General features: G+C 45.1%; 2 protein-coding genes across 3 annotated transcripts; one reads left to right on the forward strand and one right to left on the reverse strand.

Moving 5' to 3' along the window:
* The first annotated feature begins 20836 nt into the window (after window positions 1–20836).
* LOC146062642 (glutathione S-transferase 3-like) lies at window positions 20837–39733 on the forward strand. Of its 2 annotated transcripts, none has more exons than XM_083174719.1 (7): window positions 20837–20977; window positions 26977–27074; window positions 30415–30466; window positions 32612–32744; window positions 36341–36482; window positions 38321–38446; window positions 39275–39733. In XM_083174719.1, the coding sequence occupies exons 2-7, from the start codon at window positions 26988–26990 to the stop codon at window positions 39395–39397; spliced, it is 663 nt and encodes a 220-aa protein (XP_083030845.1). In that variant the 5' UTR covers window positions 20837–20977; window positions 26977–26987; the 3' UTR covers window positions 39398–39733. The 2 variants fall into 2 exon arrangements, with proteins under 2 accessions (XP_083030845.1, XP_083030846.1); XM_083174720.1 differs by lacking the exon at window positions 20837–20977 and adding an exon at window positions 21279–21297.
* Window positions 39734–42184: 2451 nt separating this feature from the next.
* TMEM14A (transmembrane protein 14A) lies at window positions 42185–70936 on the reverse strand. The gene is made up of 5 exons (XM_083177350.1): window positions 70789–70936; window positions 64003–64082; window positions 61693–61794; window positions 43145–43232; window positions 42185–42864 (listed from the first exon to the last, which is right to left on the reverse strand). Exons 2-5 carry the CDS (start codon window positions 64076–64078, stop codon window positions 42825–42827), a joined length of 306 nt encoding a protein of 101 aa, XP_083033476.1. The 5' UTR covers window positions 64079–64082; window positions 70789–70936; the 3' UTR covers window positions 42185–42824.
* Window positions 70937–144179: the final 73243 nt, after the last annotated feature.

Genomic DNA, 144179 nt, shown 5'->3' on the forward strand with positions numbered 1-144179 from the left:
TCATCAGGCTTATCAATCTCCACTGTATCTTTTTTGACTATACGCTTTTCTTTATTGGTTATACAGTGTTGATTGCCCTTTTTATAATCATCCTTATCCCTCCAAAATTTCCTCTTTTTTTTAGCCATTAGATCTTTCTCATTTCTTTCTACTTTTGTTGTTACCATCTCCTCTAAATCTTTGTATTCTTTAGACTTTGAGTAGGGTTCTACTAGAGATTTGTAGATGGCTATATCTCCCTCTAATTTACGAAGTTCCTCTTTTTTCTGATCAACAATTAGCTGCATCAATTTAATTGAGCAGTCATCGAGGATCTTGAACCAGCAATCCATGAATTCTTTTGATTCATTACCAAATGAGGGAACTTTTTCGAGTCTCAAACCTCGAGGTACTATTTTTTCTTTACAATAGGTTTCTAAAGTGGTAAGTTCCCACCAAATTTTACCCTCACGTATCAAGGCTTTTTCCAATTTAAGCATTGCTGTTTCAAGATCCTCATCGGTAGTACAGACAACTTCATCATTACTTTCCATCTGGAAAGTCTCTTTTGCATACACATTACGCCGGCCCCTGTGGGCAAACATTATATTCAATGTAGATAGAGGTCGCTAAACACCTCCCTGTCTATTAGTGATAGAACAATGTACACGAGAAACAAATTTCGACAGGCAGGTAGATGCGCCCTGGACTGCTGCTGTGTGTGTACTCTGTGGGTCACTACACCCCACTACAACAATATACCAAAACACAATTTGAGAACACACTTCAGCGCTATCCCTATAGAAAATAGCTCCTAAGCACAACAAAAGACTTGCTTGTAGAACTTTTTGGGTCTACTTGTGTCCTAAATGAGTGCTGTAGAGTAATTGGGGCCTTCTACTGACCTCCGTAGGGGTCCCTATATGCCCATAAAGGTATCTTTTATATTTTCTCTCCACGGTAGTCTCCTCTATATTTCTGTGACCGCCCGTCACTCACAAGCAGAATATAAAAATTACTGACCTGTGTTACAGGCCCTATGTGCATGTAACGGTATCTTTGCACTAGGATCACAATCTCCAACAATAGTTCGACACCCCGTATTCATTCAGTCATAAAACTTCATTCGTCTGGTGGAACAACACTCACCTCAATATGAGGCCCTATATGCATAGAGCAGTTTCTTTAATTCGGTCCTGATAAGGAAATTTTCCACATCCAGGATGCTCCGTATAAAAAGTATTTTATTCCACACGATATACAGGTAAAACAGACGATAAAAAGTAGATTAAAAAACAAATACACACATTGATGTGTGAGACCACACTACAATCTCTCCCTGCATCCGGAACAGGGTGAGATGAGTTGCCAGGTGGAATTAAGCAAAAAAGTCTCACCATCAAATGTGCCCCCTTCTCCTCACCAACGCGTTTCGGGCTCAAGCTGCAGCCCTTTTTCAAGGTGTGAGGGGTCTATGGTGTGGAGTGGTATTTATACCAAACTCCCAAATAATCCTAAAATGATCTAGATTAAAAACTGGGGTGGAGTGAGGGGATGGTACCATTACAACACAACACCTAAATACCTTTCTAATACAGTGTTTCATACGAGAGACCCACAACCTCGAGATACAGATAGCCGATAAAAAAGTCAGAAAGAGGGGCAAAAGGGGAAAAAGGTCCAGTCGCATTAAGTCCAAAAAAAGGAAACCAATAGTGACTAACATAGAGGGGGATATTGATACTAATCACCCCGATACCACAGAGGACCATAAGACAAAAATAGTTAACCTTAGTACCTATGAGTTGACACATGAGGAGAGCTCCCTGCTGGAAAAAGGCTTAAAGTTTGCTCCGTCTAATAAGATTGACAAGTTTGAAGTCTATGTGGATCTTCAAAAATTTGTAAGAAAATTATCACTCAAGCGTTTTTTTGAGGAGAAAAGACAATTGGGTGATAGTGGTGATGTGGAGGCTGAGATCCCCACTGAAACAGTGTCCATCTTTAGAAAAAAATCAACATTTTATCCCGCTCATAAGAAGGGCTGTCTGGTCGAAACTTTTGAAAAGCTGGTAAGGGATGATCTTGACAAAATGCAGATTAAACCCCCAAAAAATCTAAATTTAACTAAAGGGGAGCGGAATGCAATTAAGACCCTTAAGGAAAATACAAACATAATAGTGAAGCCAGCTGACAAAGGTGGCAGTATTGTCATACTCAATACGGAAGACTATAATAAAGAAATTTACAGACAGCTCCTGGATACTAAAACCTATAAGAAATTAAGGGGTAATCCTACAGCAGCAATCAGTAAGAAATTGGAGGTATTTCTGAATATGTATACTCTTAAGGGGGTACTAGAAGAGAAGGTTAAAGAATACATCAAAATTGAGACTCCATCTATACCAGTAGTGTACATTCTACCTAAGATACACAAGAGCATGGTAGACCCCCCGGGACGTCCTATTGTTGCGGGGACGAATTCTGTACTTTCCAATCTGTCCCATTATTTGGATACATTGCTGCAACCGTTAGTCCAAAAAAATGTGTCTTACCTCAAAGATACCCCAGCCACTTTGGAAGTGTTGAAGGGTGTACAGTGGGAAAATGGTTACACTTTAGTCACATCAGATGTGACCTCACTGTACACAATTATTGATCATGGTGTAGGGCTGAAAGCTGTGGAACACTTTTTGGATAAAGAAGGTAAATCCACAGACGAGAAAAACTTCATATTGGAAGGCATAGCCCTTATACTCAACAATAATTATTTTTGGTTTAATGGGGATTTTTATTTACAGTTAACAGGTACCGCGATGGGCACCAGGCTGGCACCGAGCTATGCCAATTTATTTATGGCCAAGTGGGAGGAGGAGTGCATTTTTAACAACTTGCGGCTCGGTGCAAGCCTGGTGTCCTGGAAGCGGTACATTGACGACATTTTGTTTATTTGGAATGGGGATGACCTTTCTTTGAATACTTTTTGTGATGAACTTAATAGAAATCAGATCAATATTAAGTTAACCTTTGATAAAAGCAATACTAATGTCAATTTCCTGGATCTGTACATTTATGTGGAGGGAAACATTGTAAAAACCCGGAATTACGAGAAAAAAACAGACTGTAATTCGTTTATAGGCTACAGCAGCAATCATCATGAAAATTGGCTGCGGAGCATACCCAACGGGCAGTTCCAGAGAATAGGCAGGAACTGCACGGATGTTGAAATATATGATGTCCATGCGGACAAAATGGAAAAGCAGTTCCAAAGTAAAGGTTACCAACAAAGTATTATTTCAAAAGCAAAAGAAAAAGGTAGAGAGTGTGTACAAACTTTTGTTAGACATACACCATTAGCCCCTAGACCGGAGAAAAATAGCGGCATTAGGGGTGTTAATTTTATCACAAAATATACTAATCAATCTAAGCAATTAGAGAAGATTATTAAGAAACATTGGGGGATCCTTAAAAGTGACCCTATTCTTAAACAATTTGTTGACGAAAAACCCCATGTCATTTACAGGAGGGCCAATAACTTGAAAAATTTATTGGTAACGAGTGCCATCAACACTCCGTCCCCTTTAAACCCCATAAAATCTAAGGGTTTTTATAGGTGCGGCACCTGCTCAATGTGTAGAGTATGCAAAAGTGACAGCAGGGTAATAAACCAGTATAGATCGGTGCAAACTAATGAATGGCACACCATTGATGATTTTATTACTTGCCACAGTAAATTCTGTATTTACATTATCGAGTGCACATGCCATAAACAATATATTGGTAAGACCATAAGAATGTTAAAAACCCGTATGGCCGAGCATGTGAGAAACATCAAGAAAGGCACGGAGACGCATAATGTCTCCATGCATTTCAAAAATGTACATAACTGTAATACAGAACACTTATTTTCGTTTTGTGGTATAAACATCATTAAGGAGAACTGGAGGGTTGATGACAGAGAAAAACGTCTTGCCTGCACTGAAATGAGGAAAATTTACTCCCATAAAACTATTGAACCTAATGGGTTAAACGTAGGATTCGAAATTAAGTGTTTCTTATGATGTGCTGTGTATTAACATCTCTGTTTTATGTTGTTTTGTCCTGGCTCACTGGCGACATATTCCGCATGAGGCTACAGTATGGTGGCACCAAATGAGAGGACAAAAAGCGCTAACATTGAGTCCTATGGAAATCCCTCACACAAAATGGCGGCCGCAATACACTAAATCAACAGAGCCATTTACTGCGTTCCAGGCACAGGAAGCCAGCGGTTCAAGCATCCGGAAGAAGGATGAGTGCACCCATTAAGTCATTATGGAACCATAGGATGTAGCAAGTTGTTGCACCCGAATACCGGAAGTAGCGATCGCGCTACCGGAAGTGACGCGACGCTAACACTAATGAATGTACAGGTGCATGACAAGTGCTCTGGAAAAGACGGAAGTGACCCCGGAAGGGGAGTTTATTCATTTGAGTCTGTTTTATGTATGTTCGCTATCGATATATGTCTCTCTTTCGGTACCATATCGGGATTATGTGCATGCTTTATTATGTTTAACATGATTAGAAGCGTAGTGAGTATGAAACACTGTATTAGAAAGGTATTTAGGTGTTGTGTTGTAATGGTACCATCCCCTCACTCCACCCCAGTTTTTAATCTAGATCATTTTAGGATTATTTGGGAGTTTGGTATAAATACCACTCCACACCATAGACCCCTCACACCTTGAAAAAGGGCTGCAGCTTGAGCCCGAAACGCGTTGGTGAGGAGACTTTTTTGCTTAATTCCACCTGGCAACTCATCTCACCCTGTTCCGGATGCAGGGAGAGATTGTAGTGTGGTCTCACACATCAATGTGTGTATTTGTTTTTTAATCTACTTTTTATCGTCTGTTTTACCTGTATATCGTGTGGAATAAAATACTTTTTATACGGAGCATCCTGGATGTGGAAAATTTCCTTATCAGGACCGAATTAAAGAAACTGCTCTATGCATATAGGGCCTCATATTGAGGTGAGTGTTGTTCCACCAGACGAATGAAGTTTTATGACTGAATGAATACGGGGTGTCGAACTATTGTTGGAGATTGTGATCCTAGTGCAAAGATACCGTTACATGCACATAGGGCCTGTAACACAGGTCAGTAATTTTTATATTCTGCTTGTGAGTGACGGGCGGTCACAGAAATATAGAGGAGACTACCGTGGAGAGAAAATATAAAAGATACCTTTATGGGCATATAGGGACCCCTACGGAGGTCAGTAGAAGGCCCCAATTACTCTACAGCACTCATTTAGGACACAAGTAGACCCAAAAAGTTCTACAAGCAAGTCTTTTGTTGTGCTTAGGAGCTATTTTCTATAGGGATAGCGCTGAAGTGTGTTCTCAAATTGTGTTTTGGTATATTGTTGTAGTGGGGTGTAGTGACCCACAGAGTACACACACAGCAGCAGTCCAGGGCGCATCTACCTGCCTGTCGAAATTTGTTTCTCGTGTACATTGTTCTATCACTAATAGACAGGGAGGTGTTTAGCGACCTCTATCTACATTGAATATAATGTTTGCCCACAGGGGCCGGCGTAATGTGTATGCAAAAGAGACTTTCCAGATGGAAAGTAATGATGAAGTTGTCTGTACTACCGATGAGGATCTTGAAACAGCAATGCTTAAATTGGAAAAAGCCTTGATACGTGAGGGTAAAATTTGGTGGGAACTTACCACTTTAGAAACCTATTGTAAAGAAAAAATAGTACCTCGAGGTTTGAGACTCGAAAAAGTTCCCTCATTTGGTAATGAATCAAAAGAATTCATGGATTGCTGGTTCAAGATCCTCGATGACTGCTCAATTAAATTGATGCAGCTAATTGTTGATCAGAAAAAAGAGGAACTTCGTAAATTAGAGGGAGATATAGCCATCTACAAATCTCTAGTAGAACCCTACTCAAAGTCTAAAGAATACAAAGATTTAGAGGAGATGGTAACAACAAAAGTAGAAAGAAATGAGAAAGATCTAATGGCTAAAAAAAAGAGGAAATTTTGGAGGGATAAGGATGATTATAAAAAGGGCAATCAACACTGTATAACCAATAAAGAAAAGCGTATAGTCAAAAAAGATACAGTGGAGATTGATAAGCCTGATGAGCCAACACAAAAAAGGTTCCCTAATAATACATACAAATTTAAACCAAGAAAAAATCCCCTCAATAATTACGCCCATACCCCCCGAGGGGACCCAATGAGAAACCCATCTTATGGTGATAATAGAGATAGGAGATATGTTGAAGAACAGGAGGAAAAAGGGTGGGAGAGACCCAGAGAAAGACGATGGAAAAAGAACAATTATAAACAAAAAGATAATTGGAGGGATAACAATCCATCCTGGGAAACTCCCAACCGATTCCATGAAATTAGAGACACTGAGCGTTTTTTAGACGAGAGACCCACAACCTCGAGATACAGATAGCCGATAAAAAAGTCAGAAAGAGGGGCAAAAGGGGAAAAAGGTCCAGTCGCATTAAGTCCAAAAAAAGGAAACCAATAGTGACTAACATAGAGGGGGATATTGATACTAATCACCCCGATACAACAGAGGACCATAAGACAAAAATAGTTAACCTTAGTACCTATGAGTTGACACATGAGGAGAGCTCCCTGCTGGAAAAAGGCTTAAAGTTTGCTCCGTCTAATAAGATTGACAAGTTTGAAGTCTATGTGGATCTTCAAAAATTTGTAAGAAAATTATCACTCAAGCGTTTTTTTGAGGAGAAAAGACAATTGGGTGATAGTGGTGATGTGGAGGCTGAGATCCCCACTGAAACAGTGTCCATCTTTAGAAAAAAATCAACATTTTATCCCGCTCATAAGAAGGGCTGTCTGGTCGAAACTTTTGAAAAGCTGGTAAGGGATGATCTTGACAAAATGCAGATTAAACCCCCAAAAAATCTAAATTTAACTAAAGGGGAGCGGAATGCAATTAAGACCCTTAAGGAAAATACAAACATAATAGTGAAGCCAGCTGACAAAGGTGGCAGTATTGTCATACTCAATACGGAAGACTATAATAAAGAAATTTACAGACAGCTCCTGGATACTAAAACCTATAAGAAATTAAGGGGTAATCCTACAGCAGCAATCAGTAAGAAATTGGAGGTATTTCTGAATATGTATACTCTTAAGGGGGTACTAGAAGAGAAGGTTAAAGAATACATCAAAATTGAGACTCCATCTATACCAGTAGTGTACATTCTACCTAAGATACACAAGAGCATGGTAGACCCCCCGGGACGTCCTATTGTTGCGGGGACGAATTCTGTACTTTCCAATCTGTCCCATTATTTGGATACATTGCTGCAACCGTTAGTCCAAAAAAATGTGTCTTACCTCAAAGATACCCCAGCCACTTTGGAAGTGTTGAAGGGTGTACAGTGGGAAAATGGTTACACTTTAGTCACATCAGATGTGACCTCACTGTACACAATTATTGATCATGGTGTAGGGCTGAAAGCTGTGGAACACTTTTTGGATAAAGAAGGTAAATCCACAGACGAGAAAAACTTCATATTGGAAGGCATAGCCCTTATACTCAACAATAATTATTTTTGGTTTAATGGGGATTTTTATTTACAGTTAACAGGTACCGCGATGGGCACCAGGCTGGCACCGAGCTATGCCAATTTATTTATGGCCAAGTGGGAGGAGGAGTGCATTTTTAACAACTTGCGGCTCGGTGCAAGCCTGGTGTCCTGGAAGCGGTACATTGACGACATTTTGTTTATTTGGAATGGGGATGACCTTTCTTTGAATACTTTTTGTGATGAACTTAATAGAAATCAGATCAATATTAAGTTAACCTTTGATAAAAGCAATACTAATGTCAATTTCCTGGATCTGTACATTTATGTGGAGGGAAACATTGTAAAAACCCGGAATTACGAGAAAAAAACAGACTGTAATTCGTTTATAGGCTACAGCAGCAATCATCATGAAAATTGGCTGCGTAGCATACCCAACGGGCAGTTCCAGAGAATAGGCAGGAACTGCACGGATGTTGAAATATATGATGTCCATGCGGACAAAATGGAAAAGCAGTTCCAAAGTAAAGGTTACCAACAAAGTATTATTTCAAAAGCAAAAGAAAAAGGTAGAGAGTGTGTACAAACTTTTGTTAGACATACACCATTAGCCCCTAGACCGGAGAAAAATAGCGGCATTAGGGGTGTTAATTTTATCACAAAATATACTAATCAATCTAAGCAATTAGAGAAGATTATTAAGAAACATTGGGGGATCCTTAAAAGTGACCCTATTCTTAAACAATTTGTTGACGAAAAACCCCATGTCATTTACAGGAGGGCCAATAACTTGAAAAATTTATTGGTAACGAGTGCCATCAACACTCCGTCCCCTTTAAACCCCATAAAATCTAAGGGTTTTTATAGGTGCGGCACCTGCTCAATGTGTAGAGTATGCAAAAGTGACAGCAGGGTAATAAACCAGTATAGATCGGTGCAAACTAATGAATGGCACACCATTGATGATTTTATTACTTGCCACAGTAAATTCTGTATTTACATTATCGAGTGCACATGCCATAAACAATATATTGGTAAGACCATAAGAATGTTAAAAACCCGTATGGCCGAGCATGTGAGAAACATCAAGAAAGGCACGGAGACGCATAATGTCTCCATGCATTTCAAAAATGTACATAACTGTAATACAGAACACTTATTTTCGTTTTGTGGTATAAACATCATTAAGGAGAACTGGAGGGTTGATGACAGAGAAAAACGTCTTGCCTGCACTGAAATGAGGAAAATTTACTCCCATAAAACTATTGAACCTAATGGGTTAAACGTAGGATTCGAAATTAAGTGTTTCTTATGATGTGCTGTGTATTAACATCTCTGTTTTATGTTGTTTTGTCCTGGCTCACTGGCGACATATTCCGCATGAGGCTACAGTATGGTGGCACCAAATGAGAGGACAAAAAGCGCTAACATTGAGTCCTATGGAAATCCCTCACACAAAATGGCGGCCGCAATACACTAAATCAACAGAGCCATTTACTGCGTTCCAGGCACAGGAAGCCAGCGGTTCAAGCATCCGGAAGAAGGATGAGTGCACCCATTAAGTCATTATGGAACCATAGGATGTAGCAAGTTGTTGCACCCGAATACCGGAAGTAGCGATCGCGCTACCGGAAGTGACGCGACGCTAACACTAATGAATGTACAGGTGCATGACAAGTGCTCTGGAAAAGACGGAAGTGACCCCGGAAGGGGAGTTTATTCATTTGAGTCTGTTTTATGTATGTTCGCTATCGATATATGTCTCTCTTTCGGTACCATATCGGGATTATGTGCATGCTTTATTATGTTTAACATGATTAGAAGCGTAGTGAGTATGAAACACTGTATTAGAAAGGTATTTAGGTGTTGTGTTGTAATGGTACCATCCCCTCACTCCACCCCAGTTTTGAATCTAGATCATTTTAGGATTATTTGGGAGTTTGGTATAAATACCACTCCACACCATAGACCCCTCACACCTTGAAAAAGGGCTGCAGCTTGAGCCCGAAACGCGTTGGTGAGGAGAAGGGGGCACATTTGATGGTGAGACTTTTTTGCTTAATTCCACCTGGCAACTCATCTCACCCTGTTCCGGATGCAGGGAGAGATTGTAGTGTGGTCTCACACATCAATGTGTGTATTTGTTTTTTAATCTACTTTTTATCGTCTGTTTTACCTGTATATCGTGTGGAATAAAATACTTTTTATACGGAGCATCCTGGATGTGGAAAATTTCCTTATCAGGACCGAATTAAAGAAACTGCTCTATGCATATAGGGCCTCATATTGAGGTGAGTGTTGTTCCACCAGACGAATGAAGTTTTATGACTGAATGAATACGGGGTGTCGAACTATTGTTGGAGATTGTGATCCTAGTGCAAAGATACCGTTACATGCACATAGGGCCTGTAACACAGGTCAGTAATTTTTATATTCTGCTTGTGAGTGACGGGCGGTCACAGAAATATAGAGGAGACTACCGTGGAGAGAAAATATAAAAGATACCTTTATGGGCATATAGGGACCCCTACGGAGGTCAGTAGAAGGCCCCAATTACTCTACAGCACTCATTTAGGACACAAGTAGACCCAAAAAGTTCTACAAGCAAGTCTTTTGTTGTGCTTAGGAGCTATTTTCTATAGGGATAGCGCTGAAGTGTGTTCTCAAATTGTGTTTTGGTGATGCTAAGTGTGCCATATTAGTCCAGGGGTGCTAGTAAGTGTGCCGTATAAGTCTAGTGTTTGTGCCGCCCCACTTGTGTCGCTTATCATAGTTATCCAACTACTTCTGTGCAAAAAAAAAAAGTCAGAACCCCAAACCCAAAACATTGAGGGGGTGTTTTGGCAAAACCCAGTAGAACCCAAAACCTGAAGGTAATCAGAACCCAAAACGCGAAAAGTGGCCGGTGCACATCCCTATGAGCCACTGCTGGTATGACTGTACTTTTTTGGGGGCTGTCCCACGGAGGGGGGGGGGGGGGGCAACGGGTAATAGATGCTGTGCACATGCGCACAGCGTCTATTCAGTGAGACGGAGGAGCTGGAGCATGGCCAGCAGTTTATACAGTGCTGGTCATATCCCTATAGTGACAGAAAATTTTGTATGGGACACACACCCTTCCGTGCCCATGAGCGGCTCCGCTGCGCAAGGGTCCCGATTCACAAAGCGCCAATGTTGGGAGGTATGGGTTATGGTTAGACTAAGGGGGGCATTGGGGAGGATTAGGGTTAAGATGTGGGGATGAGAGAAGATTAGGGTTAGGCATCAGGTAGGGAGGGTTAGGGAAGTAGGGGAAGAGGTACAGTATATTTACCCAGCCCCTGTTCGATTCTGATCATCGAGATGCTGCTGTTGGCCTCCTGACTGCTTGTGAGCATGAGACCAGAGGGTCTGTTGATGTCAACAGCTCTACATCTGGGCAGTTGCTATGGCAACACTAAGACACTCCCCCAGACTCCAGCTGCTATAAAGACATAATTAAAAACAAGGAGGATAGACATGGGTGTGGATTGTATTGTCGACCCGACTTAGGTCGACAGTCATTAGGTCGACACCGTTGTGTCGACAGGCAGATATTTGGAGCTTTTAAAAAGCTCCAAATAGAGCGAAACGCGTTAGAGAGATCTTGCCCGGCAACCTTGGACCAAGAAGGGACCCCTTGCCAGTGTACCAGACCACGCAAATCTGTACGCTGATCATCACAGAGCCACAGACCCAGTGAGACTGTGCTGCTGCTGTAGGAGGGCGGGTGAGAGACGCCACTCCACAGAACTACGGGCTGAACAGATGCTGGACGTAGGAGACCCCAGGCGCGAGTGAGAGACGCAGCTTCTGGACTGACTAGAACTGCCGGCATTGGGTCAGCGTCTCAGCGTCTGCTAAACTGCGGGTTGTAGAACGGAGGGCTACGGACACATGTAACATCATCACAAGCTCTCCTGCCTCACTGCTAATTCAATATTCGCCCACCAATAACACCAAACCTGGAGTCTGTGAGTAATACCTAATATGTGCAGTGGATACAAAATTTCATACATTTGTCACTGATAAACGGAGATTGGACACTCTTTAACTGGCACACATCGTTGTCCCTCTTGGAAAGAGTTTAAAACAACTAATACCCCTTTCCCACTGCAGGCTTTACACGTGTAAATGCCGTTTTTTTAGCCTTTTTAAACGGCTAGAGCTGCAGTGGGAAAGCTCCAGGTTGCTTTACACGGGTAACAAATACCGGTTTTTGTTACCCGTGTAAAAAGCAGTGTTTTTAACGTGTAATAGCCGTTTTTTCGGCAGTGGGAAAGGGGTAGCCCTTTACCCGTTAAAAAAAAAAACGGCATGGGGTCCCCCCCCACTGCCGAAACCAGCACCAGGCTGAAGGAGCCGGGGCTGGTAATAAAAAATCAGGAAACCCGACAAATAGGGGTTCCCTGATTTTTTACAACCAGCCCCAGGCTCCAGGTCCGGGGCTGGTTCCCAAAATACGGGGGACAAAATGACTAGGGGTCCCCCGTATTTTAAGAACCAGCCCCAGGCACAACCAGCCAGCAGGGTAATGCCACAGCCGGGGGACACTTATGATATAAGTTCCCGCGGCCAAAGCATTAACCCTACCGACCAGTCAGCCTGGCCAGGGGCCCTGGGGGAGTGGGGACCCCCCCAATAAAGGGGTCCCCCCCCTCCAGGACTTACCTGACCAGGCTGAAGCCTGGTGCTGTCCCCGGTGACCCTGGAGCGGTGGTCACCGGGCTGATGGTATTGTGTAAAAAATAGAATAAAAACCATTGTCTTTTACTGGTGAACTATGAGTCCCAGCAAGCCTCCCCCGCAAGCTGGGACTTGGAGAACCACAAGTCCCAGCCTGCGGGGCATTAAAGGGCCCGCTGGGTCTTGTAGTTCCACAGTAAAAGAAAGAGTTAAATAAACACACTGACACACGTGAAAAATAAAAGTTTAATACATACATAACACATACATACTGATACTTACCTATCTTGAGCCCGTAGGTAGCCCTGGTCCTGATGTCCTGGTCCGTGTCGGCGTCTGTATCCAGTCGGCATCCCTGTCGGCGACGGCGTCGGCGGTCCGGAGTCCGAAGAAATCCATTTGGGAAGCTGTGGAAGGAAACCATACTCACCTGTCCCAGCGCGACGTAGTCCAGGTAAGGTCTTTGCAAAAAAAACAAACCGACACCCGAACCAAGCGGACTGACGGAGACGCACGGTGTGTTTGTTTACATCGTGCGGCTCCGCCTCCCGAATGCCGCTATTGGCCGCCTTGCGGCCTAGCGGCTCCTGATTGGCCGCTAGGCCGCAAGGCGGCCAATAGCGGCATTCGGGGGCGGAGCCGCACGATGTAAACACCGTGCGGCTCTCAGCTGTGTCCGCTTGGTTCGGGTGTCGGTTTGTTTTTTTTGCAAAGACCTTACCTGGACTACGTCGCGCTGGGACATGTGAGTATGGTTTCCTTCCACAGCTTCCCAAATGGATTTCTTCGGACTCCGGACCGCCGACGCCGTCGCCGACAGGGATGCCGACTGGATACAGACGCCGACACGGACCAGGACATCAGGACCAGGGCTACCTACGGGCTCAAGATAGGTAAGTATCAGTATGTATGTGTTATGTATGTATTAAACTTTTATTTTTCACGTGTGTCAGTGTGTTTATTTAACTCTTTCTTTTACTGTGGAACTACAAGACCCAGCGGGCCCTTTAATGCCCCGCAGGCTGGGACTTGTGGTTCTCCAAGTCCCAGCTTGCGGGGGAGGCTTGCTGGGACTCATAGTTCACCAGTAAAAGACAATGGTTTTTATTCTATTTTTTACACAATACCATCAGCCCGGTGACCACCGCTCCAGGGTCACCGGGGACAGCACCAGGCTTCAGCCTGGTCAGGTAAGTCCTGGAGGGGGGGGACCCCTTTATTGGGGGGGTCCCCACTCCCCCAGGGCCCCTGGCCAGGCTGACTGGTCGGTAGGGTTAATGCTTTGGCCGCGGGAACTTATATCATAAGTGTCCCCCGGCTGTGGCATTACCCTGCTGGCTGGTTGTGCCTGGGGCTGGTTCTTAAAATACGGGGGACCCCTAGTCATTTTGTCCCCCGTATTTTGGGAACCAGCCCCGGACCTGGAGCCTGGGGCTGGTTGTAAAAAATCAGGGAACCCCTATTTGTCGGGTTTCCTGATTTTTTATTACCAGCCCCGGCTCTTTCAGCCTGGTGCTGGTTACGGCAGTGGGGGGGACCCCACGCCGTTTTTTTTTTTTAAATTCTCCCCCCCCCCCCCCTATCTTTACACTGCTTAAACGGGTTTTTAAACGGGTAAGTGTGAATGTGACAAAAACAGCTTTTAAACGGTAATTTACCGTTTAAAAGCTGCAGTGGGAAAGAGTCTTTATGGCTCTTACCCGTTTAAAGACCCGTTTAAAAAAAACGGGTCTTTACCCGTGTAGGCAGTGGGAAAGCAGCATAACATTAGAGCCATACAAGCTCAACAAGAGCTTCTTCAATTAGAAATAATTATGTTTTATTAATTACTTTTTACACAATATAGGTGGCCACCGATTATTGAATGTGTATGTGAAAATAAATATTTTACTGTGAAAATTAATTTATACGAATTTAATACTTTTTAATAAATATATTTGTCGGTAAACAAGTGTTCAGTGGTAATTCAGACCTACATGCACCAGTATGTATTGTCCACCCGACTTAGGTCGACAGTCATTAGGTCGACACCGTTGGGTCGACAGGCAACTATGTCGACAGGGTTCTAGGTCGACATGGATGAAGGTCGACATGGTTTTAGGTCAGCAAATGTGTTAGGTCGACATGGGTTAGGTCGAAAGGTCGCAAGGTTGACATGGGTTTTTTCACTGTTTTTTGTCCCGAATGTCGACACAGTACACATGGACACAGTTGGATGCTTCGGGCACATTATTTTATTCTCCCACCTCGCCCTAGTAGATGGTAGGGCATGAAATACCACCCGTCGGCACATGTCGGCTCGAAAAAACTGTGAAAAAAACCATGTTGACCTCGCGACCTGTCGACCTAACCCATGTCAACATAACACATTTAGTGACTGATCAAGAAGGGGAAAAGCCTTGGGTTGAGAGGGAGCTCTCCCGTCCCCCACTGGGACCTCCGGGAGCCAGTATCAGACAGCCAGCGCCGCTTCACCAGGTAAGGAGGGCAGCTTGCCCGTCAGCTCGCTCTCCACAACTAAGCGGTGCCCTGTCTGTAGGGGGGTCCCCGCAGCACCCTCTCATCGGGACGCTGCTTCGAGCTGCCCACTATCTGCGAGCCCGACACCCTGGTCATAGCACGCAGGCACAGCCCCCCCCCCCCCCCGTTCTTGCCCCCCCTCCTGCTCCTCCTCACTGCCGGCGGAGTGCACATACTGCTGGTCCCCCATCCCCGGCACCGTGACCCGCACACAGCAGCATTAACTGCCACCACTGACTCGCTGTGGGGCTACCGGTCCGTGCAGTGACCTGTGATGCCCCAGCTGTGGGTATTGGGGAGACAGGTGCAGGGGATGCTGCCTGGACCACACGCATCACCTTCCCTCTGCCTGTATCCTTCCTGGACTCTGGAGTGACATTTTTTTGCCCAAGATTATGTTAAGACGGCCCTGCTTAAGTTGACACATGAAATAGGTCAAAATGGTTAATGTTGACATGGTTGGAAGGTTGACACAAGCATTAGGTAGACAATGGCTAGGTCGACAGTCAAAATGTTTTTCTCCATTTTTTGCCCGAATGCTGACATGGTGGACATAGACACTGCCAAGTGTACCGCTGCGCTTGCCATGCTCCGGACGCAGCTACACTCGGCACACTATTATATTCTCCCTCCACGTCCTAGTGGATGGTGGGGCATGAAATACCGGCTGCCGGCACATGTCAGCATAAATAACAATGTAGAAAACTCATGTTGACCTTTTGACAGTCGACTTAGTGTTTGTGTCGACCTTACAAGCATGTCGACCTTAGCCATGTCAACCTATTTCATGTGTCGACCTAAGCCACGATGTCAATCTTCAGTGGTCGACTCAATGCACGCTGACCTTATATGTGTTGATCCAACGCACATATACCCTCGACTCAGTGTGCTCCGTGTTAGATGCGCAGTAGCCAGTTAGTAAATCTGGAGGTATGACATCCCCCACAGAAATCTAGAAATGGAGGGGTCCCTCTGATAGAATCAATTCGGGGGATACTCAGTGCTGCAAGTAAGGGGGTACGGCGTGGTACGGAGTACCTGTAAGAAATATGTTGCAGGTACGCAGTACCACTTACCCCTGACCCACTGTCAATTCTATTTTTATTTTAAGTCTAAATATGATGCATCCGCAGCCCTCCCACCCAGCGTTATGATTGGTGCTGTATGCAGCTATCAGCAACTGCTGATTTAGCCTGTCACACTGACAGGCATCAGCGGCGCCGACAGCATGAAGAGCAGGCTCCACAATTATAAGCACAATTTGCCCGGCTCTACCCCAAGCAAGAGCCAACCCACCCCCAGTCATTCTCTGTTTCTCATTCCCTGTCTCCTGATGCCACGCCACTATTGTCATTTAGTCACTCCTCTTGCTTTGTGTAACCACGCCCCCTCATGACACATGACCACGCCCATTTTTGGTGGAGGCTATCAGTACCACCAAGAAAAAAATTCTACTTGCACCACTGGGGATACTAAATATTTGCGGTTAACTCTGGAAAACGGGTGTTTCAGGGGTGAATTTATGAAGCTTGGAGAAGTGTTATCTATGCCCATAAAGAACGTTATGAGCAAGGTGATAATGGTTCAGCCAATCAGCTCTTACCTGTCAATTTACATATTGTAGCTGATTGGCTGAACCATTATCACCTTGCTCATAACGTTCTTTATGGGGATAGATAACACTTCTCCAAGCTTCATAAATTCACCCCTCAGTGATTAACCCTCAAAAGCTTCTGTACCTCACCCCCGCACAGTGGTTGTGTTACTGTAGAGGGCAGGGTACCGGAGCGTAGCTTGTCTCTACTCAGCTAAGATATTATTTTTAGGCTTAAAATCATATTTTCTTATTTGGATGCTAGGAAGGAAAAAAAAGGGCATGCTGCTACTTGCAGTGCCGCTGTGGATGTGATCTATACCTCTCTAGTACGTTTCTTCTATGCTGGGACCCCGACGGTCTCTACAACGGAGCGCTCGGCATCAGGAGAGATGATCAAGGGACTAAGCTCAGCCAGCTGGGGACACCCGCCTATCCAATCAGATCAGCCCATACCATAGTAAATCTAGCGATCAATGCGGTGACAGATGTTCCACCCTCACACCCGGACAACTAGCAAGACCTAGCAGTATAAGAAGGCTGGGATTTCTATTTACTTCAAGTTATGGCTACTGCTGCAGATGGCCAGTTATTAGTATTACACTGTATGCTATGATTGCTAGTTACAGTAGGAGTCTCCAGATCACTCTCCCAGGGACGAATTTCAGCGTTTCCAACTTTAAAATCGACAAAGGTGTACGTTCTCCTGCATGCAAATCTTACACCATTGTGATCCAACCGGATTGCTGGGTTACATCTTGTGGCCCCGCCCTGTATATAATTCAGTGATTTTTGGCACTAGTAGCAGCAGTGACTGAGCGATCCAGATTGTGCACATCACTTCGCTGTTGCTGGGCTCTGTAACCTGCACATAGGGTAAGCTGCATATAAGATAAGATGCAAATAGGGTAAGCTTTTGTATTACTCTATTTGCAGCTATTTAAACCGCTCTCTACAGAAGTTATTGCAGAAGTTTGCTGAATCTTTGATTCTCTCTAGAAGATAACATATACTAATAATATATGTCCCCATGAAAGGCTTGTGATAACACCATGTGTATTCTGTACTGGTACAGATTCCAATGCAATGACATTTTTATAGTGCAAAATTAGAGTTCTTACTGCGGCATTGAATCAGACCAGTTATCTGCCTTCAGGCATTGTTCCTGCTAAAGAAGCATCTATGTAAGTACAATAACCTCTCCTAGTGACAGAGACACATGTAACATCATCACAAGCTCTCCTGCCTCACTGCTAATTCAATATTCGCCCACCAATAACACCAAACCTGGAGTCTGTGAGTAATACCTAATATGTGCAGTGGATACACAATTTGGTACTTATGTAGTATCTGGGCTGCCGATTTTTTGATTGTATGCCTTAAGTTAAGGCATACAATCAGATGCGATGCGATGCGATATCGCATCGCATCGCATACGATGCGATGCGATGCGATGACCCGATTTTTCCATAGGATTCAATGTTAAAATGGACTGAGTCCATTTTAACATGGAATTCAATGGGAAAAAGGGGTCCTTTTCATACCCCTACTATCCAAGTGGGCATGGAGTTGGATATAAACCTGTGGCGAGCGTAGCGAGCCACCGAGCCCGAAGCGTGGCGAGCGAAGCGAGCCCCGCGAGGGGACGGTATTCTGTGTCCCCTCGCGGGGCTCGCTACGCTCGCCACGCTTCGGGCTCGGTGGCTCGCTACGCTCGCCACAGGTTTATATCCAACTCCATGCCCACTTGGATAGTAGGGGTATGAAAAGGACCCCTTTTTCCCATTGAATTCCATGTTAAAATGGACTCAGTCCATTTTAACATTGAATCCTATGGAAAAATCGGGTCCATCGCATCGCATCGCATCGCATGCGATTTGGTCGGGTGCGATGCGATGCGATGGACCCGATTTCAAAATCGGCAGCCCAGTTACTACATAAGTACCCACAATTTCATACATTTGCCACTTATAAACGGAGATTGGACACTTTAACTGGCACACATCGTTGTCCCACTTGGAAAGAGTTTAAAACAACTAACATTAGAGCCATACAAGCTCAACAAGAGCTTCTTCAATTAGAAATAATTATGTTTTATTAATTACTTTTTACACAATATAGGTGGCCACCGATTATTGAATGTGTATGTGAAAATAAATATTTTACTGTGAAAATTAATTTATACGAATTTAATACTTTTTAATAAATATATTTGTCGGTAAACAAGTGTTCAGTGGTAATTCAGACCTACATGCACCAGTATGTATTGCCGACCCGACTTAGGTCGACAGTCATTAGGTCGACACCGTTGGGTCGACATGCAACTAGGTCGACAGGGTTCTAGGTCGACATGGATGAAGGTCGACATGGTTTTAGGTCAGCAAATGTGTTAGGTCGACATGGGTTAGGTCGAAAGGTCGCAAGGTTGACATGGTTTTTTTCACTGTTTTTTGTCCCGAATGTCGACACAGTACACATGGACACAGTTGGATGCTTCGGGCACATTATTTTATTCTCCCATCTCGCCCTAGTAGATGGTAGGGCATGAAATACCGCCCGTCGCCACATGTCGGCTCGAAAAAACTGTGAAAAAAACCATGTTGACCTCGCGACCTGTCGACCTAACCCATGTCAACATAACACATTTAGTGACTGATCAAGAAGGGGAAAAGCCTTGGGTTGAGAGGGAGCTCTCCCGTCCCCCACTGGGACCTCCGGGAGCCAGTATCAGACAGCCAGCGCCGCTTCACCAGGTAAGGAGGGCAGCTTGCCCGTCAGCTCGCTCTCCACAACTAAGCGGTGCCCTGTCTGTAGGGGGGTCCCCGCAGCACCCTCTCATCGGGACGCTGCTCCGAGCTGCCCACTATCTGCGAGCCCGACTCCCTGGTCATAGCACGCAGGCACAGCCCCCCCCCCCCCCCCGTTCTTGCCCCCCCCCTCCTGCTCCTCCTCACTGCCGGCGGAGTGCACATACTGCTGGTCCCCCATCCCCGGCACCGTGACCCGCACACAGCAGCATTAACTGCCACCACCGACTCGCTGTGGTGCTACCGGTCCGTGCAGTGACCTGTGATGCCCCAGCTGTGGGTATTGGGGAGGCAGGTGCAGGGGATGCTGTCTGGACCACACGCATCACCTTCCCTCTGCCTGTATCCTTCCTGGACTTTGGAGTGACATTTTTTTGCCCGGGGGCCCAAGATTATGTTAAGACGACCCTGCTTAAGTTGACACATGAAATAGGTCAAAATGCTTAATGTTGACATGGTTGGAAGGTTGACACAAGCATTAGGTAGACAATGGCTAGGTCGACAGTCAAAATGTTTTTCTCCATTTTTTGCCCGAATGCTGACATGGTGGACATAGACACTGCCAAGTGTACCGCTGCGCTTGCCATGCTCCGGACGCAGCTACACTCGGCACACTATTATATTCTCCCTCCACGTCCTAGTGGATGGTGGGGCATGAAATACCGGCTGCCGGCACATGTCAGCATAAATAACAATGTAGAAAACTAATGTTGACCTTTTGACAGTCGACTTAGTGTTTGTGTCGACCTTACAAGCATGTCGACCTTAGCCATGTCAACCTATTTCATGTGTCGACCTAAGCCACGATGTCAATCTTCAGTGGTCGACTCAATGCACGTTGACCTTATATGTGTTGATCCAACGCCCATATACCCTCGACTCAGTGTGCTCCGTGTTAGATGCGCGGTAGCCAGTTAGTAAATCTGGAGGTATGACATCCCCCACAGAAATCTAGAAATGGAGGGGTCCCTCTGATAGAATCAATTCGGGGGATACTAAATATTTGCGGTTAACTCTGGAAAACGGGTGTTTCAGTGATTAACCCTCAAAAGCTTCTGTACCTCACCCCCGCACAGTGGTTGTGTTACTGTAGAGGGCAGGGTACCGGAGCGTAGCTTGTCTCTACTCAGCTAAGATATCATTTTTAGGCTTAATCATATTTTCTTATTTGAATGCTAGGGAGGAAAAAAAAGGGCATACTGCTACTTGCAGTGCCGCTGTGGATGTGCATTGTTGAAGATCTATACCTCTCTAGTACGTTTCTTCTATGCTGGGACCCCGACGGTCTCTACAACGGAGCGCTCGGCATCAGGAGAGATGATCAAGGGACTAAGCTCAGCCAGCTGGGGACACCCGCCTATCCAATCAGATCAGCCCATACCTTAGTAAATCTAGCGATCAATGCGGTGACAGATGTTCCACCCTCACACCCGGACAACTAGCGCCACCGAGCAGTATAAGAAGGCTGGGATTTTTATTTACTTCAAGTTATGGCTACTGCTGCAGATGGCCAGTTATTAGTATTACACTGTATGCTATGATTGCTAGTTACAGTAGGAGTCTCCAGATCACTCTCCCAGGGACGAATTTCCGAGTTTCCAACTGTAAAATCGACATAGGTGTACGTTCTCCTGCATGCAAATCTTACACCAGTGTGATCCAACCGGATTGCTGGGTTACACCTTGAGGCCCCGCCCTGTATATAATTCAGTGATTTTTGGCACTAGTAGCAGCAGTGACTGAGCGATCCAGATTGTGCACATCACTTCGCTGTTGCTGGGCTCTGTAACCTGCACATAGGGTAAGCTGCATATAAGATAAGATGCAAATAGGGTAAGATTTTGTATTACTCTATTTGCAGCTATTTAAACCGCTCTCTACAGAAGTTATTGCTGAAGTTTGCTGAATCTTTGATTCTCTCTAGAAGATAACATATACTAATAATATATGTCCCCATGAAAGGCTAGTGATAACACCATGTATTCTGTGCTGGTACAGATAGATTCCAATGCAATGACATTTTTATAGTGCAAAATTAGAGTTCATACTGCAGCATTGAATTAGATCCAGTTAAACCAGTTATCTGCCTTCAGGCATTGTTCCTGCTAAAGAAGCATCTATGTAAGTACAATAACCTCTCCTAGTGACAGAGAAGTGATTGCATAATAATGTGCCTCTCCTTGCCTTACATTACATGATATAGTTCTATTTTATTCAGTATGGGAGACTTATTCGCAGTTTTACCTATAATTTGTAAAGGGGGAAAAAAAAACATTGGTGTTGCCCACACTTGCCTACCTGACCCTCTCCTTTAGGGAGAAAATGCTCTGTTCCTGGACTTCCCTGGTAATGTATGATTGCCATCACCTGTGGTGAAACACCTTTCTTATCAATTACCTAGCTCCTCACAGGTGATGGCAATCATACATTACCAGGGAAGTCCAGGAACAGAACATTTTCTCCCAGAAGGAGAGGGTCAGGTAGGCAAGTATTGTTTTGACCAGGGTTGCCTACCTGACCCTCTCCTTCAGGGAGAAAATAGGCATACCCATCATTGCCTTTGCCATCGATGGCGAAAGTGCAACTGACCATCGATAGTTCATAACTATCCAATGGATATCGATGGTCATCCATTTTCTTTGATTGATTGGCCTCTGGGGGCGGGGATTTGCGGGTGCCAGCTATGCTCCGTGTCCCGGCTCCTTGGGTAAAAACCAAAAACGAAACTATTCATTTAAGCTTGACATCGATGGTGGGAAACCATCTGGTTCTCCCCCATCGATGTCAAAACTATTCGACATCGGCCATAAACCATCGATTATTTCAAATCATCGATGGTCGATGGCTATTCCTAGGAGAAAATGCTCTGTTCCTGGACTTCCCTGGTAATATATGATTGCCATCACCTGTGGTGAGCTAGGTAATTGATAAGAAAAGTCTTTCCCCACCATTCATCAGACCTCCTGCTAGAAAATGGCAATTAGCATCTCATTTCCTAAGGTGGCCATACACTGCTGCAAAATCTCCAGGCAGTGTTTGGCCATCCAATACCTCTTGAGCTTCCCAGAATACATTCCATGGACTCCTTTGACATGCGATGTATCGCATGCGACCCCATTGCCTGCCACTTAGAGGTGATCAGAGTTGTAGGTGGGACGTGCAGCAGGTCTGACCTCCGTTTCCTGTCTCTAATGCGTAATGGGACCACGCATCGACCCGATTGGATGTCAAACACATCCAATTTGGGCTCATTTCACATGATTTTCTCATTTCAATTCATTGAAATCGGGCCCAACTCGGACTAGTGTATGGGGGCCTTTGAGTCACAGAAGCTGGTGATTCCTTCCCCAGTCATACAGAGTAAGTACATTTATCCCTTTAAAATCAATTTGATCACTTCTTAAACATAAATACATTTAACTATGCATAGAGCACTACATATAAATGTTAAAACACGCCCATTGTCATTTAAAGATGGCGCTGCAACCCCTTCAGTGCTATGGCATCCATTTTGTCCATGTAGGCTGGAGTCTTCGGCCACATTGACCTTTGTGTGTTCCCCATCTTAGCTTGCGAATGTGTCTTGGTATGGAGCTGTAAAGGCTTCAGCTGCTTACTTACAATGCAGCCTGAGCAATCCTAGGACTGTTCAAAGAAATGATGGTGCGTCTTTGCACACAAGCGGCACATCAGACACTGCCAGTGGGCACATCTCTGTACAAATACCCACAGCTGTTGTATTAGCATATTTTTGCTGATCCTATGATGCGTCCGATTTCATACAGGCCCCAGATGCTTAATAAACTCTTTACTTCCATTACTGGTATTATTCAGAGATTACGGTTTTCTCATGGTTTATGTGGTGTTTTATATGTGGTAAATAGACCCCTTAGCTTTAGTAGTGGAAAGTAGTCTGGGAAGATCCATATAATCGGACTACAGTCATTTGCATTTATATAGTTTATACACTTGTACACTACTAGAATTACATTTTACAAACACAACTGAATAACATAGAGGTTGCACTGTATATTTGACCAGCTATAGTATGCCTCTTATCTGTTTGTACACATTGGGATATTTGCTAGAAGATTTTGGGCGGGATGTTCTAACATCCCTCTAACGCCCCCCTTCGCCGGGCATCGCAATATTAATAACCACATATGTTCTAACATATGCCGTTATTAACGCAAGGGACAGCTCTTGTGATAAGAGCTGTCCCTTGCGATGCGGCGCCGGTGCTGGACTTCCGGGTCTGTGACCCAGGAGTCCATCTGCGCATATGCAGAGCACGGCGCCAGCCGCAGGGTATGCTGGGAGGGATCCGTGACGATAGTGGGGGTATGAAAAGGTCGGAAGGACGCGTTCCGCCGCCCCTCGCGGGACTCGATGCACTCGCCACGCTTCGATGTGGCGTGAATAGTGGGGGGGGCCCTAAATCACATTAATAAATTACATTGTATGTCATTTAATTGTATAGTACATTAAATGGCATCGCAGCCTGTAACATAGGATCCGATATCGGATGCGATCGCACCCGATGTATGTAATGTATTCACTGCCAGAGAGCAGTGAAAAAATTACATAGGAAAATCGCATCGCATGCCAAGCAAAAATGGCATGCAATTTTCTTACGCAGAATAGCCCACTAAGCTATCTGGGAAACAAGTACCAAAAAAATTATATTCCATTTTTTCAAGGGTTTAAATGAAAAATAAGCTAATGATAAGAAAGTTCTCTCTCCAAGTTTAGAAACTTTTATCTGTCCTCATGGCCTCTTCTAGACCTATCCACACCCATAACCTATCAGTGTTTTCAAGTTTACAGCTGACCCTACATTACCCATGTTGACATTAAATGCACCAGTTGTATTTATGTAATGCATTTAATGTCAACCCGGGGAACTGTAAATGTGAAAATACTTTACTAATGCTTTTTAGGGGCCCTAGGGAAACTAATGGTGTGTACACACGTGAGTTGTGCCGTGCGATGCGATTCCCGATGCGATCATATCGCATCGCACGGCATGCATGCGATGGCATACAATTTTGGCTATATAGTGCAGATCTGCACTAATATAGTCAAGGCAGCCAAGACTATCTATCTTTCGATACGGGAGCGCGCATCGGGATTGCAAAGGTTAAAACCCTTGCGATCTGCGTGCGATACCGATGTGATTCTGACTATAAAGTCAGAATCGCAGGGTGATTGTACCTGTGTGTACACACCATAAGTTGTTTGGGCCCTATCCATTAAATGACCCCCTTATTTGCCCCCCCCCCCCCTCCCAAATATGGCCACAGTGTTTCCCTTCCCTGCAACACCGCTTGGCCTCCCTTCACCCCCCCATGAGTACTCACTTCCCATGGTGGTCTCATGCTTCTGACTCTGTTCTGAGCATCGCCCGAGTCATGATGATTTGTCACATGATGCTGGCTGATGAGGGTACTCAAGCTATTCTGTGCTAAATGTAGTCAGTTTGTGCATGTGGAACCTAGACCTACAGCCATGACCTAGGGTGGGATGTACTAACGCGAAAATGCGGTAAAACCCTGTTTTACCGCATTTTCCTATGTATTAAAACCCCGTCGCCACGTTACCGCAGGGAAGGGTATCGCCACCTTTGGGTGGTGATACCCTATAGAAGCCTATGGGCTTCTTTTCGTCGCCCGACGCCTCCGCCGCAAACCCGCCGACTCCCCCTCCCTCTTGCTTACCTGGTCCAGGTCCTCCTGGACCCGGAAGGTAAGCCCTGTCTCCCCCTAGTAACGCAGCCGGACGTCCTTCCGGCTGCAGGGGGGAGGAGGAGGCGCCGGGGACAGCCTGCTTAGCTGTCCCCGGCGTGAGAGGAGAGCCAGGCGGCAGGGAGATGACGGAGACCCCCCCGCACAACAGTGTACAGGTATCGCGGGGGGGCTCTGTCACCGCATCGCGATGCCAGCCGCATATGTTAGTACATATGCGCTGGCATCGCTGCGGACAGCCGGTGAAGGGCGGCGATGTATATTAATACATCCCGCCCCTAATCTGTTCTCAGCAATTGGAGGCAACTCTGCATGTGGCATCCCAAGATCACATTCCTGTTGCTTTCATTTACCAAAAATGTAAAACATTACTGTATGAACCTTTTTTGGGGCTGTTTATCAATGAAGATATATATTCGGAGCATGATTGAGGAAGTATTCACCATCTTCTGATGGCTTACCTGTGGGATGCAGCCCAATTTGTGGATCCCTTTCAGGCTCCTTCTGGGTGGGATGTACTAAAGGACATTTTTTCAAATGTAATAAGACCCAGCCGACGCATTTTCACTGCACAGGCAGTGTTCATTCTAGCACTCGCCATCTTTGAAAACCCATGCAGTTCCTCTTCCATTCCTGGGGTGTCGCTGCCTGCTGTAGTGCTTCTAGCATAGTGTGGTCTGTATATCAGCACTGATATGCAAACCAGAGCTGTGCTAGAAACACCACAGCAGACAGCGACACCCCAGGCAGGGAAGAGGAACTGCATGCGGGTGCTAGAATGAACACTACATAGTGTATAGCCATCCAGGTGGCTGACCGCACTCCCGGGCATGCCTCAGTCAAACTCCTCCTCCCCCTAGCAACACAGCAGGAGGTCCTTCCCGCTGTAGTGGGTAGGAGGAGGCGCCCAGGACATCTGCTTCCCGGTGAGGGAGAGCCCGGGGATGGGACTGAGACCCCCCCGCACACACATCACAGGTATCGCTGGGGCCGCCATCACTGCACTGCAATGTTGATCGTATATGTTGGTAAATATGTGATCAACATCGGTGCAAGGGGCGGCAATGTATTTTAATACATTCCGCCATCTGTAGGATATCGGGGCTTTGTACACCTGTGTAAACGGTAGTTCACCCAGATGCACTAGCACTGCCGGGTCAGACTCAACTTAGCTATCTTTTACTGCTATGAAAGTAACAGTGAAAAGATAAGTGGAGACAGCAGATTTTCGGACCATGATAAATTGCTCCGGCCCCGATAATTAACATGATGAATAACTTTGAGAATAATGGTGTTATATCACTAGGTAGAGAATAATGGCATCTAGAGATTTTTTTTTTTCATATTTCACAGTAAACAGGTATTACAGAGTTAAAAAAAATAGTGAAAATATTTGAGAGCAATTTTTCCTTTATAAATATGCTTAGAAAAAATAAATATATTTTGTAGTGTAAATCAATCCACATATTTTGCTCGTCTATATACCCGTGCGTAATTATTTGTATGCTAACTTTTTACTATACATGGATAACATTAAACTGTTACCAAATATTCTGATACCAAAATGAAATCATTTGAACTTAATTGGAGGTAAATTTAACTTTGGTGGATTTTCTGTGTTTTTATTTTTTTAGTCTTCATTAGTGGAGAGCTCAGGCCATTTTCTTGTAGCACAGCAGGCAGTTTAGCCTACCTTCCTGGGAGTCCTGGAGGTATCTCATTATGTAGATATGTCAGGATACACATATCCAAAATGCAAATAACATTATTTACCCTTTTATCCACCTCATTATTTCATATGACAGGTTCAAACTAACATCAGTACTAAAGAGGTGCAGTAACAAATTAATCAGCATTCTGGTTGTTTAACCATTTTTAGCATGGCCAAATAGCAAAATTGTATAAGGGCATGCTGGGATGTGTAGTTCCTCAACAGCTGAAGGGCGAAGGTTCCCCATCCCTGTTTTAAGGAAAGAAATTGCCATATATTTGGGACTATTATATGAAATTATACTATATAGATTGTAATTATTTCAATCAATTGCATGTTTTTTAGGTAAAGTAATCATGTCTACAACGCCAGTACTTCACTACTTCGATGGACGTGGAAGAATGGAGTGTGTTAGGTGGCTATTAGCTGCAGCTGGTGTTGAGGCAAGTATAATCACATAATGTAATGTCACAGGCCTATGAGACCTAAATGACTGGTGTTCTCCTCACCAAATAATGAACAGGACTTCAGGAAAAGTTTAGTGATCAGGGCCATCTTAACGTATAGCCACACTGGTTAGGTGCCCAATACCTTGCCTGGTCACTCCCTGAAAACAGGGGTGAGACACCCCAGTTTCAATAGACCACAGCCATCCCTACCCGCGAACACATTTCCCTGTCAATGAAGCAGAGGCTTTTGCAGTTTTACTATGCGATCGCTAGACCCATCTTGCATTTGCGCAGGAACACCGGGAAACTGTGCAGGAGGTTGCAAGTGCATCCCCTTCTGAATCTCCCCCTTTAGACCTACATTTCCTACATGGCCATCGATAATTTTTTTTTTTTTAATAGATTTTTGGTTTTGGCAATTATCCCAACTTTCCCACCAAATCAATCCTTATTCCTTGGTAATTGCAGAACTTTTCATGTAGCTGTTCAACTAACACCAAGCATAAAATATATAAAGACGGGTAATAGTAATTATGTTAATTTACTGAAAATATAAGAGGAATCACCATTTACATAAATGGAGAACCAGGTACAAATGACCGATGTTAGCTGTACTCTGACAGCAAGAGATGAATGTGAATTCACAATTGAAGATATCAGTCTATCCTAGTTTCTAGTGCATTCTGGCATTTCTAAAACTGCAGAAATTAGCAAAAAGAGATACTTTCACGGCGGCAGTTACGTAGTCAGTGTAGTGTCCCTGTCAGTATCAGCGTTGTGTTCCCGCAGCCAGCGTAGTTAGCTTGTGTCTGCGACTGTTTGTACGTTCACGCCTAACCGGAGCTTATACAGTTAGCGTAGTCAGTCAGCGCTTATAACATTGTGTGGGAGCCATTGACCATTTTTAACCAGACACCATCTAAACGACACTAGGTTTATGATTACTAAACCGGATACACATAAAGGTAGTTTGGCATAACTAAATTACGCCCCAATCTCTAGCATTCCTAACAGCCATATAGAGGTGACACATCCAGTCCGGCTCCAAAAACACTTTCCTTACCATTTTTAACCTGCCTGACATGACAGTTCCTGAAACACCTCCACTATCCATGCCAGCCTGAAGCGTGGCAAGCGCAGCGGTACGCGTCCTCCCGACCTGTTCATACCCACACTATCCACGTCGGTGCGGAGTTGATTTTATAAAGTGTGGCGAGCCATCGAGTGGATGCGGAATACACGTCCCCACACGGGGCTGGCCACGCTTCGGGCTCATTTTATGCGGCCACTAGCCATGCTTCAGGCTTGGTGGCTGCTGGGCTCACCACACTTTATAAAATCGGTACTCTTTACCTAGAACGGCGCCCATCGCGACCATCGCATGCACTAAAAAACGGGTGCGATGCGATGGCCGCGATTTCCCATAGGGATCAATGTTAAAAGTGTGATTCGACGCGATTTTAGTGTTCAATGGCTCAATGGCCGCGATTTTTCCATAGGAAACAATGTTAAATGGGCCACAGAGCCCAAATAGTCACCCTAAAGTCAGAAATGGCCCCCACAATTGTCAACGCCACCCCACGATCAACGTCAACCCGAAGCGTGGCGAGCGGCGGCGGTACGCGTCCTCCGACCTTTTCATACCCCCACTATCCACGTCGGCGTGGAGTTGAGAATAGAATAGTGTGGCGAGCGCAGCGAGCCACCGAGCCCGAAGCGTGGCGAGCGGACACGGATACCTTCACAGGTAAACGCGTCCCTTCGCGGGCTTCACAGGTATCCGCGTCCCCTCACGGGGCTCACTGCGCTCGCCACGCTTCGGGCACGGTGGCTCGCTGCGCTCGCCACACTATTCTATTCTCAACTCCACACCGACGTGGATAGTGGGGGTATGAAAAGGTCGGAGGACGCGCACCGCCGCCCCTCGCGGGCTCGCTGCGCTCGCCACGCTTCGGGTTCACGTTGATCGTGGGGTGGCGTTAAAAATTGTGGGGGCCATTTAAGACTTTAGGGGGACTATTAGGGCTCTGTGGCCCATTTAACATTGTTTCCTATGGAAAAATCGCGGGCATTGAGGCATTTAACACTAAAATCGCGTCCAATCACACTTTTAACATTGATCCCTATGGGAAAATCGCGGGCATCGCGTCGCACCCGTTTTTTTAGTGCATGCGATGCCCGCGATTTTTTACCCCCGATGACCGCGATGGACATCGTGGGCGCCGTTCTAGGTAAAGAGTACCATAAAATCAACTCCACGGCGACGTGAATAGTAGTGGTATGAACAGGTCGGGAGGACGCATACCAATTTCGCTCGCCATGTTTTGGGCTGGCATGGATAATGGCGGTTTGAAATGGGCGCATTTGCCAGTATGTAACATGGAGCACAGGCAAATGCATTCTTTATTGTGCATCAGACACACTTGCACACCGCACCCCCCCTTTGTGCACGACACTAGCCCTGTCCATCTCCCTGAAGTGGACACAGGCAGGGTTGCTGTACCCTGCCGCAAGATTTACTGAGACGCACAAGCATATGAGGTGCTTGTGCGTCTCAGGCAGATGGAGCACCTCTCCGCTGGTGCCCGCATGATCGCTTATCCACCTGAGTCCGCCAGCGCAGGTGATCTGGCGGTTACCGGCGCTGTGTGACAGGCGCTCACTAGGCTTGCCGGGGACAGAGCTGCAGCTCGCGGGGACAGTACGGCGACTACGCTGCCTGACAGGGACACTACGCTGACTACGCAGGGCTGCTGCGGGGACACTACGCTGACTGCGCTAGGCTGCCTTTGGGCTACGCTGAGAGCATAGCATAAGGTGCCACCGTAAAACTACACAGTTACCGAAAAAATATATTTTGGACAAAAAACATCTTGAAAATATATTTCTAAAAAACAAAAAACCTCACTTCTTTTACCTGTAGTCAACTGAATTAAGGGTGGATCCTGTTTAGTCTTGCTCTGAAAGGAGCTGCAACATGAATGACAATATTCTGATAGGTCAGACTCCGAGCAAGAGAAAACCAGACTGACGGGTCATTAGCCTACACTTTTTAGTACATTTATACAATGAAGTTTGCTAATGGTTATACTTACACTCTATGGGGGTTATTCTGAACACAGAAACAATAGAACCCCCAAATCTCACTCTCTCTGCACATGTTACATCAGCCCCACCTGCAGTGCATATGGTTTTGTCCATTCGAGTGTGATTGTGGCCTTTCCGAGTGAACCAGAATAACCCCCATATGCAAATTTGTCGAACTGTAAATATGCCATAATACAGTATGTGTCACATTTGATAGACTTTAATATTTCTACTTTTGCATTTACAGTTCAAAGAGGAATATGTTGAAACAAAGAGTGATTATGAAAAGTTGCTTAAAGGTACAGTATGTTTTATTATGATAGTCAGTTTTCGGTCCTATGACCACCATTGGGAACCTTGAAAGACAAATAAAAGAATCCTTTACTTATAAGGATCGCAATTCGGCATCCTGCTCGGTACAGAGGTGAAGCAGGAAGTGATGTGTGGGTATGATAAATGTATCCCATTGTTCCTACAGCTCAGGTGGTGGGATCATTTTGTTTCTTGCCACCTTTAAGTCTAAAGAAGAATGGTGACAATGACATGCAGACCATAGTTGCCTACCCTCCTGCATTATACAGGAGACTCCCTGAAATAGCAGCAATCTCCCTCATTTCACCTAGCCCACATTATGTTAGAGTTTTGGGGGACAAAAAGGAATGAGAGAGATACATTTACCTTGAATCATCATATCGCCATATCCCAGTATTGGTGACAAAACACAATGATCCCTATGGCTACATGCATCTTGTGGCCATTTATATGGAGCCACATATAAAACACATTAAATGAACAATCCCTGACTCGTATCAGTGACTTTTGTTTAGCATGTACAGTACAGTATAGTATCTGTTACTAACGGCTTTGGGGCTCATCTACATTTGGATGTAAGTCATTTTAGAAGATGCCTCTCAGATGTAGCAGTACACCCCCACACTTCTAGGTGCCACGTTCACAATCTCTTTTCACCATCTCTCCATATATGGAACTGGATCAATGTGAAAAATTCTACTGCCAACTATAATCTCCCTGAAAGTAGTTTTCAAAAGTAGGCAAGTATGATGCAGACATGTTTGTATAATTATCAAGCATATATTCTTCATAATAAAAGACTTGATTTTTGGGGGGCTGTAAATATGATTTAGCATGAAGTGCTTAGAAATTATATGAAACCTCTAAATAAGAGCAGTTAAGCAGGAACAGAGGAATGGGTGTGTCATGCGTAGCTACAGTAGTTAATCAGTTTGTCTTGCTTCAACAATTTATGTTCTCTTAGTAGCAGGGCTTATGATTGCTGCAGGCATTTTGGTGTATACTGTACAAGTTAATTTCAAAGTTCTTCCATGGCCACATTAATATGAAATAAGCACAAGCGACATTCAGAGTATTTAGGCCAATTATCCAAGTCCCACCCAGTCAGGGTTCCCACGGTGACGCCTCTTACTAATAACGTCTGGATTACAGAGAACAAAAAATCTAGGAAATATTCTCCTCATACTGCATTTGGCCAAAATATGTTGCACATGTCACCAGTATTTGGCCTCCAGTGATTCCAGTCCCACTTCAACCACAACACCCAGCAGAATAAGTTTAGGTCAAAAGTTGATAATTACTCTTTAGTGATACTGCCGGGCCTGCGCCAGCTTTATTAACAGGCTTCAGGCATTTTAGGGGGGAGACCAGCACCGCTCCGCAAAACAGAGGTATGTTGTCTCCTTTTTATGGAGGGAATGAAGGCAGTGTGACCTCCACATGTCAATAAGTATGGCCCTTGGGGGGGGGGGTTAAGATTTGCATACCTCCCAACATGACCCATTCCAAGATCTATATATTATTGGCGCCAGGATCCTCTGTACTACTTACACACTGGGATGGGAATTGGGAGATCTAGTTTGGTCACAGTGCATAGGCAGTGGGGCCTTTGATAGGTGGGGGGCATTGGGTAAAGTATCCCCTGCACCCCTTCCCTTAATCTGGCTATGCTCCGCACCCTAGACAAAACCTCATTCTTCAAAACACCACCCTCCCAAACCCCACTCTGCCCCCAGGACCTACTTTTCAGCCCCTCAACTGAAAGTGTAAAGATGGCATCTTAGAAGTACCTCAGCCGCCACCTGCATTTACAAGGATGTCTTCCTCATAGACATCCTTCATTTTGTGATGGGAAGACTCAGGGGTGCCCCCCAGATCCCAACACCCTAGGCAGCTGCCTAATGGTAGAGCTGGCCCTGCCTGCACCTCTGTATACTGTGGCTATGGAGTTATGTCTCTGGATAAGGGCTAAGATTAAGTGAACTTGTTTGCCTATGTGCAGGAGAAGCAGAAATTTTGTGAGGAACAATTAGCCATGAAAATATAGCCTATTAATTCACTTGGAAGTAAATGCATTTTCTAATTTGTTTGCGAGCTGAAACATAATGCATTCATTTTCTTTGCCTCTTTAGATGGAGATTTGATGTTTCAACAAATCCCAATGGTAGAAATAGATGGGCTGAAACTTGTACAAACAAGAGCCATCCTGAATTACATTGCCAGAAAGTACAACATGTATGGAAAGGACCTGAAAGAAAAAGCTTAGTAAGTGCCTTATGTTACACATTGACTTCAAGGGATTTATGTAGACTTGGAGGTGCTGGAAAAGATGCACACATGAAATGGCACATTTTACGTGCACATGCTCAGTCAGATGCATATCCAGCAATGTATTCTCACCAATAAATCTTTCAATTATTGCTGTTTGTAATAGAAATGTAAACATTTTTATAACTAATACTTGAAAACAATTGTATTTGTAGGTGTATGACAATAAAAATCCCCTTTTTGGGTTAAGTCCATACACTTTTATAGGCGCAATAATATCTATAGATGGCAGTGCATGGTGGGTGCAAACACTCTGGAAAGTTATGCAACATATTGGCATTGGGACAAACCTTTTCAAAAACAGCAGGTCATGATCTGCTATTTTTAATAACGGGATACATACGGATGACCGTTGGTGGGGATACCGGCGGTCAGCATACTGACGCCATCAATCCAGATGAAGGGAATCCCTATAGGTGTTGCGTAAGTATACTTATCCTCTCCCTGCCCCCCCCCCCCACCCTATCAGTCCCTCCAAGGCAGACTAACCATTATTTTCTCCGCTACAGCCTAATCTTACCCACCCCACAGCCTAAACCAAACTTTCTGCCCCCTCCCTTAGTGTCTAAACTAAGTTCCCCCCCTAGTGCCTACAGACACCCCTCGGCCCAACACTAACCAGTCCTGCATACTTAAGTTCGGCATCCTGGAAGTCTGGATTGCAGCACCGGAATTCTCATTGTTGTTGGGATTCCAGTATTGGTCTCCTGGCAGTAGCTGGGATTGTTGGGATTGTGGATGCCGGCATCCACATCGCCGGGATGCTGAACACATCACCTATAAATTATATGCTGTGGCAGAAAAGAGCTATGCCCATGTTCTGTTTTACCCATATTGTGCATGGTACCAGCTGTGTGGCAATAGTAATGCCATATATTTACACAAAATAGGAAGGCTTTTGTTATTGCGCTACCAATACAGTATACTACAAATCTGGGTGTAACCTTGTCAGAATATATAATTACTGCACTTGTATGGCTGCCAATAGGACTGTCATTATCCCAGGACAAAACATTGGTTCATTCTGGTTTCTTTCATCGTACAGACCAGTGGTTCCCAAACGTTCTTGAATTACGGCACCCTTGAGTATTAGAATTGTTAGAATTGTTTTTACAGTACTACTAGGATAAACGTTTTTGCTGATAAATATGGAAAAAAATTGTAAATTTCACTAAGGTGGTGTACAATTGTGCTTCTGAGTGCCCACATATTTTATGATAGGCAAAACCAGTGCTACAGTAGTTGCTGCCAATCACTTTGAATAATTGGATTTGGTCCTGGACCACCAACCCAAAAGCCTTCTGGCACCCCAGAGAGCCAAGGCACACAGTTTGGGAACCATTGGAAAAGACAATCAGATTATTTAAAATATAGGTATTTTAACTAGAGAACATTGTTCACTCACTAATGAGTGAATGTTTGATATTTAGTTTGGACTTACTGCCTTTATAAGATTTAGGGGCTCTTTTCTAATAAAATAAAATTTTATGTGAATGATCAAACTCATTGCGTACAATAAATTATGCTCCTAAATGCCACGTACCCAGCTCCAAACTGTCAGTTAGTAGCTGACTGGAGCACTATTTACCATATGCAAGGAATTGTATTACAAGTTTAATCACTTGTGTTGATGTATGCAGTGGCAAACGCAGGATTTTCAGAAGGGGGTTTCCAGAGGGGCGGAGCAATGCCACATCAGATAGACCAAATGTATATAAATAATAATAAATATATACAGTATAGTGGAGTGGGCTTATTATTCATTATTTTCTGGTGGGAGGACAGCTTGCTTAACTGCACATATCTCCAGTTCCCAAAAATATATTTCTTAGATTTTAATGGAATTAAAAACTAGAGAATCCCACCTACCAAATGCTATTGGGGACTAGGGGATCAGAGTTCAGGAGGCAGAGCAATCTGCCAGTGAGTAAATAAAACTACATACCAGTTGTGTGGAGCTGGAGCAGTAACCAGCTGCTGAAAGGCTGATATCTCTGGTTCTGGGAACAGTAGAGACAAGTTACTAGTGTCTCTCAAAGGGGGAAGAGTCCCAGCTTTTGGAATATACACCCTCAGAAAAACTCTAAGTCAGACAGAACCTGAAATATCTGCGTTGGAAAAGCAATTAACAGGCTTGGATGGGGACCACTACCTTGAAGTCAGATATCTCCGGTTCCCAAGGGCCGATTTTTTAATTTCTTGTACCAATGGAAAGAGGGGACCCTCAGCTTTCAGCCTAGGGTCCTTAGACTCCCGGAGGGGTTTCTGGGTACTCAGAAACCCCCCCTGCGTGCGCTACTGGAATGGGCCTCTATTATACAGAATAATGCCTGGGTTTTTATATCTTTTGTATCCTCCTGTATTGTGCAACATTTTGAATGTAACGCTCTTCACATCATTTATTTCATGTTATGTTTGCACTGTATCTGCATATACAATATGTAATGCACTATGAACCACCTATATAATAATAATATTATGATTAAGTGAATTCAAACCATACTTCTTAGTATAGCTATAGTATAAACAGGTTGTCTAAAGGGGCATACAAACGGAGCAATTTTGTGTGTAAGCACAGATCTCTCCGTGTGCATGCCCCGGAGCGATGGTGATGCGCTTGCTAGTTAAGTCAGTGCAGTCAAAATCTAGTCAAATTGCGTAGCAAGTGACTACAAATTGCTCTGTGTGCACTGAATAGTGATCGAGATCTCTCATTCTGAACCACTACCCTGCTTCTTTTTTTTCATGCGTATGTGTGTGTCCTCTGCATGGGTGACCTGGACACAGGGAAATCTCCTACCTTGTGTAGCTTAGCAAAATCGCTTAGCACACATTTCTCCGTGTGTATGCCCCTTAAGTGTAGGTTTTCTAAATGCTATTGAAATTCAGGTACTTGTGTAGTTTCACGGCACCACTTCCCTGCAGATCGCATCGTATGCAAATCGCATGAAAATCTTATGCAAATATCGCATGCGATTTGCATATGATGCGATTTAGCCGCCCCCCCCCCCCCCACACACACTTTTTATAAAGTGTGGCGAGCGCAGCGGGTCCCGCGTAAAACGAACCCGTAGCCTAAGTTTAGATCCGGGTTGCCTACCCTCCTGAAATAACCAGGAGGCTCCCGAAAATCTGGTTCCCCTTTCCTGCCCCCGGAAAGGTGGGCAGCTCTCCCGATACCAGTGGCACACCCTGAATCTCCCTGACTGCAGCGGTAAATTACTGCAATCCGTGTTTTTTTATTTTGGGGGGGGGGGGGGGGGCTAAAGTTGCAAAGCACATCATTTAGTCCCGCCCCCTCCTCGAAGACCCACAAAATTGTAGGATTTATAGTACTGGGGGCGGAGCTTGATGCCGTCCACATCAGGCCCCGCGCTCCGAAGTACTGCTGACAGTCTCCTCTCTGGGCTTCTCCCAGAGAGGAGACTTTAAAAGTAGGCAGCCCTGGTGTAGATGTATGTACAAAAGTAAACCTGGTACGCCAGGCCAGTGAATAATTTAACATACACTGACTGTTCTTCATTTCATTACAGTATTGACATGTACGTAGATGGAACCACTGACCTGCTTTCACTGATCCTGTCATCATTCTTCCTTCCTGAAGCTGATCAGGAGAAACAAAAATGTCTCATTAAAGACAGAGCATTGAACAGATACTTTCCAGTGTACAATAAAGTAAGAATAGGGGTTTTTATGTTTTGCAACTTCTACAAACTGTTCAATTTGATTACTTTTTAATATTCTAATTTGTAAAATCACTCTATATGTATTCTGCCACCTTCCGTTTCCCAGAGTTATTGTAGGCATGGTAATCTGGCACAAGTGCACAGAAAAAAATGAAGTTGCCCATAGCAACCAAATGGATTCTGTCTTTCATTTCTCTACTGCATTCTAGGAAATGATGACCTCTTTTCATTTTTAGCGGCTTTAGTAAATTTACCCCCAATAGTTCATTATGGCTTTTTTTTAATACTTTGGTGTAGGCAGTCGGCACTTATAGGAAACGAGACTTCATAGCACTTAATTTGGAAAAAAAATAAACATAATTGTACACAATGAAGGCTGTTATGCATTTATGGGATCAGTATCTCCCATTAAATATATTAAGCTCTATAAAATATATCATATTAATCAACATCTTCTGATGAAACCGGTAATTTGCTATTCCGGAGAAACGCGTCAAGAGCCTCCTATTTAAAACACTGACACTTTGGGGCACCTTTATACCTGCTTTTGAAGCCACCACCAGCTGCTCCCTGGTCTGATTGCACCCAATTTATTGCTACCACAACCCCCCCTCTGGACTGCTCATTGTTCCTGCGGGAGACACGGAGACTGTGAGTATGCTCATCTTACGCTGGATACCAGAGGTGTCGGTGGGCAGCACGACAGAGGTGCCGTGAGCACATGCTGCAAGCTGTTGTGCACACTGCAAAAGCCCGGTGTTATAGCACCTAAACACTTGGCTTAAGTCAGCTGCCCGTACAAGACTGCAAACCGTCTGATCCAGATTGCCGGGTGATACGAGCGGGTGCTGAGGCACATCAAGCTCTGCCCCACAACATTCTGAGCCGGATCTCCGGAGTTCAAGCTGAGGTAAGGTTACCTGCGGACAGCAGGTCTTAGTCTCCAGCTCCTGTACAGCCCCTCCCCTCACCAACTGTCCCCTTCTCCCCTCCCAGCCATTGCCGCCCCAGGACACTGGGGGAATGTAACTATAACAGCGGCATTGCACATCAATACTGTGGACCTACAAATTGGGAAATCTCCTGGTGTGTGTGCACATCAGACCTTGTAGGCAATTTTATCTCACATTGGATTAGTTGTGTTGCTTTGCACCAATTTGAACGGGACATTAACCTACAAGGGATATCCGAAACCGTGGTTATTGCTGGTGAGAATTGGCTTCATTATTGACACTAAGTTTCTAAAAGCAATATATGAAATATTATCTCCAATGCTTTTTTGATCAATGTGCCCAACAGATGTCAGTGTTGATTAATATGATATATTTTATAGATATTATATCTATGTGTTGTTATTAATAAATTTTATATCTTATTATAGTGTGACAACTCTCCCATTAGTGCCTAACACTAACCTTCTTACCTTGCACTCTAACCCTTTCTGCCCCGTAGCCTAACGCTACCCCTCCTTCTAAGTTCCTATCCCTCCCTCCTCGCAGCCTTTCCCTATGCCCCCCATGGTACCTAAACCCCACCACTGGGCCAAACGCTAACCTGCCCTGCATACATATGATCAGAAAGCCAGCGGCTGGGATTTTGGCGTCAGCATTTCCATCGACATTAGGATTCTGGCGACTGTCTTCCGGTATCGGTAGTCTGACCACCAGCATCTTGACAGCGAGGGTGTTCATCGCATCCCGTACAGTGGACCATCATAAAATACATTTCTGATCGGTTGGATTACATCACTAAACAACCTTCCATATAAGGAACCTAGTGTGGGGAATGCAGCTAATATATTGTTTTTAATTAGATTTTTTTTTTTAGGCCTTAGAACATCATGAATTTTTAGTTGGAAACCAGCTTAGCATGGCAGACGTACAGCTCATAGATGCCATATTATCAGTGGAAGAGTTCCATGCTGACATCCTACAGGACCTTCCTAACTTACAGGTAAGCTTCTATGTGATCACTTGTGTTGCTGATTCATTGTTGGTTTTACAGTATGACATCCTGCTTATGTGGTGGTAGCTCTGCCCAGTGACTAGGATGAATTCCTTATTTTAGTGTTTTATCCTATGTTGAGATGATAGAATCGTTTGGTTAGTAAGAACTGATTTATGGGTTACAGGGTTTTTGGTAATTATTTGCCTCAATGGTAAACTGAACAGTGCCCAGGGGTGGACCTTTATTTCTGCATGTATATGGTTTGACCTTTATCAGGGTTTCAACTGATGCCTGAAAGTGATTGATTTATCCATTGACCCTATGCACGCACAGGTTGCTGGAACAACCTATATGTGCAACACCACGCCCCCATTCCTGCCGCTGTGGGGGCATGGCCAGCGGCTCTGTGAGCTGCTGGCCATGCCCTCAGCCCCTCTGCTTGCGGGAATAAATGCGGTGTACATGTGCACAGTGTCTATTCACGGGGGACTGGATTTCCAACTGCCCCACACCCCTCGCGGTGGGTCACTGCCGGCCCTGGGTGGGATGCGGGAACGTCACAAAAACCGTGACGTTCCTATGAAAAGCAGGACAGTTGGGAGGTATGTGGAGGTTGTCTCCAATTAAGTATATTCAGTTGGATCTATGTAAGCCTTTTCCATTTTGCATGTTGTATGTACAGATAGTCTTTTTAGACATAACAGCGTTTAAGTACATTGTCATCTAAGGGTACCAGTGCTACATATACGTATATAACTGTATCCAATCTATTGTTTTATTTTTCCTGCTACATTATTAATTTTCTAAAACTTTTATTCTTATTTTAATCTTTAGGCTTTTAAGAAAAGAATCAGTGAAATCCCGACAATAAAGAAATTCCTGCAGCCGGGGAGCCCGCGGAAGCCAATGGCAAATGCAAAGTACTTAGACACTGTGAGGAAAATACTTTTCAGCTAAAGTGAAAAAGGAAAGAATATTGGGCAGATGTATTACACCTGGTAAAGTGATAAAGAGGAAGGTGAAAATGCACCAGCCAATCAACTACTAATGGCCATTTTTTTTAAACACAGTTGATTGGTTGGTGCGTTATCACTTTCCACTTTATCACATTATTAGACTTAATACATCAGCCCCATTGACTTGTTAGGATATTGGAGCATGCACTGTAAATTGCATGACTGAGATCTACATTAAAATATGTCTGTAAATATTATCTGATCTGTCTTTATATCCATCTCCAGACTGATTTTTCCTTAACAGTCATGTTGGCACAAATAAACATTTTAGAATTTCCTTGCACACGTGTCCTTGTATAACTTCTCAGTAAGGGCAGTATTCAATGACGGAGTTCTCCGTGCATGGAGAGCGTTTTATTTTGCTCTCCATGCACTCTCCGTGTTCCGGAGGGCTCGCTGCCACTCCTGCTCCCACTATTCAACGTTTTTAAAACTCGCCGCCACTCGCGGCGAGTCTTAACCCCTGCAGCGGACGAGCGTCCGCGGCAGGGAGCTGACAGGGAGCCGTGGGACGTGGCATCCAGGGAGATTAAAGTCTCCCTGGATGCCACAGAACATATGTGAGGGTAGGGGGCCCCCCTGGGACCCAGGCAGCACAGGCTGCCCCCCCCCTATAGCCAGCGGGGGACCCAGTATTCACTGCACCCGAACGTGCATACGGGTGCAGTGAATATATGAATATCTAATGAGCGGCTCGAGCGCTCCGGCCCCCTGCTGGCTGCACTGTGTAAAAAATAAATAAAAAAAAAATAAAAAAAAAATATATTTTTTTTAAATTAAATATATATTCATGTGCTATAAGCACATTAATAAAAATCACATGCCCCTTCACAGAAAAAAATTCCTGATTTTTTTGACACCAAAATTAAATACAAAACCCTTTTAGATTAAAAGTTCACATTCCAGCTCTCCATCAAAAGATGGAGAATTTCTACACGGAGAGAGACGGCGAAAATCACTTAGAAAGACGGAGAACATTTCACATTGAATAGGGTTGCTCGCTTTTGGAGAGCAAAATGCCCCGTCCAAGGCGAAAAAAGCACAAATTCTCCACAAAACACGGAGAACTTTTCTCATTGAATACTGCCCTAAGAGTCTCTGCACCACTCAAAATGCAGATGGCGTACTTGAGTAGCAAGAAATTCAAGCTGGAACCACTTTAATTGTATGCAGGTTATCCCTATACAGTGCTCAAAGTGGGTATGGTATACCAGCACTTCAAGCACTGAATACTTAAAAATATATATTATTTCCCTTATTCCTGATCACTGTGGCCAGCAGCGATCAGGAGGGCTTGTGAAAGAGACGCCGGGCAGCAGAGACGCACCGTCCGCTGTGGCCTATACTCCCTCCCACCCGATCCGACTGTGTCCTCCTCTGCTCTGTGATACCCGCTCCGCTCTCTGGCACTGCCGCCGATCTTCATCTCCTCTACTGCCCAGCATCTGTGAGTGTTAAAATTGTGGCTAGGCATGCTGGGATTTGTAGTTTCTCAACATCTGGAGGGCCGCAGTTTGAGAACCCATGCCCTAGTGGATGGTAGGGCATGAAATACCGCCTTTCTGCTCAAAAAAAAAAAAGAACAAAAACCCAAAGACCATGCTGGTGACCCAAAGGTGACCTTATCCCCTTTCCCAAATAGACAAAACCTTGCTGCACTGCAGATGGAGCAAATGTAACCTGTAAAGAGAGAGTTCAATTTGGGGTAGTTATTTTGTTTCCGTGCAGGGTAAATACTGGCTGCTTTATTTTTACACTGCAATTTAGATTTCTGTTTGAATACACCTACCCCAAGTCTAACTCTGATGCACATATTACATCTGCCCCACCTGCAGTGCACATGGTTTTGTCCATTTGATAAAGATTTTGTATTTGCGATCAGCTCTGAGTCCATCCCTATGCTTTGTATGGACTTCCTCCAGATGGGTTGGGATCATTTGGTCTATTGCATTATGGTCGAAAGTCATTAGGTCGAATCCATTAGGTCGACATGCTAAAAGGTCGACATGACTCTAGGTCGACATGATTCTAGGTCGAAAGGTCATTAGTTCGACAGGTCATTAGTTCGACAAGGTCATTAGTTCGACATTGTCTATGTCGACATTCACAAGATCGACATGGGGTTTTTCACTGTTTTTTTACCTGAATGTCAACACAGTCGACATGGACACAGTTTAAAGTGCACTGCATCCCCTCGCATCGCTCGCTGCGCTCGCTATGCGTCGGGCACGGTGCCTCGCTACGCTCGGCACACTATTTTATTCACCCACCACGCCCTAGTGGATGGTAGGGCATGAAATACCGCCTGTCGGCACATGTTGGCTCAAAAAACAGTGAAAAACTCCATGTCGACCTTGTGAATGTCGACATAGACAATGTCGAACTAATGACCTTGTCGAACTAATGACCTTGTCGAACTAATGACCTTGTCGAACTAATGACCTTGTCGAACTAATGACCTTGTCGAACTAGAATCATGTCGACCTTTTCCCATGTCGACCTAGAGTCATGTCGACCTAATGGATTCGACCTAATGACTGTCGACCATAATGCAGTAGACCAAATGACCGCATCCCCTCCAGATACTTGAATACATACTAGAGGCCTAACTGGCTTCTGACATAATTAACCATAGTGGAAGCAGGTGGTAGAGAATATGATCAAATATTTCAATCTGATCACTTTTATAATATGAGCAGTATGTAAATAACCACATAGCGCATACATGACTGTTAATAAGTATTTATTACACCTTAGAAAAAAGATCATTATTTCTAAAAGCAGGCAGCTGAACATGTTACTATGATTCTTTGTTTACAGGTTTAACAGGTTTTACAAAAGATCCCTGTATCAGGAACATTACTGATTTCCGTAATACTTTATCTGGGAAAGAAAGTTAAACACACTTGTTTCATTGAAACCATGTAAAACTGAATTAATGGGGAATGCTATAAGAGCTCTAGAATGTCCAGGTAGACACTCAATAGGTCGATAACATACAGTTGACAGGTTAAAAAGGTCAGCAGCGGTTGAGGTAGACGGGTACAAATTGTTGATAGAGTGAAAGATCAATATAGAAGACCACCTTAAGCACTGTGCACCTTTTGTTCCTATCGACCTAACTCATGTCAACCATCTGGTGTAGTAGACCTATTGACTGTGTACCTAGACATTGTAGATCAATCATCCAGATATCATCGATTTAATGGACAAGACAAAAAGGTAGGTCGTTAAGATAAAAAAAAAAAAAGAGTATAAACCAAACGATAATGTTACAGATTCAGTGCATTTTTGTCTTCGGGTAGATTGCATATAGTAAACTGAAGTGTTTGATCTGTACATGTGGACTCGGAATTCCCAGCAGACCTTTACAGTAGATTCAGCAGGAGCCTGACTACCAAGAAGATGCTGCAAACAATGGAAAACACTGTTACATTCATACTTTATAGTAAACAGGAACTGAATTGAGAAAATGCCGACATGCACAGGGTCTACATTAACAAAAGGTTGGCACAAACAAATTGTTGACATGGAAATGGTAGACACATTAAAAGACCAACATGAGTTTTCACGTGGACCTAGTCATGCTTCGGGCCAGGTGCTGCGAATCTACTGCGCTTAGCATACTTTACCCTCCCCAAACAGAGTCCAATATAAAAAATACAAAAAGTCAATCATGAAAACTCACCTAATTCCAGCTACCAGTCCAGCAGGCATTATTTTACGTGACCGGTTGTACCGGAGACCCATTATTACAGCCAAAGAACCTGCAGTAACTACAGAAATAACACATAAATACTTTGATAACAGATTTCATAAGTAGCCATAAAAAATGGTTACTATACAGATTTTTACAGCAACTTAAGTCAATGAATACAACCATTTTCATACTTATGACACTTTAGTATGTACATAGTACAGGTAAGTATGACACGAAGAACATAATGGGTGAGATTTAATAGGATGAGATATTCAGAAAGTGAGAGATTTGGGAAGAAATCTCCAGTTTTTTTTAAAGCGGCAATCACTTACACTGCAAAATCAAACTGGTTTTGGGGATGCTGTCCTACAATATGCTAAAGAACAAGAATAATACCGTAACGCGCTAGGTGTACACAAAGAAACCAATTTGATAAAATTTATAGAAATTTATTCAAAACGGCATCATAGTTAATAAATGCATGCATTAAAAAGCATCTAAACACACAAAAAGTTAGTAGTATGACACGAAGGTAAGATTTTTTTTTTTTTTATATAAGTAGGCACAGACACAATTATAGTAGCAAATAATTAATGAACCAGTAAAATATGATTTTAATTAGTGTGTTGTCAATGTCTCTTCTTTCATAGAATACTAAGGAATACATGGTATTATAGTCGCACAATCTTACATAAACAGTAGTTAGAATCAGACTTAAGGCCCGTACACACTGGACGATTTTGTGCTGAAAGCTGCTCAAAACACCAAGTTTGAGTGGCTTTCAGCTCAAAGCCACCTAGCGTGTACGGCCTGGCGGTGAGCGGTGATGCGTGCTCATCTGCTGTATTACCAGCAGATGAGCGGCTTTGAGAACGGCTTTGCATAGCGCTGCTCTATGCAAAGCTGTCCACCCCCCACTGACAGCGCCGGGCAGAGGGAAAGCCACTCAGTGTGTATGCACTGAGCAGCTTCCCCCCCCCCCAGCGATAACAACGGTCAATGCTGTCCATACAAGCTGGGCATAAACGCCCAGTGTGTATGGACCTAGCTACATATTTATTACTATTCACATTGACATGCGTAACATTACAGTTCAACCTTCTTGGCCTTGTATAAGAACTTAGTAATGTTTTACCTTGAGCTAAAATAACAATCGCAATTTCATCTAAATTAGCTCACTATCGGTACACATCTGTGATAGGTTCTGCAAGATGGCTTTCACCTATACATGTACTGTTAAAATTGACCTCATTCCTCCAAATAATTCTTATTTTCAGCTTGCAGCATTAGCAATTAACAAGTTCTAATTGAGTCAGTTCTAGCATTAGCACTGTGCGCAGATTCTCAGTAACTATGCTACTTATAGGCTCCTTCATGTTACGGACCACCCCTTCACCAAATAAGCATGGGACTAAGCAGTGGCGTCACTAGCGGGGTGCAGCCCCATCCAGGTGAATTGGGTGACACCGTGACCATGCCTGCACCCCCCCTTCCTGCAGTCATGCTTGCGTAGGTACTGTGCTCTCTTCTATAGTTACAGAGCAGGCTTCCACCCATCCCTCTGTCAGTCGGTGGCTAAGCAGCTCTTGCCAATCAGATCTTGCATACAGGCAGCCTTGGTGATGGGCTGCGACCTCCTTTTGGTTAAAAATCAGGCACCATATTGGCTGCCAGCAGCAGGCTGGGCTAAGCGGAGCCGGGGGAGGGTGGCAGGCTAGCTTCAACATGTGGAGCTGTAGAGCGGTGGCTATATCCACTCCAGACCCTGCATGGAGGAACAAGGCACATACTTGCCTGCCTTCATCCCTTGCCTGCCTTCCCTGCTGTCGGTGGGATGTGTCCGCATCGCAGCATACCTGCCCTGGCCCCAGGAGTCCTCTCACTCTCTTTAATGTGTGGATCAGTACCAATTTCGTTATGTCCTGTACCAGCCTACTCCTCCTGCCTCCAGCTCCTACCTATTCTGCTTTGCCTCACCTCTAATACACAGCACTCCTAATACAATACCAGCCTATTCCTCCTTTCCCTGGCTCTTACCGCAAGGTGTCGGATGGCTGACCGGCAGTCAGGATTCCGACAATCATTATACTGACATTAGAATCCGGAGTGCTACAAGCCCGACAGACGGGCAGGGCTATTCTGCCTCGTGGAGGTCCACGACCCCCATAGAGGGAGAATAAAATAGGTGGCGAGTGTAGCGAGCCACTGTGCCCACAGAGAGCCCGCAAGGGGCTTCGTTGCGCTCACCCCGCAGTCTGAGACCCCGCAGTCGGGATTCTGACGTCGGGCTAATAACTGTATGAATCCCAACTGTCGGTGTGTTATAACACACCCCTTACTACCGTCTACTCTTGGGGGTTTATTCTGCTCGGTACGGTGGGACCGTAAACAGGCGGATCGTTTTTTTTTAAATCTGCGCATGCGTAGCTTTCGCAATGCGCAGGTGCGGCGACCTCACACCGCTCACGAACGGGTCTCTCCGTGCGAAAAAAACTGTCCGCAAGAGTACGGTCATTGTGGGCTGCATGGGGGTGTTTTTAGGGGAGCGGCCGGAATAATGTGGAAAACTGGGCGTAAACATGGGCGTACACAGGGGTGTGCACCAAAAATGTACGGTGCTACAACCGCTCGATCGGTGAACGCACCGTGCATTTTGGCCCAAAAACAGGCGGACGCCAAAGATAGCTCCAGACCACCCCTAGAGATACCCTATGACAGCGGATGCCTGGGTCTGCAAATTAACGCTGATTACTACACCTGAATGTAATAAGCAATGCTGCAGCCTATTACGTGAAAACCATGATTTCACTACCTGCAAGCCACACACAGCCCTCAAACACATTGGAAGCTTATCTTTCTACACTTCTCTACATGTAAAGGTTGTTTTAATTTTAGGTAAGATTCATTCTAAGACCTGCTTATATATGTCAAGGTAGTTATTTTATAACCATCTACACCCATTCAGTAAGTGTTTTTGTATACTTTAAAAAGCAGGACACTCAATTCACAGAAGTCGACATGTGTCAACTTTTTCACTTAACACCAACATAACTTTATTTAAAAGTAAAACCAATGTGGGAACAGATAGATAGTGATTAAAATGCCACATTAGAACATAATAAATATACATGTAATGAGGGTTAAAATGTTGTTTTATTAGGGTGTTTATTAAGGTAGACAATTGAGTTAATAGAAAACAATTATTGAATAACAGTTAGAATAAATAATTAATTGTCTTAATTATAGTTGAAAGGCAAGATTTGCAGTGCCATATATGTGAAGTGTATGCCACCGTGCACGGACGTACGCTCACTCTCACGATCGGTGACAAACGCTGAGTTTTCCATTGAAAAAAGGCGAGACCCGTCCATGCACTGTGGCGTACGCTCAGATATACGGAAGATGTCGGTGTGAAAACGGAGGAGACCTGTCCATATACGGTGGCGTACGCTCTGTTGTACGCCAGTTAACGGTGTCTAAGAGTAGACCCCTCTGTATACGGTGGCGTACGCTCAAGTGTACGCCACTCCCCATTGTCGGTGTTTGTGACCGTCCGTATGTGGCTGTTCTGTGGGCGGACTTTCGCTCACCGTCCGCGTACGGGAAACGTACGGTGAAACGGACCATTCGTACGTTTCACCGACATAACCAGAATAAGGCCCTTGGTCTCAGCTCCCCACCAGCCCTGATACATTTTACCCAGCCTCCCCTTCTCATTTCCCATTCTACTTCTCCTTTGTCCCTATCTCTCCTTTGATACCTATTACCCAGCACCGCTCCTCCTATACCTGCCTGCTCCTCCTATACATGACTCTCCTGCTACTTATTACCTGGCACCCCTCTTCCTATCCCAGGCTTCTCCTGCATCCCCTAAGCACCTCTCCTCCTATCCGTCTTGAAAAAGTCTCCATACAACGTGGGAGACGAAACGCGTTGACGTCATTGCATTGAGACGTTAGAGGCTGACCGCTGACCCAGGAGTAACCACGCTGCATACGGCTTCCCAGCGCCTCCACCAGCAACAAGCGCTTTTCTTCAATACCACCGCAGTCTGCATATTGGGACGCTCCATGAGACGGGAGGAGAGGCTTTTACCCGCCGGCACCTATTCTAAGGTGACCCGCAGAGGACAACTACCGGCGGCCACCCGCACCCCGAGAACGGAGCAACCAACAGACCGCTCAAGCCGCTACTGACACAGGGTGAGACAACCAAACAAAACCCCTGCGTCCTAGTGCTGCTTGTTCTATTGCCGCTCTCATATATATTTATACCGGCATGGAGCCTAGTCGCATTTGACTTCTACTGCATTCATTCTATATGTACAAATGACTGCTAATCATTACTAACCTCATCCTCATAAATAATAACCTGCATTGGACTGAGCATCACTAACCACCATTTCAATAACATTATAACAGCATTTATCATTCGACTCCTAACTACTTATACGATCTATCTACAGCGGTGCACCCCTAAAGCTGGGTACACATATGTACAATTTCATTTTTCTTGCGACCGTTCGATCGACCGAATACACGTTCGGCCGTCCAAAACATACGACCGTTCTGCGCGTACACATATGTACAATTTTACTTGCGACGTCCGATGTACTCCCGTCCAAACAATCGCAAGAAGAAGTATATGAGAGACCCTGTAACCCTTTGCCTGCTGTTTTAACTAATGTGTTTTTAATGCCTCACTGCCCAACACTTTAGAGGCATCACTTTAAGACATTAATCAATGTTGAAGTATTAATAGAGTGTGCTGGAAGCTCTTTGCAGAGCACCATAACACACTATTAAAACTTCAACATTAATGTCTTAAAGTAATGCCTCTAAAGTGTTGGGCAGTGAGGCATTAAAAACACATTAGTTAAAACAGCAGGCAAAGGGTTACAGGGTCTCTCATAATGCAGCATACCACCGTGCTTTGTCAAACTGTCAAGCATATCGATCGAACGTGCGTACACACTTCACTTTTGTTCCGATATGGAGCCGTCCTGTCGGATGAAATATTAAGCAGCAAAGAACCTTCGACCGACCGTGGACGGCCAAGAGCGTTTTTGGCCGTTTATCGATCGCACAGCAGCAATTGGGACAGCGTACACACCTATACAATCGAACGACCGTTTGCCCCCAGATTGGAAGAACGGCCCGACGATTGTACATATGTGTACCCAGCTTAAGCCAATAACGTCTAACCTTTTATCCTATTAAGGATTGATATTTATTATCCTGTCCAACAGATCTATAGTGTACTTACTGTGCTTTTTATTTTCATAATTTGTATTTTTTATTTTTATTCTTATGTTTATTATCAATTGTTTGTCTTATATCCAATGTATTTAATTATATAAAATGTATACTTTTTTAAAGCAGTGTGTCCACCTCATCTTTGCACATTGGTCTATTTTGATTTTATTTATTTGTGGAGTATATTCCCCTAGATTTATTTGTGGCTAGCAGCGCAATACACACCACTTCCCCCTTTTTTCCTCCTATCCCAGCCTACTGCTCCTGTGTCCCCTCCGGCACCCCTCCTCCTATCCCAGTCTACTCCTCCTGTCCTCGATTCTTCTAATACCTATCAATCGGCACCCCTCCTCCTATCCCAGGCTACTCCTCCTGTGTCCCCTCCTCCTATCCCAGTCTATTCCTCCTGTCCCCGACTCTTCTGGGTGAGTTATTTTGTTTCTGTGCAGAGAAGAAGTTTTGCCACTGGGTGACACAACAACAAAGAATAGGGCTGCCGCACAGGTAATTATCAAGAAATATCACAAAAGCCCCCTTTATTCATGATCATTCGTATCTGTTATGAGTAATTTCCTGGGGTGTGCTACCGCCCATGCAGTGAATGAATACAAACAAAACGGACAGGAAAGACTGCTTGGGTGGCGGTGCACTCTTAAGAAGGTGAAAGGATAAGTGTTTTAAAACATAACTTTTATTTAAATTTTATTAAAATATATTTGCAGCGAATGTAATTAACACATACATTAAACAATAACACACAATTGTATGATAGGCCAAGGGTATTATTCTCCCTCGGTTTTACATCCGCGGGGGGAGAGGGTGAAGTTAATATCACGTGTTATAACGTATTAATGTTTAACTTATCATGTAGGTAATGTATCCACCGTCAAATAACTATGTACTCAGAAATAAACACAGTGGATACAAATTCAACCTTATAGTAACTGCTGCAGTCGTCAATGGACTGTGCCTGGGACAAGTGTCAGAGATAGTGTTTATTCTATTCAGGTGTAACTCAACATTGGTGGCCAATCGCGTGCTATATCAAGGGATTGTAGCATCCAACCAGGGGTTAAATCTCCCTCTGTGTTCCAATCCCCCAGCAATGATCAGTCAGCCACCCTGAGTATGTAATTACTCTATGGTGCTACACACATCATAAAATCACTGTAGTGTGGGACTAGAGTGATATTGATACAATGCTGTTATATCCGGGGATCAGCTGTAACAGTGAAGGTAGCTGTCTCAGCGTGCCCCCAACAACAGAGTAACAGTAACAGATCTCTCTGTCTCTAGCCCAATAAGTGTGGGACTAGAGTGATGTTGATACAATGCTGTTATATCCGGGGATCAGTTGTAACAGTACAGGTAGCTGTCTCAGCGTGCCCCCAACAACAAAGTGACAGTAGTAAGTCTCTCTGTCTCTAGTCCAATAAGTGTGGGACTAGAGTAGTACTGATATAATGTTGTTATATCAGGGGATCAGCTGTAATAACAAGGGTAGCTGCCTCAGCGTGCCCCCAACAGCAAAGTAACATTAGCAAATTTCTTTGTCTCTAGCCCACTTATAACAGTCTGACGCGCTCGCACTCGCCCTAAGGGAATGTTAACCGTCTGTCAGCAGTTACTGTATCAATAGTATAATCTCCCCTAAACACAAGCCCCCCCGTGGTGTAGCTGGACGCTGGGTGACACCAACCCTAGTGACACCTCTGGGACTTGTAGGTTTACAGCTGGGGAAATGGTAATACTGCTGTGCATATAGTTTACTACCTGAAGTGCATTGTTCAAAAAAGAGCTAAAGATCCGCACAGACTAACAATCTGTAAAACTGTTTAGAGACCCACTTTTTGAACTACAAACTGGATAGATTCTGGTAGTTAGATAGTTGCTGGTGCGCCCAGCTTTTAAAATCAATGGTTGTACACTGGTACCTGAAGTGCATATCTGTATATAATGAGGTCCTCTGCTAACATTAGGATTGTGTATATGTATATATATATATATATATATATATATACATACATATACACACACACAGACAGGGCCCCCATAGGGGAATGGTATGGCGCATAGGTGGGCGGAGCAGTGGATAACGTAGGTGGGGCTACAGCAGAAGCAGTGAAAGAGAAGGGAGGGGAGAAACAAAGAGGGCTGCATTTATCAAGTAATATTTGTGGCTAAGACCCCGAAAACACCCGTGTTCGGGGGTTAACCGCAAATATTAAGTATCCGACAAATGTATTAAACCCTTGAGTGGTAGGTTTGGCTGGGGCAGGACAAACCTACATGGGCAGGTTTGTCCTGCCCCAGCAAAACCCACCACAGTTGAAATCCCCCTCCCTCACCTCTGCTGAGCTTCCCTGCTGCCGCTGTCCCCGCTGCCTCGGTCACATTCAGCAGTGACGTCGGCGGCAGGCTGGGGGATGTTCGTGGCTGCTCGGGAGGACTCGGTGCCTGAGCGCTCCCGAGTCTCCCCAAACTGCTGCCCGAGCCTGCCGCCTATGTTATTGCTACTAAAAGTATGGTGGCAGGCGGAAGCGGCTGGGGGAGTGGGGTTAGAAGAGCTCCGGCGATCGCCGGAGCACAGGTGATGGGAGGGTTGGGGGAATGGCTGGGGGGGGGGGGGTTGGGCTCTAGAGGTGCTGCGCCAGTGGTGCACACCTGGACAGAACTGGCGCGCACCTATTTCATATTTGTGGTATGCCCGGAAATTTTCCGGGACAGCCCGCTGTGGCAGCGCAGCTGAGCCCGGAAAATTTCCGGGCATACCACTCAAGGGGTTAAAGGGGTGACCGCAACAGGAATCTCTGATCCCTGCTGCGATCCCCCCCTGCAGCGCCGCCGGCCGCATCCCCCATAGGGCAGCCCAGCTTCGCACCACTGGGCTATCGCCATTCTGATATGGCGATAGCCCATTGTAGCCTATGGATACACATCGCACTGCCCGTGCGGTCAGCGGGGTCGCGGGGGGGGGGGTAAGCGCATAGCCGCGCATGCGGCTTCCGGGTCAGGGCATCACAGGGACAGGCTCTTTTCGGGGCCCTGTCCCTGCGCCCTTACATTGATAAATCCCGGTGGTATTGCACGATACCGCAATGCGATGTCCGGCGATGCTCCAAGGTAGGTAGCTCTTAGTTTGGATATATCAAGTAAGGAGCCATTATCATGTGGCTCTTTGCTGGTTAATCGTAGACCCAATTTAGGGTAACAGTGGTGTGGGGTGCGGTGCTCCTGGACTGGATGGGCTGGGTGGCTTTAGTGCGGCATGCCCTTACATTCTATTAACACTTTTCCCTCACTAACAGTATCTCACTCTTATTTTAATTACGTTTCATTATCTCTCTCTTTATATATAGCTTCGGCTTCTTATCACTAATTATTAACACTTAGTATATCACTGGTGTGCCGCGCTGGGCCTCCTAGCTTATGATAGTTTTTTGGGGTGTCATACCCTGCACCTAGATATAGCGCTAATATACAGAGAAGCCTTGACGCGGCTTGGGGGCATAGCATACACCTGCGCAGGTATATGTAACCAATATCTCTGAATTCTATTATCATGTAGTGTTCTAGTTTGGTTACTAATACTACTCAGTGTGCTGAGGGAAAAAAATGTCTTGTTTACATAACCCCTCCCTCATGCACCTGGGTAATATTACTGAACTAATTGAGCATCTACCACTATCTGTATGGATGTCCGGCGATGTCACCGCACCGGCATTGCTCTGTAATAATAAATGTGCCCCAGAAAGAGGAGAACAAAGAGAGGGATGAAGGGGAGAGAGAATGTGGGGGGAAACTGACAGAAGGGGCAGAGGAATGAGGAAGAGAGAGAATGAAAGAAAAGGAGGGAGTGAGGGGAGTACAAAGGAGGAGATGGGAGCGGGGCATTGGTGCAAGATTACAGCCTCCAGATCCACATTCACTATTTTACTTCAAAGCAAGTGATTCCTTCTTTGTGTGCCTCAGATCACAATGGAAGATGCTGTTAGAGGCTAGGCGCTGCCCAATGTCAAAAGCATGTGCACTTGTTAAAGGGGCAGATGTGCCCCTAAATGTTGAGGGACATGCCGTTGGGACATGGCAGTGAGAGAGGCATGGGGGAAAGAAAGCATGAAAAGACAGGGGGCATAGCGAGTGACAGGCATGGAAGAAGAGCGGCATGGGGGGAGACTATAGAGAGGGCAGCATAATGAGACTGTGCAGAAGAGCTTGTACTCAGGACAGCAGTTACCTGCAAGTCTGTGGGAACAGGCTGTGTTTGCTTTCTAGCCGGGCGCCTGGGATGTGCAGTGGCTTTGGCTCCGCGCATCCCCATAGAGCCGTGAGCAAGCCAGTAGGCCGGATGTACATTAGTGTGCTCATGCGCACCCGCCTCCCTTCCCGTCAGCATCACCCAGCATGTGAGGAATTGAGCTCCCGCTACATTCAGGCTGAAGGTTGTGTGTGTGTGTGTGTGGAGGGGTGTATTTGCCGTGCCCAACATCCGGCTCATCACCGCCCCCGCTCCCGGCACAGCTCTGGTTCAGCTCCGTCTTCTGGCAGAGCTCCGGCTTCCTGCTCAACTGTGGCTCACAGCAGAGCTCTGACTACCTGCTCAGTGGCATTTATATTGTGGGAACAGCTCCGTTTCACTGCCCACCTTAATTAGTTGTTCAATTGTCGGGGCTGCATTGAGGACTCTGCCCACCACTGTCACTCACATCCAGGCCACCCCTGCCCCACTCCATATAGGGAGTATCCAGGTTCCACATCTGGACCGCCTTCCTTCACTGTACACTGTGTCAGGCCCCCATGCGGCGCCACTCTGGGTCTCCCTAAAATAGCCGACATCCATCTGCCAACTGTCTCAGAACACAGCTGTAACTGCCACAGCACAAGCCCTATCTCTCTCTTCTTGGGATCCATACACTTCTTAGCAGTGACGTAAGTTTGTCCCAGTTGCCCTGAGGCAAGATAAATACTGAAGCCCCCCCCCAATAGCTCAATCAGTAAGGTGGTCATGGGTTTTAAGACAGGTGGCACTTGCAAAACTTATGTTAGAAGGGGAGTCAGCTACAGAAGTAATATTGACTGCATTCAATTAACGGATTTAAACTTGCAGGGGAGGACAGGTGCCCCCTTTGGAGCAGGAGCCCGGCGGCAGATGACTTAATTGCCTCCCAGAGTTACGCCTCTGCTTCTTACTGATTGGACAGTATTCCCATTCACAGCACAGTTAACCTGATCCCGACTGCAGGTTTAACAGTGGCCAGCCACGGATGCATACAGCAGGGAAAGGAGCATAAATGTTACATTACAGTTTGTGGCCATTTTAATGGAGTGCCACACTTATATATACTGTACTCCGGTATGGTGAGTACTGATCACTGGAAAAACGACATGCCACTAGTACAGGTTTAGAGGGCTGTGCATCCATTCATTCCTACAGTCTCTCTCACATACCAATCTTATGGTGCAAAATCACAAGATGGGCAGAATTGCAAAAATACACCTCCTGTCCTGCACATGATTCCAGTGTTAGGTACCGTACTACTTGAGTGTGGGCTGGATGCAGGAATGACTGTGAGGTCTGTTTACTAAGCCTTGGAGAGAGATAAAATGGAGAGCAAGAAACTACCAACCAACCAGCCCCAAATGTAATTTTTCAAACATTCGGTGACATGGCAGTTAAGAGCTGATTAGCAGGTGTTTTATCTCTGTCAACTTTATCTTAGTAAAACAGACCCCTTTGCTGTTTTGAAGTAACTAAGTAAATGGGCATAGAAGAAGGCCTACAATATTTAAGAAGCACATTTTAGTTTGGATGGGGAGGGGGGTTGCTTAAAGATATCTTTCCTCTATAAACATTTTTCACATTCATTGATGCAGCAGAGACCAAGGCAGGTATTCAATGTAATTTCTCACGATGTGCAGCAAATCCTGTTTAGAATTCGGTGCACATTTGCAGGGTTCTGGAGGGCTGGCGCATTTACTGCCAGCCCTCCCTGTCATCCCAGTTCCATACCGAAGGGGCTCGCTGCCCATGACAGCGATGTTTAGCCGCGGGACGGTGGCAGGCAGGGAGATGTAAGAATGTGTGGGGGGAGGAGGGCTCCCGCAGACACAAGCAGCAGAAGCTGCCCCTTGGGAGAGCTGGCAGGGGACACAGGTAGGGAGCCGCTGCACTGGTCTCGCTCGTGCATATGTAATGAGCGGGATCAGAGTGAAGTGAATATCTAATGAGCGGCTCCCTGCCCCCTGCCCCCTGCTGGCGAATGTGTAAAAAATTTTTTTTTTTTATTAAATATATATGCATGTGCTAAAAATACCATGCTCCTTCACAGAATAAATTTACTGATTTTTTTTACACCAAAAATAAAAAAAAATCCCTTTATTTTAAGATCACATTCCAGTTCACCTTAAAAAGATGTCGAATGCCAAACGGTAAATCATGACGAAAATCATAGAAACATAGAATTTGATGGCAGATAAGAACCACTTGGCCCATCTAGTCTGCCCTTTTTAAAACGTTACCTCAAACCATATTTGATCCTTATTTTTTTTGTAAGGATATCAAGCATGTTTAAATTGTACTACTGTATTTGCCTCTACCACCTCTGATGGGAGGCTATTCCACTTATCTACTACTCTTTCTGTGAAGTAATTCTTCCTCAAATTTCTCCTGAATCTTCCTCCCTCTAGTTTCAGTGCATGTCCTCTTGTTCTGCTGCTCCTCTTCCTGTGAAGAATGTCTCCTACCTGTACCTTGTTAAAGCCCTTGATATATTTGAAAGTTTCAATCATGTCCCCCCTTTCCCTTCTCTGCTCCAAAGTATACATATTAATCTTTTAGTCTTTCCTGGTACGTTTGTGATGTAGGCTATGCACCATTTTAGTTGCCCTTCTTTGTACAGTCTCTAATGTATTTATATCCTTCTGGAGATATGGCCTTCAGAAATGAACACAGTACTCTAGATGAGGTCGTACCAATGACCTATACAGTGGCATTATTAGTTATTTCTTTCTACTGCTGAAACCTCTCCCTATGCAACCAAGCATCTGACTTGCCTTCTTCATTGCTTTGTTACATTGCCTACCTGCCTTTAAGTCCCCTGAAATAGTGACACCTAGATCCCTCTCTTCCTCAGTAGTTTCCATTATAGTGCCATTTATACTATACTGTATTTAGTCTTTGGATTTTTGAGACCCAAGTGCATGATTTTGCATTTGGCATTAAACTGTAGTTGCCATGCTCTTGACCATTCCTCTAATCTACCTAGATCATCAATCATTTGTTTTACCCCTCGTGGTGTGTCTACCCTGTTGCATACCTTTGTGTCATCTGCAAAAAGGCACATTTTACCCTCAATTCCATTTGCAATATCACCAATAAAGATATTAAAAAGCACTGGTCCAAGTACAGATCCCTGGGGTACCCTACTTGTAACTTTCCCTCCTTTGACTGTACTCCGTTTACTACAACTCTCTGTGTTCTGTCCTGGAACCATGTTCCTATCCATTCATCTATCTTAAAATCCAATCCCAAGCTTTCAAGTTTATTTAACAGTCTGCAATGTGGGACAGTGTCAAAAGCCTTACTAAAGGTAAGCTACATCTACAGCCCCATCTTGATCTATTACTTTAGTCACCCAGTCAAAAAAGTCAATAAGGTTTGTTTGACATGATCTTCCCCCCCAATAAACCCATGCTGTTTCGGATCCTGTAAATAGCTGGTTTTGAGATATTCTACAACTCTTTGTTTTAAGAGTGTTTCCATCAATTTCCCTACTTCTGATGTACGGCTCACTGGTCGATAGTTGCTTACCTCTTCCTTTCTTCCACTTTTGTGTAGTGGGACTACGTTCGCTGTTTTCCAGTCCTCTGGAATTACTCCAGTAGCTAGCGACTGGTTGAATAATTCTGTTATTGGTTTTACCAGTTCCCCTTTTAGCTCTTTTAGTATCCTTGGATGTATCCCATCTGGCCCCATTGATTTATCCACTTTCAGTTTTGAGAGTTGTGTGAGGACTTTCTCCTCTGTAAATTTACTTGTTTCTCCCTCAGTTTTCTGGCTATACTTGCAACTTAACTGTGACCCCTTCCCCTCTCTTTCAGCAGTGAATACTGGGCAGAAATAATTATTAATATGATCTGCTATTACATTGTCCCCCTCAAGAAGCAGTTCTCCATCCTAGCATTGAATACACTCTCAGCGAATCCCAGTAAAAACCCCATTGAAATACAACAGCGAATTGCAGTGAGCATGAAATGGAGAACTGGCCGACATTCACTGTTCGCTTTCCGCGAACAGTGAACATTGAATAGGGAATCAGATTTTCAGTGAAAAAGATTCACAGCAAGGAGTGAAAACAGCCCAATTCGCCGAAAAAAACCCAGTGAATTGGGAGCATTGAATACTGCCCCAAGCCTCAGTCTATATGTTCAGTCAATCATTTCAATGGTATATATTTTGTAACCTAATGAAAAAACGATTGTGGACAAAATGTATTAATTGTTGCATTTATATGTATATATTTTTTATTTCAATAATTTTTTATTAAATTTTGCAATTGTGGACAAACAAAGAGAGAAAAAAACAGATAAAGCTAAAAATAAACAAAAAATAAACAGGGTATTCTAGTAAAGGCATCTCAGTCATATATATGAATGAATAATATCAGAACAAAAGCAATACCATATCAAATGTATCAATTAATACAATAAAACATACAATATACATTATACTCATGTGTGGTCTCATTCCATTTTAGATGGAAAGGTTGCTATTTCTATATTTCATAGAGAAGCCTCATTTTATATTACACATTTTGAGAGGATGGAAGGGTAGTTACATTAGTCGCATTTATGATTTAATCATTTCATTTCTGCTACTACAGCTCAGCAATACCCAACTGAAGTTTCAGAAGTTTTACCACAAATTTGTTTTGCCTCATCCGTAATATGTAAAACCTTCTAACTTTAGCAAAATACACACATAATTAAAACTGTTCTATTGTTCCCTCACTTGAATTAGGCAAGAGAATGACAGTCTAGCTATTGGGACAGGTATGGATTCAGGGTGGCAGGTAATGGTTTCAGGGTGGCAGGTATAGATTCATGGTGGCAGGTATGGTTTCAGGTTGGCAGGTATGGATTCATGGTGGCAGGTAATGGATTCATGGTGGCAGGTAATGGATTCATGGTGGCAGGTAATGGATTCATGGTGGCAGGTAATGGATTCATGGTGGCAGGTAATGGTTTCATGGTGGCAGGTAATGGTTTCATGGTGGCAGGTAATGGATTCATGGTGGCAGGTAATGGATTCATGGTGGCAGGTAATGGTTTCATGGTGGCAGGTAATGGTTTCATGGTGGCAGGTAATGGTTTCATGGTGGCAGGTATGGATTCATGGTGGCAGGTATGGATTCATGGTGGCAGGTAATGGTTTCATGGTGGCAGGTAATGGTTTCATGGTGGCAGGTAATGGTTTCATGGTGGCAGGTATTTGGTTTCATGGTGGCAGGTAATGGATTCATGGTGGCAGGTAATGGTTTCATGGTGGCAGGTAATGGATTCATGGTGGCAGGTAATGGATTCATGGTGGCAGGTAATGGTTTCATGGTGGCAGGTAATGGTTTCATGGTGGCAGGTAATGGTTTCATGGTGGCAGGTAATGGTTTCATGGTGGCAGGTATGGATTCATGGTGGCAGGTATGGATTCATGGTGGCAGGTAATGGTTTCATGGTGGCAGGTAATGGTTTCATGGTGGCAGGTAATGGTTTCATGGTGGCAGGTAATGGTTTCATGGTGGCAGGTAATGGTTTCATGGTGGCAGGTAATGGTTTCATGGTGGCAGGTAATGGTTTCATGGTGGCAGGTATGGATTCATGGTGGCAGGTAATGGTTTCATGGTGGCAGGTAATGGTTTCATGGTGGCAGGTAATGGTTTCATGGTGGCAGGTAATGGTTTCATGGTGGCAGGTAATGGTTTCATGGTGGCAGGTAATGGTTTCATGGTGGCAGGTAATGGTTTCATGGTGGCAGGTAATGGTTTCATGGTGGCAGGTAATGGTTTTATGGTGGCAGGTAATGGTTTCATGGTGGCAGGTAATGGTTTCATGGTGGCAGGTATGGTTTCAGGGTGGCAGGTATGGATTCATGGTGGCAGGTAATGGATTCATGGTGGCAGGTAATGGATTCATGGTGGCAGGTAATGGTTTCATGGTGGCAGGTAATGGTTTCATGGTGGCAGGTATGGATTCAGGGTGGCAGGTAATGGTTTCATGGTGGCAGGTAATGGTTTCATGGTGGCAGGTAATGGATTCATGGTGGCAGGTAATGGATTCATGGTGGCAGGTAATGGATTCATGGTGGCAGGTAATGGATTCATGGTGGCAGGTAATGGTTTCATGGTGGCAGGTAATGGTTTCATGGTGGCAGGTAATGGTTTCATGGTGGCAGGTATGGATTCAGGGTGGCAGGTAATGGTTTCAGGTTGGCAGGTATGGATTCATGGTGGCAGGTAATGGATTCATGGTGGCAGGTAATGGTTTCATGGTGGCAGGTAATGGTTTCATGGTGGCAGGTAATGGTTTTATGGTGGCAGGTAATGGTTTCATGGTGGCAGGTATGGATTCATGGTGACAAGTAGTGGTTTCATGGTGACAAGTAATGGTTTCATGGTGACAAGTAATGGTTTCATGGTGGCAGGTAATGGTTTCATGGTGGCAGGTATGGATTCAGGTTGGCAGATATGGATTCAGGGTGGCAGGTAATGGTTTCATGGTGGCAGGTATGGTTTCATAGTGGCAGGTATAGATTAAGGGTGGCAGGTAATGGTTTCAGGGTGCCAGATATGGATTCAGGGTGGCAGGTAATGGTTTCATGGTGGCAGGTAATGGTTTCATGGTGGCAGGTAGTGGTTTCATGGTGGCAGGTAATGGTTTCATGGTGGCAGGTAATGGTTTCATGGTGGCAGGTATGGATTCATGGTGGCAGGTATGGATTCATGGTGGCAGGTAATGGTTTCATGGTGGCAGGTAATGGTTTCATGGTGGCAGGTAATGGTTTCATGGTGGCAGGTAATGGTTTCATGGTGGCAGGTAATGGTTTCATGGTGGCAGGTAATGGTTTCATGGTGGCAGGTAATGGTTTCATGGTGGCAGGTATGGATTCATGGTGGCAGGTAATGGTTTCATGGTGGCAGGTAATGGTTTCATGGTGGCAGGTAATGGTTTCATGGTGGCAGGTAATGGTTTCATGGTGGCAGGTAATGGTTTCATGGTGGCAGGTAATGGTTTCATGGTGGCAGGTAATGGTTTCATGGTGGCAGGTAATGGTTTCATGGTGGCAGGTAATGGTTTCATGGTGGCAGGTAATGGTTTCATGGTGGCAGGTAATGGTTTTATGGTGGCAGGTAATGGTTTCATGGTGGCAGGTAATGGTTTCATGGTGGCAGGTATGGTTTCAGGGTGGCAGGTATGGATTCATGGTGGCAGGTAATGGATTCATGGTGGCAGGTAATGGATTCATGGTGGCAGGTAATGGTTTCATGGTGGCAGGTAATGGTTTCATGGTGGCAGGTATGGATTCAGGGTGGCAGGTAATGGTTTCATGGTGGCAGGTAATGGTTTCATGGTGGCAGGTAATGGATTCATGGTGGCAGGTAATGGATTCATGGTGGCAGGTAATGGATTCATGGTGGCAGGTAATGGTTTCATGGTGGCAGGTAATGGTTTCATGGTGGCAGGTATGGATTCAGGGTGGCAGGTAATGGTTTCAGGTTGGCAGGTATGGATTCATGGTGGCAGGTAATGGATTCATGGTGGCAGGTAATGGTTTCATGGTGGCAGGTAATGGTTTCATGGTGGCAGGTAATGGTTTCATGGTGGCAGGTAATGGTTTTATGGTGGCAGGTAATGGTTTCATGGTGGCAGGTATGGATTCATGGTGACAAGTAGTGGTTTCATGGTGACAAGTAATGGTTTCATGGTGACAAGTAATGGTTTCATGGTGGCAGGTAATGGTTTCATGGTGGCAGGTATGGATTCAGGTTGGCAGATATGGATTCAGGGTGGCAGGTAATGGTTTCATGGTGGCAGGTATGGTTTCATAGTGGCAGGTATAGATTAAGGGTGGCAGGTAATGGTTTCAGGGTGCCAGATATGGATTCAGGGTGGCAGGTAATGGTTTCATGGTGGCAGGTAGTGGTTTCATGGTGGCAGGTAATGGTTTCATGGTGGCAGGTAATGGTTTCATGGTGGCACGTATGGATTCAGGTTGGCAGATATGGATTCAGGGTCGCAGGTAATGGTTTCATGGTGGCAGGTAATGGTTTCAGGGTGGCAGGTAATGGTTTCAGGGTGGCAGGTAATGGTTTCAGGGTGGCAGGTAATGGTTTCATGGTGGCAGGTAATGGTTTCATGGTGGCAGGTATAGATTAAGGGTGGCAGGTAATGGTTTCAGGGTGGCAGATATGGATTCAGGGTGGCAGGTAATGGTTTCATGGTGGCAGGTAGTGGTTTCATGGTGGCAGGTAATGGTTTCATGGTGGCAGGTAATGGTTTCATGGTGGCAGGTAGTGGTTTCAGGGTGGCAGGTAATGGTTTCATGGTGGCAGGTAATGGTTTCATGGTGGCAGGTAATGGTTTCATGGTGGCAGGTAATGGTTTCATGGTGGCAGGTAATGGTTTCATGGTGGCAGGTATGGATTTAGGTTGGCAGGTATGGTTTCAGGATGTCAGGTAATGGTTTCATGGTGGCAAGTAATGGTTTTGAGGTGGCAGGTAATGGTTTAATGGTTATTCAAGATATTAATGTGTTATACTATATACTTTAGGAGGAACCCAGATAAATGAAAGAATAAACTTTTCGTGTTGTGCATGTATATAATTTGTTATTAGTAAGGTGGGAAATTGGGCACATTTGCACAAACAGAAATATATTGCACCCTACACATTTTGTATATCAAAATTGATATTTTTAATGCAGGCTGTCTATATCATGCATGACACAGTCATGTTCCCAAATGAAGATATTCCGGGAGTGTCAGAATTCTGAGCGTATATCAGCTGTAAGATGGTAAGCGGTGACACACCTTACAGATGAGTTGTTACATGTTCCACATGCCTATATTTTTACAACGCAGAGGTGCAGGTAATGTAGCTCTGTTTTTTAGACTTTTTAAGAGCTTTACTTCTCAAGAAAAACCTATAATAGTTCTTCCAAATCTCAATTGTCTGTATAGCATAACTCTGAATAAAACCTTTTTCATTATTGTATGTTATTTTACTTACTCAATGATATCTTGATATCGCTTGGACTGTATGAAACACGTAATGCACCATAAGCTGCAAGCAACCCAAAAGTAAGACCTGCAGCGAGGGAAACAATACTGCCTGCCAAAAAGAGAAAACAGATGTTTAAGCATCAGTATGTAGTTTTAGAATGGCTTATGAGGTACTTGTCACACAAAATTGAGGCATACAATTCTAAGGCTGATCCAATTTTAATCCATGAATTCACTGACATTTATACCCCTTTTCCACTTGCAAAAATATCCCGGGTTTTTGCACATGAACGCACATCAACCCGGGATTTAGTGCAGAGTGCAGCCCCCCCGGAGCTGCCGCCGCCGCAGACGGACAGATCCCCCAGATATTCCCCTGGATGAGGAAGCTGCACATCAGTCACGGTACCGATGCTTTCAGCTGGCGTCTATTTTTAATGACATGTATGGATCAGTGTGAATGGGGCTATCCCGGGTCGATCCCAGGTCTGAATGCAATGTGAAAGGGTACATTCTCGGGTAGTGTCCCGGGAAGCATCCGTGAACACATTCCCGCGTATGACCCGGGACTGCAAGTGAAAAGGGGGTATTAGTGACATCACTGCAGCATGAAGTGACTTTTGCCTCGGTGATGGGATAAATACTGGTTCAGCCTCTTCTGTGTACATATAATGGGTCTATAATAAAACATGGGATTATTGGTCTACTTCTCGGTATAACTCTTGCCCATCAAACACCCAATGTAAAGTGCTGGAGGGTGTGGATTATTAGGAATACAGGGTCTAGATAGACTGTCAATAGGTTGACACCAAAAGGTTGCACGCAATATGTCAACAGGGTCAACATGGAAGAGGTTGGCATGAAAAAGGTAGACACAAGAAAAGGTTGACATGAGTTTTTCACATTTTTTTGGTGTCAGTGTTAACACCTATCACCATGGACTTTCAGTTAGTGTAATGCGTACTCTCGCATGCCATGCTTTTGGACTTTACCGTTCTCATTGATGATAAAATATGAAAAAGTTTAAAAAAAAATTGTGAAAAACTAATGTCGACCTATTGCATGTCAAACCCTTTTCATATTGACCTTTTGCCCCTGTCCACCTACTGACTATCTAGAGCAGGCATTCCCTACCTCTGTCCTCAAGGCACACTATTGTTTTAAGTACATCTGGCCCCCTATCAGCACCGTGGCCAGGTCTAGACTGTGCCTGGTCTAGACAGGTCTGTCAACCTGAACCAGCTCTGACATGCATTTTTTACTAAATTTCCAGCTGGCATGAGCCGACAGGCGGTATTTCATGCACTACCATCCACTAGGGCAGGCATTCACACCAACAGTTCAGGTTTTTAGGAGTTTGTATATTCTCCCCGTACTTGTGTGGGTTTCCTCCGGGTGCTCCGGTTTCCTTCCACAATCCCAAAAATATACTGGTAGGCTAATTGGCTCCCTACAAAAATTAACCCTAGAATGTCTGTCTGTGCGTGTGCATGTGGTAGGGAATATAGACTGTAAGCTCCACTGGGGCAGGGACTGATGTGAATGTTCAAATATTCTCTGTAAAGCGCTGCGGAATATGTATGCGCTATATAAGAAACTGTTAATAATAAATAAATAATAGTGATATCCAGACTTGAGCACAGGTGACTTAATTAGTACCTGAGGGATTCTGATTAAACCATCTGTGCTGAAGCCTGGATATCACAAAAACCTGCACTGTTGGTGTGCCCTGAGGACCGTGGTTGGGAATGCCTGCACTAGGGCATTGTTAGTGCAAAAAATAGTGTGCCGAGCGCAGCGAGCCCAAAGCATGGCGAGCACAGCAAGCCATAGGAGGGGTTGCCGGACACTTAGACAGTGTCCACGTCAACATATGTCGACATAGACACCCTAAAAACATAAAAAACTCATGTTGACCTTTTTCCATGTCGACCTTTGGACCATTTTGACCATTTAACCATGTCGACCTTTTACCTGTCGACCTTTAGACCCGGTCAACCTTTTGACTTTGTGACTGTCGACCATATGACTGTCTATCATGAGTCAGTCTATTGCCTGGTACACACCAGAACGATCCTGATTGTTAGTAGATCGTTAGCAGATTGTGAGATGGTCGCACGATCTGTTGGAGCACATGATCTGCTAACAATCTGCTAATGATCTGCATCCAATCCGATCCAATCTGGATCCAGATTGATGGGATTGAGCCCTAATCGTTCTGGTGTGTACCCTACATAAGTTTTATACCATAACCCAACAGCCTGTTAAGAACATGGCAAGTAATGAAAAGAACAAATAGGAAGCAGATGTAATTTACCTTTGCGAGTAAATCCCAGTAGGCCGCCCAGAGCCAAGATGGCAGCGTATCCAAAACCAATCCAGTCTATTGCCATGATTCTGGTAATAATAGAAGATAAATTGCAGATTACATATTGCAAATTTGTAGTCAATGAGCACGTTGGAGGCAGATCTACTGTATGAGTAAATGGGGGATGGTACTATGAGATAGGTTGTGAGCTGTGCAGATGAGTGGTACTTAGGGCATTATGTCAAAGGTCTATGTCAAAACACATTTTATTTGGAATATATTAAGAATTTATTTACATTTCTGAATATGATGAATTACATGAAATTCCCAAATAATAAGTTTGTGTTGCTAAAAATGTGCAAGCAGGAGTATTCTCTATGTCAGGGCTGGGCAACACCAGCCCTCCAGATGTTGATGAACTACACATCCCAGCATGCCTTGCATCAGTTTCAGCATGGCCACATAGCAAAACTAATGCAAAGTATCCTGGGATGTGTAGTTCATTAACATCTGGAGGGCCGGCGTTGCCCAGCCCTGCTCTATGTCATACCATCCACTGTGATGAAAGAAGTTGGTAAGTGTATGCTCGTATTTCTGTGTGTCTATATCAGCAGCAAATGCACAAAGTATAGTGGTGATTAAAAGAAAGTGAGTGAGCAGACATGGTAAAGATAAATGCCGATATATTTAGATCAACAAATAATTTCATCCTGCCTGATTCCACAAGTTCGTTAAGCCCATGTTGGGAAATATCTGCAAATATTGATTACCCCCACAGAGTGCATGCAAGTATTCTATGGAGGCATTGAGGACTTAATTCTGCGTGGGCTATCAAGCCCATTATGAATGACCAATCCACCCTATCCAACGCATTCTCTGTATCTTTCAACAGGAATACTACATGGGACAATACTTGACCTGGAGTTGATTGATCATTCTTGTACAACTGCCTTTCGCTTGTCTGATGAACCTCCTCGGGTCCTCATGAATCAGACAAATATTCAATCAGTTGGTCAACACCCTACTGGACCAAACATTTTGAGGCCTATATTTATAGGAAAATTGACCCGTAACTCAGGATGGGCCCTTACCCGTTTTTGAGACTGATTGTACTGTTGGTCTCCGGGGATTGGGGTGGGGTTTGTAGTACTTATGGAAAAAAATCAGCAAAAACAACGGAACCCTACAAGCCTCTACTGTTGTGCACAGAAGGCTAGGCTGATTCTACTTATTTTGCTGCCCCATGTAGTTACCCTACATGGGGCAGCAAAATAAGTAGAATCTATGTTTTCTAAGAGTTTATTATGCGCCATCCTTGCTGAGGAAAGTGTATCCAAATGTGGGATGTCTCTAGATTCCAAATTATCGGGACTATTCAGACCTGATCGCCCACCTGAGAATTTGCAGGCAGGGGGTGTGTGTGTGTGTGTGTGTGTGTGTTATAATTGATAGTCTACGCATGTGTATGGCTCATAGTACACATTGCTGGCCCTATGCAAGTTGATTGATAGAAAGCTGGTGTGTGGGGGTTAACCGGTTGTTTTCTGGGAGTGTCAGGGGAAATGCAGGCGTGCTAAAGCTTTTTAGGGAAGATGTGTGACATCAGCTCTGGCCCCGCACACAACTTGTTTTTAGTTTCTTGTTTCACAGCCACCGAGTACGTCCTGGGCAATGCACAGACTGCACACACTAGAAAAATCATTGCAATGGTGAGTGATCACGAATGGAGTTGCAGCTAATCGCAGGGCTGCAACATTTGTCGCAGGCTTGCACAGGGCAGGATTCACTCTGGATGATCATAGGGTGCTGCAAAGTAGCAGCTGTGCGATCAGGTCTGAATAACCCCCAATATCTTGAAGCTGGGATTAAAGAGCTTCTGTGTTTTTTTGGGAAGGGTGCCTGTTTTCCCATGATAGAACAACTATGTCCGTAGGCACACCAGGATATAGATCATGGTCCAAAAATGAGATTACTCAAATAAATAATTAAGACAACATGCAACATTAATTGATGGTTATTAGTTATTATTGTGGGACAAAACGTCCAAACAAGCCCTAGTAGCTGGTGCTTGTAGGTGGTCGAGGGGCTGCAGCGGCAGTAGGCATTCTGTACATGAATTCTTCCCCTGTCTCACTAGTCCTTCCAGCATGACATCTGGGAAAAAAATGCCTTCAGAAGATATGCCCCTATCCCGCTATACAAAGCCTGGCAAGAACAGCTAGATACACGTACTGTAGTCAAGAACTAACAAATTGTGGATAAACATTTTTAAATGGTGTCTGGTGGGGAAGGGGGTGGGGTAAGCAGAAGCACCAATTGCAAAGCCACAATCTCTTGATTCTTGGTCAGAACCTTGTCAAAGGTGGCTGCACACAGCAGGTCCCAGTGCTCTTTGGCTAGTGGGAGGACTACCATAATAAATTACCAGCCTATTACATGTCTTTTTTGCGCAACAAAGTTTTAGCATTATAAGGTCTATTTAGCAAAAAAGTTTTTACACTTTTTCTAATTTATCATCAAATAGTTAAAAGCCCATCAAAATGATGGCTTAGAGCCCCTTTGCTCCTTCCTCCAATGATGTGGGAGCACGCAGCAGCCCTCACTGCTCATCGCTGCCCTGTACACACTGGGTAACTTTCATGCTGAAAGCGGCTCAGATGAGAAAACGGAGTGGCTGTCACATGAAACATTTGTTGAAAACAATGTTTAGTACAACTTTTCCTTACTCACAGCACCCTAGAGTTTCAGCACTTTTTTCACCCCTAGGTGCCATGAAAAAAATAAATAAAAAAAAGTAATTTGTACCTACTTGTCATCCTTATGCTACACACTATGCAATATAACGTTAACGATATTGAAAAACGGTCAGTGTGTACCCACGATATTAATGATGCGGGCTCTCGCACATCGTTAATAACATCCTCTGTTGTCTGTACATGCAACTCAATCTGACAATATCATCAGAGACTGCATGTACGGAGAGGGGATTGGTGACGTTACTGACCAATATCGGTTAGTGTGTATGCAGTATATCGTTCTCCACAGCACCGCGGATATAGTTAACAATATCGTTGGTGCCAGGGGTCGCTAAATTTGTACCTAGCTTTCGGTGGGGTACGGTCATTGGGTCTACAGCAAGTTGGTCGACAAGCATTGGGTTGACACCGTTAATTCGACATGGTTCTAGGTCGACACGGGTTTAGGTCGACAGGCAGTATTTCATGTCCTACCATCCACTAGGACAGGCCTGGCCAACCTGTGGCTCTCCAGATGTTGTCAAACTACAAATCCCATCATGCCTTGCCACAGTTTTGCTATAAGGGAGTGTTAAAACTGTGGCAAGGCATGCTGGGATTTGTAGTTTCACAACATCTGGAGAGCCACAGGTTGACCTGTCCTGCACTAGGGCATGGTGGGATTATAAAATAGTGCCCGAAGCATCGCGATCGAACGAGCAATGCGAGGGGATGCGGTGCACTGGAAACGGTGCCCATGTCGACTGTTTCGACATTCAGGTAAAAAACAGTGAAAAACCACGTCGACCTTTGATACTATCAACCTATGATACTGTCAACCTATTGCTTGTGTCGACCTATTGGCCTGTCAACCTAAACCCATGTTGACCTTGTCCCATGTCGACCTAGAACCATGTCGACCTAACAGTGTCGATCTAATGTTTGCGACCAACTTGCTGTAGACCAAATGATCCCAACCCCTTTCGGGTTAGTTATGTGGTGACGTACAGCTGTGCTACTGATTGTCCACATGTTCTATAAATGGTAGCCACCAGCACTGGATTTTCCTGTCACTCATTGGTTTATCTATGGTGGTATTGGCCAGTTCACCAACACCACATTTCCTACCAGCCTGGATATTCAGGTATCTGCAGCCCAACAGACGAGTGTCAGTGTATTCGGTGTGATCTGCTCCATCTCCTCCCACAATGGTAGCTGCAGTGGCATTTTTACAATGGGTACAGTAAGTGTGGTGCAACAGGGCCACTGAGCCCACACTGCACCCATTTTTATAATACCCCTCCAGAGTCACGCATCAATGGCAGCAGCACAATAAACTAAACACAGTGAGAGAGAGGGCAATACAAAACCTCAGGGGACATAGTGGACAAAACCTAGAGGTGATATATCAGTGAGAGATGGCAATGCCAGGATGTCAGGGAATGTAGTGGATAGGAACTGGCAGTGACAATGATTCAGGTTTTGCGGCACACACAAGACAGCGCAATGCAGGATAAACAGATGAGGAGGTGGCGGGCAGTACAATGCAAAATATACAGATGGGGGTTGTGCACACAATGCAGGACATACTAATGTGAAGTGGGTAAATAGCACCATGCAGGACAAATGGGGGTGGGGGAAAGAGACTAAAGTGACCCCATGTAAGCATGGTCCAATAACATAGTTTATGTCTATATATATATAATACACATGCCTTCAACATCACTAGTCGCACCCCTGTGGCATTGTCACGCTTCCTGCTGCAGCACACAGTATGTATGTATAGGGGCATACACATGGGTCGATTACAGCCCCTTTTCTAAGCGATCTGACTAGATTATTTAAAAAAGAACACTCCGTGTGTATGCCCTGCAGCTCTGCCGATGCGCAGTCCTGTGCATCGGTATCGCCTGCTTGGTAAGCCAGTGCTTGCTCTGGCTTTCCCTAGATCATGGGGCTTTGCCTATGGGATACGGTCGTATTGTCGACAGCACTTAGGTCAACAGTCATTAGGTCGACACCGCTGGGTCAACAGGTGGTAAGGTCGACATTGGTGAAGGTGGACAGGTGTCAAGGTCGACACATCGTTAGGTCGACATGGGTTAGGTCAACAGGTCAGAAGGTCGACATGGTTTTTATTTACTGTTTTTGAGCCGACATGTGCTGACAGGTGGTATTTCATGCCCTACCATCCACTAGGGCATGGTGAAAGAATAAAATAGTGTGCCCGAAGCATCGCGAGTGATGCGAGGGACTGCGGTTGACTTCCAACTGTGTCCATGTCGACTGTATTGACATCCGGGTAAAAAAACTGTAAAAAAAAACCATGCTGACCTTCCGACCTAACCCATGTTGACATAACACTGTGTCGACCTAAACCCATGTCGACCTTGACACCTGTCGACCTTCACCCATGTCGACCTGAGTGCTGTCAACAATACGATCCACTCCCTAGCCCAGGGGTTCCCAATCTTTTTTCTAATCACGGCACCCTAGAGTATGCAGAATTTTTCCAAGGCACCCCTAGGCCCCCAAAAATATATATAAAATTAAGTAGGTTGTGTTTATATGTGCTTCTTAGGTTCAGTTACGTGGTAAAGGGCAGGATTTGATTCTGATTGTACACATTTTATGATTAGCAGCCACCATCACTGGTCTTGTCCAGAAATAGTCGATCATAAATAATTTGAATTGGTCCTGGACGACCAACCCGAGGCACCCCTGCAAGTGTCCAGAGGCACCCCAGGGAGCCTAGGCGCACAGTTTGGGAACCACTGCCCTAGCCTATTATAAAAATAGGCAAAGCCCCGCTCAGCAGGAATGTTCAGCACAAAGCATCACAGTGTGCTGAGCAGGTGTCCCGCTATGTGCTGAGCGTTCGTGCTGCAGCACGTCGCTCAGCTAGAAAAGCCGGGTCGCCCTGTGTATACGGGGTTTATGTCGGCCTTTCTATCTATCTAGAACACCAGCCAATCAACTACCAACTGTCATATTTCAAACACAGCTGATTGGCTGGTGCGTTATCTCCTTCCACTTTATCTCCAGTTTATCTCTTCAACAGGCTTAATACATCTGCCCCATTGTCAATTACTGCTCGATTTACAATAGCAGCCAACTAGCCAGCCCTCTGTCCTGCTGCTGGGGGGCTGACCAATGTGTCTGTCACTCTATTAGACAGTCGCAGCAGCAGCGCACATGCACCAAAAAATACAATTGGAAAACACAGAGGAACCATAGGAGAAATAACCTAGCAATGCTGAGGAAGCAATGGATCCTCACAATTGCATGGTTAAGCTTGGACCATTGGAACCATTTGCAGAAATCCGATGAAACATCAAATAACTCCGCTCACTACTATAAACAGTTCTGCAAAGACCTCATTGTAACCTATAGGTGCTTCAGGAATGTGAGAGGAGGAGGGGGGAGTCATGTATCCACTACTATTTCCTTATTCAGTCCTCAGGCACCCCTACAGACATGTATATCCAATCTCCTAGCTGGAGCACAGGTGTGTTCATTACTGGCTACTGCTTTTTTTAGGAGGTCCACAGTATCACTATCACACTATCTTAGGCTTTCTCCCCCTAAAACATTTGAGAGAAGCCTTATTCCATTTACTAACTTGCCCACTACATGTATGCTTCTGGTGCTGCAGCAACACGCCCTGTAGAAGAGGCCTTGGCTACAGAAGCTTGTCAGGATATGCCCTATGATCCCCACCAGCAGCATTATTATGATCATTTATTATGAACATATCTTTATAATTTGCATATAAACCATACAGTTGGTGCCACCCCGTGTGCAGCCCCCACACCCCCCTACAGTCAGAGGCACAGGGCACAGGGCACAGTGAGGAAGTAGATACGGACTGCCCGGGGCTGCTCCCAGCTATTGCAGTCACACCTAGAACAGTGACCCCAGATTAGGGCGGACAGCTGCGTACAGCACCGCAGCCAGGAGCCTGCACTCCCCCACCTCCGTTATACATCAAAGCAGATTATTAAATAATTAACCCTTAACTACAAAACAAGAGCTGGCCGGACACAGAGCCCAAACCTACCTGTCTCTGGTCCCCGCCTCCAGTTTCTAACCTTTCAACTATGACAACTCTGAGGTTTCTTTTTTTTCCCAATGCATGTCTTTTTTTCTAAATTTCCTTATATATGTTGAAATGAATTGTGAATATGTTAAAATATGGACGAAACGTGCAGATTCTTACATTGTTATTTTATATATTTTCCATGTACAGTATGATTCTAAGTTAAACTTCCCCAAAACAAGTTAAACAGTAACTTTCGTTTTACAATCGGCAAGCTCATTTATTGGCCGTTGCTGCCATCTTGTGGTGTTACGTAGTACTGCAGCATGGAGTGTAGGACACGTGACGTAAGCAATATTGTAACCAGAAATTAAGGGAATATTGAAACTAAAGTGCTAGATAAAAAATAATTTACAGAGAGTGGGGATATTGCGCCAATTCTTTTAAAGCACCATGGGTGTACTCACATGCACAAATGCACCAATACAATTGAAATAGCAATTATTTATTATAAAACTTTAGGTGGCCACATAGAAAAATATAATTCACACAAGTGTACAATGTAAGATTAATATAATAACATTAATTAAGACTGTATGTCATAAGACCAAGTTAATATCTACAAATAAAAAATTTCAAACTAATTTAAATTTAATTGCCAAAAAACTTTCTACCCCCCCCCCCCCCATAATGCACCTTACACTGTACGCCACTCACCGTAGGACCCCTTTCACAATATAACGACACATCTCACACGTGTATATATATATATATATATATATATATATATATACACACACACACACACACTCTCTTTAAACTCCTCAGCACCACCTACAAGGCTCTCTTCTCCTCCACCGCTCCTTACCTCTCTTCGCTGATCTCTATCCACACTACCTCCCGTCCTCTTCGCTCCATCGCTGACCTCCGACTGACCTCTCACCTAATCACCTCCTCCCACTCCCGTGTCCAAGACTTCTCTCGCGATGCCCCCCTGCACTGGAACAACCTCCCGCCACCCATCAGGCTTTCTGATTCCCTTACCTCCTTCAAGCGCTCCCTCAAAACCCACTTTTTTCAACTAGCCTATCCTTCCTCCTAACCTCTTTTGATCCTCCTATCCTGCCTCCGTTCCCATCCGTTCCTACTTATCCTATTGTTTTTCGTTCGTCCACCCACCTCCTTTTAGTATGTTAACTCTTATGAGTAGGGCCCTCCTTCCTCACGTACTCACCCTACCTCTTTACCTCACCAGTGCTCCTGTCCTGTTCTTCCCTTCCTCTACTTCATCTTCAGTCTCCTCGACAATTTTGACACCTACTTCTGAACTGATGCTGATTTTAGTTCTACCAGTTCTACCCCTATTTATGCTGTATTTTATTAACACACCCTGTACGTTACCTTGTAATTTGTTTTTTTTGTTTGCTATGTACGGCACTGCGGACACTTTGTGGCACCTTATAAATAAACGTACTACTACTACTACACCACACACATATATATTATTATAGGGATTTGACTGTCTAGGGCAGGCATTCCAAACCACGGTCCTCAAGGCACACCAACAGTGCAGGTTTCAGTGATATCCAGGCTTTAGCACAGATGGTTTAATCAGAATCCCTCAGATGCTAATTAAGTCACCTGTGATCAAGCCTGGATATCTACAAAACCTGCACTGTTGGTGTGTCTTAAGGACCGTGGGTGGGAATGCCTGGTCTAGGGGATTACACACTGGGGGCTATTCCCCTAGTTTTACATACTGTACATATACACTGCTCAGGAGTGAGCGATAGAGAAAGAGGGGAGCAAGAGAGCAAGAGAGAGTGAGTGTCAGGGACAGAAAGTTGTAGAGACGGAGAAAAAGAGGGTGTCTCAGAGACATTGCCAGGTAGCCAGGTAGAGAAAGGAGAGAGGGGATGGAGGGGTGGGAGGAGACATCACGGGAAAGAGAAAAAGACAGAGAGGGGGCTGCGGAGGCAAGGAGGGTTAAAGACAGGGGGTTGTGGAGATAGGGGACTGTGATGGGGAGATACAGTGGGCTGGGGATATAGAGAGGGGACTGGAGAGACAGGGAAGGGGGAGACGGGCGTTGTGGTGGGGGGAGAGATAGGGGGCTGTGGAGACAGAGTGGGGAGAGAGGAGGCAGAGGAGACGGAGTGGAAGAGGGGGCTGTGGAGACAGGCATAGGTGCCGATTCTGTGGGTGCTCAAGGGCCCGAGCACCCACGGAAATTGATGAGCACCCACGGGCCAGAGTCCCGATGCTGGGCCGCCATATTAACTTGCTAATTTGCGGCTGCAGCATCCACATTGCCGGACCTGCCACCTGGGAAACAGTATGTCGGGAACAGTATGTATTCTGTCCACGGAGTACCTGCACTGTGGGGAGTGTATGTATGTAGAACTCTGTTGCCGTAATTTGAATATTGGAGACAACTGTGCTCCATAATATAAATTGGTATTATTTTGTGGCCACACCCCTTCCCCATGAAGCCACTCCTCTATATTTTTGGCTTGAGCACCCACCAACAAAAACATAAATCGGCACCTATGGAGACAGGGAGTGGGGGAGGGGAGCTGGGGAGGGGTCTAGGGAGACAGGGGCGGGAAGGTAAGAGTGCCCTAAGCAGACAGGGAAAGGGGGCTGAGGAGATAGAGAGTAGGGTTGCGACAGAAATAACTTGTAAAGTACCTCCTTATCCCCCCCTTCCTGGGTAAGTACCCAGTCTCCCATCAGCAATAGCGGCACTTCATTCTGTCGGGTCTCATCAGTCCTGCAGATCCGGATCTCCCGCAGCTCTGTCATCTCCAGGTGCATCAATCACTAGCGCTGTGTCCCTCTCTGACTGGCGCTGACAGCTACACTTCTTCTGTTCCCCGGCGCTGGAAACTCCAGGTCAATTGATCTCCAGCACTGGCCGGACTACTCCCGCTGTCACGCACCATCAGGTCTCATGATCTGCTGTCACACATCGCTCTCTCCCACCTCTCTCTCCGCTGCAGACCTCCTGCTACTGCTGCTTCCAAATGCTTTCAGCGCTGAGGAGCCGCCGGGCATTCAGAAGCAGCAGCGGCAGGAGGTCAGCAGCCGTCCTGCTAAAAAAAAAAACCCTGAGTGCGCCACTGCCGAGTCCCTGCACTGCAGTTTTTTTTGCCTGGTGGCGCACTCCCTGCGGAACTCGCAGGGTTAGCAGATGCCAGGGCCGACCGCCCCCGCCCGCTCCACCAAGGGGCTGCCTTACGATAGCTACGCCACTAGGCTCTAAATATAGTCCGTATTCCAGCTCACTCATAGAATCCAGTATTTAGATAAAAAAGCTGCAATAATATACAGTTAGTGATATATTTGGAAATACTCAAACTGCGGCAGTACCGTATGAGGCACCCATGGCAGGGAGTCCCGTAGGGACAAGTGCAAGTCGGAGTGGAAGACTAGTGGGGATAGATTAAGTAAATCACAGCCGATGCGTCTCTAACCCGCAAATTAGAGTTGAGCTGGTTCGGATCCTAGAGATCCGACCCCCCCCCACCAAAAAAAATGAGGCCAAGACGTCATCATCCTGCGTCAGATTCGGATCTCTACTATAAAAAAGCCGCCATCTTCCTTCGGCATGTAGAAGTCAGTCAGCACGGATGTGTCCGTGCTGTCTGCAGAAAGGAAAAAGCTATGGGGGACAAAATAACACTATGGGGGACAAACTAAGGGGGAGGCAAACTAATGGGGGAACAAATAGGGGCTGCATCAATTAAAGGGGGCTGCTGAAGGGGGACAAATATATATTGGGAATCTAAAGGTACTAAGGGGAATCTAAGGGGGAACTAATGGTGCAGGAACTTTTGTACATCTACTAAGGGGGAACCCTTGAGGGGGAAACTATACAAAGTGGAAAACTATTCAGGTTACAACTACTAAGGGGGCATTACCAAGGCTACTACTAAGGAGGGCTGTTACTGTATATGGGACTACTGTGGGGGACATCTAAAGGGGCTCTCTGAAAAAAAGTTTTTTTTAATTAAAATAAAAAAGGTGTGTGTTTTTTTAACCTGCAAGGGGTGTTAAGTGTGCCATATCAGTCCAGCTGCCCTGCCCAGTGTCCCGTTTCAGTCCAGGGGTGCCCGCATGTGTGCCGTATAATTCCATGGGTGCCCCCATGTATCCCGCATCAGTCCAGGGATGCCCCCATGTGTGCCGTATAATTCCAGGGATGCCCCCATGTGTCCCGTATCAGACCAGGGGTGCCCGCATGTGAGCCGTATAATTCCAGGGATGCCCCTATGTGTCCCAAATCAGACCAGGGGTGCCCGCATGTGTCCCAAATCAGACCAGGGGTGCCTACATGTGTCCCATATCAGTCCAGGGGTGCCTGCATGTGTCCCGTATCAGTCCATGGGGTGCCCCCATGTGTGCCGTATTATTATATGGGTGCCCCATGTGTCCCGTATCAGTCCAGGGGTGCCCCCATGTGTCCTGTATCAGACCGGGGGAGCTGCCCTTTTTTTTTTTATGAAAAGAAAAAAAAGGTGTTTTTTAAATATTTTTACTGCAAGGGCTGATAAATGTGCTGTATCAGTCAAGGGGTGAGCCAAGAGTGCCGTATAATTCATGGGGTGTTGCTGAGTCTGCCGTATAATTCCAGGTATGCTGCTCTTTTTTTAATTAAAAGAATAGTTTTTCTTTTTTTTACTGCAGGAATGTTGCCGTATAATTCCATGTCTGCCGCCATGTATGCCGTATCAGCCAAGGGGCGCCGTCATCTGTGTCGTATAATTCTATGTGTGCTGTATCAGGTCAGGGGTGCCCGCATGTGTGACGCATAATTCCTGGGGTGAGCCAAGTGTGTCATATAATTCATGAGTTGCTGGAAAGTCTTCTGTATAATTCATGGGGTGCTGCTAAGTGTGCTGTATGAGTCCAGGGGTGATGCTAAGTGTGCTGTATGAGTCCAGGGGTGATGCTAAGTGTGTCGTATAATTCCAGGGGTGAGCCAAGTCTGCCGTATAATTCATGGGGTGCTGCCAAGTGTTCTGTATCAGTCCAGGGGTGAGCCAAGTGTGCTGTATAATTCATGGGGTGCTGCTTAGTCTGCCGTATCAATCCAGAGGTGCTTCCATTTTTTTATTAAAATAATAGTTTTTATTATTTTTACTGCAGGAGTGTCATCATGTGTGCCATATAATTCCATGTGTGCTGCATGGCAAGGGGGTGGCTGACATCACATGACATCAGAGCCCATTTTCCATGCATTTTCACACTGACTAATTACTGAAGGTAGGAGAAATCATTCAAAGGTGAGCAACTATCGAATGATTTCTCCCTAGCATCATACTTTTACTCTCCATCTTTCTCCACTTCTACGTCTTCTTTTATGTTTTCCTATTTCCTTTCTTATATTATACACTTATTTGTTTTCCTGTCTCTATTTCTAAACTTGAAGATTTAGCTGCCCTTCTACCTGTGCCTACTGGCCAGTGAGTGCCAAGTGGCTCCTTGATTTGCAGTAACACTGGTGGGAGATATCAGATGTCATGATGTCTCTCCTTACTCACTTTGCAGGAACCAAAAAGTCACATGTCTAGAGTCTAAAGCTGTTTTATTAACACCATATATCCCTGAGATATTTCATTTATTGCTCAATTTTTTTATTATATTTTATGTACCCCCCCCTTTTTCATATGTAATGTGATAGATGTACATCAATTGTGTTATTAATTAAATATTAACCCTTGAGAACCGTCTTGTCTTAAACATTGGAACAGCTAGCGCTGGCACATCGTTTGCTTGTTATCCCTCATCACCAAACTGACCTGGTGGACATAAAGGTTTCTTTCCAATCAAGCTATTTGCTCAGTATATGTGCATCAGGGTTTCCTTCTCGTGCCGAAGAAGATGAATAATAAAAATCAAAGCTTCTTTATTCCTCCTTGACCATTCATTTGGTCAGGCTTTTGAACAGATACTGACCTTGACAAAAAGCCCTTTTTTCACATCAAGGTTTCTTTAGATATACTGTATAACACTGATTTTCCCCTGGATTAGAATACACCTCCACACCACATCCCCTTTATCAGTAGACTCACCTCAAAATGAGGCCCTACATGCCTCAAAAGGTACCTTTAAACCTCCTCCTCTGTCAGAATATTTCAAGGAATTTCCAGATCAGGATGAAACTTGTAAAAAACATATTTATTCCAAATAAAACAGGTACATCCATGGGTGAATATACATAAAAATAATAAAAAAAACTTGATTAAAAAAAAAAACACTAAAAAACACCTCATTGCAGAGACACTCCAACACTTCTCCAATATCCGGAATTAGAAGAAGGTGGTGCAAGATGGTAAACAAAAATAGGTCTCAAACAATGACAAGTGCCCCCTCAACTCACCAGCATGTTTCTGGCACCAAAGTGCACTTTTTCAAGGTGTCACTTTGAAGGGTACTTTGATTGGAAAGAAACCTTTATGTGCACATAGGGCACCTCCACCAGGTCAGTTTGGTGGCGAGGGATGCCAGATGAGTAATGAAACAACTACAATAGAATATAAGTGTCGGTGATATCACAATTATTTTCAAAGAGTTGTAGCTAGGACAGCGCTGGTTATATATACTTCACATGTCTAGAGTGCCCAAAGTATGCTCTTGGTGGCATGCTGCAGCGATACAGTCTGCAGAGTGCTATTGTAAAGAGAACAGGAGATATCAAGATATCGTGAAAAAGCGCTTTGGTATGAGTGTGCTTAGACCAGCAGCAGTAAATAAAACGGGGTAGTCAGCCCCAATACAATTTAAAAAAGTACAGGAAGAGGTATAACTGTGATAAAATATCCAGTAGTCAGGTAAGTGGCATATAAAACTCAATATTTAATAACACTGTAAAATAATATTAAAAACAAATAATTGTAATATATCTAGAAATAATGATAATAATTAGGACAAATACTCACCCTTATTGACCGCCAGTCCGCAAACAGCCATAACTATTATCCACCCTTTTCTGGGATAGTGATATGATGTTAGATGGAAATTTATTCACCCACTTGTGTTGACTGGGCCTTTAAGCAGGTGGCGTTCCTCCAAGAAATGTTGTGTGCCCCAGTAACGTGGGAGAACAGATGTTGGTAGAGGATGTAACTTCCCAGAGCTGGAGTTGGTGGCTGTAGAAACTCCTGGCTGAAGAGAATAGTCACAATGGGTCCAAAAGTGTGATGAAGTGACTCCTTGTTGTAAGTCCTCAAATAGGCAGAGGGTTGACTATCGAAACTGGAGCTTTCTAGTACAGCTGTAACACCTTACACATTTTACCACTATCCGCAGCTTTTTCAAAGGTGACTTACTTTTTGTAATGTAAGGGTTTAAATACCCTGTAGACTGACATTATGCAATACACCTGTGATTGAGATTCAATTACCGGTAACTTTCATAATTATAAAAAAAATGTCTAAGAATTATATTTCAAACAGTGGCGGAGATACTGTAAGGCAGCCCCCGCTGCTGCTTGGGGGAGCGGGGGCTGCGTGGGCGCCGTGTGCCACTGCCGGACAAGTGAGTGTGACAGACAGTGAGTCTGTCACACTACACTATAGAGATGCGGGCGACTGCTGCTTATTGTGCACGGCCGCCTCCCGCGCTTGTCGGCGTGGGCGCGGCCATGACAGGGTATCTGTCATAAAAAAAAATGATTGCCTTGCACTCCCCTGTCTCCCGATCAATGGTGGTAAAGTGGTACTCCGGTACACGGGGAGGCATCCACCTGCGTCTCCCCTTCAGTGCGCACTGTACTACCGTGTACCAGGGGTGGATTTGTGCCACCAGGGGATGGAGCCTGCTGCTACCAGAAGAAGGTGGGCGGAGCTGCTGCTACTCTGCTGACGGAGGATGAATCTGCGGGGTGCTGCCTGCTGGGGACATAATTGCTTCTGGATGCCAGAGCTGCGGAGAGAGGAAGAAGCTGCTGGATGGAGGAGTGGAAGCCTTTGCCGGGTGCTGGAGGTATGAGTACAGGCTAAGCCAGCTCTGCTGCCAGGAGCATTTTTTTCTGGATCCGCCCCTGCCCAGTACTGCACTGCTGCAACAGCCGCCGCTTTTCCCCCCTCCCCATGTCACCACTGCCACCATGTCCCCCTTTCCATCGACACAGTAACTGCTGCAGCCCCCAACACATTACCCTTGCTCTCATAAATAAATAATATATACAGCTGTGTCTGCCCCTGGCTCTCTCACCCTCCCTTTGCTTTGTCCCCCTTATTCAGGGCCGGCGCCACCACTAGGCAAATCTAGGCATTTGCCTAGGGCGCCGGCCACTGGAGGGCGGCATTTTGTGCCGCCCGGGTACCTGTCCTGCGGCGCTGTGTATTTCAATCTGGCGGCGGAGGCAGCGGGGGTCCCTGCAGTCCATTAGAAATCACGAGCGCTATCCGCCGGGCTATGCGGAAGCGCTTCTAGTGTGAAAACTCTGGCAGCACGGCGCACGCTGATCTCAGCCAATCAGCGTGCTGCCAGTGTTTTCACACTAGAAGCGCTTCCGCATAGCCCGGCGGATAGCGCTCGTGATTTCTAATGGACTGCAGGGACCCCCGCTGCCTCCGCCGCCAGATTGAAATACACAGCGCCGCAGGACAGGTACCCCCCCCCCCCCCGGCACCGGGGCGCCCCCACCCCGACTCGCCTGGGGCGCTCCGGTGCCTTGCACCGGCCCTGCCCTTATTGCCTTGCTGTGCTTACAGTACTGATCCCCCAAACACTGTCCCTACTACCCCCAGCCTACTTTTGTTGTGTGGAGTTTGTATGTTATCCCTTTTGACAGAGTTAATAAAGGGGTGTTTGGGCTTTGAAATGTAAGTCGATTGCTGCACATGTTTTAATTCAGGCATTTGTATAGATCTGCTGAGTGCTTTACTACTTCTTGCTGTGTTTGTGTGTGTGTGTATATATATAGCTGTTTGATAAAAGCCTTATCGGCTGAAACGTCACTAACCACACAGCGTGTGAATTTGTTGTTTTTTGGAGCTAAGTCCCGAGTGCCGCACCCCCCTCCACCCGTATATATATATATATATATATATGCTATGTGGGGGGGGGGGGGGCACAAACTTTTAGCAGGGGGGAGCAAAATGTATAGTTACGCCACTGATTTCAAAGGTAGGAGACAGACTTACATGTAATTCTACTAAGAAGTTTAGAAATGATAAGTGTAAGTGTCCGGTCAGCCCATCACTTCCGGTAGATGTAAATCAAGATGCTAGCATGAACTTCCTTTTGCGTGAGCCGTGTAAGCATGCCATCCATCCGGATCAGTGGTTTCCGGGTATGACGGGACTTCTGGTCATTGGGGCGCACACATGCCACCACACTTTCTAGAGTGTGACCCGAATAAGTACCTATCATGTTCAATTGATTATTCAGTCCGGAGTCTAATATATGGACAATTTATATTTAATCATATCAGATACAAATCCATACATTATCAATTAGATAGAAAAACATATGGCCTTATTCTGGTTGCGGCGGCCAAACGTACGTACGTTCCGTATCAGCGTACGTTTACCTATACGGACAGCCACAAATACCGACAAAGGGGAGAGGCGTACACTTGAGCATACGCCACCGTACACGGACAGATCACCACTTATACACCGACAACTGGTGTACAACAGAGCGTACGCCACCGTTTACGGACAGGACTCTTCCGTTTTCACACCGACATCTTACGGCTATCTGAGCGTTCGCCACCTTGTACGGATTGGTCTCGCCTGTTTTCAATGGAAAACTCAGCGTATGTCACCGATCGTGAGAGTTAGCGTACGTCCGTGCACGCTGGCATACCCTTCACTTATATGGCCCTCATAATCTAGCCTTTCAACTATGATTAAGACAATTAAATGATTTATTCTAATTGTTATTTAATTATTGTTTTATGTATTTTTATCAAAATGAAAAAAAAAATTGGGTACTCTTTACCTAGAACGGCGCCCGCGATTAGCATCGCGGGCGTCGGGGGTAAAAAATCGCGGGCATCGTGGGCATGCGATTTTCCCATAGGGATCAATGTTAAAAGTCAGATTGGACGCGATTTTAGTGTTAAATGCCTCAATGCCCGCGATTTTTACATAGGAAACAATGTTAAATGGGCCACAGAGCCCTAATAGTCCCCCGAAGTCTTAAATGGCCCCCACAATTTTTAACGCCACCCCACGATCAACGTGAACCCGAAGCGTGGCGAGCGCAGCGAGCCCGCGAGGGGCGGCGGTACGCGTCCTCCGACCTTTTCATACCCCCACTATTCACGTCGGCGTGGAGTTGAGAATAGAATAGTGTGGCGAGCGCAGCGAGCCACCGAGCCCGAAGCGTGGCGAGCGCACGCGGATACCTTCACAGTTATACGCGTCCCCTCGCGGGCTTCACAGGTGTCCGTGGCGACGCGGACACCTGTGAAGCCCGCGAGGGGACGCGTTTACCTGTGAAGGTATCCGCGTCCCCTCGCGGGGCTCGCTGCGCTCGCCACGCTTCGGGCTCGGTGGCTCGCTGCGCTCGCCACACTATTCTATTCTCAACTCCACGCCGACGTGGATAGTGGGGGTATGAAAAGGTCGGAGGACGCGTACCGCCGCCCCTCGCGGGCTCGCTGCGCTCGCCACGCTTCGGGTTGACGTTGATCATGGGGTGCCGTTAAAAATTGTGGGGGCCATTTCAGACTTCAGGGGGACTATTAGGGCTCTGTGGCCCATTTAACATTGTTTCCTATGGAAAAATCGCGGGCATTGAGGCATTGAACACTAAAATCGCGTCCAATCTAACTTTTAACATTGGTCCCTAAGGGAAATCGCGGCCATCGCGGGCATCGCATCGCACCCGTTTTTTAGTGCATTCGATGGTCGCGATGGTCGCGATGGGCGCCGTTCTAGGTAAAGAGTACCAAAAATTGTTTGTATTCGAGTGAAAACTTTGACACATGTCGACTTGTGTAGACTGACTCAGGCCCTTATTCTGGTTGGAGCGGCCGGGCCGTACGCGTACGTCCCGGTGTTTTTCATGATCTGCGCATGTGCAGATACGCTAATGCGCCGGCGCGAACACTCCACAACGCTTACGGCTGGGGTCTCAACGTGCGAAAAAACCTGTACGCGAGTGTACGGGTAATGGGGCGGCATAAGGGCGTGTTGATGGGAGCGGCCGAAATAATGAGGGAAAATGGGCGTAAATATGGGCGTACACAGGGGTGTGCACCAAAAATGAGCGGTGCTACTACCGCACGATCGACTAAGGCACCGTTCATTTCGGACACCAAACAGGCGGCCGCCAACCGCCATCTCAAACCACCCCTACAGATACCGCATGCCAGCGTGCGCCTGAGTTGGCTAATTAACGCTGATTACTACTCAAACACATACACCTGAATGTAATAAGCAATGCTGCAGTCTATTAAGTCCAAAGCATGATTTCACTACCTGCAAGCCACACACACAGCACGCAAACACATTGGAAGCTTCTCTTTCTATACTTCTCCACATTTAAAGGTTTGTTTAATTTAAGGTAAGAATCTTTTTATACGCTAAGGTAGGTATTTGCTAAACAGTTAGACACATTCACTACGTGCTTTCATAGACTTTACGCAGTAGCACACTCAATCTACACAAGTCGACATGTGTCAACGTGTTCACTCTAATACTAACATAGGTTTTGTATTTAGGATACAATAACATAAACCACATCTAACACCTACAAAGGATGTTTCAGCAATAAGATACAAATGGAGGTTACAGGATTCTATATGGCGCAATGCAGCCCTGGTGTTACAGTTCCTAAAGTGTCACCAACACTTTACAACAATACGAAAAACACAAAAATTGGAACTTTAGACAGTGAGGCGCAGAATATACTTAAAGACTTCCTTGGGTCTTCTTCTTTGTTGGTTGTTCTGTGATGGCAAGGATTTTTAGTCTTATTCTCCGTTTTTTCGTCAAGGTAAGTGTCCGTGATCAAAAAATAAAGAAAGAATAATAATGAGTTTCAACTTGTGCGTGGTTATTTGATTTGAGTCTATAAAGTAAGACAATTAGGTGCTCTTGGAATGAAGTGAAAGTGTACTGTGCGTACCAAACTCACGTTAAACAGGTTGGTACGAAGCTTATAAAGGTATCTTTCGACGTGATGGTAGCTTCTATTATATTTTTCTTCTTTTAGTGAGGGAGGGAAGTGATTCTCCGATGTGCTCAAAGAAAGGAGAAAGTACAATATATGTGTAGATTCATACAGAAGGATTTTTTTGATCTGTGAGGAGCCCCAAATAAATGATGGCGTACCTCACTCACCAAAATTATATGTGGATTAAACGTATCAAGGTGTCTTTAAATTGTGGGCGTACCCTTACTCACGGAGTATTTTAGAAGTTTCCACTTATAAAGGTTTCTTTACAGTGTCTCTGATATTTTTCCCTTCTTTGGTAGAGGAGGGGGGTGATTCTCCGGTGTGCTCAAAGGAAGAAAAAAGTACAATATATGTGTAGATTCATATGGTATACGGAAGAATTATTTTGATTTGTGAGGAGCCAGAAGAAGTGATGGCGTACCTCACTCACCAAGATAATATGTGAATAAAACGTATCAAGGTATCTTTAAATTATGGGCGTACCCTTACTCACGGAGTGTTTTAAGAGGTTCCACTCATAACGGTTTCTTTAAAGTATCCCTGATTTTCCCAAGGTTTGTTGTAGGTCACCATTCAGAAGTTTCTCAAAAAGAAATCAATATGCCATGTGTCAGGGATATGGTCAATTTGATATGAGGGGGTGAAGTATTACACCAAATTTAAGTACACCTCACCCTTAATTATTTAGAATAGACAATTGATGGGCGTACCCCGACTCACACTTGTGTGTTTGATGGTCCGCTCATCAAGGTTTCTTTTATGGGGATAGGTCTCCAAAGCTTTTTTTCCCCTTTTTTTTTTAAATAGGATTTTCTCGTTCAATATTCCATATAGAAAAAAGATATATTGAAATGTAGTGACACTCTTTTCAGACAATACTTCCAATACTGGATATACCTCAGGCAGCGTACCTTACTCACCGTTGAATACGGTGATGCAAGGCCTATAGCGGTTTCTTTTATAGGAGACTTCTTTTTGAAAAAACTTTCAGCCCAATCCGTTTTTATCCAAAAAATATCAAAAATTCAGCTTTTAATCCAATTATTCCACTAAGTAAAACATCTCCCATATGGGGCATCAATATAAAACAGCAGTTTCCATAGAAAGTCCAACAGTTGTTTTTAAAAAAACAATATGTATAAAAAAATAAATAAAAAATAAAGAAATGCAGCAAAAAAGTTCCTTTAAAAATCCAATACATACATTAGAGGAAAGATGGCTGTTCACTCCTCTCCAGTGGCATCGACGCGTTTCGGTCTAGGACCTTTTTCAGGATGTACTGGAGCTGAGTGAGCAGCTTCTATTTAAGAGATGAACAGCCAATCGGTGAACAACAGGAAATGAGGTGGGTGTGTGGAGAACATTGGTATTTTCACCCATCAAAATTGCCTGTATTTAACATAATACAATAAACATATATATACATCATTTTATATGTGTTGAAATTCATACAAATACTGATTTAGGAGGTTTAAAAAGGGTTTAAAAGAATTCTCGGACTCGTTGTCATGGAAACCCCCGTCACTTCCGGTGGCATGTTCTTATGTGAGATCGTACGTAGACGGAGAAACTGTATTTTATACAGGGTGCGGGTTCCCGTGGGATGTCCATTATATGCTGGAGGTTTGAGCAGCATATTATTCTTTTAAAATCCGTCCTTTTGGAGGATGCGGCAGTGCGTTCTCCGGCTGTGGAACGCACGCCGCCGGAAGCGTCCGCCGGAAGTGTTCCCTGATTGGTTGGGCATGGAACGCATCACGTGGTTCCATGTCTCCGTCCCGGCAGCGTCATCGATGGAGATGCTGTGGAACGCATAGCGTCGGAGGGGACTTTTCTATTGGTCCAGCGTGAACTGGGTGGTATTTTTTTAAAACGCTCCTTTAGTTTCTATGGAGTTGTTTGGACGCGATGGGGTTGCCATGACAGCGGGGCACGAATGTACTAGAAAACAGAAAAGCACAATTACATATAGTTCATTTTTGATTTTTACATGCGGTATATGAGATATTTCTATCATGAATGCAGCAGCAGCAGTATAAAAGGTGATTTTGGACACAACGAAATATTTTAACATTTTATGCATATACAAAAGCCAAAGTCATTCTGAGTATATGAAAATATTCACAGAACCAACAAGTGTTCACAAAACCAACAAGTATTTCTGAGCACATCGGGATATTTACAAGAACCACTTGAGCTCAAAATCACTATTGAGCCCATTGGGTATCAAAGTGGTACAGTTGTAGATAAGGTTCATCTCTGCCTTGGCCAGGAGAGATGAACAATCAGGCTGTCTTAAATTGCCTTTTATGGCTCTCAGGCCACCAAATTCAGTAATCTCTTTGGTTGAACAGTGATGGACCTGTTTAAAATGAGATGACAACGCATGGGTTTCCATCCCATTTCTTATATTTCTAAGATGTTCTCCTAGACGAGTTTTAAGGGGTCTGGATGTGCGCCCAATATAATACTTATTGCAGCTGCATTTAATCATATATATGACATTTTTTGAATTACATGATATAAATTCCTTAATTTTAATGTTGTAACCATTAATGCAAAACTCCTGGATTTTATTTGACCCTGTGCTTTTGGTGTTTTTGCATCCCAGACAACTTCCGCATCGATAGAATCCTTTTGATGTGATTCCCATCGATGTATTTTTAGTAGAGAAGTTGCTACCTACTAGGTTGGTACGTAAATTCGGTGCTTTACGGTATATATATTTAGGATGTTTTGGAATAATTTTCCCCAGGATGGGATCCTTGAGGATAATATTCCAATGTTTCCTGAATATGTGTTCTATTCTTTTGTGTTCATTCGAAAATGTAGTCACAAAGGCATAAGAAAATGGATTGTTTTCTTTCTTATTTTTTGGCTGTTTCTTTTGGCTGGTTGTTTGAGATGGATTCAAGGATACAGCTTCTATGCCCTTCTGTATTGCCTCTTCCTCATATCCACAGGCCAGAAATTTATCTTTCATTTGTTCTGCCTGTTCAGAGAAAACATGATCATCCTTACAGTTCCTCCTCAGTCTTTTAAATTGACCAGTGGGTATGGAATTCAACCAATGGTCATGGTGGCAACTTGTGTAAGGGATGTATGTGCCTGAATCTGTGGGTTTCACATAATTTTTAAATTTAAGATTATTGTCTTCCACATATACTGTAATGTCCAAAAAGTTTATTTCTGTTGATTGAACATCAAATGTTAATTTAATGTTCAAATTGTTGGTATTCAGGTGTGTGCAAAAGGCGTCTAAAGCGTTCCTGTTTCCTCTCCATATGAAAAAAATATCATCTATGTAGCGTGCGTAGGACACCAGATCCGCTCCGAGGGGATTGGTTACCCAGATGTTGTCGAGTTCCCATGCGCCCATAAACAGGTTCGCATAGCTCGGAGCGAATCTGGTGCCCATTGCGGTGCCCGCTTTCTGTAAATAATATTCATTATTGAAAATGAAATAATTGTTTTGAAGGATAAATTTGATTCCTTCTATGATGAAGTTTTGTAAGTCCACAGATTTGTCTGATAATTCAAGAAAACGCTTGACACTCTCCACACCATCATTATGGTCAATGATGGTGTAGAGCGAGCTGACATCAGCAGTGACAAGTGTGTACCCTTCCTCCCACTTGATGGTTTTTAATAGTTTGAGGAAGTCTCCCGTATCTTTTAAGTGTGATTTATTTAACAGCACCAGTGGCTGTAGATGATGATCGATCAGCATAGATAGATTCGCTGTTAGGGAGTCTACCCCAGAGATTATGGGGCGACCCGGAGGATCGATCAGTTGTTTGTGAACTTTGGGTAAAATATATAGTACGGGAGTGAGGGGTTTGTCGTTGACAAGAAACTGGGCCTCTCCTTTAGTGATGATCTTATTTTCAACTGCCTTTTGGATAAATGTTTGTAATTTGGGGAGGGTGGTGGGGGTTGGGTCATTTCTTAGTTTTTTATACGTAGATGTATCATTAAGTTGTCGCATGACCTCTTTTTCGTATTTGCTGGTATCTAGAATGACCACCCCCCCCCCTTTATCTGCAGGCTTGATGATAATGGTGTTATTATCTTTTAGCGTTTTAACTGCCTCTCTTTCTTTTTTAGAAAGGTTGGAGTGTTTTTTATTGATTTCAATGGATTTGGCTTCTTCAAGTACCATAATGGCAAAGGTTTCCAGGAAAGGGCCTTTACAATATTGTGGATAAAAGACAGACTTAGGTTTAAAGTGAGTCTCGTCTTCTTCCACTTTATTGGCTTCTTCTTCTTTAGAGAAGAACCGTTTAAGTGTTAATTTGCGGATAAACCTCTGTACATCGATATAGAAATTAAATGGATCAATATGGTTTGTGGGGGCATATTTAAGACCTTTTTGGGATGTTTCAGCAATGTTTGAAGCCCATGACCACTATTTTCCACACAATCTTTGTATAGTACCCAAAATAATGACCTGTACCACTATCTCATCTGCTATGATTTGGATTTGACTACACTCTGGATGTAAGATGCCACCAATCACATTATTGCACTCTCATCTCTCTAACAAAGGATTCCTACATCTGCTTATGACACTGTAAAATCATATATATTTAAAAAGTTAGGCATGTTTGTTCACAAGCTAATTTATCATGTTTGGCCCATTCACACATCTTTTTTTAGGGAGGACACATATGCATTCCTACACAAATGTACCTTTTCACCCTTGTTTGTCTGCCTCACCCACTCCATGAGGAAAGCATTGTTCTGGACCTGCTTTTACCTACTACTGTAGGAGCTACCTCACCTGTACACAAACTGCTTTCTCACCTATTAAGTTGCTCTGCACATGTGCTGACACAAACTAATTAGCAGGGAAAAGTTGGATAGGAACATGGGAATGGCCATGGAGAGGGTTACACATGGGAAACTTCGACCACACTTCAACAAATGTTCAAAAATACCCTGGTCAGTAAGTACACATAAATCTAGTATTTGTTTCACACAAGAAATGACACATACCACAATTTAGATTTAATTTGTAAAATAAATTTATTTGCTGTTCAGCATCACAGCTTGACACTTTAATGTGAGAAATCAAATAAACAAATAAAATAGACACACAAATAATAAAACAGCCAGAACAAGAGGTTGCATATCTCCAAACATGTGTTACCCTGCAAATGCAATGGTGAAAGAAATGGGGGCACCAGATTACGTACTGCAACAACCAGGGTGAATACTAAGCAAGATACACACCACCAAAAAAAAATATCCTGCATTTGTAGAGGTTAAAATACGAACTTTCATGCCCATGGCACGCAAATGGATCGATGGCCAACTCAGGAAGCGGATGTCCAGTGCAATTTAAACCTTTGGGCTCCAACCACAGAGGAAGTGAACCAGGTCTCATTTGGGCCCTTTTTTGCCCCTTTTAGATGGGGCCTTGGGGACAGGGGCCTTTGGCTCAGCTGGCTTTCGGCGTCTTCCCCTAGTCGACACAGGAGGGTCAGCCGAGGTGGAAGGTTGGGGAGCAGCTTGGGGTGGGGCAGCAGATGGGGGATTGTCCCTTAGGGACCTGGCGGTGGACAGCTGCTCCGCAAGAAGTTCATTCTGGCGGCTGAGGTGTTGGCCAATGCTTACTATGCCAGCCGCCAGAGTTTCATTAATGCGGTTCAAGGCCTCAACCTGCAGGTTGTTTGTGGCCTTCCACTCCGCCAGAAAATCCGCCACCTGCTGCTGACGGATCGCAGCATCCACCCCTTGCTGCTCGATCCTGTCCAGCGTCACCAACAGGCTCTCATCCCATGTCTCCTGTGGCTGGGGCTGGGGGCGACGTCTTGGTGGAGGCTGGACCACTTGCTCCACCTGTGGCTCTGCAGAGGAAGATGCTGCCGGTACATCCTGGCTTTCTGCTTCTGCTAGGATAAGAATTGAAAACAATGTCACCATCACATACGCAATAAAAAATATCTTTCTAAATACAATGCATTACTGTGACTTACCATCAAAAGGAGCATCAAAGACCTCCGCCGGGAGCTCACTGTCCATATTGGAGATCCCCCTGATCTCCCCCACATCAATCACGTCCACGGAGTCCTGCTCCAGGGGGGTATACTCCAAATGGTCAGGCATAGGACCGCTCCCGGTGGACATGCTGTGGTTGTACCGGTCAGTCATCTTCCTCTTCAGTGTACTTTTGAAGTCAGTCCACCTACAAGTTTAAAAATACAAATATCACCATGAGATATGTGCACCACTGTGCTACGTGTAGGGTTACCATCTAGTCCCTTCAATTCCGGACACATGTTAATTACACAGGTTCTGTGGCAGTTTAAAATTAGGTGAAGTGGAGTCTTGAAGTCAGCCAGCCACAGAACCTGTGTAATTAATATGTGTCCGGAATTAAAGGGACTATGTGGTACCCCTAGCTACGTGATATTTCCTAGTGTGGGTGCTCTTATGTTTTTTTGCCATATGTGTCCCACACACACATTCATGTCTAAATTAGGAGGCATTTCAGTGTCTCATCTCATTCATTAGGCCACTAAATGCACATACATACATCACTATGCAGAAATGACATCATCCATGGCCAAATTAGGCACCTCCACCTGGTGTGAAACTACACATTCCACCATAGCTTGACAATGTGGTTATTATGGAGTAATTTAACTATGGAATGGCATACTGGGATGTGTAGTTTCTCACCAGCTACATGTGCACAGTTTGCTCATTCTTGTTTCAGTAGCATCATATGGAACATGTTACAACAACTCTTTCAAAAACACACTTTCTCTTGTCCCATCACATACTTCACATGAGCAGAACTGTGCCCATAACCTCACATCACACCAATGGTGCATGTTTCATATATCAATGTGGGTTATTAGACATGGTTGTGTTCACATGTGACATTGAAGTGTAGCACTATCTACAAACACACCTTTCTATTAGTCTCAAAACATACATGTAACATATGTACACACATATGACATCAGGGGGACAAAGACCAGGGCAATTTTTCAGCAGTCTCCAGCAGGAACTGAGGCCCTTATTCTAGTTCACTCTTTCTGGCCAAATATTTCTTTGATGGACAAAACCATGTGCACTGCAGGTGAGGCAGGTGTAAAACCCCACCCAAATCTGATTATCTCTGCACAAGTAACACCTGCCTCACCTGCAGTGCACATGGTTTTGTCCATCTAAGAAATATTTGGGCAGAAAGAGTGAACTACAATAAGGGCCTCAGTTCCTACTGGAGACTGCTGAAAAATAGCCCTGACAAACACACTAACCTTTTCTTCACCGCGTCCCAATTTCTGACCACTGGTGACACCTGGTTCACTTCCTCTGTGATCTTCTCCTAAAGGTTTCTCCTTGCACTGGCACCCGGCTTCCTGGTTGCCAATTCAATCCATTCGCGTGCCCTGGGCACTAGAATTCGCATTTCGGCCTCTACAAATGCAGGGTTTCTCTTTCTGGTGGTGGTATCCTGCTCAGTCCTCACCCTAGATGTTGCAGCTTGTTTTCTGGTGGCCCCAGTTCTCTCACCATGCACCTGCTGGGTCACACCTGTTTGGAGAGATGCAACCTCTTGTTCTGGCTGGTTGCTTGGCCCTTGTGGAGCTGGTGGAGGTTCACCAGGGCCTGTTACTGAGGGGCCCGCTTGATCTTGCAGGCGACTCCTCTCTTGGGCCCTCCTTCTCCGCTCCTGTTCCCTCTTGTTCAGTGCATCAAGCAGGGATTGTGCTGTAGCTCTCTGCAGAGCGTCCTCAGCTGCAGAATCGTCTGAGTCAGACATGTTTGCAGCAATTGTGGGCTGCATCTGACTGAATATTTATATGTTAATCTCCCGCCATGAACAAGGGGGCGTATATTTTTTCCCGCAATGTAGATGTAAATTTACGCCGATATTTCCCGCCGATAATTCCCGCTTAAATTACGCAGGTCTCAACGCACCTGATCAATCACCTGTATATGCACATACACAGGTTGTGGAGCATTGTGGGCTACATCGTGAAATGTGTGCACCTGTCATTCCAATGATGAGTGTTGTCAGCTGGTATCTGTTGGAGTTCGTGTATGCCTTGTGAGTCACATTTCAAAACATCACGTTACAATGCTTTCCTTACATATGTAATGTGTATGAAATTGTCATACAGCAACATGTCGCATTGTGGCCCTTTAAGCAGCGTAGTTATGACTAGAGGGTTGCGTGTATTATTTTCCGCACACTGTAAATACAGTACTCCTCTCCATGGATATCGGTGTATCGTGCCCCCTTTAAGCAGCGTAGTTGTATGTAGAGGGTTGCGTGTATTATTTTCCGCACACTGTAAATACAGTACTTCTCTCTTCATTGAATGCATGCTGTTGGTTGTGGTGTGTGTATATCGGAACGGTCCGCGTAAGTTTCTATTCGCATCCAGTTTGTTAATGTAAGAGGGATAAATAAAGTTAATACCAAACAAACAATTTTTTCGACCAATCAGCAAGCACCAAAAGTGATATATGTACCTGTAATTAATAACTGCGCCATTGCCAATATGACTTCTAACAGAGCTAGGCCATTTTCCACCCCTGAGCTGTTGGCCCTGGTCGACGTCATGGACCGTCACCTGGGACCCAGGGGCCCATATGTTAGAAATGCGGACAAGCGGCGGGCGTATACTGCTGCCCGCCGCCTGATCTTCTCGACGACCGGCGTCCGCAGAAGCCTGGGGCAGGTTGAGCGGCGCTGGTCAGACCTGCGCAGGCGGCAGCCAGTGTTACTCAGCAGCCTTCGTCGCCATATTGCCCGATGTAAGTTTTGATTACTAGTATGTCAGCGTTTTTTAGCAATGTTTTGTGTACTTTTTATAAATATGTTCCTGAGTATGGGGGTGTATATGGGGGTGTATATGGGGTGTATATGGGGGGTATATGGGGGTGTATATGGGGGTGTATATGGGTGTATATGGGGGTGTATATGGGTGTATATGGGGGTGTATATGGGTGTATATGGGTGTATATGGGGGGTATATGGGGGTATATGGGGGTGTATATGGGTGTATATGGGTGTATATGGGGGTGTATATGGGGGTGTATATGGGGGTGTATATGGGTGTATATGGGGGTGTATATGGGGGTGTATATGGGTGTATATGGGGGTGTATATGGGGGGTATATGGGGTGTATATGGGGGTATATGGGGGTGTATATGGGTGTATATGGGTGTATATGGGGGTGTATATGGGGGTGTATATGGGTGTATATGGGGGTGTATATGGGGGTGTATATGGGGGTGTATATGGGTGTATATGGGGGGTATATGGGGGTGTATATGGGTGTATATGGGGGTGTATATGGGTGTATATGGGGGTGTATATGGGTGTATATGGGGGTGTATATGGGTGTATATGGGGGTGTATATGGGGGGTATATGGGGTGTATATGGGGGTGTATATGGGTGTATATGGGTGTATATGGGGGTATATGGGTGTATATGGGTGTATAGGGGGTATATAGGGGGGGTTTAAGTAGTTGATCAGTTTTTGGGTGTAGGATATCAAATAGTTTGCATGATAAATGTCTGAAATATCACAGCAATGATAATTTTGAAGGTTATGAGCATGACTAATGTGAATTTTTCTTTCCCCCTTTTTTATGAAACCCAATCTTCGATTTCTATGCCATCAACATGAACATTTCAGCACGGGCAAGAGCCGCCAGAGAAGCCCGGGAGCAGGCACGCCGGGACCAGGCAGCCCAGGAGCAGCCGGAAGAGGAGGAAGAGGAAGAGAAGGAGGAGGAGGAGGAAGAGGAGGAGGAGGAAGAGGAGGAGGAGGAGGAGAAGAAAGAGGAGGAGGAAGAGGAGGAGGAGGAAGAAGAGGAGGAGGAAGAAGAGGAGGAGGAAGAAGAGGAGACACTGGGTGCAGCTTGGACCCACACAATTTCCCCATCCCCTTCCCCCTCCACAACCCCCACCCCCTCCACAACCCCCACCCCCTCCACAACCCCCTCCCCAACCCACACCCCCTCCCCAACACTGGAGACACTGGGTGCAGCTTGGACCCACACAATTTCCCCATCCCCTTCCCCCTCCACAACCCCCACCCCCTCCACAACCCCCACCACCTCCACAACCCCCACCCCCTCCACAACCCCCCCCCCTCCCCAACCCCCACCCCCCCCCCTCCCCACCCCATTTCCAACCCCCCTACACCTCTCCACCACCCACCCCCAAACCTCTCCACTCCCCACTCACACCCACTACCTCGGTCCAAACTCCAGGACCATCCCCCTTGCTCCTGACCCCCCCAACCACTGCACAGCCAACCAGCGGCGACCAGGATGGCTCAAGTAGCCGTAAGTAAATAATGTGTCTAATGTTGACCTACACATTTCTACACATAAACAATCACAACAACCACATATGTGTATCCAACATCAACATTAGTTGCAACATATCACTGCAGGCCGACCATGAGGTGTGTCCTGTCCTTCTCCAGGAACAAGGCTCCCCTTGGTGGTTTTTTTGAGTGTGGCCATGCCTCACCCCTTGAATAATTGACATAACAGTACATCCAATGAGATATCCGACATTAGTGGTGTGGTAGTTATGTGGCTCCAGGTGTTGGGTAACTCCAGTTCCCAGCATGATGTGCAACACAGGGCCGGATTATAATGGAGGCGCAAGGGGTCAGTGCCCCTGGGCCCCCCTCTAGCTAGGGGCCCCCTGTGGTTGTCATGTATGTTTTAAAAATAAAATGTTTAAGTTATGTTTTTTTTTTTTAGCTAAATGTTTTGTGCATGGGTGGGGTAGTGCTGCAGCTTCACCTATCTGCCAATGTGACAATGATTTATGGTGCTGAGCATCGGGAGCCAAGGCACACTGATTGCACAAGTGTGCAGTGCATTTCTGGGAGTTGACTAAGTCCCATGACACTTTGCACCAGAGGACAGAGGCTGAGAAGTTTGTGCTGAGCTCTGATTGGTGGAGCTCATTACATGCTTCTCAGGTCCATGGAGAACAGCAGCAGCAGCTTAGTCATAGGAGGGTTTTTAATCAGAGGCAGCACTAGGACTGTGAGGTCTCCTCCAGAGTAAGGGGCAGAGGGACAAACACAGGCTTTTCATGTGGTGTGTGTATATATATATATATATATATATATATATATATATATATATATCCCCTGCAGGTAACCATTGACCAAGTTTATTCTGCCTTTACTCTGTGTTTTGACAGTATAATATTCGCCCATGCAGTGTGCGGCCAGTAATGACAAGTGCAAGGGGGCCCCCCGCTCTAAAGTACCCCGGGCCCCCCAAAGGCTTAATCTGCCACTGGTGCAACTTAAATGTAGAGATTGTTTTGGTAATAGTGTGTGAGGCCATGCGGATGCATGCTTTACAAACATAGCTGTAGGCCTATAATTTGTACAGCAATGTCCTAAATTTAAAATACTAAGGAGTGCTTAAGCCACAACAATGTCATAACCCTTAAATAGCACAGGCTAATTGTGAGGTTAGAGGACAGTCCCCCAAAACCAAAGTACCAATTGGGATACAGCATACATTCATTGATGAAGGAGTAATTGAATTAATGTTATTTACTATGTACAGTATGTGTGTGTTAACATATTATTTTTTAGTACTGTGTTTACAGCAGACCCATCTTCAATGTAGTTTACAAATGTATGTGGCCTTCACACATAACTCTGAACTTTTTATTATGTACAAATACAACAAACTTTTGTGTATGTTATATATTAATTTTTTTTTTTTTATCCCTTCACTACAGACACTGAACAGCAGCAGGAGGAGGTGGCACGGATCCGGAGGGAAATATTCCTGACCCTGCTATATTTATTTATTCTTTTTGCCCAACTGGACGACCTCATTTAATTTTTTTTTATCCCCCCCCTTATTATTTTTGCCCAAAATAAACGTTTATGTACAGTTCGAATTGCGTGTGTTTTTACTAATAAATATGTTAGAGGGCTTGTAAGGGTAGGTACATACAGATGTGTACTGTACGTTATACTTGTAATTTGAGGTGAGGGGTAATGATTGATGTGTGAATGTGTGTGTTTTTGAGTAAAATAACACATAGTGAAAATGCATGCATGCTTAATGTTGTTAGATTAAAACATCACACATAACATCAGGGTAGGTATACATGTTACACATTGTGGACAAAGTAATTATGGACATAATTTAGTACATATACAGAAACACCAACATAACTTGATGTAAAAGTAACAGCAATATGGGGACACATAGATAGTGATTAAAATGCCACATTAGAACATAACAAATATACATGTAATGAGGGTTCACATGTAGTTTTATTAGGTCTTTATTAAGGTAGACAATTGAGTTAATAGAAAACAATAATTGAATAACAAATAGATTAATTAATCAATTGTCAGATTAGTAGTTGAGAGGCAAGATTTGCAGGTCCATATATGTGAAGGGTATGCCAGCGTGCACGGACGTACGCTCACTCTCACGAGCGGTGACATAAGCTGAGTTTTCCATTGAAAACAATAGGGACCCGTCCGTGCAAGCTGGAGTACGCTCAGATCTCCGCAAGAAGTCGGTGGGAAGACGGACGAAAGACGTCCGTAAACGGCGCCGTACGCTCAGTTGTACGCCAGTTGTCGGAGTGCAAGGGCTGGGCCGTCCGCGTACGTTGCCGTACGCTCATTTGTACGCCACTCCCCTTCTACGGTATTTCTGCCCGTGCGTAAGCGGCTGATTTGTGGGTGGACCTAACCCTAACGGCCGCGTACGGCTAGCGTGCGTTAATAGCGAACGTACGCACGTTTGGCCGCTCCAATCAGAATAACCTCCTGAGTGTGCTGCTGTTTAAAGTATATGAAAACACTTACTGAATGTGTGTAAATGGTTACCAAATAACTACCTTGGCATATATAAGCAGGTCTTAAAAAGAATATTAACTAAAATGAAACCAACCTTTACATGTAGAGAAGTATAGAAAGATAAGGTTCCAATGTGTTTGAGGACTGTGTGTGGCTTGCAGGTAGTAAAATAATGGTTTTGACTTAATAGACTGCAGCATTGCTTATTACATTCAGGTGTATGTGTTTGAGTAGTAATCAGCGTTAATTAGCAGACCCAGGCGTCCGCTCTCATGCGGTATCTGTAGGGGTGGTCTGGAGGTGGCGGCCGCCTGTTTTGTGTCCGAAATGCACATTGCTTTTGCCGATTGAGCGGTTGTAGCAGCGTACATTTTTTGTGCACACCCCCTTGTACGCCCATGTTTACGCCCAGTTTTCCTCATTATTTCGGCCCCTCCCTCAACACGCTCCTATGCCGCCCACAATGACCGTACTCTTGCGGACAGGTTTTTTTGCACGGAAAGAACCGTCCGTGAGCGTTGTGGAGTCGTCGCGCCTGCGCATTGCAGAAGGTACGCATGCGCAGATAAAAAAAAAACCCGGAACGTACGCTTACGGCCCAGCCGCCCGAACCAGAATAAACCCCTTAAGCTGGTTTATAACACAACATAAGGAATAAGGATATTATGAGAATCCCAATGACATAAGTGATAAAATCACACATTCTATCATGATATACCTTATTCGGTACTCTTTACTTAGAAGGGCGCCCACGATTTTGATCGTGGGCATCGTTAGTAAAAAATCTCGGGCATCTCGGGCATTGAATGCACTAAAAAATCGGGTGCGATCAACCGACGAGATGCCCGAGATTTCCCATAGGGAACAATGTTAAATGTCTCAATTGACCCAATTTTCCTGTTCAATGCCTCAATTGACCCGATTTTTCCATAGGAAACAATGTTAAATGGGCCACAGAGGCCAAATAGGCACCCTAAAGTGTATAATGGCCACCCGAATTGTTAACGCCACCCCACGATCAACGTCAACCCGATGCGTGGCGAGCGCAGCGCGCCCGCGAGGGGCGGCGGTACGCGTCCTACGACCTTTTCATACCCCCACTATCCACGTCGGCGTGGAGTTGAGAATAGAAAGTGTGGCGAGCCCGAAGCGTGGCGAGCGCAGCGAGCCCCGCGAGGGTACGCGGACAGCTGTGAAGCCCGCGAGGGGACGCGGATACCTGTGAAGGTATCCGCGTCCCCTCGCGGGGCTCGCTGCGCTCGCCACCCTTCGGGCTCGGTGGCTCGCTGCGCTCGCCACACTTTCTATTCTCAACTCCACGCCGACGTGGATAGTGGGGGTATGAAAAGGTCGTAGGACGCGTACCGCCGCCCCTCGCGGGCTCGCTGCGCTCGCCACGCTTCGGGTTGACATTGATCGTGGGGTGGCGTTAACAATTCGGGTGGCCATTATTCACTTCAGGGTGCCTATTTGGCCTCTGTGGCCCATTTAACATTGTTTCCTATGGAAAAATTGGGTCAATTGAGGCATTGAACAGGAAAATCGGGTCAATTGAGACATTTAACATTGTTCCCTATGGGAAATCTCGGGCATCTCGTCTGTCGCATCGCACCTGATTTTTTAGTGCATTCAATGCCCGAGATGGCCGAGATGGGCGCCCTTCTAAGTAAAGAGTACCCATTATTCTAATCCGTGTTTAAAAAGAGCGAACAATTCCACATCTGATGTACATAACTGTAAGGATGACAAATAAGGAATAAGGAATATATATCGATGCTAATACATTTCTTTCTCTTTTTATCTTAAAAATATATAGTATATATGAAGTAAACAATTTATATAATACTGAAATACAATGAATACAGAGATAATAATTTGATCTATGTATACAGAAAAAATAGTTTTTATTCTCGATATGTTCATACCAAGAAAAATATTTGGGGCATATGAGATAGCTCTTCTTTATTTTTTTATTATATTTTATTTTTATTTTTTATATTTTATTTCTATAAACCACATCACATAAAGGAAACATTGGTATGACTACCTACTTTTTATTTCGATAAACCACATCACATAAAGGCAGTGGCGTAACTACGAATTGGGCGCCCCCCCGCCGTTAATGGGGGGCGCCCCGCCGCACCCCCCGCCCGCAGCCTTACCTGTCTTGCTGGTCCCGTCCCGGCTCCCTTGCTGGCTTCATTCTTCTGCTAGTGAGACGGACCAACACAAAATGTCCGCCCCCGTACAGCAGATAGTTTCAGAGAACTGTCTGCTATATGGGGCGGACATTTTATTGTGGTCCATCTCACTAGCAGAAGAATGAAGCCAGCAAGGGAGCCGGCACGGGACCAGTGAAGTCAGGTAAGGCTGCGGGCGGCGGATTGGCGGGCGGCAGATTAGCGGACGGGAGGGGGCTAACTATAGCACCACAGCCCCCCGGCACCCACACATGCACAGCGCCCCCCCGCGGCCGCGGGGGCTGCGGTGCTATAGTTACGCCTCTGCATAAAGGTACCGTTGGTATGACCACCTATATGGTGATACTATATATATATAGGAAAAAACAATCAAAAAGGGCTATAGTAGCTTAAACAATGACTTTAATAGTGAGAGCAACCCATGGGATAAACCGGATAATAGTATTTGGGTGTACTGGGAACAAGTGAGGAAAAGGGAAAGTTGAAAAGAGTTTCAGATAAAGTAATAATTAATAATGAGGTTGATTAGATAATTCTGTTTAGTTCTACAGCCTAATTGAGGCCATATGGATGAATAGATTGCATTTTGAGCATCCAGTAGACCTCCTGTTTACATAGTTTTTTTTAAAATGATCTCCCCCCTGATGGTTTTCAGGATGTGTTCTAATCCTATAACTGTAATATCTTTAGGGTTGCCTTGAAGTTTTTCGGAAAAATGTCTAGAGACAATGGGTGACATTCTATGGGATGCGTTTTTTTTTTTTTGCGATTTTTTTTCGCAAAAACGGCCGAAATCGCATGTTTTTCCATTTTCGCATATATGCCGGGGTCGTCGCCGGGGACCAGGTGAGTAGGATTTCCTTCCTCAGGTACCCCTTAGGATTACTACGGATCCATGATCCCGGAATCTTCAGCCCTGGAGCCTCGGACCCAGGACCAAGGCCCCGGAACCGGACTCTTCAGCCCTGGAGCCCCGGACCAGCCCCGGAACCAGGACCAAGGCCCCAGAACCGGACTCTTCAGCCCTGGAGCCCCGGACCCCAGATCCAGGGACCGACCCACGGGCTCAAGGTAGGTAAGTATCAGTATGTGTGGGCTGTGGATGTATTAAACGTTTATTTTACTGGGTGTCAGTGTGTGTTTTATTTAACTATTTCTTGTACTGTGGAACTACAAGTGCCAGCGGGCCCTTTAATTCCCTGCATGCTGGGACTTGTGGTTCTCCAAGTCCCAGCATGCGGGGTAGGCTTGCTGGGACTCATAGTTCTACAGTATAAGACAATAGTTTTTATTATTTTTTTACACTTTTCATCAGCCCGATGCCCACCGCCCAGGGGCATCGGGGACAGCCCCGGACTTTCAGCATGGGCTGGTAAGTCCTGGAGGGGGGGACCCCTTCTTTGGGGGGGTCCCCACTTCCCCAGGACCCCTGCCCATGCTGACCAGCCAGGGGGATAATGCTTTGGCCGCGGGACCTTATATAATAAGTGTCCCCCGGCTGTGGCATTACCCTGCTGGCTGGTTGAGTCTGGTGCTGGTTCTTGAAATGCGGGGGACCCCTAGTCATTTTGTCCCCCGTATTTTGGGAACCAGCGCCGGACCTTGAGCCTGGTGCTGGTTTCATTAAATCAAGGGGACCCCTATTTGTCGGGGACCGTGATTTTATGTCACCAGCACCGGGGCTGGTTATGCTCTGGCGGGGGACCCTGCGCTGTTTTTTTTTTTATTTTAAATTGCGATTTCCTACAAATGTGCGATTTTCAGACCTGAAAATCGCACATTTTCAGGACTAAAGAAATCGCATCAAATCGCACCTATTCGCACTATTTGTCCCCTTTTTCGCATCTCATTAAATATGCGAAAAACGGCCCAATCTTGCGATTTTCAAAAGTGCGAATAGGTGCGATAAAAAACATGCAGATTTTACCGCATCCCATAGAATGTCACACAGTATGTGTCTGGCCTGTTTAAGAATATTTCATCGATGTTCCAGGAATCTGATCTTTAATCTTCTGGTAGTTTTGCCTATACATCTCAACCCGCAGTGGGAAAGGGGCACATGAGTATATAGATAGTATAGTCTGAGTTGCAATTTATAAAGTTGTTTATTTTGTATATATTACCTTCTTTGTCTGTTGTTTGTATGTTGGATGTAAGTGCAGGTTAGATATGTTGTACTGCCACATCTGTAAAAACCCTTTGGGGGTTAAGCCACATATCTGGTTGTATATAATGTTTGGAGAATGGACATAAGCGCTGCCTGTCTTCAAATGAAAATTTATTTGTGTATGTGGAGGTAAAATTAGGGCCGGTGCAAGGTTAAGTGGCAAAAGTTCAGCCTATAGTCCCCCCCAGACAGTAAGAAAAAAGTGGGAAGGGCATTTTATAAGTAACTTTGCATGGAGACCGTTATAACTCATATAGTAGTCCATGTGGCGGCACTCAGGTAAATTAAATGTATTTCCAGGCAGTAGTTAGCCAAAGTTTTGAAAAAAAAGTTTAATTTTTCATCATCAGGGCATAAAAATACACACAAACAACTCAGCTTATAAACCATCCAGCACACGTGTATCACAGCACAGCAACTATCTGAACTAGGAATCGCACTCGCCCAAGTGAAATCAAATCCCCCAGGCCCCGCTGTCTGGCAACCAACATAAACTGTATACAAAACAAAAAACAAACACCAAGAAACAAACAAAAGATAATCATAACAATAATTACAAAAGGTTGCTCAGGTTCTAGAGGTTATGCGTTATGGGTCCAGGCAGCATGTATTGCCGGATGAATACACTGTGCATACCACCCCTATACTGTACATCCTGACTCCCATCCCCCACACTGTACATCATACCTCCCAACTGTCACGATTACAGCGGGACAGTCCCGATTTTCGGGTCCTGTCCCGCTGTCCCACCCGCGGCAGGCATTGTCCCGCTGCGGGGGGTGGCAGTTGGGAGACCCCCCAATCTAATAGAATAGACGCTGTGTGCATGCGCACAGCATCTATTCTCGTATGAAAATGAGGTCGCGGCTAATTAGTATAAGCTGCGCCCTCATTTGCATACACCCCGCCCCCTTTTCGGGCTTCGCCGCGCGAGTGTCCCTATTTCTGAAGCAAAGAAGTTGGGAGGTATGGTACATACCACCCATACTGTACATCCTAACTCCCATCCCCGACACTGTACATACCACCCCATACTGTACATCCTAACTCCCATCCCCACACTGTACATACCACCCATACTGTACATCCTAACTCCAATCCCCCACACTGTGCATACCACCCCATACTGTACATCCTAACTCCCATCCCCGACACTGTACATACCACCCCATACTGTACATCCGAACTCCCATCCCCACACTGTACATACCACCCATACTGTACATCCTAACTCCAATCCCCCACACTGTGCATACCACCCCATACTGTACATCCTAACTCCCATCCCCCACACTGTACATATCACCCCTATACTGTACATCCTAACTCCCATCCCCCACACTGTACATACCACCCATACTGTACATCCTAACTCCAATCCCCCACACTGTGCATACCACCCCATACTGTACATCCTAACTCCCAGGGGGGGTCAAAGGGGACAGCTGACCCGGGCCAGGCGATCTGAGGGGCCCCAAGGTCAGCCACCATCCTCCCCTCCACCTGGTCCCCCATTACTCTGCTGTCTGGCCCGTCCATCACACAGACACCGGCTCTGCCGCCTCTCAGCCCTCTGACCTTCTGCTGCTCAGACGCTCAACCTCACTACCGCAGGCGCCCGCACACATCATTCAGATGCACCTCCGCCTCTCAGAAGATCGTCCGCCGCCCGCCGATGAAGAGATGCACCGCTGTTTGCCTGATCGGTGAGTGATCCAGGGAAGGACACTAGTAGCTTGTCTCTACTTTGCCCAGAACCAAAGATAGCAGCCTTCCAGCAGCTGGTTACTGCTCCAGCTCCACACACCTGGTATGTAGAATTATATACTCGTGGGCAGATTGCTCTGCCTCCTGAACTCTGATCCCCTAGTCCCCAACACCATTTGGTAGGTGTGATTCTCTAGTTTTTAATTCTATTAAAATCTAAGAAATTTATTTCCGGGAACTGGAGATATCTGCAGTCAAGCAAGCTGTCCTCCCACCAGAAAATTATGAATAATAAGCCCACTCCACTATACACCCCTCCTCTGCGTATTAAACATCCTCTACCACCCTGTAAGTTATGTATCAGGGTCCCTTCATTCAGCCCAATGCCCCCTAATCTCCCACATCTGTGCAGTAAAGGGGTAATTAGTGGAAATTACTGATCCAGGCCCTACATGCTGAGCGGTTGATATAATCCCCCCTACCACCCGGGGCAAAGCTTCCCCCACCCCTACCGCTGGTGGATCAGTAGGGGACCAAATATATTGCTATGCCCAGGGGTCTACACTGCTGTTGATGCTCCTGTATCTATATATATATGTTTGTATATATACACACAGAGTACCACAACACTCGCCATCCCTGCGAATGGGGTGCAAGCAGCACTCGCCATTCCCAGGTTGGGGTGAAGTGGCCTGTGACCAGCGGTGTAGCTAGGTGCCATGGTGCCCGGAGCAAGGTCATATTTCGCGCCCCCCCCCCCCTCCCCGGTAATGAATTGGGGGCGTGGCTAACATGTGTTGGCATGTTACATTTGAAATATATGACGCTGTGGCAGAATCTGCTGCGCTATATAAGACGCTGTAACGGAATCTGCTGCGCTATATAAGACACTGTAACGGAATCTGCTGCTCTATATAAGACGCTGTAACGGAATCTGCTGCGCTATATAAGACACTGTAACGGAATCTGCTGCTCTATATAAGACACTGTAACGGAATCTGCTGCGCTATATAAGACTGTAACGGAATCTGCTGCACTATATAAGACGCTGTTACGGAATCTGCTGCACTATATAAGACACTGTAACGGAATCTGCTGCGCTATATAAGACACTGTAACGGAATCTGCTGCGCTATATAAGACTGTAAAGGAATCTGCTGCGCTATATAAGACACTGTAACGGAATCTGCTGCGCTATATAAGACGCTGTAACGGAATCTGCTTCGCTATATAAGACACTGTAACGGAACCTGCTGCGCTATATAAGATGCTGTAACAGAATCTGCTTCGCTATATAAGACGCTGTAACGGAATCTGCTGCGCTATATAAGATGCTGTAACAGAATCTGCTTCGCTATATAAGACGCTGTAACGGAATCTGCTGTGCTATATAAGATGCTGTAACAGAATCTGCTTCGCTATATAAGACACTGTAACGGAACCTGCTGCGCTATATAAGACACTGTAACGGAATCTGCTGCACTATATAAGACACTGTAACGGAATCTGCTGCGCTATATAAGACACTGTAACGGAGTCTGCTGCGATATATAAGACACTGTAACAGAAACTGCTGCGCTATATAAGACACTGTAACGGAAACTGCTGCGCTATATAAGACACATATAAGAGAGATCCACCCCCCCCTCCGCCACAAATCCCCCAAACCCCATGATTATCCCCATAATTATTTATCTTTAGTAAAAAAAACTAAAATCCACCTTGAGAAGAGCAGGGTGGCAGCATAAACCAGAGAGATTCCACCCCCCCCCCCCCCCCGGACCCCACCAAACCCCCAGACCCCATGATTTTTCATCTTTATTTAAAAAAAAAAAAAACGAAAAATATCTACCTTGAGGAGCACAGCACAGACATTCTGTGTAGAGGCAGGGTACTGGGAGGAGTCTTCCTTATTTCTGCTTCTCAGCGCTGCCCGGGAGCCGGCCCGAGCAGCAGCAGCAGCTTGGTTAGGGACTTGAGCAGTGAGTCACGTGACGTGACCCCATCACGTCGCGGCGGCAGGCCGGGACCAGGTGAGCAGGGCAGACAGGGGCAGGCACCGGGCAGTGCAGCCGCCGGCGCACGCTGCCCTGCGTGTGTGAAATTAATTATTGCAGGGCAGCAGGACTCCACCTCATTTGCGGAGGAGGGGCGGCGCCCTGCGCCCCAACTGCGCCCGGAGCGTGTGCTCCGGTGGCTCCGCCCTCCCTACGCCTCTGCCTGTGACCACATGCTGTAATAAATACAAATACAGGGACTCAACACTCTCCATAATGATCTAACTCACTTTAGTATACAATTAATAAAATAAATAATGGGGTTTTAGTTCATGAATTGATCAATGCATTTAAGATTGCAGCCCATTGCCAAGGGACCCCATTTCACTGCAAGTCCTACACTAACAATAGTCTCTCAAGAGCCTGCCAACTGCTGACACATCATAGCTAAAGTGGACATGTGTTTTTTTCCTGGTTTAAAGCTCACCTGCCAAGTGCCTTATGGCTTTTAAAGATGAGGCAGTCACCTAACACAACACCTGACTTAGAATTAAAGGGGCAGCTGTCACAGGTTACAGATAAATTAGCTCATCTGGGGTGTAAGAGAAAGCTATGATCACAGTAACAAAGGTTAATTAAAAATTAACCCACATATATACACACACAGAGTACCACAACACTCGCCATCCCTGCGTTTGTATATATATGTGTGTGTGTGTGTGTGTGTGTGTGTATATATATATATATATATATATATATATATATATATATATATATACACACACAACCCAATAGTGTTATACAGCGCCCATGTACAATTTATCAATACAATGATTTTAGTCTTTCCACTAGTTGTAAAATATTGTCAACCAAGATTTCTTTTAAATATAAAACATTTATTATAAAACATATAAAAATTAGATTAGATACTCTTGGAAAATAAGTGTTCTCTTGGAGTTGGGATCACACGAAATATTTGTTATTTGGTGTGATCCTAACTCCAAGAGAACACTTCTTTTCCAAGATTATCTAATCTAATTTTTATATGTTTTATAATAAATGTTTTATATTTAAAAGAAATCTTGGTTGACAATATTTTACAACTAGTGGAAAGACTAAAATCATTGTATTGATAAATTGTACATAGGCGCTGTATAACACTATTGGGTTGTGTATTGGATTGTGGATCCCTCTAGTAGGGATCGAGTGTTAGTAGCGACCACCCTTACTTAGCGCAAATATCTAGTGATATTGTATTGTTTTATATATATATATATATATAATATATATATATATATATATATATATAAACAGAATGGGAAGGATCCCAATAAGGGCACTCACCAGGATTTCACGTAATGACAGTTTCTTTATTGGTAGTCCATTACCATTTAGGTTATATGTAGGTCTACGTTTCGGCCACTAGAGGACCTTTCTCAAGACACCACAGCATTGACGTCCACACAGCTCAGAGGTCAGGATACGTATAAGTGTCCATCTCCGTGCTTTGCTCCGCCCCTCTGGAAACCCCCTTCTGAAAATCCTGCATTTGCCCCTGGCGCTCATCCCTACAGCGAAGGTTCAACTAATGCTTCCTTGTCACTACCTGTCCCCTGTATCCCCTTCAGCCGTCTGTCCCTGTATCTCTCCAGCCTCCTTCCCCTTATGTCTCTCCACCTGTGTGTCCCATAATTCGAGTCTCCTGTCCTGTCACTCCAGTCTCTCAGGTTCAGTCTTGCTATTTGGACACTCTACCACTGTGCCACCTCTGGGGCAGTTAGGGGGAGCCTGTGATCACTGCTTCACTGTCTGCCTCTAACAGAGTAGGGATGTGGTCCGGGGGTCCAGATGCTTAGAGAGCTCTAGGCACACCCCAAAATGACAATAGCTGTGATCATGCTGCTGGTTCACACCCCACAACTTAAGGCTCCATCCCTTTCTGGTTACGCTTCCGGGTTGGAATTGCTACCTAATAAAGTTAGGGTGGAGTATCGGATGGAGGGAGGAAGAGTAAAATACATATAGGGCAGCAGAGCAGAGTAGAACACAAGCGTATTATTATAACAAAAAGGGAACTGGGGTTTAAGGTCTTTTCCTGTAAGACCACGTGCACTGCAGTGAGGCCATGCCCATCACATCAAGGCCACACCCTTATTGCACAGATGCAAGTGTTTCCTTTTTAAAATGTCTATGGGGGAGGGCGTATTTTTTACAGTTTACACAGGGATCCAAATTGTGCAAAAACATCCTTGGGGCCAAGCAACTGGCTCCTGGAGACCTGTTGGGTGCTAGGTAGGTGCATAGGATGTATTGTGGAAAATCTGGGCCTGCCACCAAGCCACAATATAACTGGCCGCATACTGTATACCACTTAATGGACAAACGGAATAGATCTGATCATGTGACACACAGTTGGGCATAGCTCACCTGCATGCTGGATTTTTTGAATAATGGAAATGTATTTTTAATTTAATTATTGTCAAGCAGATCCAACACTGAGCCAGGATGAGTGAGCAACTATAAGATGACCTTGTTCATACCTCTGTAAAGTTTAAATCAAATTAGTTCACTGCATTGATCAAGGCTTCTATAAATGTAACTATAGCTCTGTCATGAAAGAGGACCACACAAAGCTATTGCACATACTAAATGAAGGTGCATTGGCAGTCATATAAGATCAATACCATTTTTAGCAGGAATAAACCTGGCACTTATCTACAATTACATCTACAACTACATCTTACTGTTCACACTACAAAGTGACTTTCATTCTGATAAATGCATGTGATAATGAGTTGTTTCTCAGTTAGCGATGTAACATTTTATTATTGAAATAGAAAACATGTGCGGAAAGCACGGGAGGGATTTTATTTCAGAGTAGCTGATAATAATGCAATGCTCTCTGGTGTTTCTATATAGATTATGTGCACATTCATTTATACCACCTGCAGACTACATAAAAGCTATCTTATTGACATAAACATTTCATAAAAATGTTATCCGGGCAGACTGAACTCAAAGCAATATCCATATTTCACACCAACGCACAATAACACAGCATCCATTAAATACAATGTTAATAGCGGTGCAACATCTAAAAGAAGATTGTTATATTTTCAAGTAAGTATAAAAAAATCTGAAAAAATAATTTAAACTAATTAGTATAATGTAACAGCCCTTAATTGAACTTGAAATGAAGGCGTGTGTGTAGACTATAGGGATCGATGTGAGAGCCACAACAGGGAGCTTTTGTTTATCTTGAGTGGCAGCACTGGGCACTGCTATCGCTGTCTGAAAGTTGCCTTCAGGGCATTCTATGCTTTGCCTCTTTTGGGGGTTAATAATGAAAACATGCACGCAAAGCAATCAGTCATATGAATGATTTTGTCCTAGCTGTACAGCTGCATTACCAGGCCGCAGACAATGGCTATGGGCCTAACTCAGACCAGATCACAGGGCACATTTTGTTTGCAGATGGACATAACCATGCTGTACTGCAGGTGGGGCAAATGTAACGTGCAGAGAGAGTCAGCCCCAAGTTCCACACTGTAGAATCCAGTAAGAACTACATGTGCGATGGGATTGATGCCGTCTGTTTTACAAATATTTCTATGAAGTGTCGCTAATCCTTACCATAGAAGTGTTTTTATTTTTGACATTGACTAATCTATATATATCAACAATACCCAAAAATAAACTTGAGGCCACCAATGGCGAGATGTAATAGGGTCCATATTTTTCAGGTGTCTACAAAAACCGCACCATATTGCATGTCACATTAGCGATTTTCATCCAAAATTCACAAAATGTAATAGGGTGTGCTCTTTTTAGACAGTCAGAATTCCTAATGGAAATGTGCAGTTTTTTTTAGACATGTGCGGTTTAACATAACACAGTGTGCAGACCAGCATAACCAGCCCTGGGCTCATTGAGCCGGTCCTGGTTGCAAAAATACAGGAAACAAAAAGACTGGGGGACCCCAATATTTTGGAACTAACCCAACAGCCAGCACATACCTACCACAGCCAAGGGACACATTTTAAGCACGGTCCCCCAGCCAAATCATGACTACCGGGCTGGTCAGCCCAATAAAGTGGTCCCCCCCAGGCTACCCCTGTCCTGGGCTGAAGACCGTGGCTGTCCCTACCACCCTGTGGGTGGCAGGCTGATTCGTCTTGTGTAAAAAATATATTGGAAAAATACATTAGTTTTCAGAGTAGAACTACAAGTCCCAGAAGGACTCCCCCGCATGCTGGGACTTTGCGAACCACAGGCATGCAGGGCATTAATAGGCCTGCTGGTCCTTTTTGTTCTACTGTGAAAATAATGTACAAAAAAGACACAAACACATAGAAAAGTAAAACTTTATTTTATACACACAAACAGACATGCGCACATACAGTACTCACCATCCCACATTCCCACGATGGAGCAGCACCTCTCCCATATAGAATCCCTGTGACCCGGCGCTTTGCCTATTAAAAATAGGCAAAAGCCCTGCTCAGGATGATCACTCAGCATACAGCATCATTGTGTGCACATCAAAGGACCACACATTCACTAACTGAAACATTCCTACCATTTCCATCTCAAAAATATTTCCAGGATTAGAACCTTTCCCACCCTGGATCCTATGGACCCTAATCCTCTCACTGGTCAGATCCAGATTGGACTACTGTACTCTCCTCTTACCTGTCCTCCCTGACTACCACATCTCTCTACTACAATCTATCTTCAATGCTGCTGTCCAGCTCATCTTTCTCTGTAAATTTACTATGTCTGCCTCCCCTCTCTTAAAAGCCCTACACTGGCTCCCTGTCACGATCCAGTGTCTAAGAAATACTTAATTACCATCTACCAAAAGTGTTTGGTACTTGTGTATTTTGGCGGCGCCCATCGCATCGCATGCCATAACGCATACGATGGTATGCGATGCGACGCGATATCGTACGATAGTGCACGATGGCATACAATTTTGAAATTGTATGCCATTGTACATGGCATACAATGCCATACGATGCGATGCGATTAAACATTGTATAAGCACCCTAATGGGTGCTTACAACGTTAAATGCACCCCCACGCCACCCCCCCACTATAAACGTGAACCCGAAGCGTGGCGAGCGCAGCGAGCCCGCGAGGGGCGGCGGTACGCGTCCTACGACCTTTTCATACCCCCACTATCCACGTCGGCGTGGAGTTGAGAATAGAATAGTGTGGCGAGCGCAGCGAGCCACCGAGCCCGAAGCGTGGCGAGCGCAGAGAGCCCCGCGAGGGGACACGGATACCTGTGAAGGCCGCGAAGGGACGCGTTTACCTGTGAAGGTATCCGCGTCCGCTCGCCACGCTTCGGGCGCGGTGGCTCGCTGCGCTCGCCACACTATTCTATTCTCAACTCCACGCCGACGTGGATAGTGGGGGTATGAAAAGGTCGTAGGACGCGTACCGCCGGCGCTCGCCACGCTTCGGGTTCACGTTTATAGTGGGGGGGTGGCGTGGGGGTGCATTTAACATTGTAAGCACCCATTAGGGTGCTCAAAAGCACCCTTTAGGGTGCTTATACAATTTTTTATCGTATAGGGGGTCAAAATCACGTCGCATCGCATGCCATCGGGTGCATGGCATGCGATGCGATACGTTCATCATACGACGGATATCGGGGGCGCCGCCAAAATACACAAGTACCAAGTGTTTTTCCAGGCTTGCACTGAGACTCTTGTCCTGCGTCCATCAGGCCTATTCCCATGCATGACAACTTTCGCTCCAGTTCCCAGCATGGACGAGGCCTTCTTGGATTCATCAATGATGTTTCTTAGCCAATCCTGTCAATACCATTCTGACATCACTCTGCAGTATCCAGTCCTCAGCGCCCAGTCCCTATAAGTATGCTAGGAAAAGGCTTGTCAAATTGTCAGTGCAATGATGTCCACAGAGTGGGTATGTCTACATCCTGATGCACAGCCTGACTCCCTCCAGTGCCCAGACTGGGAATTACCCATGGCTCCAGTTAAACCTATTGCTCATTATTATTATTACTACATCCGTTATCTAATCATTATCGCTTTATGATTGTGATACCATCCTTCATCATCACTCACTTCTTACTTCATCTGCTTCCTGCTCGTCTGTCCAGTACCATCCAAGTTCACCAGCCACCTTCTCAGTGTCAACATTGATATCATCACCATTGGTGTATTAACTTTGGATGCAGTTATCATCGGTGGACCTCTCCCGTGCCTGTGTTAGTGGTATCTGCAAGAGCTCCATACTTACCTGCAATGCTCCACTGTATCTCCGTACACCTTTGATGATCAACATCAGTCAGAACTGACTTCAGTATCCAGAGACTCTAGCATTGTGTCTACTTACCTGAATCCATATGGTTCCAGTCCAGAACTCTCTCCTTCAGGTTCCAACTTATCCTCCGTGATCCAGTATTCCTCACAGTCACGGCTTTGGGACTTAGACGTTATCTATACACATTAAGGATCTCCCTTTATGTGGACTTAATTCATTAAAGAAACCACTTCCATTTTTTATTCCAGCCGCAGACCGAAGTCACCTTGCAGATGTGACACTCTCTTTTCCCTTAAGAAACCAGTTTAAGCTTCTCACATTCTCTGACCTTATCGCTATTCACATCCCTACTCTTCACAAATGCATGCCACCTTTCCTGCCTTCTAATTACTTCCTCCAAAATTGCCTCCAAGATTTTGCATGTGCTAGTTCCTCTATCTCTCCCTATCAGACTCTCCAAAACTTTTCTTAAAACCCACTTTTATCAAATCAAATTCTATAAAGTTTTTTTTCTATAAGTGAACATAAAACACCTGGACATGAAGATTATGGTAACATGCACACAAAGGGTAACAATATTTGGTATTAAGTAACATATATCTGCAAACGAATATTAGGAATGTACAGCAGATTGGGCTAATAATATAACACAATACTCCATAATAAGGATAGGATTACAGCAAATAAAATAGAGTATAGTGAACTATTAACCATTTTTAGTGCGCTATATCTGAACTAAGCAGAGATATATCATAATATTTCCAGGGAATAAGGAAAGAAACAAAGGAAGAGAATATCATCATCAGTCTAATTACTAAACCCATAATAAATCAAAAAAGAAAAGGGAGAAACAGGAGATATTACCCTTACTGTGTTAAAAAAATCAAAAGAAACCACTCTATATTAATAAAGCAAAATTCCAACCCCCCCCCCCCCCCCCCCCCCAAAAAAAAACAAAAAAAACAAAGCAAACCTCCCCATAACCCCCCACCCTGTATGGCCTAACCCCAACTTAGGTATACTTGGATCCCATTAACCAATCTCCTCCCCCAACTAACTATGCTAACTACCTATCCTCCCCCCCCCCCCAACCCCAGAAAGGAAATCCCTCCCACCCATTCAAAGGATAGCAACAATATGGACCAACTGGGGCAGTGGATTTGTGGTCCAAACCTAACTCTCATACATCGAACAGGATATAATATATTAATTTAGTTTTGATTTACAACAAGGCATTGCAACAGCATCCTGCTGAAGAGAAGTATCAGGGAGCATGACTATAGAAACGGCATCTGAAATGGCAAATCAGAACAAAATGTCACCCCTTAATCCGGCCAGAATTTAGCAGAGGTAAAGGGAAAAGTCATAGACAAAGTACCGTTCTGATCCCATACCTCCCAACAGTCCCGATTTTATCGGGACAGTCCCGATTGTCAGGGCCTGTCCCGATGTCCCACCCGCGGGCGGCAGTGTCCCGCGGTGTGGGGGGGCTGTTGGGAGTCCCCCCTGCCAGCTGCTAAGCAGCGGGAAATAAACGCTGTGCGCATGCGCACAGCGTCTATTCCCGCAGCCAGGGGACTGGGGGCATTGCTAGAGGCTCACAGAGCCTCTGGGTCATGCCCCCATAGCGGCAAAATGGGGGCGTGGCCTCGCGGAAGAGCCGCGGGTATAGGCCACGCCCCCAAATTAGGCCACCACCCCCGAAAATTTCAACGCGCCTCCGGCGCACAGGAGCATCGTCCCGATTGCAGAACTTCAAAAGTTGGGAGGTATGTGATCCGCATATGGAAACACAAAAGGGCCACAAATGTAGATGGTGAGCAAATTATATAGTCCTGGCGCATCTGGGAAAAGTATAACAGAAAGTATCGCGTTGGACTGCACTGGCATCAGGATATCCATAAACTGAGGAAGAAAAGGGGTCAGCAGCCACCTGAAACTTTGAAATAAGTGGGTTAAGAGGATATTCTGACATAGAAACTGTGAGAGTTGCTGATACAGAAGCTGGATAGTGTGCTCAACTCCTGAGCTGCATCTCCCATAGGAGCACCAGGAAGAGATATTCCATAGATGTAGCATCCAATGCATTGAGGAGCCTCTTTGTGGAAGCTGTAATGGCCTGCAGGATTTGTTGCAATGAATTCTCCATGATGTAGGAGAAATGATCACTAGTAGGGGCTTGTCACTGCAGGAACCTCTAAGCACCATATAGACACCAGTAGAGAAATGGCAGCGGCTAGCACGCAGCCAAGACTCTTTCGCCACCACTATATCAGACAGACCAGCAGCTTGCAGGTATTATAATTAAGGCTTCCCCACACAGTCATAAGCACTCTGCATATAGCCGCACAGCAGTGACTGGTTCCTCCAGAATAATAAGGCAGGAGCAGCATCTCAATTTGTCCCACAACGAACAGCCACGGGATATGGTACCAGGCAGTGGATGAGACCCGAGCCAAACAGAGTAGTCGCGGTACTTAGAAACCAGCCTCAGATGACAGGTCAGGAAGACACGCAGGTAAAATGGCACCAGCGTCTCCGCACAGACCACTCCAGCGAGTCACGACGGAGATCTCCAGGGAGGTACAGAAGGGCAGGAAGCCGCAGATCTAGCCGAGGACAGACCCCGGTGGCAGCCTGCCAACAGTATCTCCCGTAAATTTGCGCCGCACCCAGGTAGGCCGCGTCAGGACCTCTCCCCAAAGCAGCCATCACAGGCACCGTCTGTGCAACAGAAGGAGTTGAGGGAAGTAGGAAAGGCTCCAGACAGTATTATAGGTGTGATAGCCTCCGGTAGTAGCAGGCAGACAGGATAGTTTAGCAGGAAAACTGCAGGGAGCTGAGACAACGAGCTGCCTTCTCCCTGTCCGCCCAAGCCACATTGTGTCTCATATTGGGGGAATTCAATGATAATAATTTTATTTGTATAGCACTCTTTCTCCAACAAGACTCAAGGCTTACAATTACATACATTCGGGTACTCTGACAGGGCTTGAGGGTATCGAAGCCCTTACGGGGTCGTGGAACTCCTCAAGGGACAGTAGCCCCTGTATGTCGGGATCCCAACTGTTGGACATTTAACAGTCAGGATTCCGATGTCGGTATACTGACCATTGAAATCATAACTGTCGGGAGGTCATCTGGAACCTACGCACATGCCTGTGGCCTGCTAGTTGTTTTTACAGACTAAACCTCACACCCAAATGAATTCCCCTTGTTAGGTCTATCATATTGTCTATTGCTACCGCTGTCTCTACTTCTGGTCAGACAAGTTGATAATGCTGGCCACACATCAGACCAACTAAAACACCACTCCACACACCTAACCAACACTTTCCACACACCAGCCAGCTTCTATCCAATTTGTGATGACCCAGAAGTAGGTGGACGGGTTTTGATTATTTTTTCTTTTTTAATCTGTATGTGTCAAGCAGACACTGACAAATGGACAATGACATATGAACACTGACACAGATGCTGACAAACTGACAGACACTCACACACGTACACAGACAGATGCTGACACACAGGTGCTGACACTGATTCGCAGCCTAGCAAGTCCCTCAGATGTCCCACCAAATGCCGGTCCGCCCGCCCCCTCGCACACCGCATTCATTCGCAAGGCCTGTGAATGGATGTTTAACATAAACATCCATTCGCAGGCTATGTGGAAACACCCACATCATTTGAAGGTCGTGACTCTCAGGTCACTTAGATATGTGTACACACTCGAGAGGAACTGGGTGGGCAGCCCCCGGCACCCACGCCACGGGCCAATTACCATGGGAAGCACAGTCACGGGCCGATTGCTCCACCCTCAGTCTTGGGTTTATGCGGCGAACAGCCTGTTCTCCGTGGCTGCTCACAGCCAGCGTATGCATCTGCGCAGAAATGTGCCTGCGCATACGCACAACATCAGTCCACCGCACAAACGCACGGGGAATGCGAACGAACAAGAATAACCCCAATAGTCTCTACTTGTATGAGACACAGTGCAATATATTTTGTAAGACTATTTGTGCTGCAAATATTGACAATGTTGTGTGCTCAGATTGTAGATAACGTAATGTTGACTACAAAATGCTGACGCGCTAGTAATATTAATTCAAGCATTATCATCATGTCTAAAGTTAAACTGCCGACATGGTTAGAATGCTTCATAAAACATTTCCACCATGTCAACATTTTCCACACGGTCTACAGTTAACATTAACACATTCACACCTTATCCACGCTGCTGGTGGGCTGTGTTCTCCAGTATAATCTCTGGCCATTTACTGAGCCACAATCACTTCCATACCCCATATACACCAGATATCCGGCACCTGTGTAAGTTCCACCACTGTCGTTGAAGCTGTATTTCCTTGAGTGATTGTTTAATTTATGTCATACATTCCTACTTTTGAAAACTAGTTTCAGGGAGATTATAGTTGGCAGCAGAATTTGCACAGCGTCCCAAAGGGCGTGTCTAGTTCCATATAAAAAAAGATTGTGAACGTGGACCTAGAAGCGTGTGGGTGTACTACTACATTTGAGAGGAATATTCTAAAATGACTTAGATCCAAATATAGATGAGCCCCAAAGCTGTTAGTAAGAGGGATTTGATACAAAATCCCGGCGGTCGGAATCCCGGCGTTCAAAATACCGATGTTGGAATCCCGACCGCCGAAATCCCGACAAGGGGGAGATGTGGATCACTACGCTCGGCACACTAATTTATTCTCCCTCTATGGGTGTCGTGGACTCCCATAGAGGGAGAAAGTGTTCGGATTTTGGTGGTCGGGATTCTGGGGTCGGGATTTTGAACGCCGGGATTCCGACCGCCGGGATTATAACTGCATCCTAGTAAGAGCTACTATAATTGCTAAAGAAAAGATTTGTATCAGGGATTGTTCATCTATTGTGTTTTACACGTGGTTCCATATATATGGCTACAATAAATGCATATAGCCATAGGGATCATTGTGTTTTATCACCACTGATGCTGATAATTCTTTCCTTACTTTTCCCCCAAAAAAGACTAGACTAGACTAATCAGAGAGAGAAGGAGATTGCTGCTATTTCAAGGGTCTGCTGCAGAATGCAGAAGAGAATGTAACTATGATTTATGCACTGTATATTTATGCTGTTACTGTTAATAAAAATATAATTGAGACTTGGAGTTTGGGATTGTTCTTCAATTATCTGTAAAATGCAGAAACCAGCAGATTGTCATTTCTAATAGAGTCAGACAATGATCAGTCTCACAGTGGGACCTGTTTCCGCAGCATGTGTTAAGTGCTCTTGGCTACTGCTTTTTAACAACACAGAGGCAGATTTATTAAGCTCAGTGAAGTGATAATCTGTCTGGTTTTTATCACCGGCCAATCAGCTCTTACCTGTCATTTTTCAAACCAAGCCTGTAGCTTCACAGGTAGGAGCTGATTGGCCGGTGATACAAACCAGACACTTTATTACTTCACCAAGCTTAATAAATCTACCCCTAAATTCAATCATCCTCCTTCAGCCTTCCTGAGTCATTGCATAATGGCCCTTATTCTGATCGGTGCGGCCGGATCCGATTATGCGGCCAGGACCGTGCATGCGAAACCCCGCCTTCCATACGGATCGCCAACTCCGTCCGTACACGGTAAGAAGCTGGCCGAACGGACCGCATGTGTATTTTTCACGGAATACGCCTCCTCCATCTCAGGGAACCTCCCCCATCATTCGATGGTCGCAGATCTGGGCGGGCAACTGACATCCGGCGATGTCATATGTCCGCCCCCTACACGTGCGTCACGGCTGCATTGCCATACGTACGCCCAGCGTTTGCATGGGAACGCCCATGAAACGCGGGGCGTATGCATATGGTAATGAGCCCAAATAGCCCTTAACGCCCCTCTCCACCCCCTGTTCGGAGTGTTCACATATCATGCGGGATTTGGCCGTATGCCCCGCTCGCACATGCGCAGAGACGCCTCTGCACATGCGCAGACACAAAACATCGGCGGGCCGAACGCACGCGGATATATCCGCACCGACCAGAATAAGGGCCAATGTTACATATAGTTACTTAGAAAAATGTTTCTGTTCTGTTATGGCTATAAATCATATATTATTATTATTATTATTATTATTATTATTATTATTATGCCTTTATATTTTTTTCAGTTAAAACTGGAATGCTCTTCAAAATTTCCAATTGCTAAGAAATAAACACTGCTGGCAAAAGTCTACTGGCAAAGGCAATATACCATTTAATACATCATCTATACATCTATACACGAAGAATAAAAACTATTATTATTGTTATTATTAATACTGATGTGCATTCAGGGACTGATTAAGGGGGGGGGCTCAGGGGGGTCAGTACCCCTGGGCCCGCTCTATCTAGGGCTCCCCTGTGGCTGGCATGTATTCTAAAACATTTTTTTATTTTTTATTTAGCTAAAGGTTGTGTGCATGGCAGTGGGGTAGTGCTGCAGCTTCACCTATCTGCTGATGTAACAATAATTAATAGTGCTGAGCACTGGGAGCTGAGGCACACTGAGTGCACACGTGTGCAGTGCATTACTGGGAGTTGACTAACGGCCCATACACAATAAAAGATTATCTTTTGAATCTGGCTGGTTGGAATGAAAATCACTGAACGAAGTTATGTAATTGATCAATCACATTTCTTCTTATGAGATTAGTGATCGTCAATAAGCTCATAGGAATCTTCATTTTTTGGGACTGGCTCTGATAAAGAGACCTAAAAGTTAATATTAATAGTTATTGCACCCATTTTCAATTCTATTGTGGTGCATGCCAGCTGCTGGGCATCTATACAAACAGATGTGTATCAATAATTGTCTCAGATCAGATGCCCATTAGAAGGTAATGCACATGATAGCTCTGGGTCTAGCCATGCAAACCCATTTAAAGATCTTGACTGGATATCTAAAGTTATGATTTGGGTGCTTTGGGCGGCAAAACTGCGGACTTTCAAAACCTCCGGAGGCTGCGAGAAAAAATATGATGTGAAGTGGCTAATGGGCGTCTGATTGCAGAAACAATTGAATAGCTCAAATACAGTAGATGACAAACTGTGGGCATGAGCCACAAATAAATTGCCCCCATTATCTCCTACAGAGAAAGAAAAAATCACATTAACGCCCACCAAAGAAAAATATTATCCACCACAAAAAAAAAAAACATATTATACCCCACGAAAAAACCCGAAACATTATTCCCGCAAAATAAAAACACATTACACTTGTTTCCTAGAACGGCGCCCACTAAGCAATTTACTTATTGGGCTAGTCTGCGTAGGGAAATTGCATCGCATCGCATGGGCCATTTTAGGGCCATGCGATGTGCGATGCGATTTTCCTATTTAATTTATTTACTGCTCTCTCAGCCCCGGGCCATCGCATCGAATCGCATCTGCCACAAAATCGCATGCGATTTTATAGGGTGTGCGATGCCATGACATTAGGTATACAATAATATGATTGTATGTCCCAAAAATAAGTTTAACGCACCCCCCCACTATCCACGCCACCCCGAAGCGTGGTGAGCGCGGCGAGCTCCGCGAGGGGCGAAACGCGTCCTCTGACTTTTTAATTACCCCACTATCCACGTCTGCGTGGAGTTGATTTTATATAGTGTGGTGAGCGCAGCTCGCCACCAAGCCCGAAGCGTGGGGAGCGCAGCGAGCCCCCCGAGGCTCGGTGGCTCGCTGCGCTCGCCACACTATATATAATCAACTCCATACGAGGCTCGGTGGCTCGCTGCGCTTGCCACACTATATAAAATCAACTCCAAGCATAGATAGTGGGGGAATGAAAAGGTAGGAGGACGCGTTCCACCACCCCTCGCAGGGCTCGCTGCGCTCGCGATGCATCGGGCTGACGTGGATAGAGGGGGTTGGTTTGCGTTAAACCTATTTTTGGGACATACAATCATATTATTGTATAGCTAATTTCATGGCATCCCACATCCTATTAAATCGCATGGGATCGCATGCGATTTTGCGGGACATGCGATGCAATGCTATGCGATGCGATATAGTGGGGTACAATGAGCATAGAAAAAATTACATTAACAAATCGCATCGCATGCCGCTATAATGGCCCATGCGATGGGATTTCACTATGGTGCCATACGTAGGAAATCTGGGCGCCGTGCTAGGAAACAAGCAACAAAACACATTATTCCAGTACAAAAAAAACACACAATTCCATAAAAAAACACATTATTCCAATACAAAAAAAAAAACATTATTCCCACACAAAAGCCCACATTACTCTATTCCCATAAAAAACATTCCACACAAAACAATCACTTTATTCCCCACAAAAAAATGCACGGTTCTAAACACAAAACAAATAAAAAAATACAACCCCTCCCCCAATTTTCCCCCCCATCCAAATAGACCTGGGGTAGCCAACCCTAGTCCTCGAGAGCTACCAACAGTGCATGTTTTGCAGGTCTCCTCACAGAATCACAAGTGAGCTAATTAGCTCCATCTGTGGATCTTTTAAAATGTGTCAGTGATTAATGAGTGCAGCAGCTAGGTTGTCTGTAAAATGTGAACTGTTGGTAGCTCTCGAGGGCTAGGGTTGGCTACCACTGAAATAGACAAATACACCTTATCCACCATAGAATAAAAAGACATTGTCCCATAATGAATAATGTGAACAGCATACACTGACACACACAATTGTCCAGCCCAACTCAAAATACCGAACCATTCGGGATCTGAAGAAGAGCTCCCAGTCCCTCCTCACCCAGCAGTCCTACAGAACCCACAGCCTCAGTGCTCTGTTGGTGGCACTGTGCAGGATTCTCTGCCGCCAAGTAACCTGAGGTCACAGCCAGGCCGCATCAGAGCTACTGTACGTTTACAAAGCCAGCGCTGCTCTGTCTGAAACTACTGCAGGACTGACGGAGCAGCTGGCACTGTGGTTGTCCGCTAGCAATGCCAGACTTGATTGGCCAGGGTACGGTGGGGAGTGATAAGAATGAATGGTCCTTGAGTCAGCTCTACAGCATGTGCCCCTTTAATAAATGGTGCCCGGAGGCCAATGTCTCCATTGCCTCCAGGAGTTCCGACCCTGTGTCTGGGTGTCCGTGTCCTAGTCATGTATACCACATGTGAATAAAGTCAATGAGGGAAATTCAGTTGGGAGTGAGGTTTAGCAAAGTAAAAAAAAAACTTACGTACCTCACATGCTCCCAATAAATGTGGCATACCATTTATTTTTTTAATTATTAGAGTGTTAAAAACCCTATGGCCTGTGAAAAAGCCCTCACCTCTCCAGGGCATCTCTCCAGGGTAGAAACGCCATCCACAGCAAGGACAAGGCCGGCTGTAGCAGCCCCCCTTAGTAATGCTCCCACAATAGTGCCTCCTTCCTTAGTAGTTGCACCTTCACTAGTTCCCCCTTAGTTTAGTTTCCCCCACAGTAGTTCCCCCTTAGTAGTTCCCCCTTAGTAGTTGTATCCTGGCCATTAATATAGTTTCCCTCTTAGTAGTATCCCCTTAGTATATGTACCCTTTCATTTTTTTCCATCAGTACTTGTCCCTCTTAAGCAGCCCCCATTCAGTTAGGCAGCCTGTTAGTTCCCTTGTTAGTTACCACATTAGTTTGTCCCCCCTGCAGCCCCCTTAGCTTTCCCCTTTGCAGACAGCACAGACACATCCATGCTGTCTGAATTTCACATGCGAACTGAAGATGGCGCCGGAAGCCAGGACTTATATAGAATCCAGGTCTCGGGAGAATCCAACAGCAGGAAGATGACGTTCGGCCTCGTTTTCGGCTCGGAAAAATGGTGGGACGGAAGGGTCAGTTATGTGGTTAGGGACGGGATATTCTACTGTTTGTCCGCATATGTTTTGACTGGCAACCACAAGCACTTTGTTTGCATGTTACATTGATCACAAATAATTAGAATTGATCCTAGGCCACCAACCAAGATACCCCTACAAGTCTCCTGAGGCAGCCAGTTTGGCAACCACCGATAGCAATTCTCTACCAGAACACACATGAAAAAATGTGCATCAGTAAATGGCATTTGCATAGCATACAGCATAATGCAGAATGTCTGCAGGGCATATGTTACGTCTAGATTTTGAGCACTTACCTTTGCTTTTGTAATATCTGTGGAACACAGTGTGATATATCTGGTAGGATTGGCTGCCTGTGCCTTGAAGCTAGACAGTAATGATCTCATGAATATTTTCATTAAAAAGTAATTCAGGCTTATGCACATTTATGCGGTCATTATGAACTGGTTAAATATTTAAATAAGGATATAATTACAATATGCTGATTTGTCATCATTTTGCCATTGTTCATTTAATCTAAAATTAATTCTTATTAACTAATTTCCTGCTTCAATACAGTTTTATTGGGCATGTTGCTTCAAAGCAGTGTTGGAAATCGTGAACATTATACTTTATTAACTTTATATTACCTCGCAGCTGTTTCTAGTTTTAGATTATACATTTGTTTGTTTGTGTGGGTGTGTTTATCCTCTTTAATGTCAATTAGAGATGTGCGGCGGCCACTTTTTTGGGTTTTGGTTTTGGTTTTGGATCTCCCTTCGTGTTTTGGATCTGGATTGGTTTTGGCAAAACCACCCTAGTGGGTTTTGGTTTTGGATCTGGATTTTTATGAAAAAATGCTAAAAATGGCTAAAATAACAGAATTTGGGACTGTTTTTGCCCCTAAAGTATTATTAACCTCAATAACATTAGTTTCTAGTCAATTTTGATCACTTCACAGCTTACAAAATTGTTTTAACCCCTTCCCGACATTTGACGTACATGTACGTCATGGTCGGGAAGTACTTCCCGACATTTGACGTACATGTAAGGAATATATACACACATATATATGTATATATATATATATACACATATATATATGTGTATATATATATGTGTATATATATATGTGTATATATATGTATATATATATATATATGTATATATATATATGTATGTATATGTATATATATATATATATATATATGCTTCCAGACAGATATTCCCGACATATGACGTATATATACGTCATGGTCGGGAGGTACTTCCCGACCGAAGACGTATATATACGTCATGGTTTTATAAACTGACACCGCGTCTATAGACGCGGTGACAGTTTGGAGATGTCTGCTGTCCCTGACAGCAGACATCCCCCCTCGCGGCGATCGCTGCGATTGGCTGTTCAAATGTGAACAGCCAATTGCAGCGTTTTCTGTGTTACCGGCGGCTAAGCCGCTCGGTAACACAGTGATCGGTGGTGACCGGTGCTGTTAAGTACAGCACCGATCACCACCGATCGCCAGCCCCCCCCCCCTCCCACCCGGCAGCCCCCCTCCCTCCCACCCACCCGGCTGCCGCAGCGCCAGCACCCCTCCCAACCCCCCACCAGCCGCAGCGCCAGCCCCCCTCCCAAAGCTGGTGACCAAAATGGGGTCACATGTGGGGGGGTTCCACTGTATTGGTGCTTCGGGGGTCTTGCTAATGCGACATAGCACCCACCATTCATTCCACCACCAAAAATCACTCCTTCCCTTCTGAGTCCTGCCATGCACCCAAATGGTATTTTTGGGTCACATATGAGGCATTGCCGTACTGGGGAGAAATTGGGGCACAGATTTTGGGGTGCTTTGTCTCCTTCATTCCTTGCGAAAATGAAAAATTTTGAGCCAGAACTGCATTTTTGTGTAAAAAATTACATTTTTTTACACAAAAATGCAGATCTGGCTCAAAATTTTTCATTTTCACAAGGAATGAAGGAGACAAAGCACCCCAAAATCTGTGCCCCAATTTCTCCCGAGTATGGCAATGCCTCACATGTGACCAAAAAATACCAGTTGGGTGCATGGCAGGACTCAGAAGGGAAGGAGTGATTTTTGGATTTTGCAGCACAGATTCTGGTTGAATGACCCCTGAAGCACCCATACAGTGGAACCCCCCCACAAGTGACCCCATTTTGCAAACTACACCCTTCAGGGAATTCATCAGGGGGTATAGTGTACATTTCAAACCCCCAGAGGTTTCACCAATTTTGATACAACTGAGCTGTGAAAATGAAAAATTAAATTTTTTCATTTTCACAGCCCAGTTGTATCAAAATTGGTGAAACCCCTGGGGGTTTGAAATGTACACTATACCCCTAAATGAATTCCCTGAAGGGTGTAGTTTGCAAAATGGGGTGACTTGTGGGGGAGGTTCCTAACTTTTAGCACTTATGGTGCCTAGAAACCTACATGGTTCCTAAAAAAAAATCTCATAAAAAGGAGGCTCCAAAATCAAGTAGGTGCTCCTTCTATTATGAAGCCTGTGGTTTGGTCAACGTGCACACTAGGGCCACATATAGGATATTTATGAAAACAAAAGAATTGGGGGAATCAATTTTTAGTCACATTTCTCTAGTAAAATCTACTGTGTTCGTTAGAAAAATGTATTAAAATTGAAACTCTGCAAAAAAAAAGAAATTTTGAAATTTCACCTACACTTTGTTTTAATTCCTGTGAAACACATAAAGGGTTAACAAACTTCCAAAATGCTGTTTTGAATACTGTGAGGGGTGCAGTTTTTGAAATGGCATCATTTATGGGGGTGTCTCACACACAAGTCCCTCAAAGTCACATCAGAACTGAACTGGTCCCTAAAAAAATCAGTGTTTGAAATTTTCTTGAAAATTTGAGAATTTGCTATTCATATTTGAAGCCTCCTAGTGTCCAAAAAAATGAAAAGGAGGTTGAAATAATGATTGCAACATAAAGTAGACATATGGTCTTTGTTAGTTATTAACTATTTTGAGTGGTATGTTTATTTGTCTCACAAGCAGAAAATGTGACATTTTGCAAATTGCAAAATTTTCCATTTTTTCACGACATTTTGGTATTTTTCACAAAAAAACACAGACTGTATCGACCCAAATTTACCACTAACTTGAAGTACAATGTGTCACGAGAAAACAATCTCAAAATCACTGGGATAAGTAAAAGCAAAAAAAAGTTATCCCCACTTAAGTGAAACATGTCAGATTTGAAAAAAATGGCTCTGTCAGGAACGCAAAAACTGGCTCTGTCAGGAAGGGGTTAATTTACTGTAGTTGGGCCAAAAGAGTATACCGAGGTAGCTGGATGACTAAGCTAAGTGACAGCAGTGGGCATCACATACATGTGGACCTTACACTTCCAACCTGGCACATCTTGGAAGCAGAGCGGCACTGCAGGGGCAGACAGGGTGGCAGTTTAATAAACTATCCCAAAAAAAGAGAAATGCTCCAAAGAGCAAAAAATACAAACAGGTATCGGCCTTGTCATGACTGGTGGTAGCAGCTTCAGCACTTCTATCAGGTTGCTGATCTCCCACTATTTCCTCCTCCATCATCCTCCAAAAATGTGTTTTTATTTTATTTATTACTTTTATTTATTTTTCTTACTTTACACTGGACACAGCCTGTCACACTGGACACAGCCCCTTGGACACTGCCCCTGGACACTGGACACAGCCCGTCACCCTGGACACAGCCCCTGGACAATGGACACAGCCTCTTGACACAGCTCCTGTACACTGGACACAGCCGTCACACTGGACACAGCCCCTGGACAATGGACACAGCCTCTGGACACAGCTCCTGTACACTGGACACAGCCGTCACACTGGACACAGCCTCTGGACACCGCCCATTGACACAGCTCCTGTACACTGGACACAGCCGTCACACTAGACCAGGGCTGGGCAATTGCGGCCCTCCAGATGTTAAGGAACTACACATCCCGGGATGCCTTGCATCAGTTTCAGCATGGCCACAGAGCAAAACTAATGCAAAGCATCCTGGGATGTGTAGTTCCTCAACATCTGGAGGGCCGCAATTGCCCAGCCCTGCACTAGACACTGCCCCTGGACACAGCCCATCACCCTGGACACAGCCCCTGGACAATGGACACAGCCTGTCACCCTGGACACAGCCTCTGGACAATGGACACAGCCTCTGGACACCCCCCCTGGACACAGCTCCTGTACACTGGACACAGCCGTCACACTGGACACTGCCCCTGGACCTTGCCCCTGGACACTGGACACAGCCAGTCACCCTGGACACAGCCCCTGGACAATGGACACAGCCCGTTACCATGTACACAGCCCCTGGACACAGCCCCTGGACAATGGACACAGCCTCTGGACACCGCCCCGGGACACAGCTCCTGTACACTGGACACAGCCATCACACTGGACACTGGACACAGCTCCTGTACACTGGACACAACCCCTGTACACTGGACACAACCCCTGTACACTGGACACAGCCCCTATACACTGGACACAACCCCTGTACACAGCCCCTGTACACTGGACACAGCCCCTGTCACACTGGACACAAGCCCTGTCACACAGCCCCTGTACACTGGACACTGCCCCTGGGCACAGCCCCTGGACACAGCTCCTGTACACAGCTCCTGTACACTGCTATGCACCACAGCCATAGGCGTGTGCACAGGGGGTGCCGGGGTGCACAGGCACCTCCTAATGACCGCTGGCACCCCCATACAATTGCATGCAATATGTGGATTCCCGGCTCACAGCAGCAGCACCCAGTTACCTAGAGCCGCCTCTAGGGCATCTAAATTGCCTAGGGGCAGGCTCAGATTCACGGTTGTGGTTTGTGGGGCACCTGCCAGCGGGGCTGATCTTGCACTTCTGCTGGCAGGGCAGCTCACACAGCTGAGTCTGTGCAGCGCGAGGGAGTATCTGAGCGAGAGGCTGCATAGGGACGGCTGGCGGCTACACAGAATAAAGATGCCAATCTGATCGTGTGGCCACTTGCAGGACAGCTCACACAGGCACAGCTGAGTTGCACCTGCATGAAAGCGTTGCTACGGGGGCAGATACATGCGGTGCCATACATTAAACATACCCCGTGCAGTGTATCAGTGGGCTGAGAGAGAATGCCTGGACCGACTGACTGCTGGTCCCTGAAGATTGCTGCTGCCCATGCCCAGATGCAGCAGCTCTTCCTCCCATGGACCTTTGCGGAGTCTGACTCCATAAACTGAAGTCTTTCGGCCTCCTCCCTTCCCTGCTGTCCCATCACAAAGCAGCAAAAAGTAAGCAAGTTTTTTAAACATAAGGGGCGGGATGTTCTAACATTCGCAGCCCAGCTCAGCCCCCCTTCGCCGCCCATCGTCTGCATAATTATTGCATATGCTCTAACAAATGCCATAATTATGGCAAAGGACAGCTCTTATGTTAAGAGCTGTCCTTTGCGGTGAGAGTCAGTGGGTCCCGGCAGGTCCCAGGGGCTCCCTCCCTTACCTGGCACTGCTGCTGCCCCAGGCTCTCCTCCTCCCTGCACCCAGAATAGGATCACAGTGCAGGGAGGAGGAGGAGGTCACAGGTCTGGGCAGCACAGCACTGTGCTGCCCGGACACAGGTGAGGGGGGGATGGGTCGGTGCGGGGCGGCAGGGGTCGGTGCGGGGTGCGGTGGGTCGGGGTAGAAGCCCATAGGCTTCTATGGGGCATCGCCAGATTTTTATAGCGATGCCCCTCACCACGGTATCCCGGTGGGCGATGTTTAGAGTATCCCAAAATGCGGTAAAAACCTGATAACTGGGGTTTTACAGCATTTTTAGTTAAGAAAATCTCCCCCAAGGTCTGTATAACATATACAGGGCCAGATGCACTAAGCTTCAAAAGTGATAAAATGGAGAGTATCCAGCCAATCAGCTCCTACCTGCCATGTCACAGACTGTGTTTGAAAAATGTCAGGTAGGAGCTGATTGGCTGGTTGCTTATAGCTCTCCATTTGATCACTTTTGATGCTTAGTGCATCTGGCCCACAGTGTTTTGAACAGGCGCCTGTGTTAAATATATATATATATATATATATATATATATATATATATATATATATACATACATATACAGTATACACATACATACACACACACACACACACACACACACACACACACACAGAGCCATACAAGGCACTCACTGGACTTTTTAAACGAGCAGCAAACCACGCAGGTTTTATCATACGCTTTCAGATTCTACTTCATCAGAACAGCATATAGTACAAAACATCTTCCTTTACACAGGCATACAAATGCAAATGCTCCCCCACTGCACACCATACCTGTCAGACGCACAATGTCATGGCATCACTACATCCTTACGTAACCCAGCCCCCAGGTGTCACCTAATAACACATATGTTTCATTACTGTAGTGACACTTGGGGACTGGGTGGAGTCAGGATGTGCGGCAAGCAAGTGTGGCCTGCGGAGAGCACTTGCATGTATGTCTGTATAAAGGTAAGATGTTTGTACTACAGTATATGCTGTTCTGATGAAGGAGCAAAATCTGAAAGCTTAACACTACTACCTGCATGATTTATTTACCAAATTCAATGAGTGATGTTTACCATGGCTGTTTTGAATCATTCCTATTAAATCTGGAGTAATTTGCCAGATTACTGTTTATATATCTATATATACAGACAATGGGCGGGGTTCTCTAATAACCCCCGCTGTACATCGCCGGCATTCGCAGTTTTAATAATTGCATATGCAGTAACATATGCGATTATTAACGCCAAAGCGATGGGCGGCGATGTGCAGCGGGTCCCCCCTCCCTCCCTGAACCCTCACACGGCTGTGTGACGGCTCCTTTTTCTTCTCCCTGCAACCGGAAGCTGTGCAGGGAGGAGGAGATCACTGGTCCGGGCAGCACAGCAGGAGGTTGCCCGGACACAGGTAAGAGGGGTGCGTCGCGAATCGGCAGGGGGCGCGCGGGGTGGCGGGGGATGTGAAGGGAAGCCCATAGGCTTCCATGGGGTTACGCCATCTAGAACTGGCGTAACCCCCCGCAGCGAAGCCCCGGCGGTATGGCTTTGCTGCATATGAAAATGCGGTAAAAACCCCGAAAACTGTTTTTTTACGGCATTTTTAGTTTAGTGAATCTCGCCCAATATTTACAACTCACGCTAGTAGTAAAATATGGGTATTACTGTAAAAATTTGAATAAACTGGTATGAATAATCAACATATGTAAAACAGACCATTAAATATAACTGAATATGTATCTCAATGTACATTATTCAATAAGCATAAAAATACATACATAAGAAGAAGAAAAAAGAAAACACTGGAGATGGATGTGAGCAAACAACAGATGGAGGTTTTTAATAAAACATATTGCAGCATAAGACATTCCTCAAGGTAATATAAGATGTCATACATTATGGCAACGACGAGAGGACTTGGCCTCCAACAGGTGAAAAAAAAAGAATCAACAACAAAAATGGCTCCTACAAGAGATATATGTAGAAGAAGGCATAATCTTTAGGATGCCACTATTGTGTTTGGGTCTACATAGTTATGGCACTGTTGGAATTAGGTCTGCATACTTTCCACAGACAAATTTAAATCTTTGTGCATTCAAGTATCCAGAACTTCAAATGAAGGAAGATACCTATGGTAACAATATAGGAACTTTCTAAATAATTGGGATTGGAAAAAGGGGGGAAGGTAAGGGGTTGGGGAAACTGACCACAATTAAACATAGTTAGTATTGGTCATCTCTTCAGTGGCATGAAGTGCAGCAACATACCTCATAGTACCTGGGCCGGTAATTCCTGTGGAGATAATATATTCTTAACAAGGTAATTAACGTGACACCTATAGGATTATTTTACACAGTGTTTTAGTAAATTACCATTTTGATGTGAGGAAACAAACCTCAGTCAAAACATAAATGGGAGTTGGCTAGAAAATGGTAAGAATTGAATAGCATGAAGTCAAACTAAACACATAATAGTGTCACTGATGTTTTGAATGATTCATAACGGCTTTCAATTTCAGAACTACAGTAAAAGCTATAATTGGATAAACAAAATTAGGTCAAAGATACAAATTGATATTATAATTTAAATTTGCTCAGTTACAGACTCAGACCATATTATTGAAGCTAACAGAAATCACAATCTAGCATCATAGTATAGTTGAAGGTGGATTGGGAACCTACCCAGCCTTAACCTTTTGGAGCCTAGCAGGGTGCAAGCTAAGGCACTCTGCTTTTATTCCACCTGTTGCTCCATCACCAGGTTTGGGTAAGGGACATCCCTGACTTTGGATATTTTTTGATATTTTTGATACATTTTATAAATGTTGTCTCTCCTGTCTTGTTTGATGTTTTTTATACAAATTAATTGTTTTTAAAATATGTGAGCAGGGAGAGCGCCTGTGGTCCTTACATTATCTTTTTCTGCTTTCTCTTTGGTGTAAGGGACACCAAGTAAGGGACCAGAGCAGCTCAATCAAGTGGAGCGCTCAAGGGAAGGTGTCTAAAATCGCACATTTACCTTCCCAGAACTCCAGTATCAATAGCCACACCTTCGGGCCCAGGACTCCACCTCATCCTGGGGTTTATTCTGGTTCGGGCAGCTGGGTCGTAAGCGTACGTTCCAGGTTTTTTTTTATCTGCGCATGCGTACCTTCCGCAATGCGCAGGCGCGACGACTCCACAACGCTCACGGACGGGTCTTTCCGTGCGAAAAAACCTGTCCGCAAGAGTACGGTCATTGTGGGCGGCATATGGGCGTGTTGAGGGGAGCGGCCGAAATAATGAGGGAAACTGGGCGTAAACATGGGCGTACACAGGGGTGTGCACAAAAAATGTACGGTGCTACTACCGCTCGATCGGCGAAAGCACCGTACATTTCGGACACAAAACAGGCGGCCGTCACCGCCACCTCCATACCACCCCTACAGATAACGCATGAGAGCGGACGCCTGGGTCTGCTAATTAACGCTGATTACTACTCAAACACATACACCTGAATGTAATAAGAAATGCTGCAGTCTATTAAGTCCAAACCATTATTTCACTAACTGCAAGCCACACACAGCACTCAAACGCATTGGAAGCATATCTTTCTACACTTCTCTACATGTAAAGGTTGGTTTCATTTTAGTTAAGATTCTTTTTAAGACCTGCTTATATATGTCAAGGTAGTTATTTGGTAACCATTTACACACATTCAGTAAGTGTTTTCATATATAACAGCAGCACACTCAATCTACACAAGTCCACATGTGTCAACCTTTTCACTCTTATACAAACATCGTTTTTTTTAATTATGATAAAAATACATAAACCACATCTAACAGCTACAAGGATGTTTCAGCAATGTTTTAAGGCCATGGCCACTATTTAGTTAAAATGTATTTTTATTAGGCTGTTCATTAAGGTAGACAATTGAGGTAATAGAAAACAATAATTGATGAACAATTCGAATAATTAATTTAATTGGCTTAATCATAGTTGAAAGGCTAGATTATGAGGGCCATATATGTGAAGGGTATGCCAGCGTGCGCTAACTCTCACGATCGGTGACATATGCTGAGTTTTCCATTGAAAACAGGCGAGACCAATCCGTACAAGATGGCGAACGCTCAGATAGCCGTAAGATGTCGGTGTGAAAACGGATGAAAGACGTCCGTATACGGTGGCGTACGCTCTGTTGTACGCCAGTTATCAGTGTCTAGGAGGAGATCCATCCGTGTACGGTGGCGTACGCTCAAGTGCATGCCACTCCCCTTTGTCGGTGTTTGTGGCCGTCCGCATGTGGATGTTTTGTGGGTGGACTTTCGCTCACCGTCCACGTACGGGACACGTACGCTGATACGGATGTTTGGCCGCCTGAACCAGAATAAGGCCCCCTGAGAGGTCGGCTCAATAATGTGGGCAAAGCTTAGAAGGAATCATAGCTTCCTTTAGAATCCAGCGCGAGGGGAACCAACCCTCAGGCGTGACACAAAGAATATTATAGCACTGCTTTTTCTCATTCTTGTTTGCTTATAGTATAAGATTAGAGGTTAATAAGTAGAGACAGGATTATATGCATTTGCATATGCATTTGCATATTTTGCCCATTCTTACTGGTTATTGCATATTTTGCCTAAAATCTATCGATGGTGCATATTTTAGGCCCCGTCCTCTTCCCACCCGCGAGTCACAGCAATGCTTTGCCCTGCTGCTGCTTGCCAGGTAGTGGTAGAGTGTGCAGGCTGGGGCAATATGTGCGCAGTGTGGGGAACCTTGGATGTACGCTATGTCTGACACTGCTCTAGGCTTCCAATCCATGTCGATAAAAGTCAGTCACGGCGGATGCCGTCATGAAGCTCATGAAACTTTGCCTGCCCCTGGCCTGGGACTTTACACCAAGAGACAGAGTTCTGCAGCAGAGGAGGAGGGCAGCAGGGTTGTGAAATCACTTGGCGCAGAGAAAATGCTGTGTCACAGTGAGTATGCGGCGCAGGGAGGAAGCCTTCCACTGCGCCGCCCTCACACGTTATGCTGACATTTGATCCTGCAGATGAGGGTCCATGTAGTTGATGCAAGAAGAGCTTTGGACGCTGCAGTATGCTGTAGCAGCCAGCATCCTGACATCTGCAGATGCTGTGGGCCTATTTTTTATGTTTATTTGCAACTACTTGTATGCTGATTTTTAAATAAATAAGTAAAAAATTACTTTTTTTATTATTTAATGTAGCATATTTTAACACTTTTCATGCATATTTTAAGTATTTTTCATGCATATTTGCATGCATATTTCAAGCTTTTTTTGTTGCATATAATCCTGTCTCTATTAATAAGCTTCTAAGCAGAATCTTTTATATCTTTTCACGTTTATATAAAACCTTTACAGCAGGACTGGCCAAACTGGTCCTTGAGAGCTACCAACAGTTCACGTTTTTCAGACCATCTAGCTCGTGCACAGTTGCAGTCATTACTCACTGTCACATTTTCATACATGTGCTGCATTCATTACTAAAGGCCCCCATACACTATGCGATTTTGGGACGATTTCATCCGATTTCGGCACTTTGTGCCGATAATCGGATGAAATCGGCCCAAAATCGTAGGTATGTGACATTTGATCCGATCCGATGCGCGGTCCCGTGCGCATCGGACCGGATCAGGGAGGTCGGACGGTCTGTACATACGATCACGTCCGACCTCCCTGTATGCATATGCCTGCCACCTGACAGGCATATGCATACAGACACCGGGGGAGTAGTGGGGGCGGCCAGCGGCAGCGGTGGTGGGGGCGGCCAGCGGCAGCGGTGGTGGGGGCGGGCAGCGGCGGTGGGGATGGGCGGCGTGTGTGGTGAGCGCAGTGTACTTACACATAGCAGCAGCGGCGGGGACGGGACGCGCAGTGGCGGCTATTATATTTTTAAAATACTTGTCAAATGACCGGCCGCTCTCTGATTGGCCGGAGAGCTCTCAGCCAATCAGAGAGCTGCCGGTCATTTGACAAGTATTTTAAAAATATAATAGCCGCCACTGCGCGTCCCATCCCCGCCGCTGCTGCTATGTGTAAGTACACTGCGCTCACCGCAAACGCCGCCCGCTGCCGCTGACCGCCCCCCCCCCCCCGCCGCCCCCACTACCGCCGCTGGCCGCCCCCACCACCGCTGCCCGTCCCCACTACTGCCGCTGCCCGCCCCCACTACTGCTCACCGCCCTGCAGCTCCCCGGGTTTTTTTTTACATGGGATAAATCGCATGCGATTTATCCCATGTAAAAATGGCACATCAAGTGCCAAATTGTATGTGAGCCTCCCGGGGAGCTGCCGGGCGGCTCGCAGGTAAATTGGGTCCGACTTGTCCCTAGGACAAGTCGGCCTAATGTATGGGGGCCTTAACTGACACATTCTACAGATCCACAGGTGGTCTGGAAAACTGGTAGCTCTTAAGAACTGGTTTAGCCACCACTGCTTAACAGCCTTTAGGTTTATTCTGATTTTTTTTAAACATACGAATGCTTAGCCTACATAGGGTTGTAATAATATGCCAATAATCAGGGACACATATGAGTTACACAGGTTCTATAGCTGATTAAATCCAGATGAGCTGCAGATTTGAAGTCAGACAACAAGACAACCTGTGTAATTCATACCTAAGCCCACCGAATGAACATCTGATACACCCCGCTACCCTAAAGCCTTATACTTAGGGTACGACTGCAGCACTGTACTGGGCAAAGTGCTTACGCACAGATCGCTCGGCACACAGTGCGATGCACCCACGATGTGCGCTGAGCGATCTGTGCTGAGCAGGGTTTTGCCTAAGCTTATAGGCCATTGGTTCTCAACCTCAGTCCACACAGTTCACGTTTTCTAGGTCACCCGGCAGGTGCACAGGTGCACTCATTACTCACCGACACATTTTAAAAGATCCACAGGTGGAGCTAATTATTTCACCTGTGTGTGGAGAAAAACACGTGGTGCAGATGCACACTCCATATTATTAATCAAAATCAATCAATAATAGAGGTTCTTGGTATATTCATTGGCCAAGAAATATTTGCCCACCAACCAGCTTCACGGTGACCTCATTTCTGGTGGGTCCCCAATACTAAGTTTGAATCTGGGGCGCGGAACCCCGCAAAGGCCAGCATAAGCCAGAGACATCAGGGCAGCAAACAAGTGAAAAAGTAGGCTATAAAAGTGTGTTAATAAGAAAGAAGCAGGAGCTAGAGGTTAAAAAGTGTAGTGCTAGAGAAAGTATAATATTAGTGAAAATAAATAGTGCTAAATAAATGTTAGGGTGTGCCACCCCGAAAGCAACTCGGTTACACCAACCCAAGGGGAACCGTGCCCCAAATCCATCTCCAAGACTAGCAATAAGTGTCAATTTTTAGGTCTTACCTTCATTGTGCCCTCAGTTTGCAGTCTGTGGCTACCAGGATTCTGTGTGGAGACATGGAAAATGTGCACTGTGTGGGGGTCCTGAGGACCGAGGTTGAGAACTACTGTGATCTAAGCAGTGCATGCACTGTCTATTTCTGCAGGCAATGGGGACTGCGCATCACCATTGCTGGGGAGCACACACACGGAGCAATCTGTGCTTTATTTTTAAGCCATCTTGTCAGATTGCTTAGAAATAGGGCTTACATCGCCTCATGTGTATGCCCCTAGGACAGCCACCAGTATGTATGACGGAGAATTGGTTCCAGCATGTAGAACATTGGTCAGGGAACTCGGTCCTTATTACCCCACGCAGTGCATATTTTGCAGGTCTCCTCACAGAATCACAAGTGAAATAATTAACTCCACCTGCGGACCTTATAAAATGTGTCTGTGAGTAATTAGTACACCAGTGCACCTGCTGGGTTACCAGCAAAACATGCACTGTGTGAGGGTAATGAGGACCGAGTTCCCTGACCATTGATGTAGAACAAAGAAAGTGGACAGAGTACTAGGTACCCCCCCCCGTAGGGTAAACAAACCCGCCCACCACCACCCCTGTCCGGCCGTTACCTCCGAGTCCTGCTGCCGACGCTCCTGTCTGTGCGGGTCCCGGCTACTGCTGCTATAGAGAAGAGGCCTCTAGCAACCTTAAAAATGGTCTGCTGTATGGGGTCAGCCATTGTCCAAGCGTCACTTCTCATAAGCAGCAGTAGCCGGGACAGCCGGGACCTGCTCAGACAGGAGCACCGTCAACTATAGTCCCGCAGCACCCCCGGCGCCCACACGCCACTGCGGGGGTTGCAGGACTATAGTTACGCCACTGGTAGTAATGTTCTCAAAAGGAGATATACTTAAATCAGTGATTGACCCACAAAATGATACTAAATGCAGTGTGAGAAGTGATTTGTCTGAAATCATCCATGGAAAATGAAGGGTTAACATCCCATAGAGGAATCATTGCCTGTAACTGAACAATGCTGCTTTACTTACGGGACAGACCAGATTTTATATCAGGAAAATAATGATCATTTCCATGAAACTTCACAAGTTATTTATAAAAAAAAAAAAAAAAACGTAATAATTTAATTGTACATTGAAGTCTTCTCCTTCCGCTGTGGGAAATCACATCATCTGTAAATCCAGTTAGATATTATTCTTTGTGTCACTTTTGACTGCCTTCATCAGCAACTAATCTGGGAATTGTTATATGAGACAGTCATTTCTAAAGGGCTCCATCAGCAGCAGATTAGCTCTCATATCAGTACATTAGGGTCTATTCAGCACAAGATTAAGCAGTGCAAGTTATGCAGAGATACTTAGCCAAATGGAACATTGTGCTTTATGTATAAAAGTTCAATTAAAGAGGCACAAGACAATATACTTCAGCAATGAGTTGGGAAGTTTATGTGAGTGGTTGATTACAAAGACAATCAGATAAGACTATCATGAAATGCCTGAGATGCGACACAGAAATGTTTAGTTGTAGTCATATCAGAGAAAACATTGGCTCACTTGAAATGTAGGAATTCTAACACCAAAGAGTTAAGGCTTATATATATATTTTTATCTTTATATGGTTTATCAAATTATGAGCCAGTGTAATTGTATAGGGAGGGAAGCCTACAAGCTTGCTTTGAAAAACGCTTACGTTGCATCTGTTTTGTGGAACTAAATTTCAAGTGCCAAATGTATTTAGCTTTTACATTGGCCTTTCCCACAAAACATTAACACGCACTGTGAGTTTATACCTGTATTCACATAGGAAAAATAAAAAATGCAGATGTTTGGCAAATGCCTGCAGGCTTTACCTATTTTTATGCATTAATTAGGGCACGTGGCTTGCGTTGCTTTGAAGCAACACTATTCTACGGGTTTTATTCTGGTTCACTCGCAAAGGCAAATTCACTCTCTAATGGATGTAACATGTGCAGAGAGAGTTATGTAGGGTACACACCAGAACGATCATGATCGCGAGACGACCATACGATGGTTGCATGATCCGCTGGAGCACACGATCTGATTCCAATCTGTACCCAGCTAAAGGGGTCGTTTTTAAATCCTGACTGCAGCAAATAGGATCTGCACAACGACCAAGCGACCAGCGGGGACGCGCATTGGATCGGAATCGGATCTAAAACATGTCATAACATGCCCAATGTACATACAATCGGTCAAGATTGTATCGAAATTGGTGGAATTAAGGCCAAATCATTCTGATGTGTACCCAGCATTAGATTTGGGTGGGGTTTGTACTTCAAACTGATATCTATATTGCAGTGTAAAAATAAAGCAGCCAGTATTTACTCTGCACGGAAACAAAATAACTCACCCAAATGTAACTCTCTTACACATCTTACATCAGCCCCACCTGGAGTGCATATGGCTTTGTTCATTAGAGAGTGAATTTGCCTTTGCGTGTGAACCAGAATAACCCCCTATATTAGGCAGCAGAAAGCCTTATACCACATTTGATAATTGTACATATACTTTTTATATGATTGTTTGTATATTAGTCAGTGTAATAAGTATTTCCATATGGTCTGTGATGTGGACAAATCCATAGGGATATGTTACGAAGACACATCCCCTCGCATATGCCTGCAGCAGGAGACCAGAAGACCATCGAATGATTCCCCCTACCTTCGCAAATATAAGTCAGTCTCAACTGAAGACATAGCGGGCGGCTGACATCATGTTAAGCCTTGAAATGCTGGGCATTCCCATGGCCCATGGCCCAGAGGCACCACCACCTCCATCCCTCCCTCTAGTCAGATCGCTTAGAAAAGGGGCTGAAATCACCCCGTCGGTATGCCCCTTTAGACATTTAAGTTTACGAAAGCACTGGGACATCCGAGAAGAGAACACAGAGACTGTTGGAGATACAAGTGAGGAGAGAGTGGGAGAGGTCAGGGTAGGAAAGATAGATCACCATATCATCACCACAGAGGAGATGGCAAATGAGCAAATAAGCTAACATAAAGAAGATGTGAGGGATAACTGAAGTCCAAGAACAGAACCTTGGGGTACACCTACCGTTAGTAGAAGTGTGTGTGTGTGTGTGTGTGTGTGTGTGGGGGAGGGATAAGAGGTGACAGAGAAGGGGTAGCTAGAAAGGTAGTAGGACATCCAGGAGAGGGAAGTATCACACAGACCAAGGGCGGGATTCTCTAATCTAAATATGTGGTTAAAACCCCGTTATCTGGGTTTTTACCGCATTTTGATATGCAGCAAAACCCACACAGTGGGTTTTCACTGCGGTGGTATCACCAGCAAAAGCTGGCGATACCTCATAGAAGCCTATGGGCTTCTTAACGCACCCACTCTGCCCCGGATGGACCCATGCCACCTCGCACCAACCCCCCCTCACCTGTGGAGGAGGAGAGCCCACCTGCCCGCAGCAGCAGTGCTTCAGCACAGAGTAAGCCGGGTAAGGGAGGGGGGAACCGTCGGGACCCGCTGGCTCACCGCAAAGGACAGATCTTAATGCAAGAGCTGTACTTTTCCATAATTAATGCATATGTTAGAGCATATATGATAATTATGTCAGCGGTACCCGGCGATGTGCGGCGGACGCAGGGTGCGGATGTTAGAGAATCCCGCCCCAAGTGAGTAAAGTACTGTATTTGCCCGAGGTGAGGGTGGTCCGGTGTCAAAAGCAGCAGAGAGGTCAAAGAGAATGAGCAGGGTGAAGTGGCCCTTGAATTTGGCAGCATGGATTTCATTGCTGACTTTTATGAGGGCAGTTTCAGTGGAGTATATAAGCCAGACTGAAATGGCTCAAGAAGGGAGTGGGAGGAAAGAAAGGTTGATAGGCAATTGTAGACAATGAGCTCAAGAAGTTTGAAGGCAATAAAGCATTTCAGAATATTAAAGTAGGTTTTAAGGAATAAGGGATACAAGAAGGGCATGATTGAAGGCACAGGGGGTAGTACCTGATGAGAAAGAGAGGGAGATTAAAGTGGATAAGATGGGAACAGACAGAAAGAGAGAGGTAGCAGGGGAGGTTGGAGGGGTTAGGGTCAAGTTGGGAGATGGAAGCAGGGTGAACTGGACAAGGGCCCCGACTTCAATTCCACATACAGTGGAAAACAAGTCAGATCTAGTCAGATGGATGGGAAGGGATTGTCTGACTAAGAAGAGGGAATGGTGCCCAGAGTCTGGGGGTTATGTACTATTGGATATAGTAATCAGCTTAGGGATGATTGGCTGTAGGCTTCTCCATGGAAACGCTTAGAGATAATCAGGGCTCTGCGGAATCCGCGTCACAGGAACACCATACAGGAGAGGTGCCGCTCCATCGTGGGATCGTGGTACAGTGTATAATAAAGTTTGACTTTTCTCTGTGTGTGTGTGTGTCTTTTTTTTTTACATTGTTTTCACAGTAGAACAACAAGAATCAGCAGGCATATTAATGCCCCGCATACTGTGACTTGTGGTTCGCCAAGTCCCAGCATGTGGGGGAGGCCTTCTGGGACTTCGTTGTTCTACTGTGAAAACCAATGTACTTTCCCAATCTTATTTTTTTTTACACAACACGAATCAGCCTGTCACCCACAGCCCAAGGGTTGGCGGGGACAGCCACAGGCTTCTGCTCTGGATGGGAGAAGCATGGGGTGAATCCTTTATTGGGGGGGTTGCCACTCCCCCAGATACATTGTCCATGGCTGACCAGCCACGGTAGTCATGGTTTGGCTAGGGGACCTTCCATAAAAAGTGTCACCCGGCTGTAGCATGACACTGCTGGCTGTCAGAGCCCGATGCTGGTTCCAAAATACAGGGGACCCCAGTCTTTTTTCCCCCTGTATTTTTGCAAACAAGACCGGCTCAATGAGCGAGGGGCTGGTTGTGCTCGGGGGTGAGAGGCATGCCATTTTTTAAAAAATTATACACAAATTTGCACATTCATGTTACTAAAAACCGCACTTGTCTAGAATGAACATTTTCATTACTAAAATTTCGACCAAAAATCACAAATATAACATGCAATATGGTGCGATTTTTTTTAGACACTTAAATAATTTGCACCCTATTACATCTCGCCCCTGGTGCTCTCACATATAAAAGGCGGTCTGCTGCAGGTATTGAGGTATTTCTGTTGATCTATAGATTACGAATGTCAAATATAAAACACTTATATGGTAAGAATGGTATGAATATTTGTAAGACAGATGGAATCAATTCCATTGCACATGTACAGGTTGAGTATCCTGTATCCGTGCATCCATTATCCGAATTATTCCAAAAAACGTGGTTTTTGGAATCATTCAAATTTTTTTTTTTTACCCCCCTAACCCTCTTTTCATACTTACCAAGTCCCAGGGCATCCACAGCAGGCCTCCGGCATCTTCTCCAGGGCCTCCAGCGGTCCCAGGAATGCATTGCGCGAGTGTGCGCGCGCGCCGGTGACGACACTCGCGCAGTGCATTCCTGGGATCGCTGGAGACCCAGAGAAGATGCCGGAGGCCTGCTGTGGACGCCCGGGGACTGTGTGGATGCCGAGGGACCACCGGACACCATCGGGGGACAGGTAAGTAAGCCTAAAAATTCCCCTATCCGGAATGCTCGTGGTCCCGAGCATTTCGGATAGGGGATACTCAACCTGTACTAGTTCTTACTGGATTCTACAGTCTGGAACTTGGGGCTGACTCTCTCTTCATGTTACATTTACCCCACCTGCAGTACAGCATGGTTATGTCCATCTGCAAACAAAATGTGCCCTGTGATCTGGTCTTAGTTAGGCCCATAGCCATTGTCTGCGGCCTGGTAATGCAGCTGTACAGCTAGGACAAAATCATTCATATGACTGATTGCTTTGCGTGCATGTTTTCATTATTAACCCCCAAAAAAGGCAAAGCATAGAATGCCCTGAAGGCAACTTTCAGACAGCGATAGCAGTGCCCAGTGCTGCCACTCACGATAAACAAAAGCTCCCTGTTGTGGCTCTCACATCGATCCCTATAGTCTACACACAAGCCTTCATTTCAAGTTCAATTAAGGGATTACATTATGCCAAATTAGTTTAAATTATTTTTTCAGATTTTTTTATACTTACTTGAAAATATAACAATCTTCTTTTAGATGTTGCACCGCTATTAACATTGTATTTAATGGATGCTGTGTTATTGTGCGTTGGTGTGAAATATGGATATTGCTTTGAGTTCAGTCTGCCCGGATAACATTTTTATGAAATGTTTATGTCAATAAGATAGCTTTTATGTAGTCTGCAGGTGGTATAAATGAATGTGCACATAATCTATATAGAAACACCAGAGAGCATTGCATTATTATCAGCTACTCTGAAATAAAATACCTCCCGTGCTTTCCGCACATGTTTTCTATTTCAATAATAAAATGTTACATCGCTAACTGAGAAACAACTCATTATCACATGCATTTATCAGAATGAAAGTCACTTTGTAGTGTGAACAGTAATATGTAGTTGTAGATGTAATTGTAGATAAGTGCCAGGTTTATTCCTGCTAAAAATGGTATTGATCTTATATGCCTGCCAATGCATCTTTCATGACAGAGCAATAGTTACATTAATAGAAGCCTTGATCAATGCAGTGAATTTAGTAAGCAAGGACAGGGCCGGACTGGGTCCAGAAATTGGCCCTGGCATTTTGAGCACACAGGCCCAACTGCAGCAGGCGGGACCCTTGCGCCGCGAAGCCGCGCAGCGAAAAGGGGGTGTTGCCTCATGAAAAGGAGGTGTGGAATCACAACAAGGAGGCATTACACATTATGGAACACACAGTAATGCCCATTACACATTATGGAACACACAGTAATGCCCATTACACATTATGGAACACACCGTTATGCCCATTACACATTATGGAACACACCGTTATGCCAATTACACATTATGGAACACACCGTTATGTCCATTACATATTGGCGCACATTGTATTGCCCATTACATATTATGACGGTACTTGTGTATTATCATGGCGCCCATCGCATCGCAGACCATAAGGCATGCAATGGTATGCGATGCGATACCACGCAATGTTCCCCAATGTCATACAATGTTAAAATTGTATGGCATTGTATATGGCATACAATGCCATACAATGCGACGCGATGCGATTATAAATTGTATAAGCACCCTAATGGGTGCCTAATGGGTGCTTACAATGTTAAATGCACCACCACGCCACCCCCAATACTAACGTGAACCCGAAGCTCGCCACGCTTCGGGCTCGGCGGCTCGCCGCGCTCGCCACATTATATAAAATCAAATAGTGGGGGTATGAAAAGGTCGGAGGACGCGTACCGCCGCCCCTCGCGGGCTTGCTGCGCTCGCCACGCTTCGGGTTCACGTTCATACTGGTGGGTGGCATGGGGGTGCATTTAACATTGTAACCACCCATTAGGGTGCTTAAAAGCACCCATTAGGGTGCTTATACAATTTAACATCGTATAGGGGGCTTACATCGCATCGCAGTGCATCGGGTGTATGGCATGCGATGCGATCAAAAATCGTGCAACTAAATATCGGGGGCGCCGTGATAATACACAAGTACCATTATGACACACACCATAATGCTCATTACACAGTATGGCACACACCGTGATGCCCATTACAGACTATGACACAATCCCATATGCCCATTACACATTATGACACACACAGGGGACTCTTGTCATGGATGGATTGGTTTGTAGCTGTCACATATGAACTTATAGTTCAATCCACCCTGGAGTAAACTTTTTAATGTTTTTATAGATTCCAAGGCTGCTGAACTGGCCTTACACCTTCTTTCTCAGGACAGATGCACACTGTGTTACACAATGTTCAAATTCATACACCCACTGTCACACACAGTATGCACCTACTGTCATACACAGCACGCACCCACTGTCACACACAGCATGCAAACACTATCACGCACAGCATGCACCCACTGTCACACACAGCATGCCCCCACTGTCACACACAGCATGCTCCCACTGTTACACATAGCATGCACCCACTGTCGCATACAGCATGCACCCACTGTCACACACAACATGCACACATGGTCAGTCACACACACACACACTGTTACACATAGAAGTCACACACACGCACCCACTGTGACTCACACAATGCTCTCACTGCAGATCCCGGCGTTGTTTCTTGATATCTCTCCCCATCCATTCCCCTGTCTGACCTTCAGCTGTAAACCGTTGGGCAGCCAGGGACTCTGAGTGCGGCTCCTCCATGTGTGCGGATCCCGGCGGCTGTAAGATGCAGAGCCGGCCCGTCACTGCAACTACGGTGGGGGGGGGGTAGGGGGATGGCGCGCGGCTAGGTCATAGTGCTGCTGCTACAGTGTTTGAAGTGAGAAGAGGGCCCTCTCAGCTCCCCTCACCCGCACTGGCTGCAGACTGGATGGTGTGGCACGGCGCACAGTGAAGCCTAGGACTGGGCTCAGCGCTACTGCAGAAAGTTCTCACTTTCTGCACAAAATCGACCCACAAGGCCATTTGCCAGAAGTGCCAGATGGCCAGTCCGTCCCTGACAAAAGAGATGTTTCCCGAATGTAGGAAACATCTTGCAGTATTGGAGTGGAGATCTGGAGTCTGCATTCACTAAAAAAGAAGCAAGAACCAATCTGGATTATTGGACAAGCATAAGCCTTCTGCAGGTGAACTGAGTAAAGGCCCCCATACACTAGCCGATTTTGGTCAGATTTCAGCCAGATCAGTCGGATCTGGCCGAAATCGGACCAAAATCGTCTAGTTTTGATGTCCCCTCAGATCCGATGCGCGGTCCCGTGCGCATCGGATCTGCGTCGGGTGGTCGGACCTGCTGCACGTCCGACCACCCGACTTGGGACCTAGTGGGGCGGCGAGGCGGTAGAGGGAGCAGGGGGGGCTGGGGACGCTGCGGGGGACACAGGCGGCATAGAGCCGGGCAGGGGGAGCCGGCGGGAGCTGTCAGTATTGAATAAAAAAAAAAAAGCCCATACAATGCATGGGCGGCCTGTGATTGGCTGAGCGCTCTCTCAGCCAGTCAGCAATTGGCTGAGAGAGCGCTCAGCCAATCACAGGCTGCCCATTCATTGTATAGGCTTTTTTTTTCTAGCACTGACAGCTCCCGCCGGCTCCCCCTGCCCGGCTCTATGCCGCCTGTGTCCCCCGCAGCGTCCCCAGCCCCCCCTGCTCCCTCTACCGCCTCGCCGCACAGACGCTGTCCCCCGCAGCGTCCCCAGCAGCGGGGGACACAGACGTGTCCCCCGCAGCGTCCCCAGCCCCCCTGCTCCCATCAGCTCCCACCTCTGTAGCCCCCCCCCTGCTCCCCGGGTTTTTTACATGTGATAAATCGAGACAATTTATCACATGTAAAAAATGGCACATCAAGTGCCAATCTAATCAAGCTCCCCCGGGGAGCAGCCGGGGAAGCTCAGGGGGAAGTCGGGGGCGACTTGTCCTAAGGACAAGTCGCCCTAGTGTATGGGGGCCTTTAAGATAAAGAGCTAATTAAACAACAACCTTGTGCACAGAGCAGCACACACAGGATTAAGTTGCATAGCACAGACAACACAGGAGGCCACCAGAAAGTTAATTATTAGAAACAGACTATTGGAAAGCTCACAAAAACTGACAAGAATAATCAAAGGAAGCAGCTCATGACACTGCAAGGCATCTATTTCTCAAACTAGAGACTGTATTTGTCTTTTTGCTCATTTGTACACTGGAGCCTCCCACTTCTCTTTATACTCTGGTTAGAGCCTCTTTGTAATCTCTGAAGGTAGTTGTACACACCGTTGTGGGAAATGTTCAGTTTCTTCGCAATTTCCCGCATGGAATAGCCTTCAGTTCGAAGAACAAGAATTTACTGTCAAGTTTCACAAAAAAATTCTCTTTCCCTGGCCATTTTGAGAGTATAATCAACTACAATTATGATGTTCCAGATACTCAACAAGCAGGAAGGCCAGTTATATAGCTTATCTAACGTGCAAACCCATTTTCAGCTGTGATAGCAAATGCACACTGCTTTTTAAGTGTTTTCTAATCATCCATTAGTCTTCTAATGTGCTTAGCAAACACAATGTACCATTAGAGCACTGGAGTGTTGGGTGCTGGAAATGGGCCTCCATACACCAATATAGATATCCCATTCAAAACCAGATGTTTGCAGCTATTATAGTCATTTTCCACATTAAAATGTATAGAGTTTATGGTATTTCTGATTAATTTAATGTTATTTTCATCGAAAAAAAACAGTGTTGTGTTTTAAAAATAAGGACATTTCTAAGTGACCCCAATATATATATATATATATATATATATATATATATATATACAGGTTGAGTATCCCGTATCCGAGTATCCGTTATCCGTATTATTCCGAAAACCATACATTCCAGAAAGTGAAAAAAAAAAAAATTTTTTTGCTAAAAACTCACTGGGGACATATGTAACAGCACTACTGGTGACATGGTATGTAACTGGCACTATATATGTGCAAGAAAATGATTGCTTGGCATTCAAATTCAATATCTGAGATAGTACACAAATTTTGTTTCATGTTTTGAAACCTTGTTTTTTTTAACAAATAAAATATATTTGAGTGTATTTTATGTGGTAATAAAATATATTTGTGTGTATTTTATGTGTTTATACAGCATACATGCAAGATACTTCAAAATACATAATTTAAATATTAAAATATTCCGAAATACGGAATAATCCGTTATCCAAAATTCTCCTGGTCCCGAGCATTTTGGATACGGGATACTCAACCTGTATATATATATATATATATATATATATATATATATATATATATATATATATATATATATATATATATATATATATATATATATATATATATATATATATAAAGGTAGGATGAATTGCAACACTCATGTCTCCTAACATCTTTCAAACTACATTAATAATAATGTCTTTATCCACTAGATGCCACTGTTAAACCATGCCAAAATTTTCTATAAAACGGGAAGAAAATTAAAACTTAAAATGTGACCCATGTGTATTCCTCGGATAAAAAAACGGCCACATACTCTTAGTATCAGTTCAGATGTATGCTGATGGGATGCTGATAACAGCAGTAATGCTATATTGCTTTCTTTCAAGGCTGTTATTTAAATTGCCAGTTGAGTAATTTATCTAACCCTTTGGTCTTTTCTCAATCACATAAAGCTTGGCATAGTGTCTGATACTCTGAGACATTGAGCTAGTTGTCGTTTTTCTGCTAAATGATAATATACATATAATTAGAAATATGATTGCAGAAAATGTCACTAAATGGCCAAGGATTTCTTCAGAAAGAAATCAGCTCA

Source organism: Crinia signifera, chromosome 3, assembly GCF_055691185.1.
Source record: "Crinia signifera chromosome 3, ASM5569118v1, whole genome shotgun sequence".
Classification (NCBI taxonomy): Eukaryota; Metazoa; Chordata; class Amphibia; order Anura; family Myobatrachidae; genus Crinia; species Crinia signifera.

Excerpts from the sequence above, each read along its gene's own strand:
- LOC146062642 (XM_083174719.1), top strand. The coding sequence starts at position 26,988 with ATGTCTACAACGCCAGTACTTCACTACTTCGATGGACGTGGAAGAATG. Across the intron at positions 30,467-32,611 it reads TTATGAAAAGTTGCTTAAAG|ATGGAGATTTGATGTTTCAA; the intron begins GTACAGTATGTT and ends TTGCCTCTTTAG. Across the intron at positions 36,483-38,320 it reads ACTTTCCAGTGTACAATAAA|GCCTTAGAACATCATGAATT; the intron begins GTAAGAATAGGG and ends TTTTTTTTTTAG.
- TMEM14A (XM_083177350.1), bottom strand. The coding sequence starts at position 64,078 with ATGGCAATAGACTGGATTGGTTTTGGATACGCTGCCATCTTGGCTCTG. Across the intron at positions 61,795-64,002 it reads ACTGGGATTTACTCGCAAAG|GCAGTATTGTTTCCCTCGCT; the intron begins GTAAATTACATC and ends TCTTTTTGGCAG. Across the intron at positions 43,233-61,692 it reads CGATATCAAGATATCATTGA|TTACTGCAGGTTCTTTGGCT; the intron begins GTAAGTAAAATA and ends TTATTTCTGTAG.